General features: G+C 44.6%; 1 protein-coding gene across 1 annotated transcript; it reads left to right on the top strand.

Moving 5' to 3' along the window:
- Positions 1-47,846: 47,846 nt before the first annotated feature.
- On the top strand, positions 47,847-108,009 carry LOC148107424 (small G protein signaling modulator 1-like). The gene is given in 16 exon segments (XM_087857152.1): positions 47,847-47,923; positions 50,947-51,156; positions 77,816-77,883; positions 78,958-79,121; positions 79,512-79,641; positions 83,426-83,564; positions 85,931-85,995; positions 87,916-88,061; positions 91,621-91,749; positions 95,639-95,821; positions 97,306-97,374; positions 98,725-98,734; positions 98,737-99,311; positions 101,257-101,381; positions 103,303-103,385; positions 107,831-108,009. Coding segments are annotated over 16 exon segments (2,352 nt in total).
- Positions 108,010-144,179: the final 36,170 nt, after the last annotated feature.

Raw genomic sequence — 144,179 nt, 5'->3', positions numbered from 1 at the left:
TGAAGCTTCACTGAGAGTTCCCATTTGCCACTGACCCTTCCGTTTAAGCGCTTTCAAGATGTAAGCGTTTTTGAAGGCTAATGATGATTTTCTGATAGGCTAAAATATCTTCCCGAATCTTCTCTGCTTTGACCATGTATGAGAAATGTCCCCTACTACGACAGATGTTGGCCCCTTCATTTCTGCCCCATCCCCATCTGAGGAAAGGGAATCCTAAGCAAACCTCCAGGTGTAGCTGTGGTCAGGGAGGCATGTGGTGTCCTAGGCAGTGTGCACAGTGGGGATGAGGTTTACCTTAGGAAATCTGACGCTTGCGTCAGTGAGAAATGTCTTCTGATGAAACACACACACTCAACACTCCCACTGGCACAATCCTGTCGCATCGACTCACACAGAAACAACCCCCAACCCTCATACACACCAGCCACACCCCCTAAAGGACCTACTTGTGTCCGGGGACTGTACAACAGGGTCCTAGGTTTTTACAGGGCAATCCGTTTTTCTCACTCAGTCCCCGCCTCCATTCCCAGTGGGATCCCAGAATCAGGGAAGCTCTCCGGAAAAAAGAAGAGAAAGCCCTACCTGATTCATCAACCAGATGTGTCCTCACGAAAAGACGGATCTTAGAAGATGTACCTTGACCCTGTCCGGTTGCCTCCTCCTGCAGTTAGAAAAAAGGAAACACCATGAGGATCACACCCTCGTCTGCACACCATTTGCACACATCTTTTGTTCTCTGGGTGACGTAAGCAAGCTGGATGGGATACAGTCACTGAGTGCATGATCACAAAAATGATAACTTCACCTGCCAAAAAGGCTCCAGCGTTGAATGTCAGGTCTCACGGGTCCATTCTGGCCAGCAAACACAAAGTCATTTTCCAGATCAGGAAATGATCTGGAAAATGCTCGCAACCATGCATCGTGTAACTAATTGGTGGTGACGTTTTTAACGCCCCTCTAAATACAGTGTCCATGAGTGATAGAGACTCGCTACGACCTCTCAGCACCAAGGAAGTTGTATATGCCCTCTGGGACGTACGTGCTCGCATGTTCATGGAAACAGAAGCAGAACGATGGTCGTATCTGAGGCACAAGACATGAGTTTACCTGAGGGAGAGTTGGAGCTTCTTCCTCGGCCTTTGAACCGGGTAGCTCTTCCACCAGGTCCTCTTCCACCAGGTCCTCGGGGGGAGCTGGGAGGATACAGAGCCGCTGTTAGGACCGGTGTCGGCTGTTCAGGGACTGCACGGGGAGTCTGGGTGGATGAGGACAGGAGGCGAGTGCGTGTGTGTGGTTGGTGAACATGTAGGGACTGCACGGCTGCTGGGCACCCTCCTTGGTGGACAGAGGAAGGGACGGGAGAGGAGAAGGAAGGAAATGAGTAAAGGGATTTTGGTGTTTCTAGCGAGGCGGGCCTGATCAACATGAAATAGTCCATCAAATACGGGTAAACCCTACAGTGCCTTCTGCGTGAGGACCGAGTCCCAGAACCTCTCTCGACTGAAGTGCCACTAAGCTGTCACTCTCTTCTTCTTTGGAAATCAGTTCTTGCCCCAGGATCTGCCTATGCTGCTCCTGTATTCATCATGTCCTTGTAAGATTTTGCCCTGGATGAAAAGCAGCCTTTATTGCGGGGCAGCATTTGGTCCTAGGGAAGGTACCTCAGTAGTTTCCTTCACTCATCATTTGTCCTAAGGAAACTCCGATGTGTAGCATTGGAAAATATGGACACCCTACGTTGTAAAACATAGCCAAGTCAATGAGTTTGATGTATTCCTTCTACTTTCCTTGGGCTGTACCATGTGGGTGTGTCTATCAAGACAGTGGTGGTCCCAACCGGCCCAGGCCATCGGACAAATGGGAAGTTCCTTACACAGAGGAGGCCTGGAATGAGCACTGGCACTCTAACCCTGCTGTGCAGGAGATGTGGAAAAGCGGTATTGGGCACAAAGCGTACAACCAAGTTTGACCTTGAGTTCCTATTTGCCCATGGCCCTTGGGTGTGTGCATACAGACCTGCCACCCTGCTAAGGCTTCTGGAAATCTGATGAAGCACACTAAATGACCTCCCTGGTTCTTATCTGCCAGTGGTCCTGTATACGCAATAACCCCAGCATGACGGATGTTGCCCTGTGCTGTCCCTCCATGGGGCCTCCCATTTGCAGCATCTATGGGCTTGACCAGGATGATGTGGCCTTTCTATGTCTGCTCCACACCAGTGGCCAGGCCACAGCCAGTGCTTTGTGCCCCTAGAGTTTCCCTGCTTTATGTGACCATGGAGGCCACTGTGTCATGTTGGGCAGTGTAGGGGGCCTTTGTAGAATCTAGGACGTGAGCTAAGTAAGCAATGCTGGCGCTCCTTTGCTGGCCAGCTCCCTTGCAAGCTCCTGACCCCGTGGCTGAAAGATAAGTGCAGGTCAATAGTCCCAAGCAACGTGCCGACCGACACCTGGGTTCACACCTTGGCTCTTCACGTAGGGAGTCAAGGGTTTTGATCATTCATCTCTGTGCCAACCCCGTCTCAGGAAAGGAAATGGAAACATCCTCCATGTATAGTTGTGGTGGTGGGGGGGGGATGAGTATGTAAAGTGTGCCATGGTGATGGGAGTGTTTCAGAAGGGTGACACTTTTATTGCGATGGAAGTGTGAGAAGTACGTCCTGAAAAATGCACACACTCACGTTCACAATCCTAACACACAGACTCACACACACAGGCCCTTCACCCCACGTGCACACAAGTCACACCTTCTGCACGCCATAGTTCCACCAGGCCCTGTAACACACGGTCACAGTGCCTTACTGGACAATCTCTCTCAATTTACCCCCACCTCATTCGCAGGAGGAACCCATAATCAGGGGGCAAACTTCTTTTTACCCTAGATTTCATCACCAAGTATGATACTCTTAAATACGTACACTGTTCGTTTCTCCCAGCATCTACCTGTGATTGGAGAAAATAAAACACAATGAGGATCACACCATCCTGTCCACTGTTTGCACAGCTCTTCTGTTTGGTGAGGACTTCAGGAAATTGGTGGGGTACAGCGGTTGAGTCAATGTCCCCCCACCCACGTTAAAGAGGACACATTTAGTGATGCTTGAGCTTTGCACGGCAGATCTCTGAGATCCACTGTGATCAACAGATAGAACATTCTTTTTCCAGGAGAAACATGTTCTGCTGAAGAAGGTGTTCGATCCCATACAGTTTGTCACTGAGGCTGTCCTGTTTCGTCGCCCTTTTTTGTGTCCCCTGTCAGTGGGTAACAGACTTCCGCTCGGCATTCCTCCAACAAAGGAGACTGCCTATCTCATGTCTGAGGTATCGTGCCAGATTTCCATCCTGCAGTGATTGAAGAAGAAGGAAGGAACATCGCTATCTCAGAGGAAGAGAGGCGCACTTACCTGAGGGACAGATGGGGCCCCCTCCTCTGTCCCGTCCGTGGGCAGACCCTCGGCCTGGCCCTCCGTAGGATCTAGGAGAACACAGAGTAGCTGTCAGGATATTGGTTGTGCTACTCAGGAATGACTCAGGGAATTTTGCTTGATGTGGACATGGGGCCACAGGGGATGTATGTGATCGGTGAACGAGGAAGGCCTGACCTGCTGCCGGGCCAACCTCCTTGGTGTACAAAGAAATACAGAGGCAAGGAGCAGGAAGGGAAAGAGAAAGGGGGCCTTTGCTTTCAAGCCAAGGGGATCCCATCAGCGGGAAATCATCCATCTCAAACAGGGAAACACTCAAGGCACACTGTGTTTCATGACACAGTCCCCTGAGCCCTCCCGCCCACTGTGAAGGCCAGCCACACTCCCACGTCTTCACCTCTCATGGGACCAGTTAGCTTTCATCCCTGCGAATCTGCTGCGACTGTATCTGTCCTCTATTGCCTCGGGGAACTCGGTGTTTATGTGATGGACTCTACGTGGTGTTTACGCTTTCAGTAATTACTAGGTGTGTGCTCAGTGACACCATTTGCATTCATAACGCTTTGTAGTCGACACTACCATCTGCATCCCAAACATTTGCATCCTGTCTTGAGGGACCTCTGTACGCATGCACCAATGACTGCACTTCCCCCTTCCTCCCTCCATCGTACTCTCTACTTTCTGGGTCTATCGATTTCCCTACTCTAGTTTCCTCAAAGGTGGGACCGTGTAATATACGTCTTTCTGTGTGTGCCTTGCTTCCAATAGCGTATTAGTTTCTCATGGTGCATCCATTTCATAGCATATTGAAAACTTTAGTTTCTTCTTAGGGCTGAAGAGCACTCCATGATGTGTATGTATCCCATTGAATGTGTGCTTTCCCCACAGGACGGATTTTTTTTTTAATGATTTTTTATTATATTATGTTAGTCACCATACAGTACATCCCCGGTTTCCGATGTAAGGCTCGATGATTCATTAGTTGTGTATAACACCCAGTGCACCATGCAATACGTGCCCTCCTTACTACCCATCACCGGTCTATCCCATTCCCCCACCCCCTTCCCCTCTGAAGCCCTCAGTTTGTTTCTCATAGTCCATAGTCTCTCATGTTTCATTCCCCCTTCTGATTACCCCCCCTTTCTTTATCCCTTTATTCTCCTACCGATCGTTCTAGTTTTTATGTTCCATAGATGAGAGAAAGCATGATAGTTGTCTTTCTCTGCTTGACTTATTTCACTTAGCATTATCTCCTCCAGTGCTGTCCATGTTGTAGCAAATGTTGAGAACTCGTTCTTTCTGATAGCTGAGTAATATTCCATTGTACATATGGACCACAACTTCTTAATCCAGTCATCTGTTGAAGGGCATCTCGGCTCCTTCCACGATTTAGCTATTGTGGACAATGCTGCTATGAACATTGGGGTGCATATGGCCCTTCTCTTTACTACGTCTGTATCTTTGGGGTAGATACCCAGTAGTGCAATGGCTGGATCATAGGGTAGCTCAATGTTTAACTTTTTAAGGGACCTCCACACTGTTTTCCAGAGTGGCTGTACCAACTTGCATTCCCACCAACAATGTAGGAGGGATCCCCTTTCTCCACATCCTCTCCAACAATTGTTGTTTCTTGCCTTGTCTATTTTTGCCATTCTAACTGGCGTAAGGTGGTATCTCAGTGTGGTTTTGATTTGAATTTCCTTGATGGCTAATGATTTTGAACATTTTTTCATGTGTCTGTTAGCCATTTGTATGTCTTCATTGGAAAAGTGTCTGTTCATATCTTCTGCCCATTTTTTGATTTGTTTATTTGTTTCTCGTGTACTGAGTTTGAGATGTTCTTTGTAGATCTTGGATACCAGTATTTTATCTGTAGCATCATTTGCAAGTATATTCTCCCATTCCGTGGGCTGCCTCTTAGTTTTTCTGACTGTTTCCTTGGCTGTGCAGAAGCTTTTTATCTTGATGAAGTCCCATAAATTCATTTTATCTTTTGTTTCTCTTGCCTTTGGGGATGTATCATGAAAAAGGTTGCTTTGGCCGATGTCGTAGAGGTTGCTGCCTATGTTCCCCTCTAGAATTTTGATGGATTCCTGTCTCACATCGAGGTCTTTCATCCATTTGGAGTTTATTTTTGTGTATGGTGTGAGAGAGTGGTCAAGTTTCATTCTTTTGCATGTAGCTGTCCAATTTTCCCAGCACCATTTATTGAAGAGACTGTCTTTCTCCCACCGGATGTTTTTTCCTGCTTTATCAAATATTAGTTGCCCAAAGAGCCGAGGGTCCATTTCTGGGCTCTCTATTCTGTTCCATTGGTCTATGTGTCTGTTTTTGTGCCAGTACCATGCTGTCTTTGTGATCACAGCTTTGTAGTACAGCTCGAAATCCGGCATTGTGATGCCCCCAGCTTTGTTTTTCCTTTTCAACAGTTCCTTGGAGATTCGGGGCCTTTTCTGTTTCCATACAAATTTAAGGACTATTTGTTCCAGTTCTTTGAAAAATGTCCTTGGTATTTTGATCGGGATAGCATTGAAAGTGTAGATTGCTCTGGGTAGCATGGACATTTTAACTATGCTAATTCTTCCGATCCATGAGCATGGAATATCTTTCCATCTTTTTATGTCTTCCTCAATGTCTTTCAAGAGTGATTTATAGTTTCTAGAATATAAATCCTTTACGTCTCTGGTTAAGTTAATTCCAAGGTAACGTATGATTTTTGGTGCTATTGTAAATGGAATGGATTCCCTAATTTCTCTTTCTTTGGTCTCGTTATTCGTGTATAGAAATGCAACTGATTTCTGAGCATTGATTTTGTATCCCGCCACATTACTGAATTGCTCTATAACTTCTAATAGTTTGGGAGTGGCTTCTTTTGGGTTTTCCATATAGAGTATCATGTCATCTGCAAAGAGAGACATTTTGACTTCTTCTTTGCTTATTTGGATACCTTTGATCCCTTTTTGTCGTCTGATTGCTGTTGCAAGGACTTCTAGTACTATGTTGAATAATAGTGGCGAAAGGGCATCCTTGTCGTGTTCCTGATCTTAAGGGAAAGGCTCCAGCTTTTCCCCATTGAGAATAATATTTGCAGTAGGCTTTTCATAGATGGCTTTTATAAGATTGAGAAATGTACCCTCTATTCCTACACTCTGAAGGGTTTTAATCAGGAAAGGATGCTGTATTTTGTCAAATGCTTTTTCGGCATCAATTGAGAGGATCATATGGTTCCTGAGTCTTTTCTTGTTGATATGATGTATCACGCTGATTGATTTGCGAATATTGAACCACGCTTGCATCCCAGGTATGAATCCCACTTGATCGTGATGGATAATCCTTTTAATGTACTGTTGGATTCTATTAGCAAGTATCTTGTTGAGGATTTTGGCGTTGATATTCATTAGGGAAATCGGTCTGTAATTCTCCTTTTTGAGGGGGTCTTGCCTGGTTTGGGGATCAAGGTAATATTGGCCTCATAGAATGAGTTTGGTAGCTTTCCTTCTGTTTCTATTTTTTGAAATAGCTTTAGGAGAATAGGTATTATTTCTTCTTTGAATGTGTGGTAGAATTCCCCAGGAATACCGTCCAGGCCTGGAGTTTTGTTATTTGGAAGGTTGTTTATCACTGACTCAATTTCTTCATAATTAATTGGCCTGTTTAAGGAATCAATTTCTTCCGGTTTCAATCTTGGTAGTTTATAGGTTTCCAGGAAGGATTCCATCTTTTCCAGATTGCTTAGTTTATTGGCATATAGCTGTTGATAAAAATTTCTAATAGTTCTTCCAATTTCAATGGTGTTGGTCATGACCTCTCCTTTTTCATTCATAATTTTAATAATTTAGGTCCTTTCTCTTTTCTTTTGGATAAGTCTTGCCAGTGGTCTGTCAATTTTATTGATTCTCTCAAGGAACCAGCTTCTAGGCCTGTTGATCTGCTCTACTGTACTTCTGGTTTCTGATTGATTGATTTCTGCTCTAATTTTGGTCAACTGCTTCCTTGTGAGTGGATTAGGCCTGTCCCTCTGTTGCTGTTCCAGCTTCTTGAGGTGAGAATATAAAAACTGCATTTTAGATTTTTCTATTCTTTTGAGTGAGGCTTGGATGGCTATGTATTTCCCCCTTAGGACTGCCTTTGCAGTATCCCATAGGTTTTGGACCATTGTGTTTTCATTCTCGTTGGTCTCCATAAATCGTTTAAGTTGATTTTTGATTTCCTGGTTTACCGAGTCATTCCTGAGCAGGATGGTTCTTAGTCTCCAAGTGTTTGAGCTTCTTCCAAATTTTTCCTTGTGGTTGAGTTCCAATTTCAGAGCGTTGTGGTCTGAGAATATGCAGGGGATAATTTCAATCTTTTGGTATCGGTTGAGACCTGTTTTGTGTCCCAGAACATGGTCTATTCTTGAGAATGTTCCATGGGCATTAGAATAGAATGAGTATGCTTTGGTTCTGGGATGTAGTGTTCTATATATATCTATAAGGTCCAACTCGACGAGTATGGCATTCAAAGCCTTTGATTCTTTGCTTAGTTTTTGCCAGGGTGTTCTATTTCTGATAGTGGAGTGTTGAGGTCCCCTACTATTAATGTATTTTTATGTATATGTCTCTTTATTCTGGTTAAGAGTTGGCTTGTGTATCTTGCTGCTCCCCTGTTGGGGGCATATATATTTATTATTGTCATATCCACTTGTTGAATACTTCCTTTAAGAATAATATAGTGCCCTTCTGCATCTCTAACTATAGTCTCTAGTTTAAAATCCAATCTATCTGATATGAGAATTGCTACCCCAGCTTTCTTTTGAGGTCCATTTGCGTGAAAGATGTTACTCCATCCCCTTACTCTCAGTCTGAATGCATCTTTGGGTTCGAAATGAGTCTCTTGTAGACAGCAAATGGATGGGTCATTTCTTTTTATCCATCTGCAACCCTGTGGCGTTTAAGGGAGAATTTAAGCCATTCACATTGAGACTGAGTACTGAGAGATATGATTTTAATGATGCCATGTTGCCAGTAAAGTCTTTGTTTGTATTGGTTGTAACTTTATTTTCTGTATCATTCTTGGGGCCTTTTTACCTTTATAGAACCCCCCTTAATATCTCCTGTAGGGCTGGTTTCATGGTTACGAAATTGGCTAGTGACTGTCGATTCTGAAATGTCTTTATTTGTCCATCAATTCTGAATGACAGCCTTACTGGATAAAGGATCCTTGGCTGCATGTTTTTCTCTGAAAGAGTTTTAAAAATACCCCCTCCCCATGCTTTCTCTCATTCCAGGTCTGTGTAGACAGGTCTGACGTAATTCTGATGCCTTTGCCTTGGTACGTGAGAAATTTCTTTGCCCTGGCCGCTTTCAATACTGTATCCTTGGATCTAACATTTGCGAAATGCACTATGACGTGACGTGGCGTAGGTTTGTCGTGGTTGAGCTTGGGAGGGGTCCTCTCTGCCTCTTGGACACGAATGTTTGTTTCCCTCGCTAGATTAGGGAAGTTTTCAGCTACAATTTGTTCAAATATCTCTTCTAGACCTCTGTTTTTCTCCACCCCCTCGGGGATGCCGATGATTCTAACATTGGATTGTTTCATTGAGTCAGTAATCTCCCGTAACCTACATTCGTGGGCGTGGATTTTTTTAAGACCAGCTTCTATTTTCATTTTTTCCTCTATTAACTCATCATCCAATTCACTAACACGTTCCTCTGTTTCGGTGACCCTGGCCATCAGAGCCTCTAGTTTTGCCTGCATTTGGCTCATAGAATTTTTAATTTCTGTCAGATTCGCTCTCATTTCTGTTCTTAGGGATTCTATATTCTCAGTAACCTTTTCGTTAATACTTATTTCAATTCTACTCATCATTTTGACCATTGTTACTCTGAATTCCATTTCTGATAATTTGGTTACATCCATATCCATTATTTCTGTGGCAGAGGCCACAGACTCACTGTCTTTTCTTTGCTGGGGGGGGGGGGCTTCTCCTTCTTGTCATTCTGATGAGGAGAGGTTGCGGGGTTGTCCAGAGCCCAAATTATTGACTGGGTCCCAGGCCGTGCCCCTTGTTTTATAGGGATCTTGGGGATGTGGGCTTCTTCTTTAAAGATTTTATTTATTTATCTGAGAGAGACAGACAGTCAGCAAGAACGGGAACAGAAGCAGGGGAGTGGGAGAGGAAGAAGCAGGCTCCCAGCAGAGGAGCCCGATGAGGGACTCCTTTCCGGAATGCCGGGATCACGCGCTAAGCCGAAGACAGGCGCTCAATGATTGCGCCACCCAGGTGCCCCGGGTTGTGGGCTTCTTGATTTTTCAGCCTGCCTTCTGTGTTCTGGGGGAGGGGCCTGCCGCGCCGATACTCAGGCAACCCTGTTTGGGTAGAGTCACCATGTCCCCTGCGAGGGGGGATGGGGATGGGCACTCTCTGAGCCGGTATTTCCAGGCTTTTGTTCTATGGCGGCTTTCCCTGGCGGTTTGCTGTGCCTCTTCTGAGAGTCAGAGCAGCAGCGGCCGAATTTCAGCCTCTGTCACAGAACAGAGGGATTGCGGCCCGTTCTCTACTAATGTTCTGGCCACTTTAACTCCGTTACTGTTGGTGCTGCTTAACCCTGCAGCGACCCGGGATGTGCGCCCCACACCCGGCGTCCCAGCCCTCACTTCCAGGGCTGGCGCGTCTCTGTCCTTTGTGTTTCTAACGCCGCCAGCCGCCCCGCGCGCTCCGGAAGCTCCCGGTGTCAGTCTGGATCCCGTGAGCGCACCGGGATTCCGGTGTTCCGCGAAATGCCTGGTGGCGTGTGCTCCCGGCTCACGGTCTCAGTCTGCTGTTTCGCGGGTGGGGTGCCATCCGTGAGTCCGCCCGCTCCCCCGTGCAGGTGGCTACTGCTTCCCGCTGCCCAAACTCGGCGGCTCCCTCCCCCTTCCATTTATCTTCCGATATCTGTGCGCGGTTTCACGGCTCCCCGCTTCGTACCTCAATACTCATCACTGGAGATGTTCATTTGTAGAGATCCAGATGTATCTTCCTGTGTCTCAGGCTGATTCCGTGGTTGTTTAGGCTGGTCTGGTACCTATCCAGCTCGACTCAGGGGACCGGCTGGAAAAGGGGTCCCCTACTCCTCTGCCATCTTACCTCTCTCCTAATCTCCCAGTTCTAGATATGGTCTCTGCTTACTAAAAATCTGAAACCCGTGGTTCGTGGAGAGATGTATATTGACCTGTGTTCCAAAAATAGCTAAGATCCATACATTCAGCTAGTAGATACTTTCTTCCTATGACACACGGATCCACTTTCAGGGAGAAATGCATCTTGACTTTGACACTTAATGGCGATGGACTTAATAAATTTAAATGCATACATATGAAATCATAGAAAAATCTGTCTCAGCATTTTTCTCTTCTTCTGTAATGTCTATGTCACTAAATGAAAGAATGATTCTGAAATCAACTTAATGAGTAAATTGCCACAGTACCGTCCTCGGTGTCCCTGATCAGGTACACACGGTGATCCAGGCAGAAACGGACTCTCTTCTGTGTTGGCCTGGCAGGGGCCGGCATGACTGTGAGGGGCTCCTCAAATTTAGGTTCCCCCTCCACACAAATTCCTGGGAAATGCATAGAAAGAGAGAGCAGTGTTGGCATCTTGTTGTCAGAAGACCATAGGAAAACAAGTCATAATTTACTCCCAGTTCAACCTTCGGCTCCCCCTACTCACCAGCTGCCTAGCAGACAGTCCTCCCTCAAAGTGGGACCTAGGACGATGTTGCAGTGTGGTGTGCACTGAAATCCCCCAACTGACAGGTTTTCTGGGCAACCACTGTTGTTTAGCAGAGATATTAGAGAAATGCAGCTACGCACAGAGACCACACCTGATGGCCTGGATTCACATTCCATTTAGCAGCCACACATACCTGAGAGAGTTCTTGAGAGCCCTCTGTGACTTAGTTTCCTGGTCTGAAATGTGGACATAGTCATACCTCCTATTCATTAGCGTGCTGTGAGGATGGGAAATGTGATTGACCTCAAATAAAGCCTCGGACGTAGTAAAGGACTGATCCTTCACCATTGCTCTGTAGGTGTTCAGGTTCTGAATGCCTCCAGAATGAGCTAGACACCCGGTAGTGGGTGAATCCAGACATGGGACTGGGATGACTGCACTGCATGGGGGGAAGGAAGCTCACTCTTTATCCTTCACATGGGAACGATGCCTTAGAGCTCACAGAGTATATGTGTCATCTACTCCTGTCATCCCCACAGCAGCACTGTTGGGAGGGGAAGCAGGGGCTGTGACCCATAATTTACAGTGGAGGGCGTTGAAATATAGGGAGTTGGAAGTGAGTGTCCAGAGGGGCCACGCTGGTGAGTGACGGATCCGGCAGATGAATGTAGTTGGTTCCCTGAGGGGAAGAGATCCTGAGCAACTGACACCAGCCCAGGGCCCCTGAGAAAACTTCCTGAACCTCTAAACCAATAGCTGCCCTCAATTTCCCAAATCCACTTATGCCAGTGTTTCTTTGGGAGAGAGTGGGCGCCTGCAGGAGGTGTCTGTGCCACGAGAACAATCTCAATCCTAACCCACCTCTCTGTTTGGGTCCCTGACATCAACTAATGATGCAGGTCCGTCCAAATTGAGCCCCAGTGAAGGACCAGGGAAGCGCAGCTCGGGCCACCTTCCCCCAGCTCTTTGCGATATCAGCTCAGTCAGCCAGGGCCTTCCTGAAGGCCAGTTGACCACCCACTGTGACTGGTGGACTGCTGGCTCCCAAGCTGATTCAAAATCCAGGCCATTACAAACCAACTGTCACGCTATGACCCTGCCAAGAATTCGCTTGCCTTCAACTGACCAATCCCGAGAAGCAGTTCATGGGAATTAGCATGACAGTGGCCATCTGGGCTGGGGATGGTTGCTTTCAGGAACGAAGTCTGTGATGCTGACCGTCCCTACTGTTGATCTCCGGAATGGTCTGAGGGGCCTGGACTAAAGTGAGGCTCCAATGTTTGGAGTGAACTAACTAACTAACTAACTAACTTCCTTAATGGCGATGGACTTAATAAATTTATTTTTTTATTTTTTTATTTTTTTAAAAAGATTTTATTTATTTATCTGACAGAGAGATAGAGACAGCCAGCGAGAGAGGGAGCACAAGCAGGGGGAGTGGGAGAGGAAGAAGCAGGCTCATAGCAGAGGAGCCCGATGTGGGGCTCGATCCCATAACGCCGGGATCACGCCCTGAGCCGAAGGCAGATGCTTAACCGCTGTGCCACCCAGGTGCCCCGGACTTAATAAATTTAAATGCATACATATGAAATCATAGAAAAATCTGTCTCAGCGTTTTTCTCTTCTTCTGTAATGTCTATGTCACTGAATGAAAGAATGATTCTGAAATCAACTTAATGAGTAAATTGCCACAGTACCATCCTTGGTGTCCCCGATCGGGTACACGCGGTGATCCAGGCAGAAACAGACTCTCTTCTGTGTCAGCCTGGCAGGGGCCGGCATGACTGTGAGGGGCTCCTCAAGTTCAGCCTCCTCCTCCACACAAATTCCTGGGAAATGCATAGAAAGAGAGAGCAGTGTTGGCATCTTGTTGTCAGATGCTTGCTTGCTTCCTTCCTTCCTTCCTCCCTCCCTCTTCCTTCCTTCCTCCTTCCTTCCTTCCTTCCTTCCCTCCCTCCCACCCACCTTCCTTCCTCCCTCCCTCCCACCCACCCTCCTTCCTTCCTTCTTTCCTTCCTTCCCTCCCTCCCTCCCTCCCTCCTTCCTTCCTTCCTTCCTTCCTTCCTTCCTTCCTTCCTTCCTTCCTTCCTTCCTTCCCCAATTCCACTCTCTATTCTCAGGTCTCTTCATCCTCTCTAGACACTGTAGGGTTAGGGGACAGTCTCCTGTCTCCTCTTAGGGAGTTCCCTCCATACATACACAGAGCCTTGAGAACCCACCCCAGGACTATCTCTGAAGATCTTCAGACAGTCCATTCCTCAGCTGTGAAATGTTCATCCCACCTACTCGATGGCATGGTCCCTTCTCATGCACTCGCAGGCATCATCCAGACAGACGGGGAAGCCCTCCACATCAACCCATGAAAATACCACAAGATATTCCAGTCTCTCTCCTTCTATAAAGCTCTGGATTTAGACTGTTCGCACTTGCTTTCAGATTTTGTCATCTACACTGAGAAGAGTTGACCTGGAATTCCTTTCTCTATCATGGGTTGCTGGGATGGCATCAAGATCCTCCCAATCCACCGACAGCAGTGTGCTGTATTCCCTGCGTGTGTTCTCTGGATGAGTGTGGACAAAATTGACATTCAGAAACAGTCCAGTTTTCTGAATTTAGAATTTCTGAATTTAAGGAAGCCAGCTTCATTGAAAAATCAAAATTAACTAATACGGAAAACCTAGAATTTTCATCTAAAACTGTGGACAAATTGGAGTGTGGAAATGAAAACAGAAATTTAAAAAAAGAAACAAATTTCTCTAAAAGTGAGGCAGCCAACGTGAGAGAAGAGAATTCAGAAAATCAGTACGAACATACCTTTAGAACAACAGTTCAGATTTCCCATCGTGGGAAGCTTCACACCTGCTAGCCAAAGTGCACGGGCTCGGCTCACAGAGTGACAGTTGAAATGGAAAGAGAGGTGTGCATCTTAATCAGGTTGCCATGGCGATGGCTCATGCTAGAACTTTCAGAGCCCAAGGCAGCTCTGCACACTGTCGGTTGATGGAGGGAAGTGGGTCAGGGTTCGGTAGATGGGTGATGGGTATGAAAGAGGACACTTGTTGATATCAGCACTAAATGTTGTATGTAAGTGATGAATGACCAAATTCTACTCCAGAAACCAATACTGTACTGTATGTTAACTTAAAAAAAAAATAAAAGGATACCCCTGTCAGGGACACATAGGTGACTTAAATTTTCATTTTACATCTGCTATACTATAAAACTTTTATTAGTAAAACACTGTTTAAAAAAGTCTGAATTCGGTCAGTTTTGGTAGGAGAAGGAAGGGAAGAATGAAGGGGGAATGAACCATGAGAGACTATGGACTCTGGGAAACAAACTGAGGGCTTCAGAGGGGAGGGGGGTCGGGGACTACGATAGGCAGGTGATGGGTAATAAGGAGGGCACGTATTGCATGGTGCACTGGGTGTTATATGCAAGTAATGAATCATGGAACATTACATCAAAAACTATGGATGAGAAGGGGAGGAGTTAAGATGGCGGAGGAGTAGGGGACCCCTTTTTCAGCTGGTCCCCTGAGTCGAGCTGGATAGGTACCAGACCATCCTGAAAATCCACGGAATCAGCCTGAGACACAGGAAGATACATCTGGATCTCTACAAATGAACATCTCCAGCACTGAGTATTGAGGTACGAAGCAGGGAGCCATGAATCCGAGCACAGATATTGGAAGATAAACGGAAGGGGGAAGAGCCGCCACGCTCGGGCACCGGGAAGCGGTAGCCACCTGCACTGCAACTGGGCAGACTAGAGAGCAGACTGGGACTGTGAGCCTGGGAATGCGTGTGCAGCCAGACTGAAAACCGGAGCTCCGGAGCGCATGCGAACCCTACTGAAACAGGGAGCTCGGGAGTGCGCGGGGGCGCCAGACGGCTGGCGGTGTTAGAAAGACAAAGGACAGAGACGTGCCAGCCCTGGAAGTGAGGGCTGGGATGCCGGCTGTGGGGCACACAACCCAGGACGCTGCAGGGTTTTTAACAGCACCAACAGAAACAGAGGTAAAGTGGCCAGAAGAGCACTGTGGAGAGGGACTGTGATCTCTCTGTTCTGAGACAGAGGCAAGGATTCGGCCACTGCTGCTCTGACTCTCAGAAGAGGCACAGAAAACTGCCAGGGAAAGCCGCCAGAGAACAAAAGCCTGGAAATACCAGCTCACATTGTGCCCATCCCCATCCCCCCTCACAGGGGACAGGGAGTCTCTACCCAAACAGGGTTGCCTGAGTATCAGCGCGGCAGGCCCCTCCCCCAGAAGGCAGGCTGAAAAATCAAGAAGCCCACATCCCTAAGGTCCCTATAAAACAAGAGCACACTGCCTGAGTCCTGGTCAATAATTTGGGCTCTGGGCAACCCTGCAACCTCCCCTCATGAGCATGACGAGTAGGAAATCCCCCCCCGGCAAAGAAAAGATAATGAGTCTGTGCCCTCTGCCACAGAACTGATGGATATGGATATAACCAAATTATCAGAAATGGAGTTCAGAGTAACAGTGGTCAAGATGATGTGTAGGCTTGAAAAAAATATTAACGAAAATATTAACGAGAATGTAGAATCTCTAAGGGCGGAAATGAGAGTGAATCTGGCAGAAATTAAAAATGCTATGAATCATATGCAGTCAAAACCAGATGCTCTGGCAGCCAGGGTAAATGAGGCAGAAGAACGAATTAGTGAATTGGAGGATGGGATGGTAGAAGAGAAAGTTAAAACGAAACTTGGCTCAAAAAAATCCATGTCAAGAATCAAGGTTATGGGAGATTACTGACTCAATGAAACGTTCCAATGTCAGAATCATCAGCATCTCCAAGGGGGTGGAGAAAGAGAGAGGTCTAGAAGAGATATTTGAACAAATTGTAGCTGAGAACATCCCTAATCTGGCAAAGGAAACAAGCATTCGTGTCCAAGAGGCAGAGAGGACCCTTCCCAAGGTAAGTGACCACAGACCTATACCACGTCATGTCATAGTGCAATATGCAAATATTAGATCCAAGGATACGGTATTGAAAGCGGCCAGGGCAAAGAAATTTCTCACATACAAAGGCAAAAGTATCAGGATTACATCAGACCTGTCTACACAGACCTGGAATGAGAGAAAGGGTTGGGGGGGCATTTTTAAAGCTCTTTCAGAGAAAAACATGCAGCCAAGGATCCTTTATCCAGTAAGGCTGTCATTCAGAATTGATGGACAGATAAGGACCTTCCAGAATCGCCAGACACTGACCAATTTCGTAACCACGAAACCAGCCCTACAGGAGATATTAAGGGGGGTTCTATAAAAGTAAAAAGGCCCCAAGAGTGATACAGAACAGAACGTTACAATCTATAGAAACAAAGACTTTACAGGCAACATGACATCATTAAAATAATATCTCTCAATAATTACTCCCAATGTGAATGCCCTAAATGCTCCCACAAAATGCCACAGGGTTGCGGATTGGATAAAAAGACATGACCCATCCATTTGCTGTCTACAAGAGACTCATTTTGAACCTAGAGATACATCCAAACTGAAAGTAAAGGGATGGAAAACCATTTTCATGCCAATGGGCCTCAAAAGAAAGCTGGGGTAGCAATTCTCATTTCAGACAGACTGGATTTTAAACTGAAGACTGCAGTTAGAGATACAGAAGGACACTATATTATTCTTAAAGGATGTATCCAACACGTGGATATGACAATTATAAATATCTACGCCCCCAACAGGGGAGCAGATAGATACACAAGCCAACTCTTAATCAGAATAAAGAGACATATAGATAAAAATACGTTAATAGTAGAGGACCTTAACACTCCACTATCAGCAACAGGTAGATCACCTAAGCAGAAAATCAACAAGGAAACAAGAGCTTTGAATGACATACTAGACCAGATGGACCTCATAGATATATACAGAACACTACACCCCAGAACAACAGAATACTCATTCTTTTCGAATGCACGTGGAACGTTCTCCAGAATAGACCATATACTGGGTCACAAAACAGGTCTCAACCGATACCAAAAGTCTGACACTATTCCCTGCATATTCTGAGACCACAATGCTTTGAAACTGGAACTCAATCACAAGGAAAAAGTTGGAAGAAACTCGAATACTTGGAAACTAAGAACCATCCTGCTCAAAAATGATTCAATAAACCAGGAAATCAAAAATCAATTTAAACAATTTATGGAGACCAACGAGAATGAAAACACAACGGTCCAAAACCTATGGGACACTGCAAAGGCAGTCCTGAGGGGAAAATACATAGCCATCCACGCCTCACTCAAAAGAATAGAAAAATCCAAAATGCAGTTTTTATATTCTCACCTCAAGAAGCTGGAACAGCAACAGAGGGACAGGCCTAACCCACGCACAAGAAAGCAGCTGGTCAAGATTAGAGCAGAGATCAATGAATCAGAAACCAGGAGCCCAGTAGAGCAGATCAATAGAACTAGAAGCTGGTTCTTTGAAAGAATAAATAAGATCGATAAGCCACTGGCAAGACTTATCCAAAAGAATAGAGAAAGGACCCAAATTAATAAAATTATGAATGAAAAGGGAGAGGCCACAACCAACACCAATGAAATAGGAAGGATCATTAGAAACTTTTATCAACAGCTTTATGCCAATAAATTAAACAACCTGGCAGAAATGGATGCCTTCCTGGAAACCTATAAACTACCAAGACTGAAACTGGAAGAAATTGATTTCTTAAACAGAAGACCAATTAATTACAAAGAGATTGAAGCAGTGATCAAAAACCTCCCGAAAAACAAGACTCCAGGGCCTGATGGATTCCCCAGGGAATTCTACCAAACATTCAAAGAAGAAATAATACCTATTCTCCTGAAGCTGTTTCAAAAAATAGAAAGAGAAGGAAAACTATCAAACTCATTCTATGAGGCCAATATTACCTTGATCCCCAAACCAGGCAAAGACCCCATCAAAAAGGAGAATTACAGACTGATATTCCTGATTAATATGGACGCCAAAATACTCAACAAGATCCTAGCCAATAGGATCCAACAGTACATTAAAAGTTTTATCCATCATGACCAAGTGGGATTCATCCCTGGGATGCAAGGGTGGTTCAACATTCGCAAATCTATCAGTGTGATAGATTATATCAACAAGAAAGGAGTCAAGAACCATATGATCCTCTCAATAGATGCAGAAAAAGCATTTGACAAAATACAGCATCCTTTCCTGATTAAAACAATTCAGAGTGTAGGGATAGAGGGCACACTCCTCAATTTCATAAAAACCATCTACAAAAAGCCTACAGCAAATATCATTCTCAATGGGGAAAAGCTGGAAGCCTTTCCCTTAAGATCAGGAACACGACAAGGATGCCCACTCTCGCCACTATTATTCAACATAGTACTAGAAGTCCTTGCAACAGCCATCAGACGACAAAAAGGGATAAAAGGTATCCAAATCAGCAAAGAAGAAGTCAAACTGTCTCTCTTCACAGATGACATGATACTCTATATATGGAAAACCCAAAAGAATTCACCCCCAAACTACTAGAAGTTATAGAGCAATTCAGTAATGTGGTGGGATACAAAATCAATGTTCAGAAACCGGTTGCATTTCTATACACGAACAGTGAGACTGAAGAAAGAGAAATTAGGGAATCCATTCCATTTACAATAGCACCAAAAATCATACGTTATCTCGGAATTAACTTAACCAGAGAAGTAAAGGATGTATATTCTAGAAACTACAAATCACTCTTGAAAGACATTGAAGAAGACACAAAAAGATGGAAAAATATTCCATGCTCATGGATCGGAAGAACTAACATAGTTAAAATGTCTATGCTATCCAGAGCAATCTACACTTTCAATGCCATCCTGATCAAAATACCAATGACTTTTTTCAAAGAACTGGAACAAATAGTCCTCAAATTTGTGCGGAACCAGAAAAGGCCCCGAGTTGCCAAGGAATTGTTGAAAAGGAAAAATAAAGCTGGGGGCATCACGTTGCCAGATTTCAAGCTATACTACAAAGCTGTGATCACCAAGACAGCATGGTACTGGCACAAAAACAGACACATAGACCAATGGAACAGAATAGAGAACCCAGAAACAGACCCTCGGCTCTTTGGGCAACTAATGTCTGACAAAGCAGGAAAAAAACATCCAGTGGAAAAAAGACAGTCTCTTCAATAAATGGTGCTGGGAAAATTGGACAGCTACATGCAAAAGAATGAAAATTGACCACTCTCTCACACCATATACAATGATAAACGCCAAATGGATGAAAGACCTTGATGTGAGACAGGAATCCATCAAAATCCTAGAGGAGAACATAGGCAGCAACCTCTACGACATTGGCCACAGCAACTTTTTTCATGACACATCTCCAAAGGCAAGAGATACAAAAGAAAAAATGAAATTGTGGGACTTCATGAAAATAAAAAGCTTCTGCACAGCCAAGGAAACAGTCAAAAAAAACTAAGAGGCAGCCCACGGAATGGGAGAAGATATTTGCAAATGACATTACAGGTAAAAGACTGGTATCCAAGATCTACAAAGAACTTCTCAAACTCAATACACGAGAAACAAATAAATAAAAAAATGGGCAGAAGACATGAACAGACACTTTTCCAATGAAGACACACAAATGGCTAACAGACACATGAAAAAATGTTCAAAATCATTAGCCATCAGGGAAATTCAAATCAAAACCACACTGAGATACCACCTTACACCAGTGAGAATGGCAAAAATTGACAAGGCAGGAAACAACAAATGTTGGAGAGGATGTGGAGAAAGGGGATCCCTTTTACACTATTGGTGGGAATGCAAATTGGTACAGCCACTCTGGAAAACAGTGTGGAGGTCCCTTAAAAAGTTAAAAATTGAGCTACCCTATGATCCAGCAATTGCACTACTGGGTATTTACCCCAAAGATACAGAGGTAGTGAAGAGAAGGGCCATATGCACCCCAATGCTCATAGCAGCATTGTCCACAATAGCTAAATCGTGGAAGAAGCCGAGATGCCCTTCAACAGATGACTGGATTAAGAAGATGTGGTCCATATATACAATGGAATATTACTCAGCTATCAAAAAGAACGATTTCTCAACATTTGCTGCAACATGGATGGGACTGGAGGAGATAATGCTATGCGAAATAAGTCAAGCAGAGAAAGACAATTATCATATGGTTTCACTCATTTATGGAACATAATAAGTAGGAAGATCGGTAGGAGAAGAATAGGCAGAAGAAAGGGGGGGGGTAAACAGAAGGGGGATTGAACCAGGAGAGACTATGGACTCTGGGAAACAAACTGAGGGCTTTAGAGGGGAGGGGGTGGGGGAATGGGATAGGCTGGTGATGGGTATTAAGGAGGCCACATATTGCATGGTGCACTGGGTGTTATACGCAAGTAATGAATCCTGGAACTTTACGTCAAAAACTAGGGATGTACTGTATGGTGACTAATATAATAAAAAAAATATTATTATAAAAAAATAAAGTATATTAGAAGGTATGGTCCTATCCAGATCAATTATGTACCTCTCCCATTTGTTCAGTCTTCTTTTACATCCTTTGGTGACATTTTAAATTTTCTCCATGAAAATCTTGATTATTTCTTGTTTAGTTACTTCTAGATATTTTAGTCTTTGTTGTCACTGTGATTTATTTCTTTCTGTTTTGTTTTTTATTTTATTTTTTAGAAGATTTTATTTATTTATTTGATAAAGAGAGACAGAGATAAAAAAGAGCGAGAGAGAGCACGAATGGATGGGAGAGGGAGAGGCAGGCTCCCCACTGAGCAGGGAGCCGGACACAGGGCTGGATCCCAGGACCCCGGGATCAAAACCTGAGACGATGGCAGATGCTTAACCAACTGAGCCACCCAGGTGCCCCTAGTCTGTTTTTTAAATGGCTAATGACAGTGGATAAGAATGTTCCTGTGTTTTTCTTTGTTGATTATCAGATTATTCTCTGCAATTTTTAAAGTACAAATTCTCTGCCTTTGTAATAGAATCAACCTGTTCGTTGTTCTTGCTCTTGTTGTTGTTGTTGTTACTGTTTGCTTTGGCCAGAACCTGAATCACAACATTGAATAAAATGAGCGATAATGAGAAAAAAAACCAACAACTATGGATGTACTGTATGGTGACTAACATGACATAATAAAAAATTATTATTAAAGAAAAAGACAGATGGGGCGCCTGGGTGGCACAGCAGTTAAGCATCTGCCTTCGGCTCAGGGCGTGATCCCGGGGTTCTGGGATCGAGCCCCACATCAGGCTCCTCCGCTGGGAGCCTGCTTCTTCCTCTCCCACTCCCCCTGCTTGTGTTCCCTCTCTCGCTGGCTGTCTATCTCTGTCAAATAAATAAATAAAATCTTTAAAAATAAATAAAAAATAAATAATTTTTAAAAAGACAGAAATAACAAACCTTACCTAGGATGTGAAGGAAAGGGATCCCTGGCGCACTGTTGCTGGGTACCTAAGTAGGTGCACACGCTGTGGAAAACAGTATGCAGGCTCCGCAAACAAAAGAAAAATTAAAAAGAGAACTACCCCACCATACAGTAACTTCTCTTCTTAGCTTTTAGCCAAAGAAAATGAAAATACCTATTTGAAATATATTTAGACCTGCGTTTTCATTGCAACAGTATTGTTTAGTAATATAACATATAAAGCATAATATTTAAATAAACAACATATACAACATCTATAATGCAAAGTATAATACAAGACTGTATATACATAACGTAACATAGAGGAGCCAAGAGAGAAGGATAACCTACAAGTCCACGTCCGTGGAGAAATGGTTCCATAACGAAGATTTGTTGTGCCCTTGCCACCGCAAGTGCCCTCCCCGACTCCACTGCCCTGGCTGCTCTTGACACCCGGACACTCACCGACCTCTCCCTCCCCCCCATCCTCACCACCAATGCTGCCCACCATGCCAACCCACTTGATGTCACTGGTGCATGGAAGGGCCTGCGCTGCTGCCTCCACGGCCCTTGAGGTCACTGATGCACCACCACCGCCAGAAACGCCAGGGACCTCACTGCCAGCGTCCTGGCTGCTAGAAATGCCAGGGACCTCATCACCAGAGCTGTGGCTGCCACCGCCGCAGAACTCCCTGCCCACACCACCACTCCCATAGACAGGATGCCACTCCCGCCCTTACCGCTGAGGTTGCCCCGGAACACACCATTTTCGCCCATGCCAGGGCTGCCATTGAGGCTGCATCCATCCACTCCACTGCCCTGGCAGAACTAACAACCCTGACCTCTGATGTCGTCCACACGGCCTACGCCACCCACAACATTGCCGCCCCTGATGTCACTGACACACCGCTGCCAGCAATGCCAGGGACCTCACCACCATCGCCACCACGCCGCCCTTGCCACCGCAGAACTCACCGCCCTCGCCACGCTGCGTTCCCCAACCTCACCACCCTTTCCAACGCAGCCCATCTCCCTGCCACCCGAGCCGCAGCCCTTGCTGCTGTGGCCACCGCTGAACATTCCACCCATGCCCTCTTCCATCTTCGCCTACGACCATACCACTGCTGCCCTCGCCACCCGGTGACAACTCATATCCCTCGCCCTCACCGCCGCCTGGGACTCAGAGCCCTAACCAAGCACGCCATCCTCTTCCCCGCCAGGAAACCCACGACTTCACGGCCCTTGACCTCACTGCGTACCTACAATGCACGCGCCGCTGCCACCGGGGCCCCTGACCTCACTGACGCGCCGCCACCGCCGGCAACACCACGGACATCCACACCCGCGACACCATCACCACCCTCACTGCCACTCGCATCGCAGCCCATGCCGCCTGGGAACTCACCATCACCCTTGCTGCCACTGCCTCCACCGCCGCCGCCTCCAGCGCTGAAGCCGAATCTGTTGACGCCGCCCTGGCCTCCAGTGATGCTGCCTTCAATGCCAGAGTCCGGGCACCACTGACGTCAGAGGGAGGCGCCGCCGACGCTGGGGCTGCCTCCAGCACCGAGGCGTCCTCAGTCAACGCCCCTCCAGGAACACCGCCACTGGCGCCGCCTCCAGCACGGCCTGCACGGCCTCCAACGCCTCCAGCAACGCCGCTGCTCCCGCTGACTCCCTTGAGGCCGAGGACGCCTTCAGCGCCACCGCTGCTGGCTTCATCAACGCTGCTGAAGCCTCCAGCGCCGCCATCTGCATCCACGCCGGAGTCCCTGCCGCACTAAAGTGAGGAGGGCCGTCCAGCGCGCGGGGCTTCCACGGGTGCCCTTCGGCCTCCTGCGCACCGGGCCCCGCCTCCAGAAGGAGCGCGGTCCCAGAAGCCTTTGGCAGGGGCGCCGCATGCATGACTGCTCCTGCCGCCTCCAGTGAGGCGGGCGCTGCCTGCAAGAAAGGCACTGCTGCGGACGCCACCTCCAGCAAGGGGACTGCTGCCGCCGTCTCTGGCAGGGGTGCCGCTTCCGTGGACGCCCGCCGCCTCCTCCAGCTTGAGGCCCCGGGAGCGGCGGGCGCCGCCTGCGTCGTCTCTTGCAGGCCTGCAGTGCGCCGGTCGCGCTGGTGGTGCCTCCAGCAGGGCGCCGCGTCTGTGCACGTCCCTGCTTCCTTCACTGCTGCCGGTACCGCCTCCAGCAAGTCATCGCCGCCTCCTCGAAGGGCGCTGCTTCTGTGTGGGCTTCGGCCACCTCCAGCTCGGTGGGTGCCGCCTCCTGGAAGGGCACCGATGCCGGCGCCTCCGGTTGAGGCGCGGCTTCCGTGAACCCCGTGCGGCCTTCACCGCGCCTGGTGCTGCCTCCAACAAGGGCGCCACCGCCAGTGCTTCCCGCAGGGGCGCCGCTTCCCGTGGTCGCCCTTGCGGCCTCCAGCGCAGCGGGCCCCGCTTTCAAGGGTCACCCTTGCGGCCTCCAGCCTGGCGGGCGTTGCTTTTGTTGGAAGGTTGGATAGGCAAGTATTAACGAACATATTTTTTCAGACACTCCTCTTTACAAATTCTTTCTCCCCTTTCACATTCAGAGAAATTGGAGTGACGACAGAAGGAAACAAAACATTATGCAGTGTATAGAATAAATGATGGGTGGATGGATGAATGGATGATTTAATCTGGTTGTTTAAAATTATACACAAGTATTATGAATTCTTTCTTAAATGACTCAATTCTGTATATCTCCATTCAAAATACATAATATATAAAGACATATTTTCCATAATTTATTTATAACTATATATATGTAGATATATTTCATTCATATTAATGGCTTTCCATTATATACCATGTCAAATTTGAAGAGAAATTAAAATAAGATGGTTTTAACTCCTTATATAAATTATAAAGAAAATAATGATAATTTATATTAATATAAAAAAGCAGAACTGTATCTTGGAATTTAAAAATATCTTAAATATACATATTTGTAGTTTATGATTATTTACATTTTTTAAGCTATTGAGGGTGAATGGTTTAAGCAATAACCTTATTATATATTTTACCAGAATGTCACAGTATTGGATTAGACCGAGCACATTTCCTCTGAAATACAATAAATACTGAACAGTACTTTGCAAAATGAATAAATGGGCAAGTGCATGCTAACTCTACCTTTAGACAGTATTTTAGGCTAGTCCTCCAAGATAAATTAGATGAACTGCTTACAAGTGTATCATCAAGTAATCATATAAATGGGCTAGTGATTCATGCCTTTTAAACTGCATGGATAACTGCTAATTGAATCAGATATCAAACATGCAGTGAATGTTATGATAGATGAGCTAACCAGTTTGACATACAAACAATTAAACCAACAGCCACGTCATAACTATGTAATTATCTGTGTTCATAGCTATGTATTTATATGGTTTACAAAATGTTCACATCTATTATACCACTCTTTACAATTAGGAACCCAAAGTTAAGCAATTACGACTTGGGCTATTTCAGATACATAAGAATTAGCAGAATCAGAATTAGGAATTTAGGTTTGTGTCTTTAAATCTAATGCCCTTTTTACTACACGATAAATGATTAAATATAGTTATAGACATAGATAATAAAACCACACACGCATAAATATACAAACAGATATATATCAATATACTTACAGACACTATGATGATACTAAATTTGCCATATTTAAAATCATAATAATAAAAATTTTAAGTAAGTGTCAACACTACTATTTTCTACATTTTGCTTTTTACCTACGAAGTAATCTGGGTGGTCTGCTCTGAGAAATTTCCTAAGTTTTGGGTTGTCGGAATATAGTGCTAACAGCAAAGAGGAAACGACAAGTACAAGGAAAGTTAGAAAAAAAGTCATACTCTGCTTACAATGAAGGAAAATAGAAGAAACTGTGACAGCTGATCTCACACATTTTAAGAACATTCATGTGAAGAAAAGGAATTTGTTCTGTTACGGGATTGTGGCATCGAAATAAACAGACTTCGTGGAATACCATCGTTTTTGCCCGAGGAAAGGTTCATCTAGAGTTTCCGACATGGACGTGCTCCGGCCATGTAAGCAGATGCTGACGCCCTAAGGAAAGTTGAGTCTTCATTCCTGCACTCACGCTTGATGCACGTGCCGGCGCTGTACTTCGTTCTCTGTAGAGATTTGGACCAAGTGGGAAGATTTGATTTCTCAGATGAATTAATTTCCTAGGACAGCCTGTTCCCTGAAAATCTGAGAAGTCGTGTTGCAGACAGTGAGTTCGGAATGCGGAAGACTTGTCAGGGGTTACAGCTGTGAACGTTAAAGGGAGGAAACGTGATTCAGTTGGGGGAGTTACTAGACCAGGATGCTGCTCCGGCAGTGTCTACCAGCTCAGTGAGAAGCCCTGGAGCAAAGACTGCCCTTTTTAGAAGTATCTCATGTTGGACGAAAATGACTATGTCCCTGAATGACTTTCTCACGCCTTCTCCGGAAGTGGCACCGTCACCTTCTTTAGCTCTTCTGCTGGATCTGTCCTGAAAAAAGCATGATGTTGGCTAGAGAGCTGAAGCAAACCCTGAAGGAGCTAGCAGTGAGCTGGCAGCGATCAGCTAGCCATTTTCTTCTGAGTTGGACGGATTTCCTCTCTTGAAGGGGTCCTGAGAGCATATCTGTATCCCTGCCACACCCTACCCTAACCTGCTTCTATGAAAACCTACTTTGCAGAAACTAGCAGTTACACAGGATAAAAAACTTGGAGTCATTACTCTCTCTTCTCTTTAATAACCCCTGTGTGATCTATCAGTCTTGTTGCTTCTCCTTTCAGACACTGTCCATGTCCCTGACTCCATACCTGCTGCCCCAGTTCAACCCATCATAATCTTTTTTCTTGGATTACTGTGATAGTTTCCTCACTAGTCTTACTGATTTTAAGCTTGCCTCTATAGTCTATTCTCTGCACAGTATATTATATCTCCTTTGTGTTCTCAAATCTTGCTGTCCATATCCTTGGGTCCTATCATATCTTTCATTTACTCAGACTCTTCAGTGATTACCCTTCTTACTCTTGAGAAGAAAACCACATTATCTAGTCCTCTCATTGTTATTATTAATCTTTATTCTGACCTCTAATTCTCTACTTACTCTGTTCCAACCTTAGTATTCCTTAAATATGCTAGGCACCTTTTAGCCTCAGGGCCTTGAACTTGCTATTCCCACTCCTTTCATACATATTCAGGTCTTTGATAAAGTGTCATCTTTTCAGAAAGACTTTCCCTGACAACTCTATTAAAAGTGCAATTCAAACCATAACTCCAGATTGAAAGATGGCACTGCCATTTCTCCATCTATTATTTTTTTTCATAACACTTAACAACAAGTGTCAATTACTGTATCTCCAGGACCTAGACAGATTTTGGCATTTGTTATGTTTTCGAATGAGTATTTGTCGAATGTGCGAACTCTCAAAAACTATCATTTTCCTACCTTCACTCCGTGATGGTAATAGGAACTGTGTATTTGCACATTTTGTGTGGTTATCAGTGAGAGACTCGGTTGGGCCTGATCCAAAAATAACCAGAAGATTATTAGGAACAAGGCAACAACATAAAAAGAGATCCATGATGGGGCGCCTGGGTAGCTCAGTCAGTTGAACCTCTGACTCTCAATTTCAGCTCAGGTCATGATCTCAGGGTTGTGAGATGGAGCCCAACATCAGGCTCTGCCCTGGGTGTGGAGCCTACTTGGAATTCTTTCTCTCCCGGTCCCCCTGCTCTTCCCCCTTTCCCCCTCGCTCACACAGGCACTCACTCTCTCTCTCTCTCTCTCTCTCTCTCTCTCTCAAACATAAATAAGCAAGTAAATAACAAAAGAGATCCATGACATAAGAAATGTAATGCCAAGTAACGTTAAATGCTTACTCTGTGACTGGCACATGCAAATTATGAATAATTAATTATTTAATTTGTCCTTAAATAGGTATTAATATCATCTGGTCTACTGATAGAAACAGGTTTAGAGAAGTAAAGTACTTAACCAAGTCTCTGTTTATATGGAGAAGTAAAGATTATCTTCCCCATCCCTTTATCATTTCTACTGCATTCTGAGAATTAAGTACAATAACCATTTGTCAGGAATCATGCAATAACTTCCTAAATTTCACCAAAAAAATTCTGCATTTCCTAGTCTTTTATGGACCTCCCTCAAATGCACATTATTTTTTTTATCCCAACCTTGATTTAAATATATAACTCAGTCTTTAGCATAGATTTGTAACTCTGTAAACTCAGATTTTTCACAAAGTAGCATTTACTCATTCATTGACAGTTCTGCCTATCCACCCACAATTGATTCAGTCACGCATCCGTTCACTTATTAGATTTTTCTTTAACTGTGCAATCTCCTGATGGTTTATTTGAAGATCACAAAGACAAAGTTTATACCTTCATGGGAATTAAATATATATAAGCATTTTGTATAAGCTAAGTGACACCGGTATTAAAAATAAGATTTTCTGTCAGTGGGTGCAGACATCATGAGGCTCTAATTTAGTTTGGAGATTAAAGCATTCACATAAACCCCACATACACCAAGATGAAATAACAACATCTTAAGAATGTGGTCTTGATGGAGCCAAGTGAAGAATAGCTCAGGACTGTTCCAACCCAAAGGAATTGCCAAAGTCAAAAAATGGGGGCATATGTGAAGAAATGAATTATGCTTAGCTGAGCTTTCTAAGCTAAGTGTATCTTATCTTGAGAGAAATTGGAATCTGTGAAAGTATTTTATTTATTTATTTATTTTAAAAAGATTTTATTTATTTATTTGACACGGAGACAGCCAGTGAGAGAGAGACAAGCAGGGGGAGTGGGAGAGGAAGAAGCAGGCTCCTAGCAGAGGAGCCTGATGTGGGGCTCGATCCCATAATGCCAGGATCACGCCCTGAGCCGAAGGCAGACGCTTAACGACTCCGCCACCCAGGCGCCCCCCGTGAAAGTATTTTAACTGAAAGACTGAAGTTGCCAGAACTGTATAATTGAGGAATTACTCTTACAATAATAGGGAAAAAGGATTGAAAGCGAGCATCTGCTGATACCTGGTTTCCCATGCCCTAATAGTTGAATGAAACTATTTTCACTAAATTTAACAATGACTGCCTGTTGCTAAATATTGTTTATATATGTCTTATACCTTCATCTTGTTTGACGTCCCATTATCACTTAGTACTTACATAGTAATAGAAAGTAAGCAGCAGGACAGAAAGGTTAAAAACTCAGATGAGATACAGAATGAAAAATAGAAAAGACCCTAAATGGGGCATACTGGGATAGACTCAGAACCCAATTAGCAAGACTTATCTTTAATGCAAGTAGGAATGTGAGTGTCATGGGGGAAAACAGCTTGAAAAATGTAGACTTGATTTGAATTTGGTCATTTTGGAGAATGGCATTGGAAGTTGATTACTGAACCATATGTAGATAAACCTAATGGGATTACTGGGCCATAAATTATACGGACACAAATCTTGGCTTTCATGCCTTTGTCTCCTATAGATCTCAGCTAACAGGTGCAAGAACCAAGTCCTGACCCTTGGAGTCCATACCCTATTCTGGTTTTGACAGGCGCAAAGGAGGGAAGAAAAGGTAAGAGTTTGGGATGCGGGCAGCAGGGTGACTGAATTTGGGCCCCGACTTCTAGTAAAGTGAAGAGAGGTTAATTAGAGTTAAATGAATAATTATTAAATAAGTGTTGTTCTGAGTTGCCATGTACAATGAAGTAAAGGTGATATTTTGTCAATTATGTAAGTTTCAAATTTTTCTCTGAAAGCAAGGTTACTTAAATAAATTGCTGGACTTGTCCGGACCAAGCATGTGCTTAACCCATGTTATTCCAGAATTTTTCAGGCCTCATAAGCTGCATTTAAGTTGTTTTTGTTGAGCTACCAGAATGTTAAAAAAAAAAAAAAAGTGTTCCAATATCTCTAGTTTTAGAGCTTCACCGCAACTATTGGTTTATAAGAACCTTTTTAATCTATAAATGAAAATTGCTTAACCTTTAATGGCATTTGAATATAAATCAAAAGAAAACAAGCATATATGTACAACATGAGATATAAAGGCAAACTATAAAGATAAGGTATTTTCAATAATTAAAAATCATTATTCGTAGAGCTTATATTCTTGTGAGATTTTCAGATCCACATAAAGTATCTTTAAGCATGTCATTTTTTTTTAAAGATTTTATTTATTTATTCAACAGAGATAGAGACAGCCAGCGAGAGAGGGAACACAAGCAGGGGGAGTGGGAGAGGAAGAAGCAGGCTCCCAGCGGAGGAGCCTGATGTGGGGCTCGATCCCAGAACGCCGGGATCATGCCCTGAGCCGAAGGCAGACGCTTAACCGCTGTGTCACCCAGGCGCCCCTAAGCATGTCATTTTTAAAGAATTTTGGTATAAACTAAGAAATAATGCAAATGTAGCTAAGCTGTTCCTTAAGCAAATATAACCAATTCTTAGAGTGTGCTCTCAAAGATTTTAAGGTCTTTTAATGACAAAGAAGTGAGAAATTCAAATATCATAACTGCTTCGTTGTAAGTTTGCCTCCGTGTTATAAATTTGTCTTCTCCACCCACTCCAAACTTCACACCTCATTTCACACAACCCTATATACTTGGAAGAGCATTCTGATTAATGTTTACTCTTTTCCCTCTGTCTGAAATCATTTTTTTTTCTCTTTCTTAAGCCCATCTGTTTTGTGGCAAACCCACCTGCTTCAATTGCTCCTTTGTCTTTTTCATTTTTCTTAGCACCGTCTATGGTTGCTGATAAAACCTCTCTTCGTGAGAATTGCGAACTCATTGAGTTAGAATTTGAATGTGCTTGACCTGTTTTCTTTCCTACACATTTCTGTATGAAAGCTAGGTACTGGGGCGCCTGGGTAGCGCAGTGGTTAAGCATCTGCCTTCGGCTCAGGGCGTGATCCCAGCGTTCTGGGTTCAAGCCCCACATCAGGCTCCTCCACCAGGAGCCTGCTTCTTCCTCTCCCACTCCCCCTGCTTGTGTTCCCTCTCTCTCTGGCTGTCTCTCTCTGTCAAATAAATAAATAAAATCTTAAAAAAAAAAAAGGAAGCCAGGTACTCATAAATAATATTAGGAGTAATAATATAATTAAAAATACTAAACAAAAGATTTATCCTCTCAAATCAGTAAAGATGCATAAAATTCTGAGATGTACATTTCTGATTTATAGTTAAGTGCTGAAAAATATTTGAAGACATAGCACTGAAATATATTAAGTACTGCTTTTATATAGCTCACTAAAGGATAGGATAAAATTTCCACTTTCCTGTAACAACAACTTTAAAAGTATTTGAGAGTATAATTTCAAAAATCATATTTACGGTGTATGTTGCTGACATATATTTTATGCTATAAATGCCAGAGTATTGAATTACAGTATTTCCACCTTGTTTAATGCATGCTTTTTCTGTTAAAATTATGAAACATTGATCATTTTGAAGACTGTCCTTTTTTTTCTCTCAACATCATAGATAGGTTTGTTTTTTCTAAGATTTTATTTATTAGAGAGAGAAAGAGAGAGAGCGCAGGGGGAGGGGCAGAGGGGAAAGGAGAGGGAGAGAATCTCAAGCAAACTCTGTGCTGAGATCATGACCTGAGCCAAAACCAAGAGTCAGATACTTAACTGACTGAGCCACCCAGGCGCCCCTCTCAACATCATTTATACATTATTTTTTCCATAAAAAGCCAAAACAAAAAAAGGTTTGACGAGTACAGCTTCAACTTTTCAAAGACTAAGTCAGAATGTTTTTATTCGGAAGTACAGCTGGATTCATATATGACATAAATTTGCATAATAACCAAGCAAAGGCAAAACAGGGTTTATAAACCACTTTTTTGTTTGTTAAATAAATAAATAAATAAATAAATAAATAAATAAATAAATAAATAAAAATTTCCCTCAACATCATTTATAAAAATTTTTATAAAATTTTTAAAAAGTAGTTCTACCTCGGGGGCGCCTGGGTGGCACAGCGGTTAAGCGTCTGCCTTCAGCTCAGGGCGTGATCCCGGCGTTATGGGATCGAGCCCCACATCAGGCTCCTCCACCATGAGCCTGCTTCTTCCTCTCCCACTCCCCCTGCTTGTGTTCCCTCTCTTGCTGGCTGTCTCTATCTCTGTCGAATAAATAAATAAAATCTTTAAAAAAAAAAAAGTAGTTCTACCTTCCTGAACACATAAACACACCACACCCACATTCTATTGAATACCAAAAAGAACGGTGTCCTAGGTTTTATTTTTAAGATATTAGTAAAATTACCAGGGCCATTGATTGTTGAGACCTACCACTTTAGAAGACTGACGGTTCTCAATAATGACTTTGTGATTGATTATAGGGTTGCAGTTCCATTTAAGAGTGATTGTCATACTGTCTTGTCAGTTTGTGTTTCTTATATAGTAGAAGTCTCGTGGATCCTCTGCAATTTCTGTCTCTTAACCGTCTGGAGAAATATGGTTTTGGTTTTGTTTTGTTATTCCCATACAACTGTGTTCTCAGCGTGACCAGATAGAAAACACGTATTAATGCACAAGAAACATCACATATAGGGCGCCTGGGTGGCACAGCGGTTAAGCGTCTGCCTTCGGCTCAGGGCGTGATCCCAGCGATCTGGGATCGAGCCCCACATCAGGCTCTTCTGCTATGAGCCTGTTTCTTTCTCTTCCACTCCCCCTGCTGTGTTCCCTCTCTCGCTGGCTGTCTCCATCTCTGTTGAATAAATAAAAAAAAAAAAAAAGAAAGAAAGAAACATCACATATAGATAACTTCACATCTTTTTCATAGCAGCCTGTCAAAAGGGAGACTTGATGACAAGATCCATTCCACACAGATGTTATTTTTTCTATCCCCTGTGTTCAAATGGACTTTCGGGCTTCTATGACGGCGTTTATTCTATTTGTGTATTAGGGCTCTATGTGCATTGATCCCCATTTTAAAGTATATTTAAAGAACTTGCAGGTAAGGGATAATTTTATTTTTCATCTTTGCATATGCTGTAATACCGAACAAAAACTTTTTGCGCATCAATGCATATTTATTGAAGTAACTACTTAAGAATACATTAAGCATTCAGTTTTTTTTTAAACCTACCATGTGGATTTAAGAATTTAATTGTATTATATTTTATATTAAAGTGTTTTTTTCATATAGCAGTTGTAATAGTATGTATGGAACCTGTTGTTGTAACTCATTGCCTGGGTTCAAATGTTAGAATTCTTCAGTATAAGTGTGTTCTTCGAAGACAGGAAACTACTATTCACCTAGAATGTGAACAACAGGAAAATTGCAATGGCCATGTATTTTACTTAAGGTTCTGTGAGCCATTTGAAGTAGAAGCATACCAATAGAATGAATAGACCTGTAGTGAACACAGCCAAGAATCAAAGAAAAACAGGGGCGCCGGGGTGGCGCAGTCCGATTAAGTGATCGACTCTTAATTTCAGCTCAGGCCTTGATCTCTGGGTCCTGAACTCAAGCCCTGCATTGTGCTCCGCACTGGGCCCGGAGCCTACTTAAAAACAAAACGAAACATAAATATGAAACTAAAAATACCAAAGGACATAGGACCACAGAATTAGAGGAGCAAATTTACATAAGATTATGCATATAGTTCTCACTTAATAAATTGTCAACATCACAAACAGAATTCACTGGGAAAATGTAAATGACCAAAACTGAGCCAAGAAATAGACAACCTCAGGCGGCCAAACAGCAGAGAAGACATCGAAAATGTCGTCAAAATACTACGTCTAAGAAACGTGGCAGGCCTAGCCATAAAGGCGAATGCTTTTTGTATATTCCAAGAAGAGATCCGTTGAGGATGTAATATAAACTCTTCCATAGGAAAAGATGGCATGCTTGCTGGCTTATCGTATGAAACAACATAACCCTGGCAGAAAAACCTGTTAAAATGTGGGAGGAAAAAAAATATACATTGATATTTGTGCAAATATAATACAAATACAGCTATAAATAGAGATTCGGAATGAAATATTAGTGCATCTCTTCAAGGATTCAGTATGGATAAGCCATCGTGGGTGGATAGACAAAAGGCATTTGGTTAAAATTAGCATTCGCTCGCAATCCAAACTCTTAGTAAACTAAGAATAAGACATTCATCCTCAACTTGATGAGGAGCGTGTCCTGGAAACTGGCACACGGCATCACACTTCAGCGCTGTCACGTATTCCCATTCGCCAGAAATAAGAAGTGAGGTCCGGTAACACCGTGGTTAGAGCAGTATTCAGGGTTGCTCTATCCAATGCAAGGAAATGCGAGACATGCATTTGAGACCAAATTGTTATTGTGTGCTGATTATATAACTGGCTAACAGAATCAACAACGAATACTTTCAAACAATCAGAATTTTATCATATATTTATTTTTTTTAAGAAAATACATTTTTATTAGATTCTTTTTCTTATAAGTTTTCTTTTTTTTGGTGTATTTTTTTATAATAATATTTTTTATTATATTGTGTTAGTCACCATACAGTACATCCCTGGTTTTTGATGTAAAGTTCCATGATTCATTAGTTGCATATAACACCCAGTGCACCATGCAATACGTGCCCTCCTTACTACCCACCACCAGTCTATCCCATTCCCCCACCTCCCTCCCCTCTGAAGCCCTCAGTTTGTTTCCCAGAGTCCATAATCTCTCATGCTTCACTCCTCCTTCTGATTACTCCCACTTTCTTTATCCCTTTCTTCTCCTACCGATCTTCCTACTTCTTATGTTCCATAGATGAGAGAAACCATATGATAATTGTCTTTCTCTGCTTGACTTATTTCACTTAGCATTATCTCCTCCAGTGCCATCCATGTTGCAGCAAATGTTGAGAACTCGTTCTTTCTGATAGCTGAGTAATATTCCATTGTATATATGGACCACATCTTCTTTTTTTTTTTTAAGATTTTATTTATTTATTTGACAGAGATAGAGACTGCCAGCGAGAGAGGGAACACAAGCAGGGGGAGTGGGAGAGGAAGAAGCAGGCTCATATCAGAAGCCTGATGTGGGGCTCGATCTCATAATGCCAGGATCACGCCCTGAGCCAAAGGCAGACGCTTAACTGCTGTGCCACCCAGGCGCCCCATTGCCACCCAGGCGCCCCATGGACCACATCTTCTTAATCCAGTCATCTGTTGAAGGGCATCTTGGCTCCTTCCACGATTTAGCTATTGTGGACACTGCTGCTATGAACATTGGGGTGCATATGGCTCTTCTCTTCACTACGTCTGTATCTTTGGGGTAGATACCCAGTAGTGCAATGGCTGGATCATAGGGTAGCTCAATTTTTAACTTTTTAAGGGACCTCCACACTGTTTTCCAGAGTGGCTGTACCAACTTGCATTCCCACCAACAATGTAGGAGGGATCCCCTTTCTCCACATCCTCTCCAACAATTGTTGTTTCCTGCCTTGTCTATTTTTGCCATTCTAACTGGCGTAAGGTGGTATCTTAGTGTGGTTTTGATTTGAATTTACCTGGTGGCTAATGATTTTGAACATTTTTTCATGTGTCTGTTAGCCATTTGTATGTCTTCATTGGAAAAGTGTCTGTTCATATCTTCTGCCCATTTTATGATTTATTTATTTGTTTCTTGTGTATTGAGTTTGAGAAGTTCTTTGTAGATCTTGGATACCAGTTTTTTATCTGTAGTGTCATTTGCAAATATATTCTCCCTCTTTTCCCTTGTTTTGATGTACATGTATGGGGACTCCATAGGCAAAACAAAACAAAACAAAACAAAAAACCCAAAACAAAACCCACTGAGGCTCTTTCACCAAATTTACTACCATATGGTATGTGTGATATTTCAGTTTCTGCAAAGTTGGGTTAAACTTGACCCATCTTCAAACACAGAAGAGAATTTAGCTTCAAAATTATTTCACCTGTCACGGAGAAGTTTAAACAGGTCACGCCGGTTGCTATTATTTTGTCAGTAGCGTGCTCTCTTGGGTAGAATGGGCCTTTCAGTGGGTTGTAGGATGTCATTCTGAATTCTGCAAGTCTGGTGGCTGCTGCTCCCCTAAGAGGCATTAGCGGGACCCTCAGAGTTCACCTCCCAAGCTGACAGCCGTGCCCCTGTTGTCGATCTCTGCTAACACCACCCTTTTTGCTCAGACCACAGAACTATGGCAGCAAACAAGACTTTGGGGTGTGGTTGCACAAATACATTTTGCACTGAGCCTGTGTTTGCCTACAGTTGGCTCTGAGGGAGCCTCTTACCCTTAGGGACTGAGTTAACTCTTAGAGAATCTCTAAACCCTGTGATGCGAAGGAGCCCTGAGCCATGTTACAGTTCAAGCCTGAGGCACCAAAGAAGGTCCAACCTGTAGCTTCTAGGCCAGCCTAGAGAATGACCTGAACTTAGTTGCAATGACAACAGCATAGGAAATAAAATTCATGAAGGTATTTGTGAGAGCAACACAAATTGAATTGGAAAATATAATTATAGGGGCGCCTGGGTGGCTCAGTCAGTTAAGCGTCCCACTCTTGGTATTGGCTCAGATCATGATCTTGTGGGATCGGGCCCTGAGTTGGGCTCACGCTCAGTGGGGAGTCTGCTTGAGATTCTTTCCCTCTATGCCCCCCCTGCCCTGCGTGCTCACTCTATTGCTTGCTCGCTCCTTCTCTCTCTCTCTAAAATAAATAAATAAATCTTTTAAAATTTTTTAAAAATTTAAAAATTAAAAAGAAGAAAAAAAACACATGTAATTATAATCATTGCTGAATTAACCATGAGCATATCCACCAAGCAACTGAGGGATGATTTCAGAACCATTGGTAGTTTTCCTGCTATGCTCAGTCTTTTCTTCAAACACTCCTTCTAATAAACATATCCTATGGTATCCTAGAAAAAGGGGCTTGAAACTTTCTTGGGATGAACGATGTTCACACATGTGAAATATTTGTTTCAATGCCCATAATAGAACAATACAGTTAAGTTTGGGGAATGAATTAGAAAGAGGGCAAAACTTCAAAATAAATTTTAAAATTTCATGAAATCAGCTCATGGCAATTTGTGTCTGCGTTTTAAAATAGAGATAATTTACTGTGCTACTGAAAATAGCCTATGAAATTATAAGGGGATAACAAAAATTAAAAGATCAAGGGGGAAATGTTGCTATTCCTGGAGAAGAAAGCTGAAAAGGAATGCTGTTTAAAAAAAAAAAAAAAATTGTCAGGGGCAAGGTCATGCTCCATAGCTATGGTACTAGCGCCACCCACTGTTCTAAGTATAAATTGCAGCTATGCCAGAGCCTATTCGTTCTGAATTTTCAGAATTCTTTTAAAACCTGCCCTTTCATGGCAGAAACAGGTGTGTTTTTGTTTTTGTTGTTTTGTATAATAATTTTTTATTATATTATGTTAGTCACCATACAGTACATCCCTAGTTTTCGATGTAAAGTTCCATGATTCATTACTTGCGTATAACACCCAGTGCACCATGCAATACGTGCCCTCCGTAATACCCATCACCGGCCTATCCCAATCCCTCACCCCCCTCCCCTCTGAAGCCCTCAGTTTGCTTCCCAGAGTCCATAGTCTCTCATGGTTCATTTCCCGTTCTGTTTACCCCCCCTTTCTTCTTCCCTTTCTTCTCTTACCGATCTTCCTACTTCTGTTCCATAAATGAGTGAAACCATATGAATATTGTCTTTCTCTGCTTGACTTATTTCGCTTAGCATTAGAAACTGGTGTTTTGTGTTGCTTTCACTATTTCCACTTACCTAAATCTTATTAAGGATTACTGTGCTAAGAGCTTTACATAGATCTTTGTACTTACTTGTCATAACCTTATCAGGCTGGTAGTATTTTTATCCCCATTGGATAGATGAACAGAACAGAACTTAAGAGTCCCTAAATAACTTAGCCAAGGTCCCATAGGTGGTGACGGACAGAGCCAGGGGTAGAACTTTCTGATCAGCAATCAACCTCAAGGCTGCTGTTCTGCCTTTGTCTGCTTTATGGCTATGTCTTGGTATCTCTCCTGTAGGAGATCTTCCAGAATGTATGTTTCCATCACTTCAGCCTTCGCTTATCATCTTTAGAAGAACTCACACAGAGGAACGAATTATTATAAAACACTATTAGGGCAAAAAAGAGCATCTGCAGGATATTTTGGGTGGTCCTTCCTATTTTAATTAAAAAAAAAACACGGGTATCGAGTTTCAGGCCTTTATGTGCCTTTGTACTAATTTGTGTGTCTGACAGTGATAACTTGTATTTGGATATTTTCAGATTACCGTAAGTGAGAGATAGGAAGATGGGTCAGATTTTCCCTGAAAGGCACCCCCTCTAAGACTAAGGATTCCACCACCAATGTATTTCTATCAGGGGGACAAGAATGGCTTATTGGTGCTTACTTTGTATAGAAGGCTTGTTATCAAACCTTCACTGGCTGTCATATGGAGATGCTAAAAACTCTTAGTACTATCTTCCAATGAATCCCCGGGTTGTGCTAAATGTAATGGTATTTTGTGTCCAAGGTTTGAAAACACAAAACGGAGAGAGGAGGAAGCAAATGGAAAAGTATAGACTGGATGAAGTCCAGGAGGGCAGAGGGCAAAAGTAGAGGGAGACACGGACAGGGTCGCAAATCCAACTGGAGGAGAGAAGCAAAATCAGGGAAGTGTACCCAGGAGCCAGGTCCTAGGAAAAGCAGAAGTTGGAGATCCAGTGTCAGCACGCAGCCACGAGCTGCACAAACGCCGAGTGATGTGGAGTTGAGACCAGTTGGAAGCCCACAGTGGGGACTCCATGACAGTGTGTTGGTTGTTAGGAGGACAGCTTTCAAATCAAGAGAGTCAACACCAGATGCTATTAGAGTCCCTTCAATTCAACGGCATAAATATTTATCCAGTGCCTTTGGAATGAAAAGCACTGTGGTAGTTGTGCACTGTGAGTAGTCAAAAAATCTGCCTCAACAGACCTCTTCCCCTGTTCTCTCTGCAGATTAGCACAGGTAGTATTTAACGCCATCTAGCGGTAAAGACCGGTAAAGCTCAATGGCTGAGTTCCAATCTGATTAAGCATGGTGAGCCCGAAAGCTACAGTTTTGTTACCTAGTTACAGCCTAGATTGGCATCTCCAAGCTGTGTAATGATTCCCGAGCCAGCATCCTACTTCTAGCCTGGAGAACCCTACTTCTTACGTGTGTGTATTAGTTGTAATTTTTTTTCTCTTTTTAAAAATTGTGGTTAAAAAACACATAACATTAAGTTTATTATCTGAATCATTTTTAAGTGTACAGCTCAGTTGCCTGAAGTATATTTACATTGTTGTGCAACAGATCTCTAGAACTTCCTCATCTTACAGAACTGAAACTCTGTACCCATTAAAACAAATTCCTCCTCCCTCCTCTCTCCAGCGCTTGGTCACCACCTTCCTATTTATTGATTACTTTAGAGACGTCATATGAGTTGAATCACACAGTATTTTTCCTTTTGTAACTGGCTTAGCATAATGTTCTCAAGGTTCCTCCAAGTCTTAGCATGTGACAGAATTTTTTTTCTTTTTTTTTTTTTAAGGCTGCATAATATGTGCTTGTATATACCACATTTTCTTTATCCGTTCATCCATTGATCACATCTCTTGGCTGTTGTGAATGCTGCAATGGGCCTGGTGCTTATTTTTTAAAAACCCAAACTACCCCACCTAGAGGTTTAGCAGTCTACGGAGTGTTGATGGAAACAGAGGCAGAAAGGTGATGGGTTGCAGGCTAAGTGTCTCAGGAAGCAGAGCATGTAGCAGAATTGTTGGCTGCCATGCCTCACCGCCTGTACCTTTCACTTAGAAGAAAGTGTAACTGTTGGTATGACCCCTTGGGTTTACAGAAAGACAAACTTGCAACAAAGGGCTGGAACTTCTCTTCAGTGACTCATGCCGGTCACATAGCTCAGATCTCTAGTGTCCTTGTATGTCCCCCAGAGATTTCATGGGAGTCATCCTCATCTGCTTCCGACATGGACACATGTGTGCTTTGTCCAATTCCACAAAGGAAGGCATGCTAGAGGGGAAGAAAGAACACGGATTCTGAACTCTGGCCTCTGAGGATACTCGTTTTAGTCCATTGTTTTTAAACTTGGGAAAATCATTTAAATTCTTCGAATTTCAGCCTTCTCATTTATCAAATGAGGATGATAATGCAGACTACAAATTTTTGGTGAGGATTTAATGAGAGTAATTGTCAATTCTAAAAAAAAAGCCCAAGGAGGGTGAGCTAATTTAGGGGTTATCAACAGCTGCTACCACCACTGGGTCCAAGGGACAGAGGGAAATGATATAGATTATATCATTGTTCCCATGTATTCACTACGCTCCCAGGTTTGTATGTCTTGCCTCATGGATATGTGACTTGCTTGGCTAAGAAAGTGTGAGCAGAAGTGATAGACACTTACAAACAGCTGGCATCACAGTCTTTCTGACAGCTGGGCAGCTTGATAAGTAGGCAGCACTGGGCTTGGAGTCAGGACATCTGTATTAAATTCCTGGCTCGGCCACTTACCACCTAATAGATCTTGGGTCAATCACTGGGCTTCACCTGAAGGCAATTTCTTCACTGGGGAAGTGGGCTCTGTGATGGTTTTATACTGATCTGTCAGTGTCCTTTTATCCTGCTACCATATACCTTGGCTCAACCATACAACAACGGTCCCTTAAAGGAGGAATTCTTGTCCCTAGATTGAGTACTTTATTTTCCCTGTTCTTTGACTAAACATTGTCTTTGTCCTGGTACTTATGCACCAAGCAGGGTTTTTTTGTTTGTTTGTTTGTTTTCTGCTAAGAATGACTATTTCTTCTATCAACCAAAGCACTGCAAAGTCGACTCATTCCAATTTTTAATAGAACGATTCCATTGGCTGGGAAAAAGAGTGTCAGTTTCAGGAATGATTTGGCAGGTGCAGGAAAAACCTCAGCACTCTAGGGCCTCAGACAGATGCAGATCCTTTCAAGTGGCGCTGAGTGTTGTGATAAAGCAGTTTTCAAAAAGGAGCTGTAATGCAATCTTTTAGTCCCCCACCTCCCCCCAACTACACTTCCAAACTCCCAATTGGGCTTGTCACCTGCCCTGCCACCACCTTCTTTTCCTCCTTTTCATTGGAAGAAAGATTGTATTTCACTTGAGTTACTCCAACCAGATTTCCTGGACTGGCTACCAAGGACATCTCTGGTGGTTTTAAATCCTGCACACAGTTGTGATAAAAGTGAAGGGATAAGGGTGAAGAGTGCCATTTTAGGTGATCACCAGTAAGTCTGAGAGTTGTGGTGCTCTCCAAATCACTATATCAACATTCATTAACGATGTGCTTACAAGTCATCCTGCTAGGTACTTCTGAAGTGTAAAGTCCCAGCACTGGGGAAAACAGTCACCCCAAAGAATGGTAGAGAGAAGATGGGATGAAGGAAGGGAGGTCTCTTGCCTACCTGGCTGAGACAGAGCTATGCCCATCTTTCCTAGGCACTGTCCTGGGATCTCTTACCAATCCTACCTGACGGCCACACTGATTTCTCAATAAAAGGCCACGAGTGGGGCCATCACCCTCTCACAGGGCCTAGATTGCTCAGAGATATCCATATGCACAGGTGTCAGCTTGATCCCTAGGCCAACCTCCCTGGGCAGCACCACGGTGGGTGGGATGGCAGAAAGTTCTTCAGGTTGAAAGTCTTTCAAAACAGATTATCATGTCTGATAATCCCGTGTTTGGGTTTCCATGACAATGGATCTTCCTGCAGTTTTTCCAGCCTGGTTAAAACTTTTAAAATGAATACATGCAAAATCAAAATATGGCCTTGCCTGCCTTCACCAAGAAAGAGGGTGGGATTTCATCCCACTTCCCACCTTTCCTCCACCAACAGGCTTACATCTGTTTGTTTCTATTTCTTTAAATTTTTTTTTAAAGTAGTAAAAGTAATACACACGGAGTGTGTTCGTTTCCTGTTACTATTGTGCAAATGACCACGAACTGAGTGGCTTGAGGCAACACAAACTTACTATCTTCGGGTTCTGCAGGTCAGAAGTGCAAAATGAATCTCAGGGGCTAAAATCTAGGTGTCAGCAAACCTGTATTCCTTTTGGAGACTGTAAGGGAGAATCCTTTTTGCTATGTTTTCCAGCTTCTAGAAGGCTCCTCGGCTCCTGGCTGCTTCCTCCTCAAGATCTGTCGCTTAATCACATCTGCGAAGTCCCTTGTGCCATGTACATACAGTACCATAGTCCCAGGTTCCAAGGATGAGGAAATAGACATCCTTGGGGATCACGTTGTGTCTACCACACTTATTAAAAAGATAATAAGTAGTATAGAGAACATAAAATAAAAAGTCAAATCGTGCCCCAAGTAATTTTTAATTGCGTCTGTGTACATCCCTGAAACTGTACCTCTTGGAGGAAAAAATTCCAAGCATCAAGGCCAATGGAATCCCCCCACTCACCCCAGCAACTACTCAAAATTGGCTCACGTTTTAATTTGCCTCATAGAGACCTGTGACCTCCTTGGATAGAGGCCCTTCTGGCAAATTACAGGAGAAATCAAAACACAACTCCCAGGGCTAGAGCCCTCTGGGCACTTGAAGTGTGGGCCATGCCCAGTTAACAAGGACAGACATTAGCAGTCAGGCCATTTCTAACTGGAGTTTGTCTCCACAAAGAACATAAGCGAATTTACTTCTCCTAAAAGACTTTTTGCCTCTGTGGTATGAATGGTTCTGAGAAACGAACCCTGAGGCCTAATTTTATGGGAGGGAAGGGCTTGTTTAAATAAGAACATTCTGCCACAGTAACATGACTAAGAAACTATGTAAGTAGAAAGCCCTGGGGCGCCCTCCCCCGATGCAGCAGAGCCCGGTGATCTGGGCAAAGTGTGTAGACAGATCTTGTTATCTTGAAAGTGAGCTCGGGAATATTGCCCAAATAGGAGGCGAAACCATCTTGGGCTGAAGCCATACCCTGAGATTGCAGAGTATTACTTTAGAATGTTGACTGCATTTTAACGTGAAAAGTTTGTTAAGCTATCATTAATGGGCTTGGCAATCACAGATTTGCTTGATTCAAAGAATGGCTTTCGAACGATCCCAATTTAAAATCTTGTAATCCCAATGAACAATCCCTAAAACGTGGAGTTACTCGTACTGTGGCACGAACAATCCGAGGCTGAATGTAGGTTCTCTCAAGAGAATAAAAAGGCTGACGTTCAAAAAACATGAATTCTGAAACCAAGGACAGTTACAGACAGCAAACAGCGGTCTCAATTTTAGTGAGCTAATGAATGTGAAAGCATTTCAGAATATTACTTATCTGTGTGTCCAAACGAGATGAGAACAGGGTATTGAAGAGATATCTGCACTCCCATGTTCACTGCAGCATTATTCACAATGGTCGAGATATGGAAATATCCTATCAACGGATGAATGGGAAAAGGAAATGTGGTGTATTTATGCACAGTGTGATATTATTCAGCGTGGAAATAGAAGGAAATCCTCCCATTTGCAAGAACATGGATGGATCTTGAGGGTATTAGGCTGAGTGAAATAAATCAGACAGAAAAAGACCAATACTGTACGATCTTATGTATATGTGGAATCTAAAAAAAAAAGTCGAACTTATAGAAATAGAGAGGAAATTGGTGGTTACCAGGGCCTGGGGGGAGGGGGAAAAGTTGGTCAAAGGGCACAGACTTCCAGTTATAAAGTAGATAGGTTCTGGAAATCCAATGTACAGCATGGTGATTATAGCTAACAATACTGTATTATGGGGCGCCTGCGTGGCACAGCGGTTAAGCATCTGCCTTCGGCTCAGGGCGTGATCCCGGCGTTATGGGATCGAGCCCCACATCAGGCTCCTCCGCTAGGAGCCTGCTTCTTCCTCTCCCACTCCCCCTGCTTGTGTTCCCTCTCTCGCTGGCTGGCTCTATCTCTGTCAAATAAATAAATAAAATCTTTAAAAAAAAAACAATACTGTATTATGTCCTTGAAACTTCCTAAGAGTAAATCTTAAATGTTTTTACCACACACACAAAGTGGTAGAAGTGACAGAAGGGGACCTTACTGTGGTCCTTATCTCACAATATAGAAGTGTATCAAAATCTTTAAAAAAAAAAAAAAGGGGGGCGCCTGGGTGGCACAGCGGTTAAGCGTCTGCCTTCGGCTCAGGGCGTGATCCCGGCGATCTAGGATCGAGCCCCACATCAGGCTCCTCCGCTGTGAGCCTGCTTCTTCCTCTCCCACTCCCCCTGCTTGTGTTCCCTCTCTCGCTGACTGTCTCTATCTCTGTCGAATAAATAAATAAATAATCTTTAAAAAAAAAAAAAGAAGTGTATCAAGTCATCCCATCGCACACCTTAACCACATGCAATTCGATATGTCATTATATTTCAGCAAAACTGAAAAAAAAAAAAAAAAGAACTCCTATCGGTCTCTGGTTCTACACTTTCAACACCCTCCTTTCCCTGCCAAGTCTCCCTTCTAGTATTTCTGGAAAAGCCCAGAGGGTGTAACTCAGAATTCACACCCATCTGCCCACGTTGCTTTCTTTTCTTCTGCTCTGACCTTTGCCAGGTGATATCATCAGTAGCTACCTGGCCGTGCAAACGTTTTCACAGAGGTTGTCACATCTCCTTCTGGCACCGTGATCTGAGATACTCAGGAGAATGCCCCCTCCACTCATTTCCCCCTCAGCTTTACTGAGATATAATTAACATATAACATTGTGTAAGTTTAAGGTGTATAACATGTTGATTTGATACCTTCATATATTGCAAAATAATTACCCCCGCGGCTATGGCTAACACCTTGATCACATCACGTAATTACCATATGCTTTCCTGTATAGTTCAGGTGAGAACATTTCAGATCTACTCTCTTAGCAGCTTTTAAGTATATAATACAGTATCATTAGCTATAATCACCGTACTGTACATTAGATCCTCAGAACTCATTCATCTTTGACCTGGAAGTTTGTGCCCTTTGACCAGCATCCCCTCACTTCTCTCAACCCCCAGACCTGGCAACCACCATTATACTCTCTATGAATTTGGCTTTTTTTAGACTTCACCGTTAAGTGAGATCATACAGTATTTATCTTTCTCTGTTTGACTTATTTCACTTAGCATACTGCCCTCGAGGTCCATCCATGTGCTATCACACATGCCTGTCTTTCTCATGACTGAACAGTAATCTGTTGTATGTACACACCACATCTTCTTTATCCATTCATCTTTGGATGGACACTTAGCTGTTTCCATATCTTGGCTGTTGTGAACAATGGTGTGATAAATGTTCCTCCCCCGTCCACCTGTAGATGTCTACTTGTTCAGCGGGTAGCAAAGCAGTTGCTTGTATGCTGTCTTACAGAGGTTTAGTTATGTTTATTTATAGTTCCTGTCATCCAGAATAGAGTTCAGAGGGCTAGGCCAGGAGACAATTCCCCCAAACATACTGTTTTCAGAAGTGCCCCAACCTCTAAGGTAACTTGTATTACTTGGAGTCCTTCTCTTCACTCAAACTCATACAGCGGACTTCTGGTGGAAAGTTCCTATACTGATGTCTCCCTTGTCACCCTGACCCTTCTCCTGGTGGCACCCTCAGCCTTTCCGCTCACTTCAAAATGTGGTAGTAATGGTTTTGAGCAGGAATTGGCCAACTATGGCCCCCGGGCCAACAACAACACACAACCTGTTTTTGTACAAGCTTCAAGTTAAGAATGTTTTCTACATTTTTAAAGGATTGAAAAAGTAAAAAACAAAGATTATTTCATGACACATGAAAATCATATGAGATTCAAATTTCACGTCTACAAATAAAGTTTTATTGGAAAACGGCCCCATTCATTTGTTCACGTATTGTCTATGGGTATTTTCCTGTTCTAATTACAGAGTGGAGTGGTTGCAACAGAGACCAGATGGCCTGAAAATCTAAAATATATATATGGGCCCCTTATAGCAACGGTTCACTGACTCCTGGTTCAGAGCATGGACCCTGGAGCCAGTCTGCTCAGGGTTTGAATTTCGTTCTGACACTAACTTATGATGTGGGCAATATCTTAGCATGTTCTGGGCCATGCTTTCCACATTTGTAAGGGGGGAGGATGAAAATAGTTTGATTTATCTCATTAGCTTGTGTGAGGATTAAACAAGTTGATTTAGAATAGTGCCAGGCACAGGCCGTGAATATTAATTATTATTGTTACACTACAGCTGGTAACCATGGAAAATCTATCTGGTGTTAAATAAAAATTCTAGATCGAATGTGTGTTTCTTAACTGACCATGAAGTAATAGGAAGACAAATCTGCTGACTATGACAGTCACTTAAACAATATAGTCACAGTGTCACTGTTACCAAGCGGCTGCAGAATGAAACTTCACTCTTGTCCCAAATAAAGGTCAAATTTAGGCATTTAATTTCCTGGTTTCCTACAGCATCCAGGAATCTCAGCAACCAAGTGGTTTTCTTTTGTTTATTTTATTTTGAAGAAGGTTGAATAAAACTTTCCATTTTTTAATGGTCCTCTATAGTAATTTTTCCATGTAAAATATAATTTTATATAGTTGTATTATGGCATATACAATTTAATTATTTTTTACTTAAGCTTACATTATAATTTTTTCACATTGCTTCTTAGTTCCCACCATCTCTTGTTTTAAAGAGTTTAAGGAAGACAGATTTTCAAGTTCATATAGGAACTTTTCAAGATACATCTATAAGCAAAGTTTTGAAAACTCAGGTGGTTTTCATTGCTTCTCACCTACGTATTGATCCAATTTTCATCAGACTGATGACTTTGAATTGCTCATGTCATTGGTTTCTCCCAAAGGTGATCTTGGAGCATATTTCGATATTTGCAGCAACGAGCATTCGTTTTAGAGGGTTTTTTTTTTTTTTTAGATTTTATTTATTTATTCGACAGAGATAGAGACAGCCAGCGAGAGAGGGAACACAAGCAGGGGGAGTGGGAGAGGAAGAAGCAGACTCCTAGCGGAGGAGCCTGATGTGGGGCTCGATCCCACAACGCCGGGATCACGCCCTGAGCCGAAGGCAGATGCTTAACCGCTGTGCCACCCAGGCGTCCCAGCAACGAGCATTCTAGAAACAAACTAAAGGCTTTTTGCTGTATTCATGAAGAGGGTTCCCAAGCATAAATCTTGCAGCGATGGGGATGAGGATATGACTGGCATTAGAACACCGACCATCATTTCTCACTCAGCAGAGAAACAGGACCTACAAAGCCACATGGCAGAGGCAAGAACAGACCCAAAGATGCTTACCAGACAAATCATTTGGGGGGCAAAGAGTAGATAGTGAGTTTGTAGGGTACAATTTTTAAAAAAATTGCTCCTAGGGGTGTGGAGGTCAGTTCCTTCGTCCCATTTGGCTCACAGGTCCCAAATAACCATGCATCGCCCTGCACCTGACCTACATACAACCACCTTGTCCTAAAGCATTTGCCCTTGAAAGACCTTAAAGTGGTGGTTAGAGCCAATTACGTTTTTCCTCTATTTTGGGGGGGGTGCATTCTAGCAGCTACATTCACTCATATGTAGGCTCAAAGAATGAGCCTCTTCTACCTAGAAAAAAAAAGAGACGCTTTTTAAGCAGAATCCATAACTTCCCTCAGAGAAGCAATCAAGTCAGCGCAAAATAAACCTGGTAATCAATGGAGGAAGTGAAGCTCTTGCCAGTTACCCTCACATGCATCTATTCTCTTAGGCATTGTAAGGGATAGCCACAATTTTCATGTCAAACTAGCCTCCAAATTCATGTATCCTCATTTCTTTCTCCAAGGCACCTTCAAGCAGAGTGTGCTGGTGCATAAATATGTTTGTATTTGTGTAGATTTTGGAGTCTGAATATCTCTGGTTGTGAGGTATGCTTACTGTTTCTTCTGAAAAGATATCAGAGGAAAGAGCAAGTGGTATTTCTGGGAATCCTGCTCTTATTCCACCCACCCATCTAGTTGACTCCCTAATTCTCAGCCTCATTTTAATAAAAGACATTGAGTAGCTCTGCGTTTATGATTTAAATGGACTTTCAAATTGGGATTTAACCATCTGATATAACAAAGTGGGCGGACTTCAGTCTTCAGAGGGAAAAGAATAAACATACCGAAAGCTGTAATTAAAATTTTGCCTTTGCCTCCAACCCTCTTCATGCAACTATTGTCAAACTTGAAATATCCAGTGCCCAAATTCCAACCTCAGGTTTTACAAAAAGTGGTAGGGGGTGGCAGCTGAAAACATTCCAGAAAAGGCAGCTGAAATGATTTTGGTAGAAATCCAGATCCGCCGGATGAGCATGAACACGCTGACGTGTATTAAATTCAGAATGTACCGGAGGTTAGAGACCATTGGTCAATTTCCTTGAACAGAGGGGGTTAAAATAACTTTGTGAAGCCCGCATTCTAGAACGCAAATGCTTCAGCTCCTAACGGTCCACGTGGAGGCATCACCGAGGAAGGTATGACCAAGTAGGCCCTAAAGAAATAAGAAAGAAAAACTTCAATACAGAACAATTGGGTATATTTACCAGTTACTCAAGCCCCCAACCTTAGAGTCATCCTTGACCCATCTTGTCTCTCACACCCAGGGATGAGATCCAAGGTCTCTGGGGCCTGAAGCATATATAGTAAAGATCTTAAGAAAAGACACACACACACACACACACACACACACACACACACACACACACACACACACGCGGGTTTTTTTTTTCTTTGCAAACTTTCCAGAAACATAAGCTAATGAAAGTGTCCAGAAGCCTCACAGTAAATTCCCCTCTGTGCACACTGCGCTCCTGTTGGTTCTGCCTTCAGTATATGTAAGAATCCAGCCTCTTTTCCATCTCTCCCCTACCATCCTGGACCCAACTACTTTCATTTCTTGCTTGAACTACTGAAATATTACTATGTCTTCCCTTGGGCCTTTGTAGTCTGTTCGTCCCACAGGCAAGCAAATTAGATTGTGTCCTCGGTTGGCTTAAAACCCTCCAACTTCGTCTTCTGTTGTACTCTGTAAGTCCTTACAGTGCCTTTCAGGGTGCCACTCTATCTGGCCACCCTGTGCCTCTTGGACCAAGTTTGCTCCTCACTCACCTCTTACTGACCAGGATTCCTTGCAGTTTTGGGAACCTGCTAAACATGCCTCCAGGCTTCTGCATTTGTCATTCCTGTTATCCAGAATACTTTCCCCTGGAATCCGTACTTCTGTCTGGTCTTACACTTCAATGTCACCTTCGCAGACCACCCAGTATAAAACAGCAGCAGCCTGTCCCCCCAGACATCCTCTCTTCCCTGCTTTGCATTTGTCTCTACATGCTCAGTGTCATGTGGCATATCTTTGTTTGTTTTACTCTCCTCTTCCAGACTGCAGGCTCTATGACGGTAGGGATTTTACTGTATTCACTGCTGCGATCCATTCTTACAACAGTGCCTAACGTTTGTGGAAAGAAGAGATTATCTAGCCTGGGTCATTAGGTTAATCATGATGTCATTGGCAGGGAAAGAAAAAATATATTCAGGGAGATGGTGGAATGCCTTCATGCCTTCTGGATGTTAAGTCTAAAGTGACAGATTCTTAAATTATCACTATATGCTGTAAATAAATACCTATTTTTGATGGAGAAGAAAGTGAGTGCTAGGAGTAACCCGCCTAGAACAGGACCTTTTTTTTTTTTTACATTTTTTATTTTATTTTTTAAAATATTTTTTTATTATGTTAGTCACCATACAGTACATCCCTGGTTTTTGATGTAACGTTCGATGATTCATTAGTTGCGTATAACACCCAGTGCACCATGCAATACATGCCCTCCTTACTACCCATAACCAGCCTATCCCATTCTCCCACCCCCCTCCCCTCTGAAGCCCGCAGTTTGTTTCTCAGAAGTTGTGGTCCATACACACGTAGTAAAAGGGAGTGAAACTTGACTGGAGAATTCGTGCATTGTAACTTTAGTAACTTTTGTAAAACCAGATATGAAATTAAAAAAAAAAAAGCATGAGAGACTATGGACTCTGAGAAACCTTTTTTTTTTTTAATTTCATATCTGGTTTTACAAAAGTTACTAAAGTTACAGTGCACGAATTCTCCAATCAAGTTTCACTCCCTTTTACTACGTGTTTATCTTTCATGTTCCAAATAGGCAAGGAAAATTTCACAGACTGCAAGGACAAAACAATTTCTTTCAAGAGGTATTTTCTCAAACCGTGAACACAAATCGGCTGGTCATTTACTCTGAGATTTTACTTCTGTGGGTCAGGTAGCAAAACGTTCCTCCCCTTCACTCCTCAACTGGGGGTCTCTAATCCCATCTTCATTTCCCAGGTCTCTCCAGGAAGAAGTGAGTTCCAGGAGGGGTTTCAGAGGGCTCCAACAAGAGCCTTCTGCAGTTCAAAGGAGCAGTCCCTGGATTTGGCTGTTGGTCAAAGGATGCAATCAGTGAAGGAGAGAAGACTGGACGTGCCCTGTCCCCGTCTCCGCCTCCGCGGGGATGCTCTTTAGGCTGCTGGTCTCTTGGAAAAGGGGGGTCTTGGGGCGAACTTTCCCCTGGAGCATAAGGGTGTGCATTTCTCCAGCTGGGGAGGAGTCCCGGTGTTTGGGGGGTACAGGATGTCCAAGTTAAGGCTCTCTAAAGAATTTTTCCCAACGGATCTCCCCCAGGAAACTGACACTTCTGAGGAGCTTTTCTCCCTCGCATCAGGTCTCTATTTACCCAAAGAGTAAATGAGCCTGTTTTGAAAGCTATAAAAGGTGGCGCGGGGGGATCACGTCTGCCCTGGAGTCCGGCTTCCGGCTCTCTCAGTGTCAGTTAAAGCTCCAGGGGGTGAACGCAGTTGTCAACTGCTCATTCATTCAACAAATATTTATTGAGCGCCCGCTGAGTGCCAGGCACTGGGGGTGCCCGGGCCCCAGTAGCAACTTAAGAATTTATACTCGTTCCCCCAGAGGCGCGGCGCACAGTGGGAGCGACCCCGCACTCCTCGCCCACCCGCAGCTCCCCTGGGTGTGTCCCGCGCCTCCAGCGCTGCCCTCCCGACGCCCCCCGGGATCCAACCTCGAGGGTTTAACCCGGGGGAGGAAGGCGGGGGGGGGGGGGGGCGGCGCCAAACACTCAAAGGAAAAAAACCTGAGCCCAGTCGGCCCTGGGAAACCGCTCCCGGGAAGCACGCGAGGCGAACCCAGGAGAGCGCAGCGCCCCGGGGCGGGCGGGAGAGGCCGGCGCCCGCGGGTCGGGGCGGGGAGGCGGCCCCGGCGGGAGGAGGGCGCGGCCCGCGGCAGGGGCTGGGGCCGCGCCGCAGGGAGGGGCGCGCGACGGCGGGGCTGCCCGGCCCAGCAGGTGACCGCGGGCCGGGGCGGAGCAGGAGCAAATCCGCGCGCGCGGCGCGGCGGGGAGACGGCTCGCGGGGTCGGCGAAGTTTGCCGGAACACGGCGGAGGAGCCCGAGCCGTGCAGGAGCGCGGCACGGCGGCTGCCGGGGACGCAGGAGCTGTAGCCGCCGCAGCCGCCGCTGCGGGGCGACGTCGCCGCCATGGCCAGCTGGATCCCGACCAAGAGGCAGAAGTACGGGGTTGGTGAGTGCTCGCCCCACCCCGCCCGCGCCCTGCTGCCGCGAAGTTCGCGGGAGCGGCCCTGCCTTGGGCAAAGTTGGGTGGCGGACGCCGGGCCGCTGGGTACCCGCGCTGCCCGGCACCGGTTTCGGCTCCCGCTGCCCTCGCGGGCTCAAGCAGAGCTCAACTCCCGCAGCGGCAGTTCCCGGTTGGGGACGTCCCTCCGGGTTTGGGGAATCCGAGTGCACTCGGGCTCCGGGACTGGTAATTGGGCTCCAGAACCCAGAGCTCCAGCGCTTTGCATGGTGGGAACGTCAAAAGATGAGCGCTCGCTTGCTATTCATTCATTTGGGGCACCGGGCCTGGGTGCTCGCCTTTCTCCTCCCCATCCTTGGGGTTTCATTGAGTAGTTGTAATCGGCCGCCGTCGGCGGATTGCGGGTTGCCGCTCGCGGACCCGGGGCTTTCTGCCTTCCCTCTTCCTGGGTTCTCTCTGATGTCCCAAAGTGAGGGTTTGGCGGGAGAAAGCCGCCCGCCCCCCTTTCCTCCCAGGGACTGGGACCCTGCTAACAGTTATAAACTGAATGGGAAACTGAAGTCGTGGGGTGGAGGTGATGGAAGAGACATGAAGTGTGTGACCAGGCAACGGGGGTGGTTGCGCTGGGGGCTGATTGTGCAAACACCCTCGTCGCTAACGGAGCGTGTATGAGACGGTGTAAGACTGCCTTCCGAGCCCCGAGTTTCGTCGTGGGATAACATGAGGATTTTTTTTTTTAAAGATTTTATTTATTTATTTGACAGAGATAGAGACAGCCACCGAGAGAGGGAACACAAGCAGGGGGAGTGGGAGAGGAAGAAGCAGGCTCCTAGCGGAGGAGCCTGATGTGGGGCTCGATCCCATAACGCCGGGATCACGCCCTGAGCCGAAGGCAGACGCTTAACCGCTGTGCCACCCAGGCGCCCCAACATGAGGATATTTTGTTAAGAAAACTGTGACAGGTCCTGGCCAGGCCCTTGGCATTCCTAGCAGCCCTCCTGGAAGAACCCCCACCACCCGCGGAGGGATTGTTGTTGTGTTGTTTTGCATCGGAAACACTGGATGTGCCTGGTTTTGACCCGGGTGAAAAACCATGGCCCTTGCACCTTTTAACCAGGAGCGAGGTTGCAGAGGTCTCCTGGAAAGACTGCCTTAAGTCCGGCGATTACAAGGGCAAGTAGACTTCCTGGCGGTTCCCTAGAATAAACAACAGTTGTGTGTGTTGAGAATTTTATCACTTCCTCTCAGGTTCATTCACTGGGCCCATTTGTAATTTAATCTTTTACTTTCGTCCCTTTCCTGCCCCCATTTTCCCTCCGAGCTTCAGTTAGGAGTGGTCCCTGAACCTCTTCCGTGCTTCTGCGTTTTCTGTCAGTGGAGTTCTTTCAGAGATACTCTTAACATCCTCTGGGTGCTTTTTACCTCTGTAACCGCGAGTCAGTTAAACCAACAACCAGACCCTTTTACATTTACTATAGTATTCTTGATTGTGACCCTTTATGTATGTATGTATCTGTGTATATAATAATATATATTGTATATACATAATTCCTTGTTTTCCCTCTGCTCCAAAAAGCTTGTTTCCTCTTAAATTTTATTTAGAATCCTTGCACTCTCCTGTGGCTACAACTCAGAAATGAGTAGGCGTTTCTTCTGCCTCAGACTACCTGGTCCTGGGGCTTCAGGCAGGTGCCAGCACTAGCCAGTAGTTATGGAAGTGAAATGGTCTAAGATAGAGGGAATCCATTTCTTTATTTTTGAGCATTTCAGAGTACTACTAAATTAAAGCATATTTAGCAATGCCTAATCATTAATTACTACTTACAAAGTTTAATTTTATCAGTTTTAATTTTAACAGGATCCAAAACTATTATGACTTTTGTGTAGTTAATGCAAGCATACCCCCAATATGGTTTTAATTGCCATAGTCATAGGAGCAAGTATGACATGTTTTCTTTTTAATATACTTTTTTTTTTCTATTCTGGGGTCAGGTTCCCCCGTTATTTATCATCAGTCGAGAAAGGTATTTGAATTACATTTCCAGGGCATAGGTGGTAGCAAAATGGCCCCAGGATGTAATTTGGCACACTTATTTTACTAGACACAATAGATTCTGATTAATCTTGGCTTGACAAAAGGACCCACTGTTAGGACAGATTAGCTGAGGAGATAAATCACCATTGTTTTTTTTTTTTTAAGATTTTATTTATTTATTCGACAGAGATAGAGACAGCCAGTGAGAGAGGGAACACAAGCAGGGGGAGTGGGAGAGGAAGAAGCAGGCTCATAGCAGAGGAGCCTGATGTGGGGCTCGATCCCAGAACGCCGGGATCACGCCCTGAGCCGAAGGCAGACGCTTAACCGCTGTGCCACCCAGGCGCCCCAACCATTGTTTATCCCTAAAACTCACTGTTGTTCCTAACACCTCCCTGCTTGGAAGCCTTCATTGGCCTACAGGGTAAAGTCTAAATTGAGCCCAATTTTCAAGGTTAAGATAATCTGGTTCAACCTATCTCCACCAACCTTATCTCTCCTGGCTTCTTTCTTGAACTCACCAGTGCCGACACTGCCCTTCCTTGCTCTTGCGCCATGTGCAATGGCGAGTCTCTCCTTTGAGACTTTGCTCTCTTGTGCCTGTCCCCTGTCCAGAGTGCCCTCCCACTTCTCCATCCCCCCAATCCGGCCTTTTCCTCAGGGCTCAAATCCATTGCCATTACTTCCCCAGATTTGGTATGAACCAGACCTTCCCAAACCTTTACGCCTGTCCTCACAGTCACTACATTGTGCCATCCTTTGTTACTTACCCTTTTATCCTTGGGTTCACTGAATCAGGTTATGGTTCTGTATTCCTGTCACAGTACTAGGCATAGAGCGTGTCTTCAGTAACCGCTTGTCCTTGGTGTTGAGGTGACATTCTAAAGCCCTAACCTAATTTCTGTGATGATTTAATGCAGTTCCTCTCCCACCCCCCCAACCCTCCATTCACCACCATTTGAGTTTTATTTTGTTTAGTTAAGTGCAGAAAGTGAGAGCCTTCACTCTGTCTTCATGTTTGCAAGTAAAAAGAGACAGACAGAGAGAGAGAGAGAGAGAGAGAGAGATGTGCTGTTGAGAAAATAAGGAAGCATAGAGTAGAAAGACTCACTTAAACAGAATTAGGAAAATTGGCTTGTTGGACTTTTGGGAGGATAGTAATCACTTACGAGTGTCTGTTGGTCAGATTGCGTTTCTGGGTGAAGGAAGCCATATGGTAGCCATTTTGAAGCATTTCAATGACTCACAGCTACTCTGTGTGAGGGTAGGGCTTTGATCTCAATTTGAATTTTGCTAAGTGAAGCTAGCAGTCTCTACTCATATTATCTTGGTGCCACTATTGGTTGCTCCTGACGTAGCCCAGATTTTTCTATGGGGACTGAGATGCAATCTGTCTGGGCTTTCTTGGTTATTAAACATAGCTGTGTTGGCTCAATCTCTAGCATTTAGAAGGGCCTAAATGACCCATGTGTGTTTTCTGTGTTATCAAGGGAGAGAAGCAGTAGATTTGCTTCTTTAAAGTTCTAGTCCATTCATATCCCAGTGTGAAGTGCTCCCTGCCAAGTGCTTAGAATAAAGTGCTCTTCCTATAGCCATGGAAAATTCCCTTTCCTCCTTCCTTTTTCTTTTTTCTTTCTTTCTTTCTTTCTTTCTTTCTTTCTTTCTTTCTTTCTTTCTTTCTTTCTTTCTTTCTTTCTTTTTCTTTCTTTCTTTCTTTCTTTCTTCTTTACTTTCTCTCTTTCTCTCACTCTTTCTTTCTTTCTTGATTTTTTTCTGTTTGAGGATATGAGGGTACAATCACTTTTATTTAGATTTAAAGCAAATGTTAGTGGTATATATCCAGGTTACTCTTCTGATGATTGGAAACATTTATGTTTAAGTCTGCACCCAAACAAGCTATTTATATCAATAACAGCCCCAGACTATGTTGATGGTTGATTTTTTTTTTTTGCAAAATAGTTCATTATTGCTTATTTGTGATCTCTACTGTTATAATGTGATAAAAGATAGTGTGGGAGAATCTTTGCTTTCTGTTTGATTCTGCTAGGCCCCATTAATCTGAATGCATTTAGCTTGGTAGAGTAGATTCTCGAATGCTGGTGTAAAAATTGAAAGCAGACCCTTGTAGCTCTTTGTTAATGCATTCAGGTGTGCTGTGGGTTCCCGTCCAGCTCTTGGGGGGAGGATCTCAGAATAATCTCTAGTATTACTAGTCCAGTTTCCCTTTAAAGAGAAGAACTTAGTGTCTAAAGAGGTAAAGTGAATTGCTTAACACAAGGTAATCTTTTGACTACATGAACTCCCTTGGTCATCTGGTTAAGCCAGTGGATCCCTTCCTTAGAATAATGATTTTAAATACACAAAGTCAACTCTGAAGGATTGAAAATGAAACCCAGTTGTATTGAAATACAGCTGTCAAGATATTTTTCAAAATTTGTGATATTGTAATATACGTGCTTATCTGTGCACTAGATACCAAGATCTCCTGGCAGGTCTAATAACTACCGTACTTTTGAATTAGTGATGAGCATGTATGATTTTCTTAAGATATCTGCAGTAACTGTGAAATGATATGAAAATACCTATGATTTCAGTTTGGTACAAGTGGGGGGTCTATTGCCTGTTGTCATAATTAAGGTACATGCTGAGGGTTAGAAAATAGAGATGTATTTTTTTCCCTTTTCAAGTCCATGGATCTCTGAATTTGAGCACAGACTAAAAATCCTTGGCTGAAGATCACACGGCAGATTAATTACTGAACCAGAGTAAGCAGCAGTAGTAAGTAACCCTTGTTGATCAGCTGTCTACAGAGGCAGGGTGCTGCTAGATATTGTACAGCTGATGAAGAAGTCTTTGCCCTAATGTGTTCTTGTTCTAATAACATCGAGGCTAAGAACAAAGGGCAGAGAGAAGTAATATTTATTATGAATTTACTTTGTTTTACAAAACCCTTTAATTCAGTATGTTCCAGGTACATGTGGGGGTTGTGGAGACATTTTCAGTGAGCCCATGAGATTGAAAACTTTTTTGGCTATGATGCTAAGATGTTATCGGCCTGTTTCACTCTACCCTCTCTTGAGTATATGGTTTCCCAGAGCCTGCATGAAGTGTGATATCACAGCAGATTGAACGCCGAAGTCGATGGGAGAACCCAGTTGCCTTTCATGAAGGTAGACATTAAAGAGATTTACGAAGATGCAAAGCAGTGCCTCTCCTAAGTGGTTTTGTTTGGAGAAGTGTTTTTTTTTTTAATGATTTTTTATTAGATTATGTTAGTCACCATACAGTACATCCCCGGTTTCCGATGTAAGGCTCGATGATTCATTAGTTGTGTATAACACCCAGTGCTCCATGCAATACGTGCCCTCCTTACTACCCATCACCGGTCTATCCCATTCCCCCACCCCCCTCCCCTCTGAGGTCCTCAGTTTGTTTCTCATAGTCCATAGTCTCTCATGCTTCATTCCCCCTTGTGATTACCCCCCCTTTCTTTATCCCTTTCTTCCCCTACCGATCATCCTAGTTCTTATGTTCCATAGATGAGAGAAATCATATGATAGTTGTCTTTCTCTGCTTGACTTATTTCACTTAGCATTATTGGAGAAGTGTTTTTATTTGGAAAAATACATATTCACAAAAAACATGCATTGGGTTTATTATGATTATTTTATTATTTATTTAAATTTTTAAAAACTTTTATTATTTGAGAAAGAGTGTGCAAGAAGGGGGAGGAGCAGAGGGAGAAGAACGAGCAGACTCCACCCTGAGCATGGAGCCCAAGGTGGGGCCTGATCACAGGACCCGGAGATCATACCCTGAGCTGAAATCAAGAGTCGGTCACTCAACCAACTGAGCCACCCAGGTGCCCCATGATTATTTTATTTTTAAGATTTTATTTATTTATTTGAGAGAAAGAGAGCACAAGTGGAGGAGGAGGGGGGGAGGGGGGAGGGGGAGGCAGAAGCAGACTCCCTGCTGAGCAGGGAGCCCCCTATGAGGCTCCATCCCAGGACGCCAAGATCTTGACCTGAGCCAAAGTCAGCTGCTTAACTGACTGAGCCACCCAGGCGCCCCTATTATGATTATTTTAAATTAGTTAAGTAAAAAAGTATAAAATGTCTCGGTTTTACTTTCTAATATGGTAAATAGTGACAGATGGAACCCAGATAAACAAAATCTCTTTGAGAGTCTCGTAACTTTTAAGAGTATAAAGGGGTTCCAAGACCAAAAAGTTTCAGCTTTGCTTCTCTACCTGCTATTTCATTAAATTGAGATAATGCTGTAGTTCTCATCTATCGTCCCCTTTCCCAGATAAGACAACTGAGGCTCACAGAGGGTACGTTTTTCATCTATGGCTGTATAATCTTACTCTCAAGCCAAAACTCTACTCCATATGTTTCCCCAGACTTTAGTTGTTCGTTGTCACCTTGATCTCTGCCGTGTCCAGGTGACCTTGTGAAGCAGCTTCATGCCTGATTCCAACCCGTTTGCCTGGTCTGTTTCCTAGTTCATCTTCTATGTTGCGACCTTTTTTTTTTTTTGTCTTTACTGAAAACAATTATTGCAAAAGAAAATCCTACATTCCTACCACTAAAGGAGAACCAGTATCACATGTCATAGGAAAGAGCAACTATAAAAATAACACCAACAAAAATAAAACAGCAGTGTACTGGAGTCTGGCTAGAATCTGGTACCTGTCAAGCCATTTCTCTATTAAAGAGCAAGGATGATGCCCAACTCCAGCGTTCTCTCTGTTGTAATGTAGATCCCTGTGATTGGTGGAAGTTAATATTCTGTAAAGTAGCTGGGAACACTGACTTAGGGAATACTGAGCCATCGCTCCTAGGCGAAATTCAAGGTCAGGTTGCTGTGAGCCTCTGGTCACATTTTCATCAACTGGTCAGTACATAACCTTATTTTATGTGTCTTCCGTGTAAGGTTTAAAGACTTTATTTATTTATTTATTTATTTATTTATTTATTTATTTATAAAGATTTTATTTATTTATTTATTTATTTATTTATTTATTTATTTATTTATTTATTTGACGGAGAGAGAGACAGCCAGTAAGAGAGAGGGAACACAGGCAGGGGGAGTGGGAGAGGAAGCAGCAGGCTCCCAGTGGAGGAGCCTGATGTGGGGCTCGATCCCAGGGCTCTGGGGTCACGCCCTGAGCCGAAGGCAGATGCTTAACCACTGAGCCACCCAGACACCTCTTTGGCAGTCCTTCGACATTGGTTTATAGGTAGCATCCAGCATACCTCAGGAATCATGGGCTTTTATTTTTAAGTTTAAAAATGTTATATGCAAGTAATGAATCATGGAACTTTACATCAAAAACTAGGGATGTATTGTATGGTGACTAACATAATAAAAAATATTATTTTTTAAAAAAAGTAAGAGGTTAAAAAAAATGTGCTTTGGACATCAGGCGAAGAAATGACTTTGAGGCAGAGATTTGGGTAAGCAAGGGAAAGCAGAGGATGGTTGTGTTAATTTTATTTTTGCAAGTGATGTCCAGGCCGTGTGCTCCGGCAGTCGGGACTCAAACGATTGTCTGAATTACTGGCAGCCAGTTCCCAAGCAAGAGACGAAAGTGGTCTTTGTCTTTCCCAAAGCTCTGTGCCATCGCAAAGCTGCTGTTGTTCCAGTGGCTTTATAGTCATGGATCCACGTTTCCAGATTGTGCCATTTTCTCCTACTTTCCCATACCCCATTAAACTCGGGGACTGCCCATGTCAGATACAGTAGTTGGACCCCTTGGAAGCCCTCTCTCTCTAAGAATCCTAGGCATCCATTCTTTATCTTGTCAAATAACTTGAGGAAAAGAGATCGGAGCAGAGATTCATTCCCTCTTGAAGATAGCTCTTGGCTGACTCAGCCAAGGTGCGTAAGAATGCATCCTGCTGACCGGTTTGTTACATGTGTACCTGGGACAGGATGTGCCGTACTTTGTCTGTACTTTCTCTGAGCCTGGAGTGATAGGGCTCTCCCTCCCCAGACTTTCCTGCTGGAGACTGGTTATAAGTCATAAATCTGAGTTACAGAATCTGACAGCTTTGCCTTTTTGTGTGTAGAATCAAAATATTAAGGGCTAGAGTCTATACGTATCCCTTCATAGCTAACATCCTTGTATATTGGAAAAATATGCCGCAGAGGCATAAAGTGATTAACCAGAGTCATGGGTCTACTAGCAGATTTGTTTCAGCCTATTGTCTTCTGGCTGCTTCCTCTCTCTTTATAACCAGACAGAGCAAGTTTCTTTATACGCCTACTTAGGGGTCTGACAAGTAATTGAACCCCACGCAGTCCTAACGGGAAAATGTCTGTCTTCCCTGGGTTTTTTCTAGGTGGAGGTTTGTTATAAAGAAGATCCAGCTATCAAATCATCTTCTCCCCCCCCCTTATTGAAATATCATTGACATATAACATGATGGCAAGTTCACTTGTACAGTGTCAAGTGTCTAGAATGTGAAATGATCACCACGTTAAGTCTAGTTAACATCCATAAGCACACATCGTTATAAAGTTTTCCTGGTGATGGAGACCTTTTTTTTTTTTTAAGATTTATTTATTTATTTTAGAGAGAAATAGCATGAGTAGGAGGGGCAGAGGGAAAGGCAGAGGGAGAGAGAGAGTCTCAAGCCGACTCCACACTAAGCATGGAGCCCGAGGTGGCTCGATCCCGTGATCCTGAGATCACAGCCTGAGCTGAAACCAAGAGTTGCACGGGTAACCAACTGCGGCACCCAAGCGCCCCGTGATGAGGACTTTTAAAGGCTAATTTCAACTTTCAAATAGACAGTACAGTATTATTAACTGTAGTCATTAGGCTGTACACTACATCCCCAGGACTTACTTATTTTAGAATTGGACTTTTAAAGGCTAATTTCAACTTTCAAATAGACAGTACAGTATTATTAACTGTAGTCACTAGGCTGTACATTACATCCCCAGGACTTACTTATTTTAGAATTGGAAATTTGTACCTTTCGATCGCCACCCATCCCCCACCTCTGGCAGCCACCAATCTGTTCTATCTATGAGTTCCATTTTTGGGTTTTTTTTTTTTTTTGCTTACAATCCACATGTAAGTGATATCAGACAATATTTGTCTTTCTCTCTCTGTCTTCTTTCACTTAGCATAATCCTGCAAATGGCAGGATTTTCTTCTTTTTTATGGGTGAATAATATTCCGGTGTGTCTGTATCACATTTTCTTTATCCATTCATCCATCAGTGGACGCTTAGCTTGTTTCCAAATCTTGGCTATTTTAAATAATGATGCATGAAACATGGAGGTGCAGCTATCTTTTCAAGTTAGTGTTCCTTTGAATAAATACCCAGAAGGGGGATTGATGGATTAGATGGTAGTTCTATTTTTAATTTTTGAGGAAACTCCATACTGTTTTCCATACTAGCTGCACTAATTTACATTCCCATCAACTGACACAAGACTTTCCTTTGCTCCATATCCTCACTAATACTTGCTTCTTGTCTTTTTAATAATAACGTTCTAAAAGATTTGCGGTGATATCTCATTGTGGTTTTGATTTGTGTTTCCCTGATGATTCGTGACATTGGACATCTTTTCATGTGTCTCTGGGGCATGTGTCTTTGGAAAAATGTCTGTTCATATCTTCTTCCCATTTCTAATTTGGATTTTTTTTTTGCTACTGAGTTTATGATTTCTTTCTATATTGGATAACTCCTTATCAGATAGGTGATTTGCAGATATTTTCTTTCATTTGGTAGGCTGCCTTTCCGTTTTGTTGACGGTTTTCTTTGCTGTTCACCTTCCCCTTTTTAAGAGTTCTGGGAAGGAAGGATGTTTTGAAGGTTTGAGCCTGCAAAGTAGAAGTCACGCTGTGGGTTCCATGGTGGTCATGTTTCAGGCCTGCTATGGGCCCAGTGGTCTTTGGTCCATGGTATTGACATAATGTCAGTCGCCCAGCACCATGGTATTGAAATAATGTCAGTCGCAAAATTAATAAGTAGTGTGACAGTCTTACAACTTTACAGGCATGTTTGAGAATGAATATTACTATGGTTTACCGAGTGTTGATGGGTGAAGGAGAGGTCATGTATCGATCATAAAGGATTATAATATTGACCTGGAAGTGAGAGAACGTTGGTCTTTTTTTAGACCTGTATTTTGAGCAAAATAGTGATGCTTTATTCAGAACACTTAAGCTAGGAGAAGTCTGAGCAAGGCTCCCTGCTGTCGTGGGGGATGCCAGTCCTCCTGCACTGTTCTGATGGGAAGGGGCAGTGGGCAGTTCGATACTGGGAGGATATGCTCCCTCATCTCAGGCCGAGAGCTACTGTGGACTTCGTATTGGAACACACTCCTCCTAGAACAGGGCTGGCGTCCGTCTACCTGGTTTCTGAGCTCTCCAGCCAGGCTTTGAGCTCCCTTATGAACAGAAGCAAATAAACAGAGAAGGCTTGCCCCCCACATCATGACAGCGTGATTCATTTTAGTTTTTCCATCTCACAGGATTGTGAGGCATAGTTTCTATGAACTTCCATGCTTGTATATCTTTTCTCAATCAGTGGGTACTCGAAGCATAGTTACACATTTATTGTCTTTGAAAAAGGAATCCAAAGGCTCAGAAAATGTTGGGAACTTTGGTATAAGCGTAATTCTAATGTGCCGTGTCTTATAAGAATACTGTATGTGCCGTATCATTGTGGTCTGAAAGATCCAATTAAAATTGGTATAACCTTGGGGCGCCTGGGTGGCACAGTGGTTGGGCGTCTGCCTTCGGCTCAGGGCGTGATCCCGGCGTTACGGGATCGAGCCCCACATCAGGCTCCTCCACTGGGAGCCTGCTTCTTCCTCTCCCACTCCCCCTGCTTGTGTTCCCTCTCTCACTGGCAGTCTCTATCTCTGTCAAATAAATAAATAAAATCTTAAAAAAAAATCTTTAAAAAAAAAATAAAATAAAATAAAATTGGTATAACCTCTATCAAATATTGATTTAAAATGCATATACCTTTTGACTTACCAATTCCACTTCTGTGAGTTTATCCTGAAGATACAGTAACACATGTGGGGAATGATATATGGACAAGTGTATTCATTAGAGCATTTTCATAAAAAAATGTGAAAATGTATGTGAGTCAGTGGGGGATGGGTTTAGTAATTTATGGCACATGCATGTAAATATCAGGCTCAGACAGACAAAGTGTCTGCTAAAGATGATACTGATGATACTGGCATTTGGTGGTTTAAGGATGATCTCTTCAAAAAATGGTGCCGGGTCAATTGGTTGTGTATATTGAAAAAATGTGCTGGACCCTTGCCTCATGCCAAAAGAATTGATCACTGGACCCCTACTTCATGCCATAAAAAATGATTCCAAAGGTCTGAAAGGTGGAGACTTTCAAAAGAGAGCACAATAGGGGTGTCTGGGTGGCTTAGTCAAGCATCTGACTCTTGATTTTGGCTCAGGTCATGATCTCAGGGTTGTGAGATTGAGCCCTGTGCCCGGCTCTGTGCTAAGCGGGGACCCTGCTTGAGATTCTTTCTCTCCCTCTGCCCCTCCCCCGCTTTCTCTCTTTCTCTAAGAATAAATAAATACATCTTAAAAAAAAAAAAAGCAGAGAGCATAAGAGAACATCTTGACCTTGGAATAGGCAGAGATTCTAAAAAGGGACACAAAATACACTAACTTAGGAAAAAAAAATTATACCAAGTCTATTAAAATTAAGAACTTCTGTTCACAGAAAGACACCCTTGAGAGATTAAAATGGCAACCCACAGAAGGAAGAAGACATTCCCAGTACACGTGTCTGACCAACGGATCATATTGCCAACATGTAAAGAACTAGAAATCAGTAAGAGAAAAGAATAACCCAATAGAAAAATGGGCAAAAGACTTGAATAGATTATCATAAAAGATGATAATCCAAATGTCCAGTAAACCTTTGGAAGGTGGCTGCTTTCCATTTGTCATCGTGGAGTTGTAAACACAATGGCAGCCCCACCAGAAGAGCTAAACAGAACAAACAAAACCATGGAGGGCACCTGGCTGGCTCAGTCAGTTCAGCATCTGCCTGCGGCTCAGCTCATGATCCCAGGGTCCTGAATCGAGTGCTGCGTCGGGCTTCTTGCTCAGCAGGGAGTCTACTTCTCCCTCTCCCTCTACCCTTCCCTCCTGCTGGTGCTCTCTCTCTCTCTCTCTCTGACGAATAAATAACTAAAATCTCTAAACAAAACCAAACCATGGAATCATTCCGGCTATTGGTGAGGACATATGGCTGTAGGAAGTCTCACGTGTCGTGGAAGCGTACATCGATCGGTACAACCATTTTGGAAAGCAGTTCAGTAGTTCCTAGGAAAGTTAGGCGTGGACCTCCTCTGTGCCTCAGCAGTTTCACTGTTAGGGGAATGACAAGTTTGTGCAGAATGTTCAAGTACACTAAATAAAATAGCCCCAAATTGGGAACTACACACATACCCGTTGGCAGTTGAACATATGTATCAATGATGGTGTCTCCACTCAATGAAATACCATAGGGCAGTGAGAATGAAGGATTTACATGTCCTCACAAAAATACAGTTTAATCCGACAAAAGGCTATGGGAAAGAAGGTGAACAGAAAAGGGTACCCATTGTATTATTGAATTTCTATAAATACGAATACAGGAGAAACTAATTGGTTTTTAGAAGTCAGGGTAGCGGTTACTCTAGGTGTGTGCAGGGTGAAAGGTGTGCTGGCAGTGAGGATGAGCAGAGCATTTAGGCTGTTGGTAATGTCCTTTCTTGATCAGGGTGCCGCATAGCTAGGTGATTCAGTTTATGAAAACCTAGTGCACTGTGCATGTGTGGCACGTGCATTTCCTGTATGTATATTACACCAAAAGAAGAATTTTGGAAAGGAAAAGAGTGAGGCAGCTATTTCCAAGATATATCTGAATGCAAGGGCAAGATGCAAAAAGTACCTATAGTACTAATTCTGTTAAATGAATATTTGTGCCTTACCCACTGTGTCCAGCACTGTTCAAGGCACTGAATGCAGTAGGCAGAGAAAGGTATGTGTTTGCGTGCGCTTGTAAATGCCAGACCATTTCTGAAACTGTACGTAAGAAATTGTCCCATCAGTCGTTTCTTGGAAGGGGATGGTGGATTGGGTGTCAGAAGTAGAGAGCTTTTATTGAGTACTTTTGCGTCTTTTAAAGTTTGTCTGATGTGGATTCGTTACCAATTTGAACAAATAAATAAATTGGACTTAAGGATCCTATGATTATTCATGTAATGTGTGACCTAAAGGCAGTAGCTGTTGTCACCTCTGTGTTAGGGGTCTAGCAAATGAAACAGAGTATTTTGGTGGTTTGCCCCAAATCACACAGGATGTCTTGTCTGGGTTCAGCAGTTAGGTCTTCGACCCCATCTCTCAAACTTACACTGACTCTTGCATATTCTAGCAGAAATCTAACCTTATGTGTCCCTGTGTACTTGAGGACAGTCTGTAATTTTGTATACTTTGCTTTCTATGGTTGGGTGAATTACTTATGACACACTCTGTCTCTGTTCACAATCAAAAACCAATTCCAAGATTGTTCTTCACTTAAGGGCAAAATGGAATCTTCATGTTTACACCAGTCTCATCTCTTTATAACCCTAAAACTAAAAACTCGCAGAATCACATCTCACTAATTCTAACCTATCGGCTGTCCTAAGGCCCTAGATGACTATTTTATGGCTGATAAACCATTAGTCTCTGGCTTTGACCCCTCTATCTGTTCAGAGACAGTAGGTGTGAGGTCATGGTCTTTTTTTGTTAAGGTAATGGACAGTCCCGTGGAATACATAAGACTTGGTGTCGTTGGGGCGCCTGGGTGGCACAGCGGTTAAGCGTCTGCCTTCGGCTTAGGGCGTGATCCCGGCGTTATGGGATCGAGCCCCACATCAGGCTCCTCCGGTGGGAGCCTGCTTCTTCCTCTCCCACTCCCCCTGCTTGTGTTCCCTCTCTCGCTGGCTGTCTCTATTTCTGTCGAATAAATAAATAAAATCTTTAAAAAAATCTAAAAAAAAAAAAAAAGACTTGGTCTCACATTACATAAAATATTTGGCTAACAAAACAGAACAGTTACATACGATTATTTCTTAGTCTAACAGCTTCACTAATAGGGTATGCCTTTCAAAAAAATAAGTCCTGTTCTGCATGAGTGAAGAAGAACAAGGTACAGATGTTGATTTACTCAGTGCCACATGGTAAGCCGACATGGTAACTACTTCCAGTCCTGCAGACTGTGGTTAGTGCCAGTGGCCAAACCACGCTTAAAATCAGAATTGTCAAGGCAGACGCAAGAGTGAAGTTTTGGAGGGTAGCTTCTTGTGGCTTGGAACTTTGAAGTTCAGGTCTACTAACTTTTGTTACTCTTGGCCTTTATGAAGTCATACAAGGCTCTAAGCCAAGTGAGAAGTTGGGAATATGATTAGCACACTTCCTGGTACCGCGGGCAGTATGGCGATCATTACCTGAAATTTTGCTAGGCCGGAGCCTGCCTGAGAGTACGCTGGGCTGGCAATCAGGTGCCCTTGTTTGCAGAGCAGGGTAGATTATTAAGTAGTTAATGTTGGTTAGCTCTGAACCCATCTTCAAAGGTCCAGACTAAACTCTAGTATCAAAGTGTCAAAGTTCTTATGGCTGGAAATGGCCTGGTCTTGCAAAAATTGTCATAGAAAATATGTGAATTCCCAGGGGTCTCTGGGTGAGGGGACTTCTATTCTCTGTTTCTGTGCTCTTGAAGTAGCACTCGCTCACTGGCTCAGATCAGTCTGGGATCTGAAGAGGTAAAAATAAATAATAAACTCACACATAACTGACTGACTAACATGGGTGTTTTGAGTCAGGCCAACTGGAATTTTTTTTTTTTTTAAGATTTTATTTATTCGACAGAGAGAGAGACAGCCAGTGAGAGAGGGAACACAAGCAGGGGGAGTGGGAGAGGAAGAAGCAGGCTCCTAGCGGAGGAGCCTGATGTGGGGCTCGATCCCATAACGCCGGGATCACGCCCTGAGCTGAAGGCAGACGCTTAACCGCTGTGCCACCCAGGCGCCCCAGGCCAACTGGAATTTGAATCCCTACTCACTCTGACGAACTTACTGCTCTGAGGAAGTACACGTTCTCCGAGTACCTGCTACTTTCCAGTGGCTCATGTGCTGTGAGGATTATGTAAGATACAGAATGTGTGGAAAATACATAGAGAGAGTAGGCACTTCATAAAGGCTGGCTTCCTTCCCTCTGGCTTGATAGAATGCCACACAGTCCATCCTCTCCAGCCTCGTCTCCGGTCATGGACACACAGCCATTTGTGACCAGTAGCCCGCCATTTCTGGCCCTATCACACAGACTATCATAGAATCTGAAAACAGGAGTCCCCTGAGGACAGAATCCTGAATGACTATCTTGTGGGCCTGTGAGCCTCTCCTAAAGAAGACCGATGCCTGCTTGAGTCAAAGAGTTGACTGTGTATAGAATACTGCAGAGTATTTCAGAAGAACCGTAGACACCTTGGGAGAGGCCAGTACCCAGTTCACGTTGGGTGACGTGAGGATTGCAGCTCCAGCTTTTTTTCCATTTGCGCGATAGCTTCAGGGAGGTCTTTTTGGAAGCTCACAGATTCAGAAATGGTTTGACTCTGGAAGAATTCCTTTCATGTTTGAGTTCCGATCTAAGCCAAGAGCCTTGGAAATTTTGAATCCACCTCTTTGGTATAGTTGCTATAGAAAATATAATGATCACTATGGTAAACATATCATATATTAAAATATATAGCATATTGGGGCGCCTGGGTGGCTCAGTCGTTAAGCGTCTGCCTTTGGCTCAGGGCGTGATCCTGGTGTTATGGGATCGAGCCCCGCATCAGGCTCCTCCGCTGGGAGCCTGCTTCTTCCTCTCCCAGTCCCCCTGCTTGTGTTCCCTCTCTCGCTGGCTGTCTCTCTCTGTCAAATAAATAAATAAAATCTTAAAAATATATATATAACATATTAAAAGAATGTATAAATTATCATAGTTTTGTTTTAAGAATTATTTAGTGAACTATCCAACCCTTAGCTATTTGGGAATTTTTCCATTAAAAGAACCATTTCACGTTTCACAGGTCAAAGCTACCATTTAGAGAAACATGCATTTAGCTTACAGCAAAATTCTGAAGCTCTCCTGGTGAGAAGTACTTAGATATAGACCGCAATGAAAAGAAAACTACACTCATTTTCCTTAGCCCGTAACGTGAGAGTTCAGAAGGAAAGAAGCACTTCTCACTAAGAATAAACTGTGAAATGCGTGGGAAGTTGTTGGAGGCTGTGCCAGGGGGTTTGTAAGAGGAAGTACACAGAAGTTCGCAACTATTAGTGGTTAATTCGAAGGTACTTAAATCCGCAGTGACTAAATGGCATTAATGTTACATCAACAAATTGACCTGCAAAGGTAACCATCCTCAATGTCCCTGTGATCGTGAATGATTTGTACTTAAAAGTAAGTATATGAAAGTCCTCATTATAGTTGTCATTGCTCCAGAAATAAGTTAAAAGAAGCCTTGCTTATCTTTTCCCTGCTAAGACTACTGTAACGTTCGCCAGGTCATCTCTTCAAAAGACAGCTGGCCTGATTGTTAGAGTGTTCGATTAAGAAAACTAGATACTAAGGCAACATAAGGGTTCCAGCTTGCTCAAACTCTCGGTCAAGCCTAGAAACCTAATAACTGTGGATTATATTGACCATATTTGAATCAGTTATTGAAGCTGAAAAAATCGATCAACTTCTATTTCTGGAATTCAAAACAATACTCCTAAGACTAGAAGCAATCCTTCGTAGCCACAGATTATCAATGAAGATATTTGGAATTTCCATGTTTTTGTTTAAAAATGGTCACATGTATACAGGTCCTTAGGGTTGACCCTAATGCTTTACAGCATTTCAGTTGCAGTCATCCAAGTAGAAGTGTGTGAAGAAAAATACCCCACCGTTAAGCTTACTGATACATGAAAATGTTATCTGCAAAATAAACCACAGGTGAAATGCTGTAAATATGTGTTGGAGCTCTTCAGTGAAGGAAGTGGGTTACGTTTTAAAGTTGAATGAAATAATCATAACTCATCAGTAAAATGTGTGACCCTTGATAAAATGTGTCACTTTTAGTCTAATTCAGTGTGGTGATTTCTAAGGTATTTTTGCTCATTCCTCAGTATGAAAATCCGCATCGTTGAGTTACTCATTGGGGCTCATATGTCACTTTTTCAGAACCTTATCCAAAATGTCAGTTGAATCCTCGACGTCAGTATATTCTTGAAAACCTGGCAAGTTTTACTTTTTTCTACTTTCTTTAAATTGTCATTAATGTAGTTTAATACACTTTATTAGTAAATCCAAAGAAGAAATCAAGAATAGATGTAGAAAAGAAAAGTTTTTGGTTCTTTGTGTATTTAGGAGTCTAGTTTAGTATTTGAGTGATTTATTCAATAATAATTGTTGAATGCCACTTAAAACAAAATGAAAATCATCATCTTTTACCTATAAAAAAATCCCTTACATAGATGAATTCACAAATGGAAATTGGTGGTATGCTTTCTTAAGACGAAATTGTTGGGATTTAAAATATGATATTTTTATATGATTTGATATCTCTCAAATCTGAGAAATAAAAATCCATTCTGCAGATAGTTTTAAATTTGCATTTTCAAGTTAATATTTTCAGTGGGATGTTAGACCTACCACGCGAGCAGATTTGTCCTGAGAGTATTTCCATATCTCTGCCGTGAAGTGCATCCTTAGTCTGGAACTGAATGAAGCAAAGTTGCTCACATTACCTCGAGATACAGACTCAGGGACTGCTCTCTGTTACGGGGTATTAAATGGCTCTCTCTGGTAAGCAGTGTACAGAATAATCCTGTGCAGTCTGAAAAATCCCTAGAGATGTTTACATTTAAATTGCCTGTTTTCCACTGAAAAGCAAAATAATTCCAGTGGAGAAATATTACCATTTATGTTCAGGAAAAAAGGATGGGCAGACCCGTAGCTGCAGAACTTCAGTACCAACTAAATATTTAGTAAATAAAGCAAAAGAAGAGCTGAAAATGAGTTTGAAATCCATATGTAATGTGCAGTAGGCTTACATGATATTAATTGATGGCATAAATATATACAATGTTAAACTTACTAAAAATTCACTGTGAGGGGCGCCTGGGTGGCACAGCGGTTAAGTGTCTGCCTTCGGCTCAGGGCGTGATCCCGGCGTTGTGGGATCGAGCCCCACGTCAGGCTCCTCCGCTATGAGCCTGCTTCTTCCTCTCCCACTCCCCCTGCTTGTGTTCCCTCTCTCACTGGCTGTCTCTATCTCTGTCAAATAAATAAATAAATAAATAAATAAATAAATAAATAAATAAATAAATAAATGAAGTCTTAAAAAAAAAATTCACTGTGAGACTAGAGCAATGCTCTTAACTTCCCAGTCGTTGCTGGCAGTTTTGAACGAAAGGAAGTTTTGGTTTGGGTTTACGCCCCTTATCATCATTTAACAATAATGTCGTCTTCATCATTATTAACATACTCGTTCTCATCCTTATTTTCATTGTTAAACAAAACGTGTCACAAAGCATTGTTTTCATAACCATATGTATATTAACTCTGGTTTCACAAACGAGAAATTGGATTCTTATAGAAGAGTTTTAAATACCTTGCCTGAGGTCATGAAGTTATTTTAAACGACAGTTGGGATTTGAACCTGTGTCATCTGGTCCCATAGGTCACTTCTCACATTGCAAAAATCGTATCATAACTTTAAACATAATTTGGGAAAGAACATGTTTTCTAGGTTTCTCATATATGGGGGAGCGATTAGAAAGTGACTCAGAATACTAAATTTTCACGTAACTGGGTTACGTTGCAGATGCTATTTTAGAAGCAAAGGTTCAAAGACAAAGGTGCCTTTAAACATGGAGACACAATTAATTAGATTTTGATTGTTTGAGTGAGGTGGTACCACGGTGAAAATAGTGTTGTTACTATTAACTGTTCCCCAGTGAACCACTCCCTGTATTTATGTCTTGTGCGGTCCCCTCATACATTGACTCTACGCCTGACCTTGTGACTTTCTTTAGACAATTTAACGATTGTAAGCACCACACAAATAGAAATTTTATAAACACTTGCAAATTGTGCTGTTCTCTTGTATTATAGTTACAGTGTAAAGAAGTCCAAGCTGTCTATAGGCAGGCAGCGCGTGTAGACAGAGAGAAGTGTACAGGATTTATCTGGACTTTCTAGCCTAGCCAAACCACCATCTGAAAGCAACCTAGTAAGCTCAGTCATCTCCATATAAGCGGAATGGCCAAGATGGACTCATTCAACCCACAAAATCAGGAGAAATAATAAATCGTTGCTGTTATAAGCCATTAATTATTGGAGCAGTTTGTTACACAGCAATAGTCAATCAAAATGCAGAGAGTCTTATTAAATAACTTTGTCAAGAATCTTATTTCAGTGGAAAAGAATAATTTATATGAATGAACTGGAATCTCATCCACATATTTAGTAGGGTCTATGAATATCTTATACACATATTTAATAAGATCTGTAGCATGAATAAATATCCCATACACATATTTAGCAGGGTCTGGGACAAAATGTATAATCAAGGAATTTTGTAATTATAAGCTATTTTATTGATAGAAATGTCATTTATTGGATTCTTACTGCCACATTTTTGATGCTACAGTCAGGGAAATGATGGTTTCATTTCAAATACCTTTCATATGTATATAGTATATATGTGTATACAAACATATGTATGTATATGCACATAATATACATACATACATATGTATATACATGCATGTATATATATTATTGCCTAGAATATATGTAAAATGTGGTTTTAATCAGTTTAAGTAATAATGAATTAATATAATTAATATAAAGAAATTTATTTTTTTAAATTTTTATTCCAAATTGATGTCTGTGTTTTAATTGATTAGTTCAACTCATTTGTATTGATTATGTTGAAACTAAAATTTAATCTTGTTTTTTATTTTCAAATTACTTTTAATTTTTTCTTTTTTGCTATCCATTTTTTTATTTTATTTTTTTTATTATGTTAGTCACCATACAGTACATCCCTAGTTTTCGATGTAAAGTTCCATGATTCATTACTTGCGAACAACACCCAGTGCACCATGCAATATGTGCCCTCCTTACTACCCATCACCAGTCTATCCCATTCCCGGACCCCCCTCCCCTCTGAAGTCCTCAGTTTGCTTCCCAGAGTCCATAGTCTCTCATGGTTCATTCCCCCTTCTGTTTACCCCCCCTTTCTTCTTCCCCTTCTTTTCCTACCAATCTTCCTATTTCTTATGTTCCATAAATGAGTGAAACCATATGATAATTGTCTTTCTCTGCTTGACTTATTTCGCTTAGCATTATCGCCTCCAGTCCAATCCATATTGTAGCAAATGTTGAGAAATCGTTCTTTTTAATGGCTGAGCAATATTCCATTGTATATATGGACCACATCTTCTTAATCCAGTCATCTGTTGAAGGGCATCTTGGCTCCTTCCACGATTTAGCTATTGTGGACAATGCTGCTATGAACATTGGGGTGCTTAATGGCCCTTCTCTTCACTACGTCTGTATCTTTGGGGTAAATACCCAGTAGTGCAATGGCTGGGTCATAGGGTAGCTCAATTTTTAACTTTTTAAGGGACCTCCACACTGTTTTCCAGAGTGGCTGTACCAACTTGCATTCCCACCAACAACGTAGGAGGGATCCCCTTTCTCCACATCCTCTCCAACGATTGTTGTTTCCTGCCTTGTCAATTTTTGCCATTCCAACTGGCGGAAGGTGCTATCTCAGTGTGGTTTTGATTTGAATTTCTCTGATGGCTAATGATTTTGAACATTTTTTTCATGTGTCTGTTAGCCATTTGTATGTCTTCATTGGAAAAGTGTCTGTTCATATCTTCTGCCCATTTTTTGATTTGTTTATTTGTTTCTCGTGTATTGAGTTTGAGCAGTTCTTTGTAGATCTTGGGTACCAGTCTTTTATCTGTAGTGTCATTTGCAAATATCTTCTCCCATTCCGTGGGCTGCCTCTTAGTTTTTTTGACTGTTTCCTTGGCTGTGCAGAAGCTTTTTATCTTGATGAAGCCCCACAAGTTCATTTTTTCTTTTGTTTCTCTTGCCTTTGGAGATGTATCATGAAAAATGTTGCTGTGGCCGATGTCCTACAGGTTGCTGCCTATGTTCTCCTCTAGGATTTTGATGGAATCCTGTCTCACATCGAGGTCTTTCATCCATTTGGAGTTTATCTTTTTGTATGGTGTGAGAGAGTGGTCAAGTTTCATTCTTTTGCCTGTAGCTGTCCAATTTTCCCAGCACCATTTATTGAAGAGACTGTCTTTTTTCCACTGGATGTTTTTTCCTGCTTTGTCAAAGATTAGTTGCCCAAAGAGCCGAGGGTCCATTTCTGGGTTCTCTATCCTGTTCCATTGGTCTGTGTGTCTGTTTTTGTGCCAGTACCATATTGTCTTTGTGATCACAGCTTTGTAGTACAGCTCGAAATCTGGCCTTGTGATTCCCCCAGCTTTGTTTTTCCTTTTCAACAGTTCCTTGGCGATTCTGGGCCTTTTCTGGTTCCACACAAATTTAAGGGCTGTTTGTTCCAGTTCTTTGTAAAATGTCATTGGTATTTTGATCAGGATGGCATTGAAAGTGTAGATTGTTCTGGGTAGCATAGACATTTTGACTATGTTAATTCTTCCGATCCACGAGCATGGAATGTTTTTCCATCTTTTTGTGTCTTCTTCAATGTCTTTCAAGAGTGATTTGTAGTTTCTAGAATACAGATCCTTTACTTCTCTGGTTAAGTTAATTCCGAGATAATGTATGGTTTTTGGTGCTATCGTAAGTGGAATGGATTCCCTGATTTCTCTTTCTTCAGTCTCATTGTTCGTGTATAGAAATGCAACTGGTTTCTGAGCATTGATTTTGTATCCCACCACATTACTGAATTGCTCTATAACTTCTAGTAGTTTGGGGGTGAATTCTTTGGGTTTTCCATATATAGAGTATCATGTCATCTGCGAAGAGAGACAGTTTGACTTCTTCTTTGCCGATTTGGATATCTTTGATCCCTTTTTGTTGTCTGATTGCTGTTGCAAGGACTTCTAGTACTATGTTGAATAATAGTAGCGAGAGTGGGCATCCTTGTCGTGTTCCTGATCTTAAGGGAAAGGCTTCCAGCTTTTCCCCATTGCGAATGATATTTGCTGTAGGCTTTTCATAGATGGTTTTTATGAAATTGAGGAATGTACCCTCTATCCCTACACTCTGAAGTGTTTTAATCAGGAAACGATGCTGTATTTTGTCAAATGCTTTTTCTGCATCTATTGAGAGGATTGTATGGTTCTTGACTCTTGTTGATATGATCTGTTACACTGATCGATTTGCGAATGTTGAACCACCCTTGCATCCCAGGGATGAATCCCACTTGGTCATGATGGATAATCCTTTTAATGTACTGTTGGATCCTATTAGCTAGGATCTTGTTGAGAATTTTGGCATCCATATTCATCAGGGAAATCGGTCTGTAATTCTCCTTTTTGAGGGGGTCTTTGCCTGGTTTGGGGATCAGGCAAAGTAATACTGGCCTCATAGAATGAGTTTGCTAGTTTTCCTTCTGTATCTAGTTTTTTGAAACAGCTTCAGGAGAATAGGTATTATTTCTTCTTTGAATGTTTGGTAGAATTGCCTGGGGAATCCATCAGGCCCTGGAGTCTTGTTTTTCGGGAGATTTTTGATCACTGCTTCAATCTCTTATAATTAATTGGTCTGTTTAAAAAATCAATTTCTTCCAGTTTCAGTTTTGGTAGTTTATAGGTTTCCAGGAAGGCATCCATTTCTGCCAGGTTGTTTAATTTATTGGCATAAAGCTGTTGATAAAAGTTTCTAATGATCCTTCCTATTTCATTGGTGTTAGTTGTGACCTCTCCCTTTTCATTCATAATTTTATTAATTTGGGTCCTTTCTCTATTCTTTTGAATAAGTCTTGCCAGTGGCTTATTGATCTTATTTATTCTTTCAAAGAACCAGCTTCTAATTCTGTTGATCTGAACTACTGTGCTCTTTGTTTCTAATTCATTGATCTCTGCTCTAATCTTGAACTGCTTTCTCGTGCATGGGTTAGGCCTGTTCTTCTGTTCCTGTTCCAGCTTCTTGAGGTCAGAATATAAAAACTGCATTTTAGATTTTTCTATTCTTTTGAGTGAGGCCGGGATGGCTATGTATTTCCCCCTTAAGGCTGCCTTTGCAGTGTCCCGTAGGTTTTGGACCATTGTGTTTTCATTTTTGTTATTCTCCATAAATTGTTTAAATTGATTTTTGATTTCCTGGTTTATCGAATCATTCTTGAGCAGGATGGTTCTTAGTTTCCAAGTATTTGAGTTTCTTCCAAATTTTTCCTTTTGATTGAGTTCCAATTTCAAAGCATGTGGTCTGAGAATATGCAGGGAATAATTTCAGTCTTTTGGTATCGGTTGAGACCTGTTTTGTGACCCAGTATATGGTCTATTCTGGAGAAAGTTCCATGTGCATTCGAAAAGAATGAGTATTCTTTTGTTCTGGGGTGTAGTGTTCTATATATATATATATATCTATGAGGTCCATCTGGTCTAGTATCTCATTCAAAGCCTTGTTTCTTTGTTGATTTTCTGCTTAGGTGATCTGTCTGTGAGCAGAGTGTTGAGGTCCCCTACTATTAACATATTTTTATCTATATGTCTCTTTATTCTGGTTAAGAGTTGGCTTGTGTATCTTGCTGCTCCCCTGTTGGGGGTATAGACATTTATAATTGTCATATCCACTTGTTGGATACATCCTTTAAGAATAATATAGTGTCCTACTGTGTCTCTAACTACAGTCTTTAGTAAAATCCAATCTGTCTGATCTGAGAATTGCTACCCCAGCTTTCTTTTGAGGTCCACTGGCATGAAAAATGGTTTTCCATCCCTTCACTTTCAGTCTGGATGTATCTTTAGGTTCAAAATGAGTCTCTTGTAGACAGCAAATGGATGGGTCATGTCTTTTTATCCAATCGGCAACCCTGTGGCATTTATGGGAGCATTTAGGCCATTCACATTGAGAATGATTACTGAGAAATATGATTTTAATGAGGTCATGTTGCCTGTAAAGTCTTTGTTTCTATAGATTGTAGCTTTCTGTTCTGTATCACTCTTGGGCCTTTTTACTTTTATAGAACCCCCCCTTAATATCTCCTGTAGGGCTGGTTTCGTGGTTATGAAATTGGTCAGTGTCTGGCGATTCTGGAAGGTCCTTATCTGTCCATCAATTCTGAATGACAGCCTTGCTGGATAAAGGATCCTTGGCTGCATGTTTTTCTCTGAAAGAGCTTTAAAAATGCCCCCCCCCAACCCTTTCTCTCATTCCAGGTCTGTGTAGACAAGTCTGACGTAATCCTGATATTTTTGCCTTTGTATGTGAGAAATTTCTTTGCCCTGGCCGCTTTCAATACTGCATCCTTCAATCTAATAGTTACGAAATGCACTATGACATGACGGGCGTGGCGTAGGTTTGTCGTGGTTGAATTTGGGACGGGTCCTCTCTGCCTCTTGAACACGAATGCTTGAATCCTTTGCTAGATTAGGGAAGTTTTCAGCTACAATTTGTTCAAATATCTCTTCTAGACCTCTCTCTTTTTCCACCCCTTCGGGGATGCTGATGATTCTGACATTGGAACGTTTCATTGAGTCAGTAATCTCCCGTAACCTACATTCTTGAGATTGGATTTTTTTGAGCCAAGTTTCATTTTAACTTTCCCTTCTACCATCCCATCCTCCATTTCACTAATTCCTTCTTCTGCCTCATTCACCCTAGCCGTCAGAGCCTCTAGTTTAGACTGCATTTGATTCATAGCATTTTTAATTTCTGCCAGATTCGCTCTCATTTCCGCCCTTAGAGATTCTATATTCTCGTTAATATTTTCTTCAAGTCTACACATCATCTTGACCATTGTTACTCTGAACTCCATTTCTCACAATTTGGTTATATCCATAAATATCAGTTCTGTGGCAGAGGCCACAGACTCATGGTCTTTTCTTTGCTGGGGGGTATTTCTCCTTCTCGTCATTCTGATGAGGAGAGGTAGCCGGGATGCCCAGAGCCCAAATTATTGACCAGGACCCAGGCAGCGTGCTTTTGTTTTATAGGGACCTTAGGAATGTGGGCTTCTTGATTTTTCAGCCTGCCTTCTGGGGGAGGGGCCTGCCGCACTGATACTCAGGCACCCCTGTTTGGGTAGAGTTGCCCCGTCCCCTGCGAGGGGGGATGGGGATGGGCACAATGTGAGCTGGTAATTCCGGGCTTTTGTTCTCTGGCAGCTTTCCCTGATGGTTTTCTGTGCCTCTTCTGAGAGTCAGAGCAGCAGTGGCTGAATCCTAGCCTCTGTCTCAGAACAGAGAGATCACAGTCCGCTCTCCACTGAACTCTCCTGGCCACTTTACCTCTGTTTCTGTTGGTGCTGCTAAAAACCCTGAAGTGTCCCGGGTTGTGCGCCCCACAGCCACTCTCCCAGTCCTCGCTTCCAGGGCTGGCAAGTCCCTATCCTTTGTGCTTCGAACACCGCCAGCCGCCCCGGTTCCCGCGTGCGCTCCCGAGCTCTCGGTTTCAGTGTGGTCCGGGGTGCTCCGGAGCACCGGTTTTCAGTCTGGTCGCGCACGCGCACTCCCAAACTGTTGGTTTCAGCCTAGTTTGAGTGTGCACTCCAGAGCTCTGGTTTTCAGTTTGGACGCGCGCACACTCCCGAGCTCCCGGTATCAGTCCGGTTCCAGTGAGCACTCCGGGGCGTTGGTTTTCACTCTGGTCGGGCGCGTTCCCAGGCTTACGGTCTCAGTCTGCTCTCTCTCTTGCGGGTGCCAGTCCGGGAGCCCGCCCGCTCCCCCGTGCAGGTGGCTCCTGCTTCCCGGTCGGTGCCCGAGCACGGTGGCTCCCTCCCCCTTCTGTTTATCTTCCAATATCTGTGCGGGGATTCACGGCTCCCCCACTTCGTACCTCAATGCTCAGTGCTAGAGATGTTCATTTGTAGAGATCCAGATGTATCTTCCTGCGTCTCAGGCTGATTCCGTGGGTGTTTAGGCTGGTCTGGTACCTATCCAGCTCGACTCAGGGGACCGGCTGAAAAAGGGGACCCCCTACTCCTCTGCCATCTTAACTCTCTCTCCGAGCCTCATTATTTCTGCTTGGGTTGCAGGGCCATCCCTAAACCAGTCACTTGGCTGGAACAGTGGAAAATGCTGACCGGCCAGGCTGGGGTCAGATGGCCATTCCTGGAATCCTGGCATAGAGGGTGGGTGGACTCCGCCTCAGCCACATGGACTGGGGTTAAGAGAGGAGTGGTCCTTAGAAAACTGGGGTGCTGGGACCAAAGAAGGGGAGATGGATTCTGGGAAGCCTGGAATACAGATGTTGGAGACAGGTGGGTCCTAGTGAGAAGGGTGCAGGAGCCCATGGGTGTGGTTTCGTGGCCTCCTGGGCCCTTTGCCACGAATCGGTGAGCAGGCATCCTGCGGACCTAACCATCCCTCCCCTTCCAGCGTCTACTGGGACTATGCCATGACCATCTGCCTGGAGGAGATTGTGTACCTGCACTGCCATCAGCAAGGTAGGGACCATGGGGGAGCACGGGGCTGGGGTGTTCCTCCTGGCTCCCCTGCCTGGCCCCACCTCCTTAGTACCTGTGCAGCCTCAAACAAGTGACCTCTCGCTGAGCCTCAGTTTCCCCATCTGTAAAACGGAATCACAACAGCACCTACTCCTGGCGTTGTTGTGAACATCCTGTGACATATGATAAGGGCTCAGCACCAAACCCATGGTATTAGCTGCTCACGCCTATTGAGCGCTTACGATGTGCCAAGCAGGGCTCTAAACAGCTTGGCACGAGGTCACACACCCCGGGAACTCCTGAGTTTGGACTCGAAATCAGGTCTTTATCATTCCAAAGCCTGTGCTCTCAAGATCTGGGATTAATAACTAGAGTTCTCCTTTAAGGCTCAGAGAAGGCACATTCAGAACAAGCAAAAGGCCATCCTGCTGTAGAAAGCAAGTGATCCATGCCCCACCAAGGCACAAAACATGAAGCTTAGTTAGTGAGACAGATCTGGGTTCAGATCCAGGCCCTACTGTGCAGCCCTGGGCAAATTACATCGCCTCTCTGAGCCTTGGTTTCATCACTTGTAAAACACACAATAAGAGATATACCTCATAGGTCTATTTTGAGTATTCCAGTAAGACACTGCCTTTAACATGCTGTGCTATATACAGTAAGCGCTCAATACGTGCTAGCAAGTCAACTACTGCCCTGAGAAGGGATAGGTCTGCAAGCCTCCATGAAGAAATAGGTCAGGCTGATTCGTAGAGGGTGATTGAGGGTGTAGAGGGACATCACATGTTTAGGGGCATCATTTCCTTTGGGGGGTGACTTCATCGGGGCCAAACATAGTCTTCTGGATCATGTCCTCTACTTCCTGGTCAGTGACCGTGGCAGGTGGGGTGGAAGAGGCTTGGCGGGGGCTAAAAACTGGCCCTGACCTTCTGCCCAGGCCTTTCTCAGAGCCTTGGAGCAGGTCTGTGGGTCTGGTTTGACATGCCTGGGGGGATGTGTATGCCGGGAGGGCCCCATACCCATGCCTCATACTGACTTCCCGCTGGATCTCCTCTGGCTGGGTCGTGGTGGCAGTGGACAGCGGCGGGACAGTGGTGCTGGTCAGCCAGGACGGGATCCAGAGGCCGCCTTTCTGCTTCCCCAAGGGAGGGCACCTCCTGCAGTTCCTCTCGTGCCTGGAAAATGGGCTGCTCCCTCATGGGCAGCTGGACCCTCCACTCTGGTCTCAGCGGGGAAAGGTGAGTGATCACAGGGGACCCAGGGAGGCTGGGGTGGGGGTCAGCTACGGGGAGTGGTCATTCTTTATTTTTTGAAAGAGAGGTGCATGCGTGTGTGTGCAAGCAGGGTGGGGGAGGGGTGGGGGAGAGGGAGAATCCCAAGTAGGCTCCGCACCCAACCCAAGACTTGGGGCCGGATCTCACGACCCTGAGATCATGACTTGAGCCGAAATCAAGAGTCAGATGCTTAACCGACTGAGCCACCCAGGCACCCGGAGGAGTGGTCATTCTTGCCCATGGATCCTTAAGTGGCTTTGTGGGCACATACACACCCCACTGAAACCCTCAGGCTGTGCAGATTGTGGGGACAGGTGTATCCCAAGGACTGTGCAATAGGACACCTTCTTTCAGGGCAAAGTATTTCCCAAACTGCGCAAGCGAAGCCCTCAGGGTTCCGAGTCCACGTCTTCAGACAAGGAAGACGACGAGGCCACAGATTACGTGTTCAGGACCATCTGCCCCGGCATGCGGTCTGAATTCGGTAAGCTGCCCCGTCTCTGGGCCCCCTGGATCCAGATGTTAGCTGATCATGAAAATGATTCCAGGTGTTTGGAACTAGAGGACAAGTGGTTTTTTTCCCAGGGGCCTGAGCCTCACAGAGCTAACACAAGCAGTCATGTATGGTTTTCAGAATCTTTGAGAACAAGGACGTCCTTTCTGAAGAAGTGCCTACATCAGAAATGGGCAGACTCCTTCCTGTGGTCCAAATTCGGCCCCCTGCCTACTTTTGTAAATAAAGTTTTATTGGAACACAGTCCCGCCCATTCATATCCATATTGTGTGTGGCTGCTCTCACACCGCAGCAGCGGAGTGGGAGTGTTGTGACAGAGACCGTATGGTCCACAAAGCCAAAAATAGTTACTATCTGGCCCTTTATAGAAAAAGTTTGCAGATGCCTGCCTCAAGTAATAAGAGAGAAGAGTTTGGCCCTGTGGGAGGGATGAGGGGCCATAAATGGTTCTAAACCCCCTCTCAGTGTCTTCCTGCCTCTGTCTCCACCACCCGGTCTGTGTGCACAGAGGAGGCAAAGACAAGTTCTGAACCGTGCAGACAGGCTCAGAGTCAGAGGAGGGCATTTTCAGACTCCTGTGTTGCTGAGACTGTCTGTACCATCTGGCGTGGTAGGCGTGAGCCACGTGTGGCTCCCGAGCACTTGAAATGCAACGAGTTCGAAGAGAGATGTGCCTTAAGTGTAAAAGACACCCTGCATTCTGGAGACTTTGGAGCAACAATAGGAAAGAATGTAAAATATCTCATCAGCAATGTTATATTGACTCTATGTTAAAATGGTAACATTAGGGATACACTAGGTCAAACAGAATATACTGTTGAAATTGATTTCATCTGTTTCTTTCCCCCCTTTTAGTGTGGCTACTAGAAACTTCTAAATAAGCTGGTGGCTCAGGGAAGATTCCTATTGAACAGAGCTGGCCTAGGGCGGGGTTGACACATTGGATGAATAATTGTGTGTTTGGGAGGGGGGGTCTTGTCCATTATAGGATGGCAAGCAGCATCCCTGGTCTCTACCCACTGGATAGATGCCAATAGCATCTAGCAAATTCTCAGGTTGCGACAACAAAAAATGTCGCCAGACATCGCCAAATGTCCTTGAGGGGCCAGAATTGCCCCAGTTGAGAACTGCTGGTCTGGACAGAGGATGGATGAGGTTGAGGGGGGATATCGGTCAGGAGAGTGTGAATAGGGTCTTGGGGTCTGATGCCCTGGGTCAGAATCCCAGCTGCACTATTTGTTCACTGGGTGGTCTTGGGCATGATGCTTCCATCTGTGCCTCAGTTCCCAAATCTGTAAAAGGGGATAATAATAATAATAATATTTGCTCTCAGTAAGTGATAGCTGTCGTTAGCAGAAAGAGAAAGGGGACCTCGGTCGGAAAGAGCTGTTATGCCAGTTACCACCTGCTGGGGCCGTGGATGGTTCAGTAGTGTTGCCATTCTGAGCCTCAGTTTCCACTCTGCAGAATGGGAGGAGAGATGCATCTCCCACAGGGGCATTAAGGCTGATAAAGCAATCCCTGCACAGCAGCCGGCACACAGTAGGGCATTTTATAAACATCAGCGTTCTTTCTTCCTCAAAGCCAACACAATACATGGGAGCTGTGCAGAGCCGGGCAGGGGGGAGATCAAGCCCCGAGGAGTGGGTTCTTTGGCTGTTTCAGGGTTCTGCCCACCTCAGACATTTCATTTCACTAGTGCTTTTTGTTTTGTGTCTCAAGTTGCTCCTGACCCCCTGGGCAGCCCTGCCCCCGGCTCCGCGAGCCCCGCCAGGACGGTGGTTCCTACCAGCCGGTCCGTGCTGGTGGTGGCCAGGGGCGGTCAGTGGGCGCGAGCCAGATGGGACACCACCTTCCCCGTGTCGGGCCGGAAGCAGCAGCCCCCCAGTAATGTCTGGGCTCCTCCCATGCCTGGGGCTGGGTGCTGGCCACCTCTGCCATGCTGTCTTTTGAGTCTTGGTCCCCAGGACGAGGGAAGCCGGAGACAAATGGATGCCCTCACGCTGTCCAGCCTCCACGTGGCAGAATGCAGCTTGGAGTGTTGTGGGGTCCATAGGGAAGGGGTCCACTGGTGATGCTGGTGGAGTGTGAGATGCTGGGGCCGGGGCCAAGGCATACTGGCCACAGCTTGCTGAAGCTGATCAATGCTTCCCTCAGACTGGCGGAGAACTGGGGATGCTTTTCTAGAACATTTTACAGGGGCTCACTGGTCTTTCTTGGCCAGCTCATCAGTGAGTCAGCTTGGGGAGGAGCTTTCTGCACTAACAGTGGCTAGGGCTGGGCCCTGTCAGCTACTGAGCTCTGATGACAAGTGGCCCTGGGTCCATAACTTCCCAGCCTCGCAGCCCAAGGGAAGAGGCCAGGGATTACCAGTCATCCTTGAGGGGGCAGGGCCTGTGGGACAGATGTGCACCCTTCTCAATCTCCTAGGTCAGGACTTGGCAAACCAGGGCCCAGGGGCCGGAGCCAACCTCATTCAGTGCGACCCATGAGCTAAGAATGGTTTTTACATTTTTTTAATGATTGAAAAAAATCAAAAGAAGAGTAATATTTGTGACCTGTAAAAATACGAAACTCAGATTTCAGTGTCCATAAATAAAGTGTTATTGGAACATAGCCACGCTCACGTGTTTGCAGCTTGTGGATGGCTGTGTTTGCATGATGATGACAAAGTTGAGTGGCTATGATCGCGGCCAAATGGTTCACGAACCCTAAAAATGTTTACTGCCTGGCCCTTGACGGAAAATGTTTCCCGAGCCCTGTCCTAGAGAAAATAAAATGTTTGCACCTGTCTGGAACTGCCAGGAGGCCAGGAAGTTAGTGATAGAAATTGTAATGTGTGAGTCACCGTTGTGTCTGTCATGCGGCTCTGCAGACGGGGCGGTTTCCATGGAGCTGGCAGGGAAGGCGGTGAGGGACACTCCAAGTGCTGCATCCTGGGACCATGTGATCACAAGTCACCAGTGTCCGTGTTAGGATATCAGTCATGCTCTCTTGGTTCTCGAACGTGGCTGCTGTTATCAAAATTTTTTTTGGATATACGGATTTAAGGGCTGTATCTCCAGGAGGTTTAAATTCAGTAGGTCAGGGGTAGGATACAGGCATGGCTTTTTAAGAAGCCCCCCGCCACGTGATTCTGGGTGGGGGTAACCCACCTGTTTGAGACCTGTTGATGGAAGAGCCCTATGGCTCAGGATGATGGACAGTGCAGGTGGCCTCATCAGCAGGAGCTCCATTGGGTCCCTCGTCCTTGGCACCCTGCCTCATCTGTTGAGTTAGGCTCCCTTCTGTCTCCCCGGTAGACTCTGTCTTCCAGAGAGTCTGTCTCTGGCGACTCGGGACTATGAGCCGTCCCCAGAAGCCCCCAGCAGGCTCCTCTTCCTTCTTGTCAGCCTCCTGTGAGGACGCTTGAATGACAACATGGTGAGGCTCGGCCTCCTGCTCTGGGACTGGGTCTGTCCCTCTTGTCTGTCTCTCTTCCCCCCATGCCCCACTTCTTCCTCTCTCTTCAGCTCTCATCAGCTCTGCCTGTCTGCTGAGGGCCCCAAATCTTGGTGGTGGTTTTCCCTGGATCAGGTGGGCTCACAGGTCTGGGTCAGATAATGATTGGGGTCGCTGTCTCTGACTGTCACATTCAGGGTCTTTCCCTGTCCCTGTGCTGGCCTAGGGGCAAGCTGGTTGCTTTGGGATGAGCTTTCTGTGACCCACATAGGCTTAACCGGGGCTCTTGCTCCGACCCTCCTGTCCACCACAGTCCCCCAGGACCTGATGGATGTCTCCGTGAGCAACCTACCGCCCCTTTGGCAACCCAGCCCCCAGAAATCCTCCTGCTCACCCTGTTCACAGAGTGGCCTGGCCGATGGTGGCTCGTCCAATGGCTGCAACCATGAGAGGTATGAGGGGCTTAATCTGTGGGTGGAGGGTGTGGAAGGATTTGCCAAAGATTTGTAGATACCCATGTCTTGCCCAGCACTGAATTCAGAGGAGGAACATAAGCTATGAGATCATCGAGGTCTGGGTTAAATCCTAGCCTCATGAAGTCCTAGCTTCCTTACACGTATCAGTCAGGATAACCAAGGTTATGTTGCAGTAACAAACAGTCCTGGAATCTCAATGGCTTAGTACAACAGAGGTTGATTTATCATGCGTACTGTGTGTCTCTCGTGGGTCAGCTGGGGGCTCTGCTTGCACCACATTAAAGGGCCTGGCTGATGGAACGACACCTTCTGGAATATTCCCAGTCGCAGTGACAGAGGGAAAGGTAGGTCTGGGGCTCCTGAAGGACAATGAAATGCTCCACCCTGAGAGCAGCACATACTCTTTCTGCTCACGCCTCATTGACCTCATCCACAACATTCCAGGAAGCGCAGCCCTATCATGCTCTTGGAAGGCGGAAACTAGCAATACTACTCACTGCAAACCACATGTGCCTCCATTTGCTTCTCCACCGAATGGGGATACGAATGCTTGCTTTGCATAGCTATTGTAAGGACAAATCAGATACTGGTCTAATGTGGCCAGCACGTGGTACCCAGCCCCTGGAAATGTTCAATTAAGTGACGCTTCTTATTTTATTGGATAAAGTTAGACCCCCCCAGATCATCTATCTCCTGGCCGACAGATCTCATGTGTCTTCAGGGCTGCTCAGTGCAATAATGAGACTGGTCTTGTTTCCCACCAAACCCACCTGGCCTGGCTGGGGAGAGTGGAACCCCTTTTTCCATGCCAGGCCCCTGGCCCCATGGGTGGTCCTGTCTTCAGCCATAGGAGCTTAAGGGGTGGGAGCTGGCATCACACTCTTGCAGTCGTCCAGGGCCTGCTTTCGGCACGTGGTCCACAGACCTGCAGCAGCATCCTGGGGCAGATCTCAGTCCATCTTGCCAGACCTACTGAAGCAGAATCTGCATTTCACTGGATCCTAAGATCGTGTGTGCACGTTTCAGTTTGAGAAGCTTTCCTGTAATCAGAGAGTCTCCCACGTTTGTGTGCATCAGAATCACCAGCGGGAGGTGATACTGGTTCCCAGACAACTTCCTTAGGGACCCCGATTGAGTCGGTCTGTGCGGGGCCCAGGAATCCGCATATTGGAGAAATCCCAAGTGATTCTTGGGCTGTGGTCCAGGGGCCATTGAAAAATGCTGTTGTAACCTAGTGTCCCCTCTCGTGGCATCTGCTTCCACACCTGGAGTGACGGGGAGTTCATCACCTTTCACAAGCCAAGTCCCCTGTGGGACAGCTGTCCGTGTGGTGCTCTTCTTAGGTAAACTGAGCAAGCCTGAGCCCCACCAACTTGAGGCCATGACGAGGGTGATTTTCATGTTTAATGCCTCCATGTGTGTAACTGGAACACCTTAGCCATGCCCCTGTTCCTGTCTTGTTGAGTTTTCCTGAGTGTCCCCAGGATGTCCTGAGAAAAAAAGATGCAGATATTCCTCCACTCTGTTCTCTGTGAGGATGCAGTCCCATCAGCAGTCCTTGATTTCCCCAACAGTGCTAGGGCCTTACTCCCCTCTCCTCTTTCAGCCAAAACAGCCCCCCCCCCAAATTCCCATGCAAGGAGAAGCTCTGAGGCGTCACCTCCTTTGCAACAGCCAGACTCTGAGTCCCAGTTCGGCTCAGTTTGGTTTAGCTGGGTCACTTCAGAAGTCAGAACTCTTTCTACAAGTGACAGAAACCCACTGCAGACTGGTTCAAATACAGAAGAAAATCTCAGCAGAACTGAGGAGTCTAGAGGTGCAGTGACTTCAGGCATGGTTGGTTCCAGACGCTCAGAACACAAATGTCTCTGTTTCTTCACCTCTTGTCTCTGGCTGCCTCCGTGATGGTTTCATTCTCAGGCAGGCCCTTCCTATGCAGCGGCAGAAATGGATCCCAGCAGCCACTGCCCTACATCCCTCTGGCTTAGGAACTCGAGCAGAGAAAAGAGTGTGTATCTCCCCGTAGTTCCAACGAAAGTCCCAGGGCTCGTTCTCATTGGCTCAGGTCGGATCACATGACCACGTCTTACCCAATGCCTGTGCCTCCAGCCTGAATCCTGCACGGGGTCGAATCAGCCCCATGCAAACCACAGAGAGTTGGGGAGAAAGTGACCCCAGAGCTGATAGGTGAAGTGGACGAATGGGTAGAAACAGTAGTCCCCCCAGAGTCCCCTTGGCTGGTTGGTTTTAATCTGCCCCCTCCGGGTAACGGGCTCCACTCCTCCAGGAAACGTGGGCTCTGTGTGGTCTTTTCTAAGTGTCCCCTCTTCCTCCACCTGCAGGGCACCGCTGAAGCTCCTCTGTGACAACATGAAGTACCAGATCCTTTCCAGAGCCTTCTATGGATGTGCGTACTGGCCTTTTTTGCCACTGTGGTCTACGGGCACGTTGATCGAATGCCTGTTGTATGGCATCAGTATTGGGGGAAGGAGCCCGGCTCTGGCACGTGAACCTCGGCTCCCCTAGTTCCCGGATGTGTCTAGTTTTAGTGAAGTTAGGCAGACTTCTCGGAGCCTGAACTCCCTCCACCAGGGACTGGGCATAAGTTTTATCTCTAGTTCTTAGAGAGGGCAGCCAACGATGGGGCTCCTCGTGGCAGGGGTTTGGTTGGTCACCATCGCATCCCCAGTGCCTGCCTTAGAGGGTTTGTTCTCAGAATTAAAAGAGAAGCCTGTATAAAACCCCTAGCACCCAGCATTCCATGTCATGGGTGCTCAGCGAAAGTCCGTTCCCCTCACCTGTGGGCAGAAGCAGAAGAGTAAGGAGAAGTTAAAAATTAAAGCTTAAATACAGGTATTCTGATTATTTCCAGTTAGCATATGAGGAAGCTAAGGCACAAGGAGGCAGAGTGACTTGTCCAAGGTCACACCGCTAATGCAGGACAGAGCTGGGACTCAAACCTAGGCCTGTCTGACCTCAAAGGCTGTTTTGTTTGTTTTCCTTCACTCGCTGTGTTGATTCTTAGCACGTTTTATTTTCCCAGCCTCCCAGCCTAGATGAGGGAGATAAATCGTGTGTATTATCAGGGATTCTAGAAAAGTGTTAATATATCCTGCGTAGGCCTGGGGAATAGCAGGGCCAGCCGTGTGCCCGAGTGCCTGGAGGGGCAGGGAGAGCATGAGCTCCCAAGAGCAAGGATTTTTGCCTGTTCTGTTATCACCCATCCCCAGTGCCTAATGCAGGGCCTGGCGTGGAGCAGGCCCTGGACGAGTATTTATGGGACCCAAATGGAAGAGCTTCCTGGAGGAAGGGTTGGGGGTCAAGAGGGATCTCAAACAATGTTATCGCATTCAGTGGCTTGTCCCTGGTGGTGGTTAAGAGCCCAGGTTCTGGTGCTGTGCAGCTTGTGATCAAATCCCAACTCTGCACTTCCTAGCAGTGTGACCTGGGCAGGAGACAGAAGCAGTCTGTGCCTCGGTTTCCCCGTCTATAATGTGGAGAAGATAGGAGTACCTGTTTCATATGGTTGTATGAGAATTTAGTGAGTTAAGTATGTGAGGTACGGGCAGCTCCGTGGCACGTAGTGCGTGCTTGTGTAAGTGTTAGTCACTCCCTCCTCCTCCCCCTCCTTTCCCCTACCCCTCCTCCTCCTCATTGCTGGTAGGGGCCTGTCCTCAGGCCCCAGAAGGGTCCTCTCTGGGCCTTGGTAAGGGAGAGTCAGAGGGCGGGGGCACAGGCAGAGCAAACACACTCTGGCATTTGCTGATTGCCTCTTGTGTACCAGGCACTGTGCCCTCCAGGTGCCCAGGGCAGAGCAAGTAAGGGGCAGCAGGTTAGTGGGAAACCCTTTAAGAGTGCAGAGCCATCTCTGAAAGCAAACTAGGTACATCTCCCAGGGCCTTCTTTATCCAGCTGCACTTTGCACAAGATTCGTCCACCTCTGCCATTCTCCTCCCTTGGGACAGATTGGAGGCACCCAGAGGCACAGCGAGCCTGTGGGGTCACTTACCACCTCCTTCCTGCCGCCCCTTCCCGGCCTCTGCCCATGGATTAAATACCTTGGCTTCTGGCAGAAATAATGTCACCCTGGCCCAGGCTAAGAAAGGTGATCGGACGTCTCCAGGCTCACCCAACTATTAAGCAGTCAGGCCAGCAAGGGATTTTGCCCCTCAGAGCCCCTTCCTCGCCTGGAAGAAAGGGATGGTGGGACTTTCTAGGTCATGAGGGTTCACTGGGATTGCGGGCGGGGCAGTGCTTTGAGATCCATGAGACAAGGCAAGGTGGGTTGGGTGGTGGATGATGGCCCTTTCCCTCCCTCCCTCTCCAGGGCTTGCCTACTGCAGACACCTGTCCACCGTGAGGACCCACCTGTCAGCCCTGGTCAATCACATGATCGTGTCTCCAGACTCGCCCTGTGATGCTGGGCACGGGCTGACGGCCAGGATCTGGGAGCAGTACCTTCAGGACAGCACAGTAAGGCTTGGCCTGGCTCGGTCTGCAGTGGGGCAGACAGAGCCTGTGGGGGGACCGTCTGGTTATCTGAGCAGTAGACCCACCTGCTTGTGAGGACTTGAGGCTGTTATGACACCTTTGGGTTCTGCATACCCAACGCAAAGGCCCTTCCCTTCTTGAGAGTTCCAAGACCCACAGCCCACTTCTGCCTGTAAGGGTGAGGATCAAGGAGGATGGAAAGTACATATTCTCATCTAGAAGGAGTAAGAATGAATCCATCACCAAGCATTTATTAAGCACCAGCTGTATGCTCAGTGGTGCAAGAAGTGCTTTAAGTCCCCAGCAGGAAGGAACTTACAGCACAGTTGAACTACTTAGAGTGACGGAGGTAGTGAAGTCAGAGGAGGCAGCTGGGTGGAGGAAAGCCCGCCACGTGCCCCTCTGCCTCAGGGCCAGAGAATCCTCCCATTAGATATTTCACCCGGAGACAGATTTCTAAGATTTTCTTATCAGAAGGCAAATGTCCCCACAAGGAAGGTGTTTACGGTGGAAAAAAGCTTCACGGTCGGAGAGTTTGGGAAACAAGATGAGTCAACTTTTCTGTACCCTGCAGCACTTCCTAGAACCTTGGCTAGGCTGATACACTTGCCGGTCTCAAGAAACGGGGGTGGGTGGGATGGGGGGGGGAGCATATGGAACAATCCCTCAAATGTGTGGGGCCACAGGGACCTTTGTTGGAAAAGTGCCTCCATGGCTGGTGTGGAAGGCAGAATCGATTTCGATAGACACTAGTCTCACTGCCGCCAGCAGCAGGCTTTCAGAAGAGAGACCTGATTTCTCCACGCGGGACGAACGCGGTGGCTCAGTCCGCCGGGTGCCTTCCCACCCGGGCCCTGGGGAGGGCCTGGCTTCGCCACGCTGGGGAAAGGTGCTATCCTGTGTATTGATTTGGGAATGCTGGGGGACTCTGGGAGAAACAAACTGGTTCCCAAACCTGGACAAACAGAAGGGTTATTTGACATTTTTTTTTGGCCAAAATTAGCTGTTTTTCTGAACAACAGGAGGAATGCCTGCTTACTGGGACAACTCAAACAAGGAAGAATGCAGGTGTATAAAACGAAAATTGTTTAGTTACCTTCTTTCTGCCACAATGCGTTCGTTCTGATCGCCTGAGTTAATGAATAGTGTCAGTTATGTAGAGACCCTAATGTATATTTCTGGTGCTTATACATTCATAGATATGTCTACATAGATATGTCTGTAATTCTTATTTTTTTAAAATGAGGTGATGTTATATTTGTATTTTAAGCAACAATTTCAGTTTATATCAAAGACGTCTTTCAGGGGCGCCTGGGTGGCACAGCGGTTAAGCGTCTGCCTTCGGCTCAGGGCGTGATCCCGGTGTTCTGGGATCGAGCCCCACATCGGCTCCTCCGCTATGAGCCTGCTTCTTCCTCTCCCACTTCCCCTGCTTGTGTTCCCTCTCTCGCTGGCTGTCTCTCTCTCTCTGTCGAATAAACAAAATCTTTAAAAAAAAAAAAAGACGTCTTTCAGATCTGTAGGTGAAGTCCTAAATGCTAGCACCTTAACACCTCACAGATGAGTAGCCCATAATTTATTCAAATCTTCCCCTAATGATAGACAACGGGGCTCTTTCTCTTTTTAAAAACTATTTCAAACAGTGCTCCAGTCAACATCTTCATAAGCACATACCATTCTGCCTAGTGCTTTTATTTCAGGGGTAGATTCCTAGAAATTGATTGATACGCATTTAAAATTTAAATAGATATGCCAGCTTACTTTCTCAAAAAAGTCACAGTGTTCATAATCCCCGGGGGCCTGGGAGAGTGCACATTTCCTGAGGAATTCGAAAGATATAGACTTCTGGGCTCCACTCCAGTGTTACTGATTTAGCATCTCTGGGAGTGGAGCCCAAGAATTTATATTTTTTGGAAGTTCCCCAAACGCTTCAGTGATCCCCCCAGTTTGGAAGGTACTAGTCTAAGTACAAGTTGGTTGATCAAATAAATTAGTCAAAAATGAAAAATTTTCGTCTAACACTTTTGCAGTCCTTTCACAAATGGGCCGTATTTTTACCCTTCTTGGTTGCATTGTTGTATTAGGGTGGACTGAGCAGCAGTATAACAAATGTCCCCACTTTTTCAGTTGCTTGACATCATGGGGTATGTTTCTTGCTCCGTGAGGAGTCCTAGGTGGGCATTCCTGGCGAGTGGGCATTTGTCCTCCCTCCAGAGGTTCAGGGGCCTTTCATTCTCATGGCCCCACCATCCTCCAGGGTTAATGGGGGGATGCAGAGTCTGAAGGGAGTACACTTGCTCCTTTAAAGCCCTGGCCTGGAAATGGCTTATAGCACATCCTGCCAGATCCCATTGGCCAGCGCCTCATCACGTGGCCACACCTAACTGCAAGGGAGGCTGGGAAATGGAGTCCAGCTGTGGGCTCCAGGACCCAAGCAGGTGGCTTTTTAATGAAGCGTTTACAGCCTCGGACACAAATAGTTCTCGGATTTTAAGCAGCTTTGACAAGGCTGTCTGCAGAATACAAGTTAAAATTTCCAACAAAGACAAAAGAATGGCTGGTTTTGCCATTGTGGTTGGGTACATCTAAGACGTGCATTAAGATGTAAAATCAGTGGGATGCCTGGCTGGCTCAGTCAGTAGAGCATGTGACTCTTGATCTCAGGGTTGTGAGTTTGAGCCCCATGCTGGGCATTGAGCTTACTTTTAAAAAATGTCACATATGCTTGTAATTTTGGAATGTAAAGAGATAGGAGGAAACAGAACCCTACTACCCTTCAGAGTAGCTTTCTAGTAGTCATTGGTACTTTCCATACACACACACACACACACACACACACACACACACACACACACACAAACATGAACAGATTGGGCCTGCTGGGTGCCCAGCATGACTAATTATAACTGCAAAGTCTTTGCCTGAAAGTGAATTTTTGAAAAGAGAGTAAATCTATTGGACAATACAGCAAACAGTTGTTAAAGTCGTCTTAGTGTGCACAGGAGTCATAGTGCATGAAGAACCAGCTGGAAATGTTCATTTGGGATTGATTTGCTTTTAAGCAATTTTCTTTGAGCTGAATCAAGGTTAATAACTTTGAACTCATGCTGCCATATCGACACAATGCACAACATCGACTAAAAATTCAGTAGAAATGTTCGTTCATTCTATACTGACCTTTTGGGATTTTTTGCAAAAAAATGGGTTCACACTAGATATGTTCCGCCTCTTGGGATTTTTTTCCACCTAATAATACACTTTGAACATCTTTTTGTGTAAGTTCTCACGGATGCGCGTCCTGCCCTTTCTCCTCCTGCCCTTTCGATGTGGTGTTCCCATGTAGGGATCCGTTGTTCCTCCGTCAGCGGGCAGTTGGGGGTTTTCCCATATGATGCCAGGATGGCTGTCCCGGTACACACAGCTTTGCTTATTCACAGCATGATCTCTAAAGGCCAGGTCTGAGAAGTAGGGCTGCCAGGTCACGGAGCCCTCCTTCTGGTTTTCTGTTGACCAACCCTTTACTTCCTGCCACCTACCACAGAGCTACGAGGAACGGGAGCTGCTACATCTCATCTCCTATGGCGGCATCCAGCCAGAGATCCGCAAGGCTGTGTGGCCCTTCCTCCAGGGCCACTACCAGTTCGGGATGACAGAGGCAGAAAGGAAGGAGGTTGGTTGCCCCTGATGGGCAGTGGGGTCTTTGGCAGCAAAAGGTGGGGCTGGGGGTGCTCTGGTTTCATGCTGGACCAAGATGGGGCAGGGGAACGTGGGGGAGCCAGGAAACCCCAGGGCGGGGCTGTCCGGTAGAAATACAATGCAAGCCACAGATGCCATTGCTTAAAATTTTATTTTGGGAGATAATTATAGATTCACATAGTTACAAGAAATAATGCAGAAGGGTCTCGCATATCCTTTATCCAATTTCTCCCAATGGTAGCATCTTACAAAACTATAATACAGTATCACAACCAGGGCATTGACGTGTGTGTGTGTGTGTGTGTGTGTGTGTGTGTGTGTGTGTGTGTGTGTGTACCACCCCAGTCAACATACTGAACACTTCCGGTGCTACCAGGGTCCTCGTGTTACCCTTTTTGAGCCCCACCTCCCGGCCTAACATTTGGCAACCACCAGTCTGTTCCTCCTTCCTGCAACTTTGTCATTTGGACGATGTTGTAGAAATGGGATCATGTCGTATCTAACCTTTTGGGATTGACCTTTTCACTCAGCATAATCCCCTGGCAGTCTGTCCTTTCTATGGCCAAGAGTTCCATGGTGTCCCACGGCCTGGGTGAATCACAGTTTGACTATCCATCTGTCGGCGGATAGGTGGGTTTTGTCCTGGTTTGGGCTATTACAAAGAAAGCTGCAGTGAACATTCGTGTTTTCGTGGGAGTGTAAGTCATCATTAAACGCTCAAGGGTACAATGCTGGGACGCACACTATGCATGCTTAGTTTTGGGAGAAACTGTCCAGCTTCTGCAGCGGCTGAGCTGTGTTCTCTTCCCACCCGCAATATCCAAGTGAGCCACACCTGCACCCTCCCTGGAGTTTTGGTCTCGTTGCTGTTTTTTACGTTAGTCACTCAGACAGGTGTCAAGGAGGTTTCATTGTGGTTTTAATTTGCATTTCCCAAATGGCCAGTGACAGTGAACATCTTTGCACACGCTTACTTGGCATCTGGGTATCTTTGGTGAGGTGTCTGCTCACGTCGTTTGTCCATTCTCTAGCTGAATTGTTCGGGTTTTTACTGTTGCATTCGGGAGTTCTTAATACACTCCAGATATTCCTTCTCTGTTGGATAAATGGTTTGCAAGTATTTTCTCCCAGTCTGTGTCTTGTCTTTTCATCCTCTTAATGGGGCTTTTGCAGAACAAATGTCTAAATTTTTTATGAGGTTTAGTTTACCAATTTTTCCTCATGTACATTGAGCTTTTGGTGTCGAGTCTAAGAACGTTTTGCTTAGTTAGCCCTAGATTCCGAAGATTTTCTCTTATGTTTCTTTTCTCAAAGTTTTATAGTTGCACGTGTTACACTTATGTCTGTGATCCATTTTGAGTTCCTTTGTGTATACAGGGAGTGGTTGAGGTCGGGGTTCATTGTTTGCCTTTGACGTCCAGCGGCTTCAGCCCCATTCGACAAAATGGCCATCCTTCTTGCACTGAACTGCTTTTGTGTCCCTGTCAGCAATCAGTTGGGCCCGTTAGTGTGGATTCCCGTTCCGTTGCATTGGTCTAATGCTACCCTGCTGTGAGTCGTCTCCAGCCGATAGCACACCGGGGCACCTACGTTGATCCTGAGTGTTCGGTTAATGCTTTAGTAGTCCTGTTTCAGAAAGTAGAAAGGAACAGATGCCCATAAATATTTTTACAAATGATAAGTTCACAAGAAGTTGCAAAAACTGTGACAAAGAGGTCCTGCCGTACCCAATGGAAGCATCGCCTAGAACAGTAGCTCATTATCAAAACCGGTACGTTAGCGTGGGCACCATAGAGCTCCCTTGACTACAGGCCTCACTAGGACTTCACCAGCTTCTGCAGTATCTCGTGTGTGTGCACACGCGTGTGTGTGCGTGTGTGTGTGTGTGTGTGTATGGGTAGGTCTGTATCATTTTATCAAGGTGAAAGTAATTTTAATAATACATTTTATTTAACCCAACATACCCAGTATATTACCATTTCAGCCTGTAGTCAATATAAAAATTATCGAGAGATTCTGCATTCTTTTATTCATACTAAGTTCTTAAAACCTGGTGGTATTAACATTCCATATCCGAGTACCACCTGTGCTATTATACATTTGTCAGTAAGTTGACTCACTATGTATATAGCTTATTTAAAAAGATATTTGGTATCCCTGCCATCAATGGAAAACTGACATGACTTGCGTAATAGAAGGAAACCATAAAAACAAATAGGATATGACAAAAGGACATAATTCAGTTCCACGCAGATGCCGTAGCCTGCCTGAGGCCAGCTCTCTCTTTGTCAGGAGGGGGTTTCTGAAGTGTGATAGGAGGTGTTCAAGACACTGTAGCACCAGACTGACCTTCCCCGTAATCTGAAAAGTTAAAGGGGAGCTGAAAATAGAAATCACACCGTGATTCTGTATGATAAGACCCCATGCCAGTGAACTGTCTGAAATCGTCTCGGAAATAGCGGGAGGCCCCTGCCACACCTCACCCCCTTGCCTGCTGGGCTCCCGGTGAACAGGAACAGCGTTCTGGTGTGCCAGGCCCTGTGCTTGGGACCGGGGACCCAGCGGTGTGTTAGACGAGGTCCTTGCCAGGTTAGTGGGGGTCGTGCAGAGTCCGATGGAGGCAAACCCAGGGTTGTAAGAGCGCATAGGAGGCACCTCTACCAGGCAGAAGGCTTACCTGCTCTCTTTCCAGGCCATGGGGGTGAGGCAGGGCCTCTAGGAACAGGGGCCAGCCAGAGCTAAGCCCAAGGGGAGACTCGTGCATAATGCAGTGTGTGTGTGTATCTGTGTGGGGAGGGGCGGGAAGGGCATGGTGGACATGGTGGCTGGCACATAAAGGACAGGAGGGTGGGGGTGACAGTGAGAGGTGGGGCTGGGGAGGAAAAAAGAGGAGGCTGCTGAGGGGTAAACTCATAGGAGGGGCCAGGCTGGGACAAGCAGGCACCGGGAAGGAGGCTGCTGGGGTCGTCCTGGTGCAGGGTCATGGAAACCTAGCCTAGAAAGGCAGTGGGAATGGGGAGGTATGCTGGGATGAATCTTCTGGAAGTCCGTGGGAGGGAGGACAGGCCTTGGGCAGGGTGGACCCTGAGTCTCTCTCTGGAAGCCCTGAATAGCTAAAGGATTCCCCACCCCTCCCAACCTGGACACGGAGCAAGCTCCCTGCCTTCTGTCTTCATGCCTGTCCACACCCTTACTTAGATCAGCCTGTCTGTCCCGACTTGTGCCCAGAGGCCGGGCTGATTCAGAGCCTCGGTTACCCAGGCCGTGTATCAGGAACAAGGCCAGCTACCCTCCCATCCGCTGACATGCCACAAGGGAAATGCTTGAAATCTGTAGTCCTCCTGTAAGTAAAGGGAGGGGTCAGTTTTGTTCATCTTTGTATCCTCGGCACCTGGCCCTGCACAGGGCACGTGGGAGGCCCTCAGTAAATGTGGGGGGGGGGAGGGTGGACGGGTGGTGGAGTGGGTACCTGGCACATTGTAGGTGCCTCCCGAATTAGGGGTGAATGAGTGAATGAGGAAGGAGAGAAGGTAATAAGAAAGGAAAGAAACAGTCCTCTCACTTCAGTACGCCCTGGGCTTAGTATGCTCCCTGGCTCCACGGATATTTGAATGTGTGAATGAATGAATGAATGAATGAATGAATGAATAGGAGGGAGGAAGGGAACATTGAAAGAAAGATGCAGCCTCGCGCACGTTTGTGTACCCTCAGGGCCCAGCCGGTGCCCTGCACATAGTGGGTGTCCGTTGGATGTCCATGACATCTGGGGTGTCTCTGGGGCTCAGGCTCCCAGGTCGGAGCTGGCGTCCTCGTCTGGCTTGGGCTGGCTCTCCCCAGGGCTGACCTTGTCTCTGCCCCGGCAGGTGGACGAGCAGATTCACGCGTGCTATGCGCAGACCATGGCCGAATGGCTGGGCTGTGAGGCGATCGTGCGGCAGAGGGAGCGGGAGTCCCACGCGGCTGCCTTGGCCAAATGCTCGTCAGGGGCCAGCCTGGACGGCCACCTGCACCAGATGAGGCACAGGGACGCTACCATCAGCAACGAGGTGATGGGCGGCACCCATCTGGGAGCACGGGGGTGGGGGAGGGGCGGTAAAGGCAGGGATCTGCTCCGCGTAGCTCTTGTAGGGACGGTGACGGCTGTCTGGAGCTGTCACCCCTAGCATGTGGGTGGGAGGTGACCTTGGAGTTCGAGAGACCTGCATTGGAATCCAGCCTCACCATTTTCTGGCTGCGGGGCCTCCAGCAAGCACCTTTACTTCCGGGCCTCAATTTCCACATCTGTTAAAGGGAACACCCACTGGCATAGGGGAAGTTTGTGTGCAGCTCACGTGAGATCGTGCATACAAAGCGCCTGGCACAGCGCTCGACTTTCACATATTCGGCACATGCGCGCTGAGCACCGCGTTCTGGAATGTCGGGAACGCTCCCGTGGCCACATCACACCTCTCCGCCCTCACCGAAGCGCCGGCTTGGCAGCCCAAAGAAGGAGCTGAGAACAAGGTTAATTCTCTTCCCCAGCGAGGCACACTCATCGGGTTGCCAGCAGTCACGCTGCACAGCATAGCAAGCGACCACCAAAAGTCAGTGACTTCTGACAATGAGCCCTGAATGTGTCCTCGTGGGTCTGGCTCAGCGGAGCACTTCTTTTTTTTTTTTTTTTTTTAAAGATTTTATTTATTTATTTAACAGAGATAGAGACAGCCAGCAAGAGAGGGAACACAGCAGGGGGAGTGGGAGAGGAAGAAGCAGGCTCATAGTGGAGGAGCCTGATGTGGGGCTCGATCCCATAACGCCGGGATCACGCCCTGAGCCGAAGGCAGACGCTTAACCGCTGTGCCACCCAGGCGCCCCAGCGGAGCACTTCTGAGTGGGGCTGGCAGGGCTCACTCTTGCCCGCTGTCAGCGCCTGGTCCGCTAAAAGGTTTCTTGATCTTCGCTGGGCTCTCTGCCATGTCTGGGGTGACCGGGATGTGCCCCACATGTCCCATCGTCCAGCAGGCAGAGCTGGGCATGTTCTCATAGTGAACGCAGATCATAGACAAAGTGGAGATACACGAGGGCTGGTTAAACGTCTGCCCTGGCAAGGTTGCTCACATCCCCGGGCTGCCGCAGGTCCCAGGGCCAAGCCTCGCAGCCGAGTAGGCAGGAATGAGAAGTTCTAAGGGCAAAAGCATGTAGACAAAGGAATAAAAAAATCAGGCCATTAGTGCCAACCAGTCACTGGGAGTTGAACTTAAATAGTAGGCGGAAGTCTCAAGTACAGGGCAATTAAAGGTAGGGTTTTGCGGTTGCAGGAGTGGGAACTGGGGTCCCCTGGCTGCTGTGTGGCCCTGAGGCTCCAGGGAGCAGAGGGATACCCCCCCCCCACTCTCATTGTACAGATAGGAGGCTGAGGCCCTGAAGGGACCTGCCCAAGTCAGGAATAGAGATGAGGCCGCACTTACAGAATCCCTGCCTGAGCTGAGAGCAGGGCCCCAAAGCCGGGATACAGCCTCACCCCTGCTCTCTCGGCCCCTTTTTCTATCAGTCCTCCCAGAGCTGCAGTTCAGGCCGCCAGCATGTCCGCCTGCAGAGTGACTCCAGCAGCAGCACACAGGTGACCTTCCAGAGGCCCCGCCCCTTCCCCATCCTCCCCTTCCCCCACCCACCCTCTCCCTCCAACCTGGAGTAAAGGGATGGGAGGTCCATCATCTATAGGTCACCTAGGGTTTATTTGTTTTAGCTTTTCATGCTAGCATTAAAAATGGAGTTTTTAGGCACACAAGTAATATATGAATCTCTTCTCCCTGTAAAAAATTAAAGTATTGCAGAAAAAGCTAAATTTGGCTTTGATCATTCCTAATACCCACTTGCCCTCCCTAGAAATAGCATCATTTTGCTGTGTGTGCTGTCAGACCCTACTGATTGCCTGTACGTACACAGAAATATGTACACGGTATATAGAGGACATATTGCAATGTTTGGTAATTTTTGAAAATTTCTACATAAATGCCATCATGTGTGTTGGTCCACAGCTTTCCATTTTATTCAGTGAAATGTTAACTCGTCTCATGTGATATTAAATAAAAAAGCAAAGCCCCCAAAATAGGTGTACTATGTCACCTCTTGCATAACAAGAGGGAATATTAATATTAATATACCTATTTTCAAAAACAATGGATGAATAAGCCAGAAATGAATCAGAATGGTCGCCTGCAGGAGTCAAGGGAGGGCTCAGGAAAAGAAGCTACATTTCCCTGAATAGCCCTTGTTTCCTAGTTCCAACTTTGGAGTTAGGGACATTTTTTTTTTTTTGCATAATTTAAAACAGTTGAATCTAGAAGAAATTTTGAAAAACCAAAAACGTGATTTTAACAGCAAATCAGATTGGTGACATAAACACACAGAGAAGAAATACTTCGTGTTCCCTTGGAACATGGTCTTACATCCTTGATAGGATCTGACCTCAGGACACAAAGAACCACAGAACAATCTTTGAGATGTATCCTGGAGGCTTTTCCATGGTAGTTCATACATTATCAAAGTACTTTTGAAAATTAATCCGTAACAGCCAAGCACGTGGATATACTATGCTGTTTCTAGCCTGTTCCTTCTGTTTTTAACCAATTTTTTGCTTTAAAAACTATGTGCCTATCATTTTGTGTGATGAAAGTTACGCTCCTTGCCACTTGAATTCCCTAGTACTCTCTCCTCAGGCAATTTCAGTGCTTCCTTATTTCTGGATTATTCTATGCATTTCCATGCAATAGGTCACTTTTTTTATTTTTCACAGCGGGAGCTTGTATCATACCTGGTTCCACCCCATCCTTTTCCCCAACTGTATAGTATTCCACGTGCATGTTCCATATTTGAACCAGTCCCCTGCTGATGGATATTTAGGCGGCTGCTGGAACCAGGCCACAGGGGACATTCTCTGTCTGTCTGTTTTTGTGCACCTCGTCTTCAGGTGTTTGAGTCTGTGACAAAGTGGAGCAAGTCGAGGCAGAAGGCAGGTTGGAGGAGAAACAGCCCAAGATCCCCAATGGGAACCTGGTGAATGGCACCTGTTTCCCAGACTCTGGCCATCCCTCCTCCCACAACGTCTCCTCGGGCCTCTCGGAGCACTCGGAGCCCAGCCTGAGCACAGAAGACAGTGTCATGGACACCCAACAGAATGCCCCCCTGGCACTTCGGCCTGGGGACAGCAGCGTGGAGAACGGGCAGAGCAGTGAGGCCACCACCTCCTGGGATGAGGCCCCCCATGAGGAGCTGGCCATGCAGGACAGCCTGGAGAGCGACCTCCTCGCCAACAAGAGCATGGACGAGTTCATGTCCTTCACCGGCAGCATGGACGTGGCCCTGCCCGTGGAGGGGGCTGCCATGGAGGGCTGGGGGGGCGGTGAGGTGGAGAAGCACAGCCAGGTGGACAGTGAGGACAAGCTCTCAGAAGAACCCGAGATGGAAAGTCTCTTCCCCGCCCTGGCTTCTCTGGCCGTGGCCGTTTCTGCCAACAACGAGGCATCACCCGTGTCCTCCAGCGGCGTCACTTACTCTGTAAGTCACCAGGATTCTCCTCCACTCCGTGTTCTCACCTAACAGCTGCGGGAGGGTGGGCGTGTCCCACAAGCCTCAGTTTCCCAGCACGACCTCTGCTCTGTTACATTTTCCCAGGCACAGAGGCTGCACTGGAAAAGCCCCTTTGGGAGGGAGGACAATATCATACCAGGCTCTGCTGTTCAAACCACCCCAGGTTCAATCCCAGCTGAGGCACGCCACTTCATGTCTCTGAGCCTCAGTTTCCCTATCAGTCGAGTACCTTCTCTCTTGAGCTGTTCTCAGAATTAGTGAGTCCGGTCCTCCATGCCTGACATGCGGTGACCTCTCAGTCAATAGCAGCCTTGAGGATGAGTATCTTGGCATACGATCAGGTCCAACGTCCTTTAAATCCTCAAGTTTGCTTTCTTGCCAGAAGGTCCAAGCCAAAGGATGTCAACTGAACGGGAGGTTTTCGGAGCCAGGAGTTGTGTTTCCATTTTCCTTTGAAGAACTTGTTATTTCTATCTAAGATACACATGCCCATAGTTTGTAGAGTCAAACAGACAAGGCTGAATAGGAAATCAGAAGTGCCCCCCACCTGCCCCCGTGGAGCCCTCCCCAGAGGTCATAGTGGTTACTTACTCTGCCCAAGTTATCTGGTGTTTACCCCTGTGTCCGTAAATAACATACTTGTATTGCTACTTCTTGATCTTTTTTTTCCCCTTTTTTTCTGCAATTCCAGACATTCCACACCCACACCCTCGCCCCATAAGTGACACCTTCCCATCCCCATCCATCCACTACAGTTACAATGATTTCAGTTAAATGGCTCTTGTTCACACTCGTATAACAACAGAATGTATACACCACGTAGGAAGCACTATTTCTTTTTCTTTCCTACAAAAACAATTTTGTTTTCCCCGGATGCATTTTGATTTCCTTATCTCTGTTGTCTTTTCCTACGTTTGCTACGTATGGGTCATCACTCCATGCCCCCAGCCTCCGCACTCTGCCAGTTTTCTAAATCTCTCCTGGAACACTGCGGACACATGAGGTTTTCTGTTCATTTGTATGTCTCGCGAAGTCTCTCCAGTGGCCTTCCCCGGTCCACTGCTCCCAATGGATAGCTGTCATCTTAGATTTTTCTCCACCTGTACATGGAGGTTACTTTTGCTTTTGAATTATGCACCTGTGTATGTTGTAAATCTGATTCAAAGCTGTTAATTATCCAGAGAGATCTATTTTACAGTTCATCTGACACCTTGATTCAAAACAGGCAGCTGTCCTTGAGAACCCAAATGTTAGTTTTTCTTCCGGGGTTCCCTTACCAGGGATGGGGCTTTTGAGGGGGTCCCACCTTCATGCAGGAAAGTCTCTTATTAGATTCCTTACCTTAGGGGAGAAAGACCCCAAAACCATTCAACCCAAGCTTATGTTTTGCCAATTTGGAAGCTTCCTTCAAGGCAGAAGCCAGATTTGGTATTTTCTTGCCTTTCTGGGTTAAATTTTGGCCTTGGAATGTTCCGTATTTTTCTTGCCATATCATTGGACCTTTTCATCAGGTGGGGTCAAGGCAGTAAGTCCAGCATATGGTGGGAACCAGACTCCCGCTCGCTTCCTCCCTTCTTCCTGTCCGGTGTTCAGTGGGGGAGGGTCGCTGCCCCTCCAGCTGGTTATAACCCTCGTCCACTCAACGGGGACCATTCGTCTGTGCACCTTAGAGAATTGTTCTGTTTTATAGAAGGGAGAAAAGCTAAAAGAACTTCCATCCCACAAAGTGAAAAGAGGCTTTCGGGGGAAACAACAGAAACGAAATCGAACACCCACCCGGGCCAGGGAGAGGACATGCTTTTCAGTGGCAGCAGGAGAGGGCGAGGAGGGAGGAGGGAGAACCCTTGGAATCCCACCTCTGGGAGGAGTTGGGGTGTAACTGTTCCTTCCTCCCCGTCCCCTGGGTCTGCAGCCGGAGCTCCTGGACCTGTACACGGTGAACCTGCACCGCATCGAGAAGGACGTGCAGAGGTGTGACCGCAACTAGTGGTACTTCACGCCCGCCAACCTGGAGAAGCTGTGCAACATCATGTGCAGGTGGGGGGATGGGGAGGTCTGCGGGGGGGGGCGGGAGGGGTGGCAGAGACGGGGCTCACAGGGAGCCCAGCCGGACGGCAGCCTCTGCCCCTGGCACCTTGCCCACCTGGCGTTTACACCAGCCCACGCTGACAATAAGATAACAATCCGAGCAATGATCACAACAGGGAGCATTTATTAAGCACTTACTGTATACAGGCACTCTCCTGAGCCCTTCACTAAACACTGTTTCATCTCGTCCTCACAGCAAGCCCGTGGGGTGAAGTGTTACCCCCGTCCACAGGGGAGGAGATGGAGGTTGAAGGCCAGCGCTTTGCTCCCGTCCCCCAGCGGGCAGTTGGCTGAGCAGGAGCTCGTACTCACGTCTCTCGGGCTCCAGAGTCTTGTGCTTTGTTTCCTTAAGCCAAGACCTGGAGCCTCTCATTACTTTTCACTACATACTGAATATTTTCTTTCTTAAAATAAGAAGGTAACTCAGGCTTATTAAAAACCTCAATCACCCAGCGAAACCACAAGTTCCTAAGGTCTAAAGAGAAGCTGCTTCCCTCTCCAGTCATAATGCCCCCTCGCCTAGAAGAAACTACTGCTAACAATTGAGTAAACATCCTCCCAAGCCGTGTGTATATTTATGTGTAAATAACATAATATAGTGTGTATTACATAATATCACATGAGTACATATGTGTTTTAATGTTTTTTTATTTTATCTATATGGGATTAATACTCTGTCTTCTACGAATTGCTTTATACACTTAATCATGCATCGTGGGCATCTCTCCAGGCTGCTCTAACTCAGGGTTAGGGCTATACTAGTGTAGCCCACAGGCCAAATCCGGCCCACCACTCGTTTTTGTAAATAAAGCTTTATTAGAACCCAGCCATGCCCATTCGTTCGCATAGTCTCTATGATTGCTTCTGCAGAGTTGAGTAGTTGAGACAGAGAACGCACGGCGTGCAAAGCTGAAAATAATTATTATCCGGACCTCTCAGGAAAGGTGTGCCAATCCCTGCTCTAACTCATTTTTATTAATAAGTACTATCCCTTAACTATTCTATTTTACAGTCTCCTAAGCAATCATTGCCTCTCAAAATTGAGTTGAGGAGATACAAATATAATGAACTTTAATATAGTATGTTACATTAAAATGAAAAGGTGCTGGGGAAGAAGGAAGGATAAACCAACCTTTTCTGGGTTATGGCCTTGGAAGAAATCATGGAAGGCCTCACAGAGGAGGTGACATTCAAGATGGCCTTTGACAAAATTAGGAGAGACTCAAGAAACCACTTGGCATATATGTACTCTGTGGTGAGGCCACCTGGGTTCAGATCCTGCCTCTGCCATTTATTATTAGGTGTATGACTCTATGCATGTCACTTGTGTCTCTGGCCTCAGTCTCCTCATCTGTAAAACGGGATATGATAATACCTTTCTCATATGATTATTTTGAGAATTTCATGGTGTAATACATTTTTAGTGGCTGAGTATACAGTAAATGCTCAGTAGATATTAGTTATTATTAAGGGGGCAGATGGGAACTCCAGGCACAGAACTGCTAGGGCAAAGCACAGGGGCATGAATGTGTGCCTGAGAGGAGGAAGTACCAGGAGGTGGTGGGGCTGTGATGGGGAGGAGACAGTGAATGCCGTGTACCCCCAGCAAAGGGGTTTGCATGTTGTCTTGTCATAGTGGGGGGCCTGTGAACATGTGGTGCTTTGAGTTGGGCTTTAGGAAGGCCATCGTGGTGCCTGAGAATAGGATATTTGAAGCGTGTCAGATGGGGGAAGGGAATGAAGGTGGGAGCTGAAGGAATGAGTGGTCCAGGTGAGGGGTGGGGAACTGCGTCAGGGAGGAGGGAGAGGACGAGCGGGTTGGAGAGACAGGTCGTGAGTGCCATCCTTGGGCCCCTTGTCTCTCTTGAAGCTACATCTGGCAGCACATTGAGATCGGCTATGTCCAGGGCATACGTGACCTCCTGGCTCCACTGTTGGTCATCCTGGATGACGGTGAGTATGTCCTCCCCACTCAGGGCCAGGGGTGCAATTTTCTCCCTACTGCAGAGGAGGGGATGTGAACCTCATTTTGTGACTCCATGGAATGGGTCAGTGCAGGTGCTCAGAGGACCTGTTGGTGACCACACCAAGGTCCTAGTAAAATAAAAAGTTCGTTCCACATTAGCCAACACTTATCGCCAGGTGCCCAACACCCCGCCAGGCCTTCGCTAGCCACTGATTGTACAAACGTGAATGGGAACAAAGAAAAACCCAGGCCCAGATGTCTTCACTGGTGAATTAATACCAGTTCTTCACAAACTCTTCCAAAAGGTAGAATAGGAGGGAATACGTTCCGACTCACTCTATAAGACCATTCCTTATATGAGGACCCATTGGTACCTTGATACCTATACCAGACAAAGATGTCACAAGAAAAGAAAACTACAGACTGATGTCCTCTATGAATATAAAGACAAAAATCCTTAGCAAAACACTTGCAAACTGAATCCAGCAAGATATAGTAGGACTATATACCATGGCCAAATGGGATTTATCCCAGAAACGCAGGCTGGTTCAACGAATGAAAATGAATCCATGTAATTCACTATACTAATAGAATTAAGGACAAAAATGACATGGTCATCTTAATTGACGAGGAAATGGCATTTGACCAAATCCGACACCCTTTCATGTTAAAAACACTCTACAAACTAGAAATAGAAGGAAACTTTCTAAACACGATAAAAGGCACCTAAGAAAAACCTACGGCTATTTCATACTCAATGGTGAATGACTGAATGCTTTCCTCCTAAGATTAGGAAAAAGATAAGGATGTCCACTTTTGCTACAGAAGATTCTAGCCAGGACAATTAGGGAAGCAAAAGAAATAAAAGGTAGCATACTGGAAAGGAAGTAAAACTATCTATTTGCAGATGATGTGATTTTTGCATATAGTAATCCCAAGAAATAAGAAAAAAAGTATTGGAGGGGTGCCTGGGTGGCTTAGTAGGTTAAACATCTGACTCTTGATTTCGACTCTGGTCGTGATCTCCAGGTTGTGAGATCGAGCCCTGTGTCAGGCTCCACACTGGGCATGGAGTCTGCTTAAAATTCTCTCTTCCTCTCCTGCTTCCCTCCCCCCCCCCAAAAAAAAAATATTGGCGCTAATAAAAAAGTTCAGCAAGGTTGCAAGATACAAGATATATATACAAAAGTCAGTGGTACTTCTATACACGTGCGTTGAACAATCCGAAAGCGAAATTAGGAAGGCAATTCCAATTGTAATAGCATCTTAGAAGATATTTATGAATAAACTTAACAGAAGAAGTGAAAGACTCGCAGGTTCAATTCCAGACTGCTGTGATACAGCAAATATTGCAATAAAGCGAGTCAAATGAATTGTTTGATTTCCCAGCGCATATACAAGTTGTGTTTACACCACACTGTAGTCTGTTAAGTGTGCAGTGGCATTATGTCTAGAAAAATAATGTACTTACCTTATTTTAAAAATACTTTATTGCTAAAAGAAAAAAAAATACTAACCATCATCTGCGCTCCCGGCGAGTCATAATCACTGATTACAGATCACTGTAACAAACATGATAATAATGAAAACATTTGAAACAGTGCAGGTATTACCCAAATGTGACACAGAGACACAAAGTGAGCAAATGCCGTTGGAAAAATGGTGCTGATAGACTTGCTCGATGCTACAAACCTTTAATTTGTAAAAAAAAAAAAAAAAAAAAAAAAAAAAAAAAAGCGGTATCAGAGAAGTGCAATAAAACAAGTATGCCTATATACCAAACCTGTAAAACACTGTTAACAAAATTAAAGATCTAGGGACCCCTGGGTGGCTCGGTCAGGTGAGCGTCTGCCTTCGGCTCAAGTCATGATCTCAGGGTCCTAGGATTGAGCCCCATGTCGGGCTCCCTGCTCATTGGGGAGCCTGCTTCTCCCTCTCCCTCTACTCCTCCTCCCTGCTCACGTACTCTGTCTCTCTCAAATAAACAAAAGCTTTAAAAAAATTAAAAGATCTAAGTAAATGGAAAGACATGTCATGTTTGTGAATTAGAAGACTTGGTAGTGTTAAGACGGCAGTACTCTCCAAATTGACTAGAGTCAGTGTGATCCCTATCGATATCCCAGCTGCATTTTTTGTACAAATGGACAAGCTGACTCTAATGCGGATAGCATTTCGGTGGAAACCTGGCGGTGAACTCCAGGTAGTGCATTCACCTCTCCGGTTCTCCCCCACCCCCGCCCCCACCCTGAACAGGGCCCCAGAGCTGAGTGCCTTTGCACTTGCCCTCCTCACCTTTTGGAAGGCTGTTCCTCTTCTTCCCAAAGGAGCAATCTCTCCCGTGTGCTACCACCTCTAACAAAAAGTGAAAATAATTATTCTGCCTGTATATTTAGCTCCTGTATGCAAAATTGACTCGGGATCATAAAAAGCTGCCTTTCTCTGCCGAGGCCTGTAATAAACACGTGTTGTACATTTCAGAAATCAGACGGGCCTGTGCTTTACTTCTGATACTTTTGGCTCTGCTCCCTTGGGCAGGAATCTCGGCCCCCTCACCAGTTTCTTTCACCTCCACGCAGTCCCTCCCCTGGACGTGGCATGAGTCTTTGTGGCAGTACATATGCCGATTCCTATTCAGTCAGCTTTGTGCCTGGAAGGTCAGAGGACGCCCTTCTCCTACACCAAATCCCAATTCCCCACCTGCGCTTAAGGGCTCTGCGTGGTCTGCTTTGTGCCTGACTTTTTGAGCTCAATTCGGACTCTTCTTCTCCTGGGTTACCTGCTCCTTTGGCCTTCGTCCTGTATGTGGGGCATGTCAACCTGTGCCTCCTTGTCCCTCTGCTTGGGAAGGCTCTTCCTTTGGACCATTTCCCTTGTGGTTACGAGATGCATCAACTCACACATCACACCTCAGAGAAGAGATGGTATCCAGCCCCCCGCCCCCCAGTCTTTGAGAGTGGTGCAGACACTGTCCACCACACCACCCTTCATGAGCTCCGCTTTGACTCCTCTTACTTACTTGTCTGCTTTTTGCCCTGTCTCCCCCATTGGGTGGGAAGCTCAGTGAGGTCTAGTTTAGTTCACGCCAGTGGTGCCTGGCACATGGCCACTCAGTAAACTCTAGTGGACAAATGTCTTGTTTCTCCAACTAGATTGTAAGCTCTTGAGCAGTGGGACAGCTTGTCCTTCCTTTGACTCCTTCTCCATAGTGCCTGGCACATAGGAAGTGCCCGGTGAGCGCCGCTTCATAGCTTGTTGAATGTGGTTGACTGTCATTTAGGGGACAGCGACTGAAGAGGAAGGCATCTAGAGTCACAAGTTTCCAAGTGCCGCTGTAAATGTGCTCTCACATGCTATGTAAACATGGGGAGCCCGTGACATGGGACAAGCTTTGATCTGGATTCTAGTTCCACTGCTACCACTAACCAGCGGGCATCCTTGGGCAAGTTTTTTTACGTATTCTTCAAGGGAGCAAGTCCCCTAGACCCCCTCAGCTCTCACCCCTGTGAGTATGGGAGTAAAGTGAGGGGCCACCTAAGGCTTCCTCTCAGCTCTAAATTCTGACCGCCATCCTTTGAGGCCAGGACCATCCCCAGCATCAGGTGGTTTCCGCTTGGTTTTTTGAACATTTACTAATATCCATAGCTTAATCCTATGCAATAAGAGGCGTCGTTCTTTCCAGGACAGACAACAGGTGCAAAGGTCAGCGGCATAGAGATGTCACTGAGAAGTTGGGTCAGAGGTGTAGGCAAGAGGAGGGCCCCGTAGCTGGAGAACGGAGGTGGAAGGCTGGGTCCTGCCCTGCGGTTTCTTGCGGGTTGCTCCCGTGAATGCTTGAAACGCGAAATGCGCGTGGTTCATTTGTGAGAACTGGCCTTGAAAAGCAATCTGGTGACGGAGGTGAGGAGGGCAATGAGTGGGCAAAAGTTGAATTTTGCAATCAAGTTAAATTCCAGGCCTCGTCGTGTACAGCTTCAACACACCCTCCACAGAGGGAAAGGAAAAGCTGATTCGCGAAATTGTTCCAGTGAGCGCTTGGGCTGATGCCCGCCGCCCCCGCCTCCCCTCGCTGCGCACGAATTGTGGGGGCTTTCTAGATGGCTTTAGGACATATCCCTTGTGAATGGCAAATGTGTATATGAATAAAAAATGAGTCGGGCACATGCCCAAAGCTCGTGGGGGGACGGCGGTGCCTGTGCACCTTCCTCAGCTGCTCGCACTGGCGCCTCTGCTGGGTCCCACCTACACATTTCTCTTCCCTGGGCTCCGGGGCTAATCTGAGCCGGGGCCCCGCCGGGGACCGTGGTCGCAGGCCACAGTGGGGGGCTCTGAAAGGGTTCTTGTGAGCCTTCTATCCAGGGTGCTGGGTGCCCCGTGTGTCCACCGAAGGCACCGAGGCGCGCATTGCCCCCCCCCTTTCTTTTTCCCTGTCAAGTCACTGCAGCTCTTTTGAGTGCTGTGCGCCTCGCCTTCCCCACGGAGCACCCCAGGCCCCCGCACTGGCACTGGAGCTTGTGTGCCGAGGGTCCCGACCCCCGGCCTAACTTCTTGGTCCCCTTGGCAGGAATGTGCTGGCCCTTCTTCCGGCTGTGGTCAGAGTCCGGTCACGCCTAGATGGTTTCTGTGAATCCTGGGCGGCCGCCTACACTGCCTCCCAAAGCCGGGTTCCTCCCCCGACCGCTGCAGCCGACGACTTCCACGTTCACAAGCCCCGAGTGGCCAGAACGGCTGCGCCTCTTTTTGTAGACTTACCGGGGGGATGCGTGTGCTCGCCTGGGCCGGCAGCTTTGGTCGCTGCCAGGGCGCCATCAGGACTGGCTTCCTTTCCCTTCCTCGACACGTTCAAGGTGCTGAAGCCACGTGGCATTTTTGCTGGCGTCCACACTGTGCTTAGTGAAGCGTCCCTGAGAAGGGAAGTTACCTCCCGTTTGAAAACCATCCCAAACTATAGCTTGAGAGTATGGGAGGTTGATATGAACTTTATCTAAGAATGTTCGGAGCTTTTAAACAAATTAACTTAAAAATAAAATTGACTTTCTTTAGAATTGTTAAGTTGAGAAAAAAGTTTAAGCGTGTTACTACGTGTCAGCCAATGAGATCTTCAAGATCAAATTTTTTAGATGGATTGTGCCTGCTCATTATGCCAGGTATGAATGTTTGGGGAGTTATCTGTGTTTCTCATCATTTTTAAGCCTTGATCTTTTGGCCATTATACCTTTATTTGGGCACATGACGAGCCAGAACTTTTGTGGAAAAGAGCTCTCTGGAGAAGGTTTCTGAACCAAAGAGCCGTTTACCCACGTGTCAATTGCTTTCTCTATTCACAATAGTACTTGAGATTGGTTACCTTTCCCCCAAGAGGGCGCCTGGGAGCCTCAGGCAGAAAGGTGGTTAGAAGTCTGCTGAGGTGGGTCTGGTCCGGACGCACCTTCATGGTGTTCTGTTTGACAGTGTATAGCCTCTATGCCCACACTTCTGATGACAGGGAACTCATGACCTCTGAAGAGGGACAAGCACGTACTTGGTGCTGGCAGGTGTTTTCCTGAGCCCAAGTGCGTCTTCTCATACTTACTCTCTCCCACTCTCCAGATTTACTTCTTCCCTTTGGGGCCCCGTGGAAGTCAGTCCTGGTTTTTAGCCTGGGTTCTCTAGAAATCAAGGCTGGAGGCAGAAGGAAGAGGGAGCAGGGATAAAAAGGAGGGCGGCAGGGGAGTCCATAGCAGGGAACTTGCCGCTGTTAATCACGACTGATGCCCCAGTCCACGGGACCGTGCCTCTGAGGGGCCGCCCCAGCCAAACCCTGAGATGTCCCCTCGGCAGTGAGAAAGGGGAAGAATCCAGGTATTGGGTCTGGTCTCACGCTGGGGGTCCAGCTCCCTTACACGCCAGGCTCCACCCACTCATGTGACCTCCCCAGGGTTGGGGACAAGAGGCACGTGGGCAGCACCACTCTTAAAGTTCAAACCAGGACCCCTTTGAGAGTGAAAGGGACACGTGAATTATGTCTAAACAACAGGCGTAAACTGGGGCTGGTCTGGGCAAACTGGGATGCATGACCATCATCCTCAGAGCCCATGAAGAGCAGGATCCGGGACTCATGAGGCCTCGAGGCTCTGCAAAGGTGCCTAAGGGGCTCTGCTACAACTCTCATCCACATGGCAGTCTGAGTTGAGGGTTCATTCATTCCACAAATATTTATTGAGTGTCTGCTAATACCAGCACTGCCCTGGGCCCTAGGGAGGCAGCGGCAGTGTGCAAAGCCAGGCACAGGTTTCTGCTTTCTGGGAGTCTATAGTTTAGGAGAGCAGATATCCACTTAACAATAACTAAACAACTCTTTAATTACCAGTGTGGTGCTGTGGAGAAATGCTGTAAATACACAGAAGGGTATAACCTCTTCTGGGGCAGGTGGCAATCAGCAAAATGTCCCCGTGGGAGTAAAGTGAAAGGTGAGATTCTAAAGTGTGAGTGGAATTAGCCAGGCTGGGCTGGGCAGAGGAGGAAAGCCTGAGGGAGGGAGAAGGGGAGAGGCAGGGGAGGAGAGAAGATTGTCTCAGTCAGGGGGGATCTCATGGCAGAAGATTCCCGGCCGGGAGGACTTTGGTGCCCAAGATGGTATGAAATGCCCCCATGGGTCTGGGACCCAGGATCCAGGGGGAAGACTGGGTGGTGGTGAGACCACATGGGAGGGCCATGTTGCTCCAGCCTGACACCAGGCTAAGGATCACATCTTCAGTGATTTAAGTTGAAGCTGTGTCCTCACTACCAAGTGCGGTGTGGCAGCATGTGCAAAGGGGAAAATCTTTAACATGCTTTTGGGAGTGTCCTACAGTGAAAGTTACAGGTGCTTTGGGTAGGACGGAGGGAGTGGAGATGGAGAAAAGTAGATGGGTTGGGGATATACTTAGGAGACAGGATAGGCAGAGCTCAACAACCCATTGGGTGCAAGTGGGGAGGTACAGGGAAGCAGGGAAGGGTCAAGGATGAGCTCTGGTTTTAGCACGAAGAGCTTCAGCATGGAGGTGCCCTTTCACGAGGGGAGAGGGATGGAGAGGGAGGGAGGAGCAGTTTGTGTGGGAGGAAGAGACCCAGCCATTCCTTTTGGATTTGTAGAGGCTGGGGGCAAGTGAGACCTCCCCATGGAGATGGGAAGTAGGTAGCTGGGGTGGAGGTCTGCCACCTGGAGCAGATATTTGGCCTGGAGTTAGGGACTGGGGCTTTATGAATCTGTGAAGCCACGGGAGAGGTTAGACCTGCGAGGGAGAACTAGAAAGGAGTGTCCAGGATGGAGTCTTGGTTTAACTCTACTGTTTAAAGATCTGGAGGCGAAGAGAGAGCTCTCAAAGCAAATTTAGAAAAAGGGGCCAATCAGAAGGTGAACAGAGAGAGCGGTCACTTGGGAAGCTGAGGGAAGAGTGTTTCAAGAAGGAACAAAATAGTTAACTGCGCTCAAGGCTTCTGAAAGGTCCAAAAGATTTAAACCAAGAGGCTGCAGGTTTATCAACGTGCAAAGCCATTGCTGACCGGAAGGAAAAAAGAGAGTTTTAGCAGAGGGCAGTTCGATCGGAGGGGCTTGAGGAGTACGGGAGCCAAAGAAAAGCAAACAGTGGAGTGTGGATGAATTGGAGCGAGGCTGGGACAAGAAGAGATGAGGCGCGTTTGGTGGGGGCCACCGGGGAGGGCTCACTTCGGGAAGGTGAGAGAAGGTCCAAAGGCTGCTGGCAAGGAAGCTTGTAAGGAGAGGCTGAGGTTATATGGGAAAGAGGGGAAAGTGAAGTCAAGTGCCTGAGAGGACGGGGCAGGGAGGGGACTATGAAGCAGCCAGAGATGTGAAGGCCGAGTGAATGCGAAAGGGCTGCCCATAGGTTCAGATAAGATGGTGGCAGGATAGGACAGAATTCCTGGCTGTAGGCTTCGTATTTTCTTTGAAACTTTGAGAGAAGTTCACCTGCTACATGGTAGCAAGAAAAGCTGGAGGTTGGAGGGAACAGTTGAAGTATTAAGTTCCATGATGCGAAGACGAACCAGACGGGTCCACCGGCTTCTCGATACCGGCTGGCCGGGACGCTGGCCGGCCGAACTGGCCGCACAGGTGGTGGCCACTTTCTTGAGAGTTTGAGGCACGATGTTCCTGCCTTCTCATTAAAAGGCGTTCTGGACTCAGTCTATTAATGAGCATCTGAGATGCTGTTCTCACTTTTTTAGCTTCTCCATTCATTTCACAAACTACTATTCTCTGCTACCTGTCTCAAGATCTGAAATTTGGCTTAAAAAAAAATCACTTTCTGGGAATGGCTTTGACATCATAGCTGAAGCGACAAAGCCTTTAGAACAGAGTACATTTTGTTCTTGCTTTTGCAGTTGTTCATTGGGATGGGGGTCATTTCATCAGGACAGGAAGGCCCCAAATGCACACAGATCAGAGGTGGCAACGGTCCTCATCTCTCGTCTGTGCTCCTTTGTTGTAGAAACGATGGTCCTGTTCGAGGGCCACATCTGGAGGCTTGAGTTTGCTAAATGTGCTCTACACCTGGACAAGTCACAGAGACTTTTTTTCCCTCCAAATTTTTATTTAAATCAGTTAACACACAGTGTAATATTGGTTTTAGGTGTAAAATTTAGGGATTCAACATTCCATACGTCACCCGGTGCCGCTCATAGCAAGGGCACTCCTTAATCGCCGTCACCTGTTTCACCCACCCCCTCTCACCCGCCTCCCCTCCAGTAACCATCAGTTTGGTCTCTATAGTCAGGAGTCAGTTTCTTGGTTTGTCTCTCTCTTCCCCCCTCCCCCACCATGTTCATTTGTTTCTTCGATTCGAAGGTCAGGTGGCAAATACATATACACTGGAATATTACTCAGCCATAAATATGAAGCCTTGCCACTCACAGACAATTTTTATGAGAAGCTGTTTAAGGGACACTATCCCTCCTGGGAATGCCAGAGATCCAGGGGATTTAAAAGTCTGGAATAAAATCTGTTGCAAACCACTATATTGGTGAGTGGCCTAATTCTAAGTTCTGTTCGGCTAAGATGCCCCAATAATGGGCCTATGCCCCTTGTGGGAGAGAGCAGTGTTGATCTGAAAGCTGTGGTTTAGTGCTATGGGACTTCCGGTGAATTCCTTTAGGAGGAGTATAAACTTTGTGCCCTGGAGTTAAGATTATGGTGTAGAAGAATAACAGGCCTTCATAAACGTGAACACTGCTGCATGCCCTCTCTTGACTTCTGACTCATAACCTGGCCAGGCTAACCTCTGATTCCTGGCAGGAACCTTCCACTCTAGCTATGCAGATTAGATGAGGTTGAATCCGCTCGAACTGCCCGCAGAGCACTCGGGGCTCTGTACCTTCTTTCACCTCGGCACCCTCAGTTCCTTGAAGACCAGGACGATGCCTCCTACGTGTTTGTATTCCTAGAGTTTCGCACTCCTCCTTTCTTGATGTACTTACCTTCTCGAGTTTTCAGAAGAGTTGCTCGGTTGTAACGACTAGACTTTGAAGTTGCTAATTTCTAAAGCTGGGCCTTTTCCCTTTTGTTGTGATATCAGCAAATTCTATTTTCTCTCTGCTTTTAGTAGACAAATAGCAGCATTCTCATGATGCTCCCATTGTCTGGACCCAGCTCTCCCATTCTCCTCCTCTCCCCTCCTATACCTCTCTACTGCTGAATTAATAAGAGATGAGCCAAGAAGTGTGAGCCACTTGTGTGGTTAAAGGTGACTGATGCCACGTGAATTTCAGCCCTAAAATAACAGGCACAGGCAATGTAATGCATGGTGGTGTAGACTGCCCTCTGCTGGTATCATTCAGAACTGCAGAAAGCCTTGTTCTAACCCACTCTGTGTCACATTAACGGAAGAAGAAACAGCTTTTCACAAGTCAAGAAGCTTAGCCCCTTGGAAATCCGAAGACATGGAATGTTAATGTCCCTTGGATCCCCTCGGATCCCCTCTCCAGAGCCATACACTTGATTTTAGTAAATCACTTAGCATCACTGGGAGAGGTTGTATTGCTTTAGAAACCGAATGGTCTTTCTACTTTACAATTTTACCAAGTCCTGGCACTGGGTAAAGCCGTCCTTTGAAAAGTCACACTTACCCTAGAAGCCAAAGCGGTGGCTGTGTGCACTGAGGGAGACAGGGGTGGCCCGTGCTGGAGAAAGGGTGCTGGGCTAAGCTGGGGAAGGACAGCCTTGGATTCCTGGCTCCTTCCCCAACCTGAGTTTTAACTTGTGAAAAATAGGGTGGTTTGACTAGATGATTTCTAAGGACCCTTCCAGCTTTGTGTCTACTGTAGACAGCACCATCCCGGCCCTCCAGGAGCGTATAATCCAGGTAGCATGTTTCCCGGAGCCCCCAGGGGTCACTGTGGTAAAGCACGTGCGTGGCCTGCAGTGGCTGGTTGCATGAAGTGATCTGACATGACAGATGGCTGGCCATCTCTGTGACTGGACCTGAGTGTTGGCACGTGCGCGCGCGCACACACACACAAAATCACACTCATGCTTCCCTCCGGCTTGCTGCCCCTATCGAGTCATGTTTGCTGAGGTCATGTGGGCATCCAGCACTCCATGGCAATTCCTGTGTACGTTCCCACATGGCTTTCCCTTCCATTGAGCACAAAAGCTCTTTCAAAGCTTCCCTCCCCCAGTCCTTTGGTCCTGCCACCTGTCACCAAACTCCTAGTGGGTGATTTTGCCTCCCTCCCGCTTCACAGAGGAAGACAGAAGCTATTGGTAAAGAGCTCCCCTGCCCTGCCAGCCTCTCTCTCACGGCTGGCCGACTCCTGTCAGTATTTAACTCACTCATGCTGCCCCGTCCAAAAAACCAAAACACAAAACACAAAGCCAGCCTCTCCGAGGATGCCACATCCCCATCCTGTATCTTCTGTCTCCTCCCTTTCACAGCCAAATTTCTTGAAAGCAGTGTCTACATTCACTGTCTCCCTCTCCTTCCCCCCACTCATCCCTTGCCCCACTCCGTCGGGCTTCCTTGCTCCTCTCCACTCCCCTGAAACTCTCACCACTGACCTCCATGTTGCTAAAGGCAGTGGACACTTGGGCATTTCCTGTCTTCTCATGCCTAGGTGGTTCCCCTCTCCCTCTGTGAGCCTCTCTCTTCCCATGACTACTGTTACCCTAGATGCTTCTGGTTTCTCTCCTCCCTCTTTGGCTGCTTATTTCCAATGTGTGGGGTCCTGCCACCCTTGTTTTTCCTTTTGGGTTCTGTCCTAGATACTTTTCTGTTTTGCTCCACACACTCTCTTGTCAAAAGGAGATGGAAACAGAGTGGTGGGGGTGGGATCAAGAACAGAGAGGGAGGTGTCTTGGATAGGTTGGTTATAAAAAGCAAAAGGGGAGGGAACTTGGTCCTGTTTCCAGTTCAGAACTGTTGGTGGGGCAGTGGTGGTGGTGATCAGGTTGGATGGAACAGTGTAGGAAAAGAGAACAGCACCAGGTGGCAGGCCTGAGCCCCATCAGCCCCTGTGGGACATTGGGGGCTGGGGCCCGGACATGCGTGCACATCCTCAGGGGCCAGCAGGCCGAACCCTCTAGATGGCTGCCAAGGTGGGGGTGGTGATGGGACCCCGTAGATGAACGTGGCTAGGGTGAGCTGCCTGGAGAAGGAATGGGGTGGAGACTGTATTGTAATTGTGACAAGGGGACCCCAAGGGGCCCATAGCACCAGCAAGGGCTGAGCTGGGGTGTATCAGCCAGAGCAGGTCGACAGGCCCTTTGGGAGAAATGCCAAAGGAGAAGCCTCATTTTCCAGCTGGATACAAGGGGCAGGACCAGACCACCTCGCTAAGTGAAACCAGCTTATGCATTCCTAGTGCCCAGTCCAAGGTGGAGGTCAGCAGAAGGCAAGGCCTCCATGCCCTCTAGGGGTGCTTGCATGTTTTCGTGGCATGGTCATTGGTTTCCCCCAGAATGAGTGATCCAGGAGAGCTCAAGGGAAATCCCAAATGTCTTTGATGGCCTAGTCTTGGAAGGAATACGCTGTGATTTCTATTGGTTACACACACAGGCCCTGCTCGCTGTGAAATAGGAATACACTAGGGCACCAGCACCTCTAAGCCCTGACGACCTCGTGGATAGGGGCATGGGAGTGAGAGAACATAGGACATCTTATCCACCCCCAGAAGTCATCCAAAAGAACTCCTTTAATTAATTGGGCAGAGACTGTAGCAACATAAACTGTCAAGTTGAAAGTTTACTGGTCCTTATTCTTAAGGAGGTGTGGGATCATGAGAATATCCAAGTAGTTAACAGAGGATAAAGAACCCATGTTTTCTTTGCACACTTGGGTATGAAGTGAGAAATTTATAAATTTTACAAGAAATTTGAAGGGGCCTTAAAATGCTTGAAAATATACTAGGAAGATCGGTAGGGGAAGAAAGGGATAAAGAAAGGGGGGGTAATCAGAAGGGGGAATGAAGCATGAGAGACTATGGACTCTGAGAAACAAACTGAGGGCTTCAGAGGGGAGGCGGGTGGGGGAATGGGATAGGCTGGTGATGGGTAGTAAGGAGGGCACGTATTGCATGGTGCACTGGGTGTTATACGCAACCAATGAATCATCGAACTTTACATCAAAAACCAGGGATGTACTGTATGATGACTAACATAATAAAAAAAAACATTAAAAAAATAAAGGTTTATAATTTTTTCCACAGGGAAAAAAAAATACACTCGTAATAATGATAAACATAGTCTATGGGTCAACACAAAAACCCCTGTAAGACAATGTAATGTTAAGTGAGCAAAGAATACACCTTGTGTGTTTGCTTTTAACCACTGAAAACTATATGCAGTTGGGTAGAAACTAGGAAAAAAGCACAGGGAGCTGAAACTATCTCTTTGACAGGCACCTGGATAGATTTTTACAAAGTTTGTATTATTAATAAAATGAAAGTATTATAAATTCATTTTATTAATTATGGTTTGTTTTAAAGTGATGAGTAAAAATCATATTTTTGCTTTGTTTTCTGGTGGGGCAGCCCACTGCACACTTCTTTTTTCTTTCACTGGAATGAGTGTTTCCATTTGAAAACCACCCAGAATATAATTTTCACTGGCCATTGCTTTAAAAATCTTTCTTAAAAAACATACAACTGACATACCATTTCCTTCTGCTCTGAAACATTGTAGAAGTTTTAGGGTGCACCACAGACTACAGAATAGAAAGTATAGGATGATCTCATTTGTGCACAATAGTCAGATGTTTCCACCCCACCTGCCCCCTCTGTGTTACTGATTCCTGACTATGGTCTACGCTTCCCTTGAGTTTCAGTAAATTTATTTCTTTTGTGAAATATATTTACTATGAAATGTATTATTTATCTATTGCTGCATAAAAAATTACCCCAATGCTCAGTGGCTTTAAACAGTGGGCATGTATGTATTGTCTGACATTGATTGGGGGGGGGGGTCAGGGATTTGGGAGTGGCTTAGCTTGAAATTGCTCACGAGGTTGTATTCAAGGCCTGGTCTAGCCCTGTAGTTGTCAGAAAGCTTGTGCAGGGGGTGGAGGACCCAGCTTCTGCCCACTGCTAAATCTACAGCTTCTCCCACATTTTAGATTTTGGTTATAGTAGCATCCCATTACCAAGTTCCCAAGTCTATTAGTTATCTCTGGCTGCATGACTGCATAACAAGTTACCCCAAAACTTAGATGCTTGAAACAACAATTTCAAGGTCTCTTTTGAATGGCCAGTAAGTGAGGGCTGACTGTTGCTTGCTGTGTGGACCTTCTTCAAAGTACAGCTGCCTGTATTTTTCCATGGCATGGTCATTGGCTTTCGGCTGAGTGAGTGATCCAGGAGAGCTCAAAGGAAGTCCCAAACGTCTTTGATGACCTAGTCTTTGAAGTCATATGCTGTGATTTCTATTGGTTACACACACAGGCCCTGCTCGCTGTGAAATAGAAGTACACTAGGGCATAAATACCAGGAGGTGAGGAGCATTGGGGGCCATCTTGGAGACTGGCCACCATAGTTCACCCTCTGGCCTCCAATGACTCATGTCCTTCCCACATGCAAAATATACTCATCTCTTCTCAAGGTCCCTTGTTAAGGGTTTCATCCCATTAAAGTATCTCCTCAAAAAAAAAAAAAAGAAAGAAAGAAAGAAAGAAAACCAAACCTAGGATCTCATTATTTACATTAGGGCCAACTGTGGGGCTACTCAGGCCCAGTTGCTCACAGTCTGAAGATCTGTGAGTTAAAGAGACAAGTTATTTGCCTCTCACACACCCAATATTCAATGGTGGGGCAGCGGGCACGGGATAACTGTTATAGACATTCCTGCCAAAAAGCAGGGAGAAGGGGGCCACATAGGAGTCACTGGTCCATAGCAATTCTGAAATCCATTGGGATACATTTAAAAAATCACTTTAAAAGGACTCAGTCCTACTGCTGCCTTGGAATGAGTCTCTTTGCCTTTTGGCTTTGCCATCTGGCTCTTATTTCTACCCTAATCATCTTTCCTTTCCCATGAGAGGCAGCCTATGCTTGCAACCAAGTAGTTTCCCAGTCTTCCTGTCTGTAGATGTTTGAGGTCCAAAGTCTACTTTTCATTTTGAACTGTCTCTGCCCTTTCAGTCCAAGCTGGTGGTGTTTCTGCCACAGCGATTCTCTTATTAAAGTTTTTGTGGGTCTCCTGCCATAGTGTGTTTTATTCCTTGGACGAAAGCCACACCCACAAATCTCTTCCAGATAAGACTTTATCTCTACCTTAGGCTGCTACTGACTGAGAAATCGAAAGGCAATGCCTTCAAAGTCCTTAGAAGTCCCAGACAGTATGGGGCTGAACAGTTCTTTGAGGTCATAACAAAGGATTTTTCAGTTCCACTCTCAGCTTCACCTTTAGACCACGTTTTCTTGAGAGGGCCCTGGATTTGTTCTTTGCCCAGAAGCCATTTCTTAATTTTAGCATCCTTTCCATTTGGGGAGACTGGGGGTTTTCAAATGCAACCATTCCTGGATCCTTCCTGTGTAATTGTCCCTCCTCTGGCTTATCTCTGCCCTGTTGCATTTTGGTCTGAGCAGTAAGACAAACACCAGCACACCTTCAGAATTCAGTTCCGTCACCAGCTCGGGAGGTACATTATATGCTCCACGTTCTGTAGATGACAGTGTTGATCATCAACTTTCTGCCACTACACAACCTCTTGTTTCCAATAATAGTCTCCTCTGCTTCCTTGAAGCCCTCACAGGCAGCCTCCTCAAATGCCACCAGCTTTTGCTAACAGTTTGTTCCAAGTCCTCTAGGCTCTCGTTAGCCCTCTTCAAAGTACCCTCCCCCCGCTGCTGCCCGCTGCCAAGCACACAGCTTCTCCCACCTTGTAGGTTTGTGTTTTAGTAGCACTTTACTTCCATGGTCCCCGATTTATTAGTTACCCACTGCTGCATAACAAACCACCCCAATACTTAGATGTTTAAGGCAATAATGACCATTGATTATCTCTACCCATTTTCTGTGGGTTGGGAACTAGGGGACGACTCAGCTGGTGGTCCTGCTTCAGGGTGTCTCATCTCCTGGAGTAGCAGTTCAAATGTCAGCTGGAGCTGCGGTCATTTGAAGGCTTTCCCAGGACCAGCAGATCCAGTTGCAAGATGTCTCACTCACCTGGCTGGCCAGTTGTTGCTGGCTGTACACAGGAGGCCTCAATTCCTTACTGCGTGGATCCCGGGCTATTTGAGATTCCTCACAACATGACCGCTGGCTTCTCTCAGAATGGGTGAGAATTTACTTTTTGTGACCAAAACTTGGAAACCACACACTGTCATTTCTGTAGTGACAGCCAGGTGTTCTTACTGTGGGAGGGGACATGCAGGGGGGCACTGATGCCAGATAGCAAGACCAGGATGGGGGCGCTGAGGAGGGATCTTGGACACGGGCTGCCACTTGAACTATGTGAACAAAACAATGTAGACACACACATACATTTATTGAGGTGGAGAAAAAAAACACCCCCAAGGAAAGAGTACACATGTGTGTGCACACACACGTACATGTGCACACACACACACCCACACACAAATGTGTCTAGAATAAAAGAATAATAAAATGAGAAATAGGTACTCTCAGACAAGTACAAGAAATAAAACATTATCAATAACTTTAACTTTCAAGCCTTTGTTCCCCACATCTCATTCCTTTCCCAAAATGGGAAGGTATTGAACATTGTGGTTACATGACCTCTGCTTTCTTCATAGATTTTTGGAGGGGTAATGTTCTAAATATTTAACAACCAGTATGATGTGGGCCTGATGACTGGGATGAGGCCCTAAGTGTTCAGCACAGCTGTGCCAGTGCATACTGGCTAATACCAAGCTTGGTGGTGGTATCTCTAACCAACAGGTTTCATTGAGAATGTTTTTAGAGTTTGCTTTTTTCATTTACTGTTTTATTTCTGGGATTCATTCATGTGGAAACATGCAGCTATAGTTCACTGCTGTGTAGTGTTCCACCGTGTGACCATCCCTTACTTTGTTTAGTCTCTCTCCGAATGATGGCCATTAGGTTCTTTCCAGTTTTGTTTTCTTTCCTCCTATTAAGACAATGCTGGTATGAGATTATCTATACATTTCTTCCAATATACTTGTGTAAGAATTGCTCTAGGTATATAGCTAGCAGTGCAGTTCCTGGATCTCGGAATATATATGTGTTCAACTTTAGAAGGTAATGTCAAACCGTTTTTCCAAATGGATGTAGGAATTTGTATCCTGATTACCATTTAAAGAGTTTTCTTTGCTTGACACTTTGGAATCGTTAATTTTATTATTATTACTTTTTTGTCTGATGGATGTTAAATGGTAAGTTAGGTTTCCTTTAGTTTCTGTTTCTTGATTAGTAATGAAGATGATGATCTTTTCGTATTCTGGGTTTTTAATCATTCCTGTTTCTCCTTTTTTGGATGTCAGTTCCTGCCTTTTGTCTACTTTTCTACTGGGTTATTTCTGTTTCCCACTCTCCCCCCCCCCCACAAGTCCCACACTTTATATGTTTTATTGAATCAGATAATTGATATTCAAATTCAGTGACTTAGTCATGTCATTAAAGACATCAAGGGCTGTTCTGGCCTGTCCTGCCTGCCTTCTGGGCCTCCCTTAGGGTGAGTGGTTGCAGCAATCCTGAGCCTCACGTTCTCTGCACTGCACCTCCAGAGGCAGCAGAATATAATTGACCATGGACATGTCAGAGAGCTCAGGGATTGAGGCCAGGGATTATCCCCTGTCTGGTCAAAGATGTGTTTCCTATACTTAACATTCCTGGTACTTTGTGGGCTCCCACAAAGTATGTGTTGCAGGAATGAGCAGAAATTGCTTCCTTCCTAGGAGATCCTGCCAATCCTCTCCACCTGCCTCACTGACCACAGGTGGGTCCTGTGCAGCTTCCTGAGCAGTCTCGAGCCAGGAAACACCTTGCATGGACAGGTGCGGGCTTGATGAGTTGGGCGGATATAATTTCGCCTTAGAGCTATTGGGATTTTCAGTCTCCAGATTCCACAAAAGAAGGAGACGGGTCACTGTGGAATCTGTTCCAGGGAAAGGGCCATAATATCCTCTGGGAGCGGTCTTGCATTCCATTTACAACAGGAAATACGATGAGAACTTCTCCAAGGGGACCTCACCTACCCCATCTTCTTCTCTTTGTACTGATGGGTCTACAGCTCTCTGACTGTTGGTAGGAGCCAATGCTGATGCTGGGTGCGGTCAATGGCAGCAGAGCAGAAGGAGGATGGAGTGGTGGGAGGTTTTGCTTGATACCCTATACAGCTCTCTGGACTGATCAGTGTTTTCAGCAGAATGTTTTCCTGCTCTATCTAGTAGTTTCCATTTTTCAGCTCTTTTCTCTTTGTGAGGATCCACTTCCTTTCCAATTGTGGAAGTCAAATATCTTTTCACCAGATCCACAGTTTGCCTCAATCTATCTCCAGTACTTCCCTTCACACTAGAGAGGATTGCAAGCTCTAAGTGTTGTGAGTAGCAAGTCCTCCCCACACACAAGATGAGTCTCAGGGCCAAGACAATGGAAGTTCCTGTCTTACACAAAGAGATCCTTCAAGTGTGCCTGTTTGGATAGTCTCTGTTTTTGGCTTTTGTCACTTCTGAAGATGGATAAAAATTTCATTGAAAAACATGGAGAAGGAATTGGAAAAAGGAACATTTTCCCTGAAGGAAACACACATTTCTTCTGAATGTGACCTGACATGATCAAGGAAATAGTTTATGGTGATGGCACACCTACTTAGAGATGACCTATAGTCTTTTATGCTCATTTTCCAGAGTTTTACTGAGATGCAATTATATAAAATAAATGGCATCTACCTTAAGTGTATAGTTTTATGAGTTTTAACATATGGATATACCCATGATACCATCACCACAATCAGAATAAGGAACATATTTGTCACCACCAAAAGTTTCTTCATATCTCTTTGTAATCCATTCTCAGGTAACCAGTGAACTGGTTTCTGTCACTATAGATTACTTTGCATTGTCCAGAATTTTATATAAATGGAATTGTACAGTAGGACTTTATTTTTGTCTTCCTTCTTTCACTCAGCATAATTATTTTGAGATTCATCCACCATTGCATGTATCAATAGTTTTATTTTTTATCACTGAGTAGTAATCCTTCTCATGAATATACCATAATTTATTGATTCACCTGGTAATGGACATTTCGTTATTTTCCAGACTTTGGCAATTGCAAAGAAAGCTGCCATAGTTTTACTGTATGGTGACTAACATAATATAATAAAAAATATTATTATTAAAAAAAAGAAGGCTGCCATAAATATTCATGTCCTACTCTTTATTTGGATACACACTTTGATTTTTCTTGGTTAAATACTTAGGAGTGGAATAGCTGGGTCATAGGGTAGATGTTATGTTTAACCTTTTAAGAAACTGCCCAACTGTTTTCCAAACTGGTTGTGCTATTTTGCACTCCCACAAGCAGTGGAAGAGTGTTGCAACTGATCCAAATTCTTGGCATCATTTAATGTCTTCCGTCTTCTTAATTTTAACCATGCTAGTAGGTACGTCATGGTATCTCGTTGGAGTTTTAGTTTCTATTTCCTTAATGACTAATAATGTTGAGAGTTTTCCCATGTGCTGTTATGTTATTCATATATTTTCTTTGGGAAAGTGTCTGTTGAAATATTTTGGCAGTTTAAAAATTAAGCTATTTGTCTTTGAGCTGTAAGTGTTTTTTATATGTTCTAGATACAAGTCCTTTGTTGCATTTATATTTTGGAAATACTTTCTCCCAGTCCTTGGTTTGTCTTTTCATTTTCTTAACATTGTATTTTGAAGGTCAAAAGGTTGGAATTCTGATGAAGTCCATTTTATAAATTTTCCTGTGTTACAGTTTCTGCTTATGATGCTCTGTTTAAGAAATATATGTTAAGGGGCGCCTGGGTGGCACAGCGGTTAAGCGTCTGCCTTCAGCTCAGGGCGTGATCCCAGTGTTCTGGGATCAAGTCCCACATCAGGCTCCTCCGTTATGAGCCTACTTCTTCCTCTCCCACTCCCCCTGCTTGTGTTCCCTCTCTCGCTGGCTGTCTCTATCTCTGTCGAATAAATAAATAAAATCTTTTAAAAAAAAAAGAAATATATGTTAAGCACAGTTTACTAGGTATTTCTTTTCTGTTTTCACCTGAAAGTTCTACTTTTATAGTTAGGTCTTTGATCGATTTTGAGGTTAAATTTTGTGTATGGTGTTAAGGGTCAAGATTTATTTATTTATTTATTTATTTTATATTTTAATAATATTTTTTATTATGTTAGTCACCATACAGTACATCCTTGGTTTTTGATGTAAAGTTCGATGATTCATTAGTTGTGTATAACACCCAGTGCACCATGCAATACGTGCCCTCCTTACTACCCATCACCGGCCTATCCCATTCCCCCACCCCCTCCCCTCTGAAGCCCTTAGTTTGTTACTCATTTTATTTATTTTTGTACATGACTTTCCTATCAGTTCAGCATTTTTTAGAAAGATTGTTGTTTCTCCCATTGCCATGTCCCACAGTTCTGTTTCTGGAGTCTCCGTTATGTTTGATTGATCTATGTGTTTATCTTCATGCCAATAGTACTCTATCTTTTCACGGATTTCTGCCCTTTATTATTTTTCTCTTGATCGTTCGGATTTAATTTGCTCTTATTTCTTCTGATGGATGCTTAGCCCATTGACTTGATATCTTTATTTTTTTCCCCTAATAGGGGTGTTTAGTGCTGTTCATTTCCCACTGAGCACTGCTTTAGCTGAATTACAAAATTTTTCATATGTTGCATTTTTATTTTCATGCAGCTCAGAGTACTTTTAAAATTTCCTTTTGATTTCTTCTTTAGTCCAAGGGTTATAAAGAGTGTGTTTATTTTTTTTAAATATTTGGGGATTTTCCACATACCTTTCTGTTACAGATTTTCAGTTAATTTCACTGTGGTTAGAAAACATTCTTTGCTTGATTTGATTTCTTCAAAATTGACACTTATTGTATGGCCCAAAATATGATTTTTCTTGGTAAATGTTCCCTACACTCTTGAAAAAAAGATATTTCTTTTTCTATAGTCTCCATTATGTTTAATTGATCTTTATGTTTATCTTCATGCTATTACTATGCTGTCTTTTCATTGATTTCCACTCTTGTCTTTATTATTGATTTTCTTACTATGTTTGGATCTAATTTGCTCTTGATTCTTCTGATTTAGTTTGCTCTTATTTCTACAGTTGTTTGATGGATTGTTCTACAAATGTCAATTAGTTCAAGTTGTTTGAGAGTGTTCAGTCTTTATGTACTTATTTTCTTCCTACTTGTCCTTTTCAGTTATTGAGAATAGAATGGTAAGTCTCCAACTGTAATAGTGGATTTGTCTATTTCTCTTTTTCAAGGCTCCATGTATTTGGAAACTTATTGCATTTAGAATTATTCCATCCTTCTGATGAACTGATACATTTATCGTTATGAAACATCGCTCTTTCTCCTTGGTAATAGTCTCTGATATAAAATCTACTTGTCTGATAGTAATAAAGCCTTTACAGCTTTCTTTTCATTAACATAAGCAGAGTAGTACATATTTTTTATCCTTTTACTTTTAACTTATTTATATTTTATATTTAAATCGAGTTTCTTGTAGATAGCACATAGTTAGATCATGCTTCCCTCCCCCATTTTGACAATATGTGAATTTAATTGGGGTGTTGAGACCTTCTGCATTTAATGTGATGAAAGACTTAATTGAGTTGAAATCTTTTGTTTTTTTTTCTGTTTGTCCCATCTATTCATCATCTCCTTTCTTCTCATTTCTTGTCTTCTTTTGGTTTACCTGAGTAATTTTTTTTGTGATTCTGTTTTATTTCCAATATTGTCTTATTAATAATACCCTGTATAGTGTTTGCTTAGGGTTTAATGTGTACATCTTTAACACAGTCTCTCTTCAAATAATATAAAAATAATTATTATGTATGGAATGTTTGAGTCTCGCCCCAGATTCATATGTTGAAGCCCTAATACCCAGAGTAATGGGAAGTAACCAGGGTTAGATGATGATCTTAGTGCCCTTATAAGAAGAGGCACCAGGACCTCTCTACATGCACACACATGTACATGCACCAAGGAAAGGCCATGTGAGCACATAGTGAGAAGGCGGCCATCTGTAAGCCAGAAAGAGTCCTCACCAGAACTCAACCACTCTGGCACCCTGATCTCAGACTTCCAGTCTCCAAGACTGTGAGAAAATAAATCCTGTTTTGTTTAAGCCACCCAGTATGCAATATTTTCTTAGGGTAGCTCAAGCAGATTAAGGCAATGATCTTACAATTGTATATCTTCATTTCCCTCTCCTAGTCTTTGTACTAGTGTATATAATTTTACTTCCAGATATGTTATAAGCTCCACAATGCATTATGTTTTCCTTGAAGCATTCAATTATTTAAGGAAATTTAAAAACCTAAAACGACATCCTATTTGCTCACGTTTTTGTAGTGTAGTGTGGTTTTCATTCTCTGTGTAGATTCAGGTTTCCATCTGGTATCATTTCCCTCCTGCCTGAGGGGAAGTGATATTGTTGTTTTCCTATAATGTTGTTCTGGTGATGGTGAATTCTTTTAGTTTTTATATGTATGAAAAAATATTAAATTTTCTTTGGTTTTGAAAGGCTTTTTCCTTAGAGTGGAATTCTAGGTGAATAATTTTGTCCCTATCATGTTTTAAGGATGTTGCTCTATTACATTCTGGCTTACATATTTTCTGCTGAGAAGTCTTCTGTCATTCAAATTTTTATTCCCCTATACAGTTTTTGGTCTGGCTGGTTTTAATATTTTCTCTTTACTATTGATTTTAAACAATTTGATTTTGATGTGTTATGGTGCATGGGGAAGTCAGGGTTTATTGAGCTTATTGGAACTGTGGGCTAGTGAAAATTTATAGCCATTAGTTCCTAACATACTGTTTTCTGTCCTCAATAATTTCTGTTCTTTTTTGGGGACCACAATTATGTTCCTTAAAGTTGATCTATAGATAACTGTTACTCTGTTTAATTGTTTAAAGTCTTTTTTCTTTCTGTTTTCCATTTTGGATAGTTTCTAATTGTTGGCATATTCAAATTCACTAACCTTATTTTCTGTAGTGCTTTATCTTCTGTTATTCCCAGGCTGTGTATACTTTTTGTTGAAAATTTTATTGAGCTAATTGTTGATTCATATGCAGTTGTATATTTGCCTATTTTTCACCAAAGTTTGCACTTTGCAGAATTATAGTACAATATCACAACCAGGATATTGACATAGATACAATCTACCAGTATTATTTAGATATCCCCAGTCTTACTGATATGTGTGTGTGTATCAATGTGTAATGTCTTTCAATAAAGCTTTAAAATCTTCCCCATAAAGTGATTGCATATTTTTATTAGATTTATTTGTAATTACCTTATACTTTTGGTTGCTAATATAAAATTAGGTTTTCTAATTGTTTCTTTCACAAAGTAATTTTTAATTGAGTTTTAATCTGCTCACTTGCAGATAAAAATCTATTCTAATAATTGCTTTGTAGACTTTTTGATATTATATGCAGACAATCGTCTCAGTGAGAAATGATTTTGTTCCTACATTTCTAGTTCTTTCATTTTAGATTTATTTACGTCATTTTAATTTATTTTCCTGGTTTTATTATTTTGGCTATGACTTCCAGTAAATGGATGTGGTGATAGCAGGCATCCTTGTGTTATTTCTAATCTTTGAAAACAACTTTATTGAGGCATATTTTACATACCATAATATTGCCCAATTGTCAACTTGATGATTTCCATACATTTACAGGGTTGTGCTGATTTGCAATTAATCCCCACTTCCACCCTCTGTCTTAGGCAACCACTGATCTATTTTGTCTTATAAATATAGAGATGCTCAAAATCAATGGTTATAAGAGAAATTCAGATTAAGGGGAAATCACAATTTAACCATTAGATTGGCAAAAGCTAGAGAACTGCAAATGCTAAGAATTGGTGGGGATATGTGGACAGAGGAGTCCTTGCAGGCTGCTGGATGGACTGTTGATTGATGTAGTCATTTTAGAAAGCAATCTGCTAGTACATCGTCAAGTACTCACATACTCTATGACTCAGTTCAACTGCTTCTGGTATTCATCCCAGGGTAATTTCTGCACAGATCTATAAGAGGTCATCCTTTGGAATGTTTATTGCAGCATTTTTATGGGAGCGGGGAGTTAAAAGCTACTTCAGTGTCTGTGCTAACAAAGTGGATAGGTAATGTGTGGTGTCTGCATTAGACACAACAAACGAGAGGTACATGTTATATGTGTGTATCTTAAAATGTTATAGCTTAGTGGAAAAAGTAGGAAAAAATGAGATGCAATGCAAAAATGCAATATAATACCTTTTATGTAAATAAAGATATATGTTCTCAAGTTAAAAAAACATTAAAATACAAACAAAAATAATAATATGCTATTAATGAAGGAGTATAGCTGACTCACCCTGCTGAAGTACTTGAGATATGAAACAAAGCCCAGAAATCTAGCTTGTTAGCAAGCTTTGTAGGGATAACTGGGTAACTGACTCTGGTGGGCCAGGAGGGTGCAATCCAGAGAGTCTGAAGTGACCTGCCCTCAGAAGGTTTCACCACAATTCTCTATGTCCTGGTCATGTGATCTGAAAACTTTTATCCTCCTGTCTTCATTTGTTCCTAATGCTTTTTTAAAAATAGTTTCTGCTTGTAGACTGTCTTCTCTGTCTTCCTTCGTTTATTTAGGTGAGAAAATTCTGTTTGACTTAACTGATGTGGTGTCTGCTACTGTACTTTCTGACAATCTAATCCTGTTATTCACAATTGTCGGAGTAATGATTGCGAGCACTGTAGAGTCCCATTTCTTGGTTTACTTTTTCATTTTTCTGATGCATATCCTGTAGTAGTCCTCTCAAAGAAGGGTACATGGAAAGTAAATTGAGACTTTACATAGTTGAATTCATTTATATTCTGGTGTAGTTTATAATTCTAAGACAGAAGTCACTTTCCAACAGAATTTTGAAAGCACCACTGAGTTCTAGTAGCCAGTGTTGTTTTTGAGAAGTTTGGGTACCATTATGGTTCCCATGTGTGTGTGTGTGTGTGTGTGTGTGTGTGTGTGTGTGTGTGTGTGTGTGTTTTAATCCTTATTCTGAAATCATTTTAGACTGACATAAAATTTGAAAAGGTAGTACAGTTTCGGTATATCCTCTACCCAGTTTTCCTCATTGTTAACATCTTACATTACTGTGATACATTTCCCAAAAGGAAGAAGCTGATATTAATACTATTACCTCCAGGCTTTATCCAGATTTCACCAGTTTTCTATTAATGTCCTTTTTATGTTCCAGGATCCAATCCATGGTAGCACATTGCATTTTAGTTGTCAGATATCTCCAGTCTCCTTTGGACTTTGGCAGTTTCTCATGACATTGGCAGTTTTGAGGAGTACTAGCCAGGCATCCTGTAGATGATTTCCCAGTCTAGGTCTTTCTCACAATTAAAATGTGGTTGTGGATTTTTGGAAAGAATACGATAGAGGTGAAGTGCTTTTTTTTGGTTACATCATATCAGAGGTACATGCTATTTATGTCTGCCTGCACTAAGTATGTTAACCCTGACTTGGTTAAGGATTTATTTACCAAGTTTTTCTTGTCTGTCAGATGATGGACATTTGGGTTGTTTCTGGTTTTGGCTATTGTGAATAATGCTGCTATTTGTATACAAGCTTTCATGTGGAGAATGTTTTTTTTATTTCTCTTGGGTCTATACCTAAGAATGGTATTGCTGGGTCATACGGTAACTCTATCATTTTGAGGAATTGCCAAACTGTTTTCTGCAGCACTCGTACCACTTTACATTCCCACCCTTCAATGTATGAGGATTCCAATTTCTCCACTTTCTTGATAACACTTGTGTTTCCCTCTATTATTTTGATCATAGCCATCTGAGCGGGTGTGACAATGGAATCATTTTGTGGTTTTATTTCCCTGATTGCTAATGATGTTGAGCATCGTTTCATGTGCTTATTGACCATTTGCTTTATTTGACCATATCCTCTTTGGGGAATGAAATGCCTATTCAGATCCTTTACCCATTTTTAAACTGGGTTAATTATCTTTTTACTATCAAGTTGTATAAATTCTTTATGTATTCAGGATACAAGTACCTTATTTGACATAAAATTTCTCCCTTACTTTCTGGGTTATCTTTTTACTTTCTTGAGGGTGTCCTTTTATGCACAATGGTTTTTAATTTTGATGAAAACCAATTTATCTTTTTTGTCACTTGTGCTTTGGATATTGTATCCAATAAGGCTTTGCCTAACCCAAGTTCACAAAGATTTACTCCTATGTTTTCTTTAAAGAGTTTAATACTTTTGACTGTTACATTTAGGTGGATTTTTTTTTGTTATGTCCATTTTATGTTAGTTTTCTGTGTATTATGTGAAGCAGGGGTTCAAATAAATTTTTTTAGTGTGTATGTATGTAATTGTCTCAGTACATTTTGTTGAAAAGTTTATTTCTTTTTCATTGGATTTTCTGGATGTCTTTGTCAAAAATCAATTGATTATAAATATAAGACCTTATTTCTGGATTCTGGATTCCATTCCATTGATTTATATGCTTATCCTTATGCCATTACCACACTGTCTTGATTCTTGTGGCTCTGTAATAAGTGTTGAACTCAGAAAGTGTGAATTTTTCAATTTTGTCCTTAATTTTCAAGATTGTTTTTTCTGTGTTGGGTCCTTTGAAGTTCCATGCAGATTTTAGAATCAGGTTGTCCAGAAAGTCTGTTGGGATTTTGATGGGGATTACACTGAATCCATAAATAAACTTAGGAAAGATTGCTTTCCAAATAATATTCAGTCTTGCATTCCATTAGTTTATATTGGATGTCTTTCCAATTATTTTGATCTTTTATTTATTCAACAATGCTTTATATTTTTCAGTGTACTTATACTTCTTTTGTCAAATTTCACTGTATTCTTTTCGAAGTATTTTATTTTGTTGCAAACGTCATTGTTAAAGTCATTTTCTTGCCTTGTCTAGCTAGAACTTCAAGTACAATATTCAGTAGAAGTGGTCGGAATGGGCTTCTTAGTCTTGTTTCTGATTTTAGGAGGAAGGCCCCCAGTCTTTCACCACTGAGTATGACATTAGTTGTGAATTTTTAGTTAATGCCTTCATTAGGTTGAAGAAATTCCTTTTTAGTCCTAGTTTGTTGAGTGTCCTAATCATGAAAGGGTGTTTGGATTTTTTCAAATGGTTTTTCTGTATCTAATGACGTGATCAGGAGTCTTTTCTTTATATTAATATGGTGTATTACATTGATTTTTGTGTGTTGAACCAACTTTACATTCCTGGGATAAATACCACTTGTTCATGGTGTATAATCCTTTCTATAAGTTACTGGATTTGGTTTGATAATATTTAGCTGAGGATTTTTATATCTGTATTCATAAGGAACATTGGTCTGTAGTTTTCTTCTTTTTTCTCTTTTTAAAAAATGATTTATTGCTGGTGATGGGTATTAAGGAGGGCACATATTGCATGGAGCACTGGGTGTTATATGCAAACAATGAATTATGGAACATTACATCAAAAATTAAGGATGTACTGTATGGTGTCTAACATAGCATAATAAAAAATTTTTTAAAAGAGAAAAAAGATTTATTTATTTATTTTAGAGAGGGGGAGGGGCAGATGGAGAAAGATAGAGACCCCCAAGCAGACTCCATGCTGAGCACAAAGCCCGACATGGGGCTTGATCCCATGAGCCTGAGATCATGACCTGAGCTGAAACAAAGAGTTGGTTGCCTAACCAACTGCACCATCCAGGCATCCCTGTAGTTTTTCCTTATGATGCTTTTATCAGGTCTTTCAGGATGATACTGGCATTATCTAGGTTATGCAATTTGTTGGCATTCCCTTATAAACCTCTTCATTCCTGTAAGGACTATAGTAATGTCTCCTCTTCTGTTGCTGAGTTTAGTAATTTGAGGGTTTTTGTTGTTGTTGTTGTCATTCATTCTGCTAAAGATTTGTTAAATGTTTATCATTTCAAAAAAGTACTTTAGGTTCCATTGATTTTTCTCTATTGTTTTCTATTTTCTGTTTCGTTTATTTCTCTTTTAATCATTATTATTTTTTTTCCTTCTCCTTACTTGGGTTTAGTTTGGGTTTTAGTTTCTTTTTCTACTTTCTTAAGGTGACAGGTCAAGTTATTGATTTGGGTCCTTCTTTTTTATATAGGCATTTACAACTATACATTTTCCTCTGAGCTCTAATTTTATTGTATCCCACAAGTTTTGGTATGTTGTGTTTTCCTTTCATTCATATCAAACATTTTCTAATTTCTTCGGTAATTTTTTGACTCATTGGTTAGAATGTTTAATTCCCACATATCTGTAAAGTCTCCAATTTCCTCTTATCATTGATTTATTATTTCATTATCATCAGAGAATATACTTTGTGTGATTTTGATTTTAAAAAAAAATTGGAGATTTGTTTTGTGGATAACCTGGCATATAGTTTATTCTTCAGAATGTTCCATGGGAACTTGAGAAGAATGTGTATTTTGCTCTTGATGGGTGGAGTGTTTTGTAGAGGTCTGTTAAATCTGATTGGTTTGTTGTGTTGTTCATGTCTTCTATTTCTTTACTAACCTTCTGCCTAGTTGTTCTACCCATTACTGAAAGTGGAATATGGAAGTCTCCAACTATTATGTTGAATTGCCATTTCTCCCTCTATCCTTTCAGTTTTGCCAAAATATGTATTTTGGGCTCAGCTGTTAGCTGTATATATGTTTATAATAGTCATATCTTCCTAGTGGAATTGACCCTTGTATCATAAAATATCTTTCTGGTAATATTTTTTTACTTAATTTTTTCCTTGATATTAATTTAGCCACTCCAGTTCTCTTTTGGTTGACATTTGCATGGTATATCTTTACCCATTCTTTTATTTTCCCCCATGCCTTTGGATTTAAAGTGAATCTCTTATAGACAGCATATAGTTGGATCATTAAAAAAAAAAAACCATTCTATCAATCTCTGCCTTTTAATTGGAGAGTTTAATACATTTATACTTAATGTAATAAGTATTAAAATAGGATTTATGTGACCATTTTGCTATTTATTTTCTTTTTTTTCTAAAGATTTTATTTATTTATTCGACAGAGATAGAGACAGCCAGCGAGAGAGGGAACACAAGCAGAGGGAGTGGGAGAGGAAGAAGCAGGCTCCCAGTGGAGGAGCCCGATGTGGGACTCAATCCCAGAACACCGGGATCACGCCCTGAGCTGAAGGCAGACACTTAACCGCTGCGCTACCCAGGTGCCCCTGCTATTTATTTTCTATATGTCTTTTTTGTTCGTTAGTTCTTCCATTATTGCCTTCTTTTGTATCAAATAGAAATTTCCTAGTATATCTTTTAAATTCATTTTTAATTTCTTTAAAAATATTTTTTAAAATATCTTATTGATTGCCCTCGGAGTTACTGTTAGTGTCTTAATTTATAACAATACAATTTAGATTAATACCAACTGAATTTCAATAGTATGCAAAAACTACTCTTATATAGCTGTTTCTCCCTCCTTTATACTATTATTGTCACAAATTACATTTTTAAACATTGTGTGCTCATTAACATAAATTTTAATTACTTATTTTTGCAGTTGTCTTTTTAAAATCAAATAGGAAAAGGAGCTGCATATAATAGCTACATTTATACTATTCTAAAATGTTATATTTACCTTTAGTGGTGCAGTTTCTTTGTGATTTTGTATTACTGTCCAATGACTTTTTTTTTTTTTGCAACCTGAAATATTTTCTTTAGTATTGTTGGACAGCTTTGCTAGTAATGAATAACTCTCCCAGTTTTTTTTCTTTTGTTTATAGAAGAATGTTTTAATTTCTTTTTCACTTTTGAATGAGAGCTTTGCTGGATATAGAATTCTTAGTTGGCAGTTTTTTCTCATTGCTTAGAGATCTTCATGTTAATTGATTTCTAATTTGCTTCCATGGTAGTTGGATAATGCATTTTGTATGACTTGTGTACTTTTTTTTTTTTAAAGATTTTATTTATTTATTTGACAGAGATAGAGACAGCCAGCGAGAGAGGGAATACAAGCAGGGGGAGTGGGAGAGGAAGAAGCAGGCTCATAGCGGAGGAGCCTGATGTGGGGCTCGATCCCATATCGCCGGGATCACGCCCTGAGCCAAAGGCAGACGCTTAACCGCTGTGCCACACAGGCGCCCCATGACTTGTGTACTTTTAAATTTATGTAGACTTGTTTCATAGTCTTGAATATGGTCCATCTTAGTATATGCTCTGTATGCATTTGAATGAAAAATTTATTCTACTCTTGTTGGGTGGATATCTATAAATGTTAATTAACTCAAGTTGGTAGGTAGGGTTATGCAACTTTTCTATATCCCCACTTACTTTTTGTCCCCTTGTTTTTGTCAATTACTGAGGATTGTTGAAATCTCTGACTATAATGGTGGATTTATATGTTTCACCTCATTTTTAACAAGTTTTGCTGCTGTGTTTTGAACCTCTGTTATTAGGTACATAAACCTTTGATATTTGTACATCTTCTTAGTGAACTGATTCATTATTATGAAAATATCCTCTTTATCCTGGCTAATAGTCTTTGCTCTAAAATATGTCTTGTCTGAAATTAATATAGCTATTCCACCTTTCTTATGATCTGTGGGAGCATTACATCTCATTTTTCGTCCTTTCATTTTGATTTAATTGTCTGTATATTTAAAGTGTTTTTTTGGTAAGCTGCATGCACTTGTGTCTTGCTATGTTTAAATCCCATTTGACATCCTCTGCCTTTTCTTATATTTCAGTGTACTTTATATATTAATATGTGAATATTATTATGATTGAATATAAATCTATCATTTTGCTATTTGCATCATCTTGGTATTTGTGTCATCTACTTCTTTTATTTTATTTTATTTTTTTGTTGTTATTGTTTTTATTTTTTATTTTTTTTAATGATTTTTTTATTATATTATGTTAGTCACCATACAGTACATCCCCGGTTTCCGATGTAAGGCTCGATGATTCATTAGTTGTGTATAACACCCAGTGCACCATGCAATACATGCCCTCCTTACTACCCATCACCAGCCTATCCCATTCCCCCACCCCTCTCCCCTCTGAGGCCCTCAGTTTGTTTCTCATAGTCCATAGTCTCTCATGTTTCATTCCCCCTTTTGATTACCCCCCCTTTCTTTTATTTTTTTTTTAAAGATTTTATTTATTTATTTGACAGAGACAGCCAGTGAGAGAGGGAACACAAGCAGGGGGAGTGGGAGAGGAAGAAGCAGGCTCCCAGCGGAGGAGCCCGATGTGGGACTCAATCCCGGAACGCCAGGATCACGCCCTGAGCCGAAGGCAGACGCTTTAACGACTGCACTACCCAGGCGCCCCTACCCCCCCTTTCTTTATCCCTTTCTTCCCCTACCGATCATCCTAGTTCTTATGTTCCATAGATGAGAGAAATCATATGATAGTTGTCTTTCTCTGCTTGACTTATTTCACTTAGCATTATCTCCTCCAGTGCCATCCTTGTTGTAGCAAATGTTGAGAACTCGTTCTTTCTGATAGCTGAGTAATATTCCATTGTATATATGGACCACAACTTCTTTTTTTTTTTTTTTAAGATTTTATTTATTTATTCGGCAGAGATAGAGACAGCCAGCGAGAGAGGGAACACAAGCAGGGGGAGTGGGAGAGGAAGAAGCAGGCTCCTAGCGGAGGAGCCTGATGTGGGGCTCGATCCCATAACGCCGGGATCACGCCCTGAGCCGAAGGCAGACGCTTAACCGCTGTGCCACCCAGGCGCCCCTGGACCACAACTTCTTAATCCAGTCATCTGTTGAAGGGCGTCTCGGCTCCTTCCACGATTTAGCTATTGTGGACAATGCTGCTATGAACATTGGGGTGCATATGGCCCTTCTGTTCACTACATCTGTATCTTTGGGGTAAACACCCAGTAGTGCAATTGCTGGATCATAGGGTAGCTCAATTTTTAACTTTTTAAGGGACCTCCACACTGTTTTCCAGAGTGGCTGTACCAACTTGCATTCCCACCAACAATGTAGGAGGGATCCCCTTTCTCCACATCCTCTCCAACAATTGTTGTTTCTTGCCTTGTCAAATTTTGCCATTCTAACTGGCGTAAGGTGGTATCTCAGTGTGGTTTTGATTTGAATTTCTCTGATGGCTAATGATTTTGAACATTTTTTCATGTGTCTGTTAGCCACTTGTATGTCTTCATTAGAAAAGTGTCTGTTCATATCTTTTGCCGATTTTATGATTTGTTTGTTTATCATGTATTGAGTTTGAGAAGTTCTTTGTAGATCTTGGATACCAGTCTTTTATCTGTAATGTCATTTGCAAATATCTTCTCCCATTCCGTGGGCTGCCTCTTAGTTTTTTTTGACTGTTTCCTTGGCTGTGCAGAAGCTTTTTATCTTGATGAAGTCCCATAAGTTCATTTTTTCTTTTGTTTCTCTTGAATTGGAGATGTGTCATGAAAAAGGTTGCTGTGGCCAATGTCGTAGAAGTTGCTGCTTATGTTCTTCTCTAGGATTTTGATGGATTCCTGTCTTACACCAAGGTCTTTCATCCAGTTGGAGTTTATCGTTGTGTATGGTGTGAGAGAGTGGTCAAGTTTCATTCTTTTGCATGTAGCTATCCAATTTTCCAGGCACCATTTATTGAAGAGACTGTCTTTTTTCCACTGGATGTTTTTTCCTGCTTTGTCAAAGATTAGTTGCCCAAAGAGCCGAGGGTCCATTTCTGGGTTCTCTATTCTGTTCCATTGGTCTATGTGTCGGTTTGGTGATCACAGCTTTGTAGTATAGCTTGAAATGTGGCAACATGATGCCCCCAGCTTTGTTTTTCCTTTTCAACAATTCCTTGGCGATTTGGGGCCTTTTCTGTTTCTGCACAAATTTAAGGGCTGTTTGTTCCTGTTCTTTGAAAAATGTCATTGGTATTTTGATCAGGATGGCATTGAAAGTGTAGGTTGCTCTGGATAGCATAGACATTTTAACTATGTTAATTCTTCCGATCCATGAGCATGAAATATTTTTCCATCTTTTTGTGTCTCCTTCAATGTCTTTCAAGAGTGATTTGTAGTTTCTAGAATATACATCCTTTACTTCTCTGGTTAAGTTAATTCCAAGATAACGTATGATTTTTGGTGCTATTGTAAATGGAATGGATTCCCTAATTTCTCTTTCTTCAATCTCATTGTTCATGTATAGAAATACAACTGATTTCTGAGCATTGATTTTGTACCCCGCCACATTACTGAATTGCTCTATAACTTCTAGTAGGGATGTACTGTATGGTGACTAACAATGCAATAAAAAATATTTAAAAAAAGAATAGAGTTATGAAAGAAGGAAGGAAGACTGACAGAGTCACTCACGTAGAGTGGAAAAGACATGGAGGAGGTAGGGTTTATGCACGTCTCCTGTTTCAGTTCCATATAATCGAAGATCCAGTGGTCGATGAATGAGAACACATTTCAAATGTGAAAGATTACTCCAGGAGGAGTAAGCATTGCTAAGACAGTCCTGCAAAATGCAGTTGAAATAGGGTTGATGCACATCTTCTGATTTGGTTCTGGGAGCTGTACGAACTTTGGACTTTTGTCAGTGTTGCAAATGATCACTGACCTCTGGGCCACCTCCAGGACCACATCCTCCTGCTTTGGTCTGAAATAGACATCAGGGAACACCTGGTAGCCAAACCGCCAACCATGTATTAGTTTAAGGTCTGCTAGCAGCAATCCTAATTCTTTCACAGCTTGTGTGACCTGGTGGTTTTGGCCTCTTTGAGCCTGCACTCCCTGCTGGCAGTGCGGAGCACACTTTCAGTTTGGGGGTGACTCTGTGTCTCCCAGAGTGCCATCCCTAAGACCCCCAACTCAATGCTGTACTTGTTTTACAGATGGTTCTTCTTGGCTCACATTCCTTGGCCTCGTGGGTAGGATGCAACACGTCTGACCTCTGCGTCTTCACAGCAGATTCCAGTGCGATACGTACAAGAGTGGTACACCCTGTCATCTCCCCGGTGGTTCTGCATCACAGTGGTTAAGTTGTCTTGGTTCTGAACCTCCCAAATAAGTTCACGCTGACTTGTCCTCAGGGCCACTACCGAAGCTGTATATAGATCCCCAGTGCCATGCTGGCTCACTTTCTCAGAGCAGCTTTGGAGAACCTGGGGCATCTGTCTTGTTATGCAGCTGTGGGAAACAGCGGGGGGAGTTGTATGAGTTCATGAGAGGCGCGTGGTTTTCCGCAGCTCTTACAAGAGGTCTACAGGTTAGTGTTGGGTGTGTCTTCTGAGGTCTTGAGGTGATTTCCCTGCAGGACCCATGTGTGTCCTGAAGAATGTGAAGCTCCCCACAGACCCCCTGGGGCAGAGTGAAGGCTACATTCTGAGGGTCAGACAGCCCCTCCCCTGACTGTCCTCCTCTGGGACTGCTGGGTCCCTGTCCTGCTTGCCTGTCCCATTCCCAGCCTCTCTGAGAGCCCTCAGCATGCCCTTCTCTGTGGAGGAGCCTTTGCACTCGTGAGTGTTGCAGGTGGCATGGCAGAGACTATGTGTTCCTGTGGAGACAGGAGGGGAAGTGACTTTGCACAGTCCACACTGTGGGTGGGGCATGAGCGAGTTGGGAGCAGACAGGGTGGCCTTCCCGCCCTGCTCTTGCCCATAGACTGAGCAGAATTGATAGAACCTCAAACTCACATGAAGAAATGGGGCCATGAGGTGACCCCCTACCTCCTACAAGGCTTTTTGGAGGTTCAGGGGACCCAAGGAGTTGGGCAGCTCCCAACTGACTGGCAATCATCCATATCTCAGCTTGATACCTGGACCTACTAGTGTCCACAGGGGTCCACCGCTGGGCGAGGGGAGCTATGTTGCTTGCACGAGACCAGGGGACTGTCCTGTTCGCTCCTTTCTCAGCTCCCTGAGGGGAGAGATAAGGCCACTCCATCAATATCTCATGCCTACTAGCGATGTTCTGGACGAAGCTCTCTGCTGACTTCTGCAGGTTGGGAGGGCAGGACTGGGTCCTGCAAAGTGAGGGGTCAACAGCTCCTGGGGCCCTTTTCCAGAAGAGCCCAGTGCACTCACCTTCTGGGGTCCAGTCCCTAGAGGTACCCACTGCCCTCCGTCCCAGTTCAGCAGCTGCTGGAGGACACAGCCCGACCACCACGGGGAGTTGTACGGCTCAGGCGGAGGTTCCTCGTGGGATGTGCTCGGGGCACCCAAGTGCCTGCAGGGACTAGTCTGACCTTCCTCTCATCTCCTGTTTGTGCTCAGGCACCGGGGCAGCACCCCAGGTTTTGTGTGCCTTCCTGAGGTGCTAACAAGTAAGTCAGGGAAGCGACGGAGAACATATGTGCAAGTTTGCCTTCCCCCTTTCCTGCCCAAATCATCACTTTCCTAAGTCCTTCTCTTCTGAAGGACAGACTGCTTCTCTTGTTTTAGCTCTCAAGTCTCTGGAAGGAGAGATTCTCGAGAGCTGAAAGGAAGAAAAGAATCAGGCATTTCCACAGACTCCCAGACTCCCTCCCTTCCTGAGGCCCCTCAGCAGGGTGAGCTCTGCCCTGCTGCTGTCAGGGCTGCTCCCCAGGCTCAGTGGTGAGGGGTCAGGCTGATGCGAAGAAAGGGGTGGGGACGGCTGCAGAGTGATTTCATGAACAATGCAGACGCAAAGCCTCAGTGCCTGCAGGAGACCAGGTCCACCAGGGTGGGCCCTCGTGAAACCAGGGAACAAGGAAGAGCTAGGAAGAGGTGCTTATGGACAGACAGCAGTGAGAGGAAGTGCAAGAGATGGAGGAGGAATTGAATTATAGGCACAATGTTGTTCCTTCCCTGGGAATCCTCTTCATCCTTGAAGTTATCTGTCAGTGCACAGTGGATCGAGGATGCTGTGTGTCCTTGGGAGAGGACAGAGGACAGGAGGTGAGAACCTCTGGCTCCTGCTCTTAGCATGATGGGCTCTGGCCTCAGTTTGATGGGTCCTCAGCTCTGAGTCCTCCCTGGCCTTGGTCCCTTTATCTCCATAGGGTGGAAGTGGGTCTCTGGTCTCTCACTTGCTTTTCCCACCTCGGCTTCTCTCCTTGACCAGGAATGAAGTCTGTTTCATCCTGTCCCCCCGTAAGCCATCACTGTCCCCATGACTGTCTATGCAGGACTTTGCCTTCCTCCCGCCTTGCTCCTCTCCTCCCTGCTCCCCTTCCTCCTCCTCTCCTCATGATGCCCCATTCCCTTCCCCCTGCCAAGCTCTACCAATCATATTGTTCTCAAATAGGGGACAACCAAGGAAGGAGAGGAGATATGCTGGCTCCCACAGAATCAATTCCCTGATCCCTCTGTGTCGGGAGCAGCTGTCCTGGGTCTGGGATTGCTGGGGAACTCGAGGGAGAGAGTGCCAACCGCCTCCACATATCCAGTGTCTCAGTGACTGAGATGACCTTCCCAGGGAAATGCTTCAGGCTGAAACAATGTCACCTGTTTGCACAAGTGGTACAGAGGTTGAATGCAAAGGAGAGCACAGTAACTTGTCCATTTCCCCTGAATGTTTGAGTGCCGCACTGGAAAATGGCTACAGTGTGTCCACTGAAACACATGGTGCCTGCCGGTGCTCCGCTGAGCCTTACAGGGCAAGGACCTCGGCAGGGCGGGCAGAGCCCTGGGCAGGCCTGAGGAAAGTTCCCAGGGTGGGCATCACTGGAGAGTGGGGAGCATGGCCAGTGCTGTGAGCCCGGACTGGCGGTTGTGAGATGAGTAGTGACTCCCTGGCCCTGCTGCCAAGAGGCTCTGTCCTATGCCTAGACGACCCCTGGTGACAGGTCAGTGGGGCTGTGACAGCAAGTGTGTGGAACAGGCCCAGCGGCACGTTCGCACAGGACTCTAGAACCCCGGCCCGCCCCAGAGGGTCTCCGGGGTGGTAGCTGCACAGGGGCCTCTCTCCCCTGGAAGCACATTCAGGGGTCAGACTCGGGTGGGGTGTGAAGGCTGCCATAAGCTAAGGGACATGGGAGCCTATGTAGTGATGCCGGAGGAAATATTCTTTAGCCCCCCCAGCTCTGGGAGTCCTCTTGAAGGTGCAGCAAACAGGACAGAACCACAAAGGTTTGGTCCAAATCCTTCCACCTCCTGGCTCACAGCAGAACTTAGCGTCCAGGTTCTCATGTGTGGGAGAGGGTTGTTGTGGCCCACAAGTCATGCCATTGTAGGTCAATGGCAAGAACGACATAGAATGTCTCGTGCACAATTCCCGAGAGGCACTGACCAGAGAAACCAGGCTTCGACATCTGGCAGAGGCAGAGGGAGGAAGTGCAGGTGTTATGGGAAAGATCATGAAAATAGCAAACCAAGGAGTGCTGATGACAGAGCAGAGCACACCAAAGACCCATGGACACAATTTCTGCTCTTTTCAGTTAGAAAATATGAAATGAACAAATCATACCTGTCTCCAATGTTTCCCTTTTCCTTTCTGATTTCTTACCCACCTTCTTCATTCTCCCGAGTGGCAGGTGCAACCCCATGTTCCCAGAGCCCTCTCCCCCACTGTTCTCTACGTCAGTGCTGTTCCCTACCTGAAAAGTCTTCCTCTTCCTCATTGCTGGAGTCGTGTACACTTTCCACTTCCAAATCTGTAGGAACAGAAACAGGAGAAATCCTGTTATTAGAAAGAAAGGCTCACCCGTTCATCCCACTTTAGCTGAGAGGTCTACGGGTCATGCAGCACTACCTGACCTTTCTCGTACATTGTCAGATGTTCACGGGGCTGCTGGAGACAGAGCCCTTCAACGAGACTAGGATCCCAGTTGCAAACCTTCTGGTGAGACCAAGATGCTGTAGGAATATCCTCAGAGTGTCAGGTCTACACGCCCCTTCTAGCTCTCCCCTCCAAATGTCAGAATCTGAAATTCCAACAGCTATGGGCTGCTTGGCATGTGGCTGGTGTGAGGGAGCAATTGGAGGTTTTATTTTATGATTTGAGTGTAGTTCATTGAGTTAATGAATAATTGTGTGAAATGGATTGCAGACAGACTCCTTCAGGGATAGCACAGCACTAGAATCCAACGATGAGCTAGATAAAACCCCCGCTCCCCTGCTTGCTTCTCTCCTATGAACTGCTGGCCTGATTCGACCACTTACATGGAGGTAGTTCCTGGGCTAACCCACACCTGCCAGGCACTACTGGAGGCCTGTCGACACTAAGAGACCAAGGGGAACACCCAGTTCCTGGAATAAATGCATGGATTCAATGCAGCAGCTACCAAGATGACAATGTCATGGTATAAAAATAGAAAAACTGCTAAAATATCTATGGCACCGCCAAGGAACACAGACAGCCAAAACATTCCTGAGAATGAAGAACAAGGTGGTGGCTCCAAAGACGCCGACTCTAAAAGACAGTGGACAGCGTCACTATGCAGACAGGATGGTGCCATCACAAGAATAGGCAGGGACACGTTGGAGCAAAATAGAGAGCCCCCAAACAAAAGCACTCATTCGTGGCATAAGGAACCTTGACAAGACTACACGTTAGGAAAAGCATACTCTCTGAAACATCTAATGAGAAGGAGAATGAGAAGCCAACCTACATGTTGGAGAAAATATTTGTAATTCTTTTATCAGAAAAGGATGCTCATTTAAAAAATGGGAAAAAAATAAGAATGGCATTTAACCCAATTAGGGAATAGGGAAGAGACTTAAATAGACTTTGCTGCAAAGGAAACAAATGAGTGGTCAACAGACATATAAAAAGATATTCAACATAACGCATCACGAAGGCAGTGGAAATCGAAAGGACGATATCCGTTCATCTGTTAGGGTAGTGGGGATCCAAACCAGAAATTCAACCCCGGAACGGATGTTGGAAGGATGCAGAGAACGAGAGCCTTTGTATGCTACTAGTGGAATGCAGAATGGTGCAACTATCCTGGAAAAGTGTGTCGAGGGTCCTCCAACTGTTGTTGCAAAAGGAACTCGCATAGATCCAGCACTGACAGGGTTCGGCGGGTGGGAGAGAGGGGAAGGGGCACACAGGTAGGTGGAGAGGATGATGGGAAGCTGCTCTGTCCAGGTGCTGAAGAAGATGTCTGCACAGGGGCACCCCAGCAAGGTGGCCACATGCTTTCTCGTCCCCCACGAAGGAGCTCCTATTAGGCTAAGTGTGGCCATGTGGGCGCAGGTAAGACTGCTGCTCCTGAACTTGAATCTTTGCAGTCAAGCTCCAGCAATGAGAAACTATGATGTGCAGATGGAGGATTTCTAGGACAACCTTCTTTCGATGGGACGGTTTTTGGAGCCAATGAATGACATTTTAAAACCAAGCAGTCTGTTTGTCCTTGTTTCTTTGAGGAAAATAGGTGTATGATAATCACATTCTATTAAAATACATGTTTCTCACAAGATTTAGGCACCAAAGGAAAACGGAAACCCAAATTTGGCTCTGTGTACATTCATAGTGACTGAAAATAATTTGTTTACCTGCAAAATCCTTCAGAATAAAACAAGCCCCTCTTTCACGGGCACATGGACAGGGAAGCAAGTGGTGATGCTCCCATCGCACTGTCAAGGTTTGAGGTTCTCTTTCCCCGCCTTCCAATGCACAAAGCGCCCTTCCTTCCTCCTTGGAAGAGGCCCAGGTACCCACAATGACGCTCAGTCCCTGAGGCAGACCTCATCTCTCCTTTCCTATTACACTTGCTTTGCCCACCTCAGAGAGCCACGCCTAGGATCAGTGGTGGGCGTGTGATTTTCCACGTGAGAATGACAGTTTTATTCTTAGACCCAGTACCTGAAGGTAAATGGTCGATCTCAATGGAGAAAGACAGAGGGAACTGGCCCCAACTAGTCCTGGCAGCTGGTCCTTTCTCAGGTTCCTCCCAGAACTGAGTGTGGCACGAGGCGGCCACAGAAGCCACGTGCAGAAGGAAGGAGTCTGTCCCAGCACGGAGTGCTTCGGATTGAGGCTTGGGAGGGCCTCATTGCGGGGCCTCTGATGAAGAGAGTTGTGTGTGAGTGAAGGGGCAAGAGCGGCGTACCGTGCCACGAGACCTACCACGAGGGAAGAGTCATAGCGTCACTGACTCAGTAACAGGGATTATGAAACGCGAATTTGTGTCTTCTGTGCACAATTATCCTCTTCCTAGGGAGTGATGAGATTTGCTTTCCAGGTTCCCTGATGTGTATTTGCAAGTAATGAACACATATTTAAACTGTACCTGTTGAAGAGATTTCATATGCATAGACGTACATGATGTGATGGTGATGGGGAATGTCACTGAGAAGGTTGACAACATGAGGGGCAATGTTTAAGGGAACATGAACCTACAGGAACACACCCTTCACCAAACTAACACACACACAAATCCTAAGGATCACAGCACATGCACTCAAACGCAGACGCACTTCCTGCCCCGCACACAAACCCACACCACCTACGGACAGCACACTAGCTTCCAGGGACAGTGCCATTGGGCCACAGGTCTACACTCGGAAAACCCCTTTCTATTTCAACTTCCCCTATGCTCACGCCAGCAGGACCTGGCATCAGGGTGGCTCTCAATATTGACCCTGCAACAAAGCCCCCTTTCCCATTTTCTAGATGGTTGCAAACAAGTGAGTGACTCTAGAATAGAGGATACGTACCACCCTCATTTTTCATCAGGACCACCTGCAATTTCAGAGAAGAAAACGTTATGAGGATCAGATCATGCTTGTCCTGTTTGCACAGCACTTTTGTTATCTTGGTGATGGGAGAAAACCGGATGGGAAAGGGTGATAGAGCCCAGCGAACCCCAAAACATGAACAGAACAAAGTCAGCCGTGGACGAAGGTGTCAAATCTTCATGCAGGATGCATGTCCCGGGTCCATTTGACAAAATCACTGGCAAGGAGGAATAGCTGCTACCTGGGAAAAAGCTCCCTACCCTGCAGACTCTTGCTGATCCTGCTGTTTTTTACATGTCTTTGGAATCAGGTAACAGTTGGTACCTGATTCATCTCAGTGAACATTCTCCCCACCTCAGTGAACATTCTCCCCACCAAGGAAAGTGTAGATAGCAAGCGGGATGTTCATGCTGAGATTTGTGTGTCTGACTTCGATTGCTAGAGGAAAAAAGAATGTTGTAGCTCACACGAAGAAGGGCCTGCTTACCTCGTTGGTG

The sequence above is a fragment of the Ursus americanus genome, chromosome 30 (assembly GCF_024610735.1).
Source record: "Ursus americanus isolate L20-20 chromosome 30, mUrsAme1.1.p, whole genome shotgun sequence".
NCBI classification, from domain to species: domain Eukaryota; kingdom Metazoa; phylum Chordata; class Mammalia; order Carnivora; family Ursidae; genus Ursus; species Ursus americanus.
Note: the sequence above shows the minus strand (reverse complement) of the source record. Positions and strands in the feature narration are given on the sequence as shown.